The 128,816-nt window shown below is 42.0% G+C and overlaps 4 protein-coding genes and 1 long non-coding RNA gene across 5 annotated transcripts in view; 4 read left to right on the top strand and 1 right to left on the bottom strand.

The window, feature by feature from the left end:
* Positions 1–7,384: 7,384 nt before the first annotated feature.
* Positions 7,385–12,519, bottom strand: LOC111962493 (complement C1q tumor necrosis factor-related protein 4-like). Its single transcript, XM_023985615.2, has 2 exons — positions 12,363–12,519; positions 7,385–9,294 (listed from the first exon to the last, which is right to left on the bottom strand). Exons 1-2 carry the CDS (start codon positions 12,391–12,393, stop codon positions 8,189–8,191), a joined length of 1,137 nt encoding a protein of 378 aa, XP_023841383.1. The 5' UTR covers positions 12,394–12,519; the 3' UTR covers positions 7,385–8,188.
* A 922-nt stretch (positions 12,520–13,441) lies between these two features.
* On the top strand, positions 13,442–18,619 carry LOC111961182 (uncharacterized). Its single transcript, XR_002876970.2, has 4 exons — positions 13,442–13,586; positions 16,073–16,152; positions 16,908–17,261; positions 17,403–18,619. It is a non-coding gene; the product is annotated as an uncharacterized lncRNA (long non-coding RNA).
* Positions 18,620–20,740: 2,121 nt separating this feature from the next.
* Positions 20,741–31,254, top strand: LOC111962492 (ubiquitin-conjugating enzyme E2 N). Its single transcript, XM_023985613.2, has 5 exons — positions 20,741–20,968; positions 21,050–21,102; positions 26,916–27,162; positions 29,131–29,271; positions 29,884–31,254. Exons 2-5 carry the CDS (start codon positions 21,073–21,075, stop codon positions 29,928–29,930), a joined length of 465 nt encoding a protein of 154 aa, XP_023841381.1. The 5' UTR covers positions 20,741–20,968; positions 21,050–21,072; the 3' UTR covers positions 29,931–31,254.
* A 2,216-nt stretch (positions 31,255–33,470) lies between these two features.
* On the top strand, positions 33,471–61,931 carry LOC111962491 (diphosphoinositol polyphosphate phosphohydrolase 3-beta). The gene is made up of 5 exons (XM_023985612.1): positions 33,471–34,296; positions 45,986–46,096; positions 51,862–51,906; positions 52,436–52,523; positions 61,267–61,931. Exons 1-5 carry the CDS (start codon positions 34,198–34,200, stop codon positions 61,479–61,481), a joined length of 558 nt encoding a protein of 185 aa, XP_023841380.1. The 5' UTR covers positions 33,471–34,197; the 3' UTR covers positions 61,482–61,931.
* A 19,321-nt stretch (positions 61,932–81,252) lies between these two features.
* Positions 81,253–128,816, top strand: part of LOC111962490 (early endosome antigen 1) — a 53,252-nt gene continuing 5,688 nt past the window's right edge. Inside the window, exons 1-27 of the mRNA XM_023985611.2 lie at positions 81,253–81,391; positions 92,410–92,487; positions 92,627–92,739; positions 102,810–102,864; positions 102,967–103,032; positions 103,262–103,301; positions 104,950–105,054; positions 106,305–106,426; positions 108,373–108,528; positions 113,640–113,756; positions 115,413–115,742; positions 116,008–116,157; positions 116,469–116,588; positions 119,203–119,406; positions 119,671–119,871; positions 120,069–120,182; positions 123,816–123,971; positions 124,187–124,326; positions 124,584–124,914; positions 125,244–125,345; positions 125,568–125,762; positions 125,844–126,026; positions 126,439–126,624; positions 126,950–127,081; positions 127,304–127,489; positions 127,809–128,047; positions 128,627–128,747. Coding sequence (XP_023841379.1) covers positions 81,368–81,391; positions 92,410–92,487; positions 92,627–92,739; positions 102,810–102,864; positions 102,967–103,032; positions 103,262–103,301; positions 104,950–105,054; positions 106,305–106,426; positions 108,373–108,528; positions 113,640–113,756; positions 115,413–115,742; positions 116,008–116,157; positions 116,469–116,588; positions 119,203–119,406; positions 119,671–119,871; positions 120,069–120,182; positions 123,816–123,971; positions 124,187–124,326; positions 124,584–124,914; positions 125,244–125,345; positions 125,568–125,762; positions 125,844–126,026; positions 126,439–126,624; positions 126,950–127,081; positions 127,304–127,489; positions 127,809–128,047; positions 128,627–128,747 — 3,966 coding nt within the window. The 5' untranslated portion in view covers positions 81,253–81,367. The remainder of the gene's footprint in view (positions 81,392–92,409; positions 92,488–92,626; positions 92,740–102,809; positions 102,865–102,966; positions 103,033–103,261; positions 103,302–104,949; positions 105,055–106,304; positions 106,427–108,372; positions 108,529–113,639; positions 113,757–115,412; positions 115,743–116,007; positions 116,158–116,468; positions 116,589–119,202; positions 119,407–119,670; positions 119,872–120,068; positions 120,183–123,815; positions 123,972–124,186; positions 124,327–124,583; positions 124,915–125,243; positions 125,346–125,567; positions 125,763–125,843; positions 126,027–126,438; positions 126,625–126,949; positions 127,082–127,303; positions 127,490–127,808; positions 128,048–128,626; positions 128,748–128,816) is intronic.

Raw genomic sequence — 128,816 nt, 5'->3', positions numbered from 1 at the left:
CAGATTAAACATGACGGGCCAAAACGGACATGGCACAGGTCAAAAAAATCAAGAACAACATTCTGCAGAATGGTATGGTCCCTGACTAATATTTAACAAAGCACAAGCATATATTGTACCCAGAAGGTGCCTGCTCACACATTGTCTGTACTGTTTTAGCAGTGAAAAAGAATACCCACAGACAAGGCACGGGGTGGTGGGTCACCAAAGGCTGACCTTACCCCAGCAGAGGACATGGCCTTGGAGCTAAATAAAGGCAGCCCGTCTTAGAGGGGATCCCTGGGGGGAAAGAGACGAGCATAGGTCCTCCAAGATGCACCCGCTTCATTCAAGGTATGTCCTTCCATCTCTACATGGATACAACCAATTCATATTGAATCAATTTGGACTGTCTGACTTTGGTTTACCTATTGCCTTGCAGTGGCTGGCAGCACTGTTCCTGTTAGAGCCACCAGCACAAGCACCAGACGATGCTGATCCAGTGAGTACTCCATCAAAGGCATACTGTAGGCCTGGCATGTCTTGTCTACTAGCTTCAATATGAATCCGATTAAATGTGATAGGGTGAAGCCCCAGTGCAGCAGCAACAGCACATGATGGAGACGATGATGAGGAGGAGACCATCTCTCTGGATTCCAGAAGCATGAGGTATCATGTTAAGACTGTGAAAGTACTATTACTCTACAATGGTGAGAGTCCTCATCAAAATCAAAAAATCTAATTCTCAGCAGCCCAGATGCTATACAGTGGGAAACCAGCCTGGCAACATAGTGCGTATTAATAAAAGGACACCACATCCTGCCAAATTCCAGCTGCGCTAATTGTATTTGTTCACAGAGCTCACAAGCTATCAGAAAGTTGTATGGCAACCACCTCCGCGCCAAATAGAACTGGCAGACATAGACATTCAGTACAAAGAGAAAAAATGAAAATCTTGCACTGGAGTCCGAAATAAAAAAGAGGACAATAGGAAACTGGACCTTGAAATAAAAAACTTGAGAGGGAGGTGAGATATGCCTTCAATGTACACTGTATGCTTACTGTAACACAAATGTATAATCATTATTTTCTTCTCCCCCAGCTCCAAGAGATGACACAGCTCAAAATAAAAATTAGTATATTCTCGTAAAGTCAAGTGAGCCATGACATATGAGCTCTTATTGTGAGGCACACAGGACGGTGGCATCTTTCTAAGGTTTTTTTTATTTCCCAGCAATCAGTACAACCAAGTCATCGTTATAAGCATCGCCCTCTTTTGCCCACCCCCCGGCAATCTTCCCTGATGACGACAGTGGTCGGCTGCTGAGGGACCAATATGTGTTGAATTATTTTAGTTAGTATGTGTGCTTTCAATTTTGGTTAAATATGTCCTGCGGTGGCAGAGGAATTTGGGTTTTTTTGGGTTCGTTTTTTGACGAATTTGGCCTCTTATGATGTTTGTGCGGTATACTGTGTGTAATACAAGGCTGCAGGGAGGCTACTGCATCCATTCATTTGTCTGTTCAGTTGATGTGTATGGATTTGTCCTGCATTTATTTTAGTGTGCAGACATGCAGGGTGTGTTATATACAAACCTTTGAATGTGTATGTATCATTTTGTATAATATGCTTGGATTCTGTGCTTTCCATCTTGTAGAGTCACTGTGACTTCAGTTTCGAAAGGAGCTGATGGTTTACCTGCTTTGTTTTGTCCTTATTCAATAAAGGAACATAATGTTACACATTGTGTTTTTATATTCATATGGAATGTGTATTTGTTTATATGACAGAGTACTAGGGCCACACTGAAGAAAAAGGATAAAGTCATAAATTTATGAGGCTGGTTCTTTCTGCAGAAAAGCTACATATTGTTTTTACAGTTTTGATACTTATGACAATGTGATACTTAATATTCTGGCACATCAGCATGTCTTTGTTTATGAAACCATACTGAAGTACAATTTCACGAAATGCCCCACATCTGTCATTTTAACAACTGTCCTCCTTTAAAACAACTGGTTACAATATTATGACTTGTGTTTTTTTCCCCTCTGTGGCCCTAATATTCTATCATTTTATATATAGCCTTATAGTCTATGGGAAACTGTAAATTATCTAATGATAGCAACATCATCTAAAAATCATTTTTTATCCAATCATTGAAATTAATGATCACAAACGTTTAAATAATAACAGTGGGTCTAGTTATATGTGATAACAATGTATAGTGAGCAGTGAAATAACTATTGGTTTCCATTTGTGGTGACTGCTGACTGACATTAGGGATGAGATTAAATAGATCCTGGAATTTAGCCTGGTCTGGAGCAGGCTAGCTCCACAGAATAAATCTCCATGGTAATTTATACCATAACATATCCTCCTGCCCCCTATCCATCTTTAGTGCAACCGGATTACGGATCAATTGAGCCAGGATCACCAAGATATCCTGGCTTAATCCCTTATCCTAGTTTTGTGCAACAGGCCCCAGGTCAGGAACGTGACAATATCATATCCCCTGTTTATGTTCAGATACAATACATTAAAGAGAAGCCCTTGTTCATGAACAATGCCATTGCTCAGATTGTTCATTGTTCAGATAGCACACATATGACATATTCTTACGTTAAGGATACTGTTTATAGTCAGATAGATTAAGGAATGATTATAATGGTTTACAATCAGACTGACATGCAAATGGCACCTGCTTCCTGGTATCGTCCCTTCTGGAAACCTGTGTCATGAATCTAACAATCTGACCCAATTATGTGAGTAAATATTCACATGTATTATCAAAAATGCTCCCAATGACTCTTTCTTTTTATATCTTTAATTTGCATACCCTTGTGACAATACCTCTAACAGTGGTGGGAAAAGTAACAAATTGTCATACTTGACTAAAAGTAAAGATACCTTAATATAAAATCACTCAAGTAAAAGTAAAAGTCACCATGTAAAATACTTTCCCAATATTGAGTAAAAGTATAAAAGTATCTGGTTTTAAATGTACTTAAGTACAGTGGTGTAAAAATTATTAAATTATCATGCTTGAGTAAAGAACAAAGTAAAAATAAATGCTATACATCAAATTCCTTATATTAAGCAAACCATGTCGGCACGATTTTCTTGTTTTTTTATATACGAACAAACTAAAACACACTCCAACACTCAGACATGATTTACAAACTGTGTATTTGTGTTTAGTGAGTTTGCCAGATCATAAGCAGTAGGGATGACAATAGGGTATATTGATATGTGCGTACATTGGACCATAATTCTGTCCTGCCTCAGCATTCAAAATGTAAATGAGTACTTTTGGTGTCATGAAAAATGTATCCAAAGTAAAAAAGTACACATTTTCCTTAGGAATATAATGGAGTAAAAGTTTTAAAAAATATTAATAGTAAAGTAAAGTACACCACTGAAACCACTGACCTCTACTAGAATTGGGAACTAAAGGGAAGAACACTGACCTGATCATTAAAAAACAGCGAGGAAAGAAAAGAAGCTCTGCTTCAGGTTCGCTACAGCATTTGTTTGACACATTCATGCATTTGTAATGTAGTTCAATTGGTTGAGAAACCCATAATATTCCTGGAATTTGAAGATCAAAGTAACAAACAAAAGAAAAAAGGAAACGTGACAAATGTCCCTCCTCAATAAATGGCAAAGGTTGGGGACACATAGCAGTTCTAAGAACATGGTCCATCCTCTGCTTCAGAAAATGTAAGTGCTTATTATGCTGATTTACTGTGAGAACACTCTCATTTGTCACAATTGGGAACGTTGCGTGCATAACATTTTGAGACACCCGTTTCAACAATGTGTATTTAGCTTTGGAAATCAGGGCTGTGAACTTAAGCAATGAAACACTTGTATTATTTTTTTCCCGTCACTGAGTTTACTTTACCTACATGGGGGACTCACAACTCCTATATTTGTGTATGATGCACAAAATGCATCATACACAAAAGAAGTTGCCTGGGGATCAAAATGTAATTTTTATAGATGATTTAAAAGCAAAAAAGCTATACAAGTTATATTTTTATTGATTTTAAGAAATGTTTTAGGAAACAGTTTTCTGTGATATTACTTTTTCAGATGTTATTCATTAAAAAAACAGATTCTGTGAGTACATTAACTAAAAATTCATTTCAACATACAGTATTTTATGTAAATGTATGAAATAGAGTCTATTTATTTTCTGGTTAGTTCTAGGTCTAGATAAAACCCTGTACAACTGATGTTATTTTGATTATTTTGCAGTCATGCTTTCTGCTTCTGATAACACTGTCGAGCAACACCACCAGCACGGTTCCCGCTGGCCAAAAGCCATGCACCCTCTTGTTGAACAGTGTTGTCTTCCTGTCCTCAGTCCTCCAGGTGGGTGCCCAGTATGTTGCCAGAGAGCAGAATTGATTCACAATTCCCTCCATCCTCTCTATCGGCCTCATTCTGATAGGCTTCCTGCTCTTTGCCCTGAGTTACCTGCTGGGAGAACAGCACAGAGAGATGGGCCTTTGGGTTGGCATGGCCATCACTGGGACCCACTTTGTCTCTGTACAGTATCCTGAGGACATTGGGAGATCCAGGAATGTGGTATGTATTCTCTCCAGCCTGGTCCGACTCCTGGTCACTTCGGCTGTGGTGGGGGGCGTACGTCCCTCTGTTAGGGGGTGGGTTTGATGCTGTCCACTGGGCACATCTGGTTCCTCCAGACCCAGTGCATTGAGTGGACCCAAGACCTGTTTGTATGGAAGATCCACAAGGGGGCCTTTCTGGAACAGACAATGCTGCTCAACATACGTTTTGAGATTCAGAAGGACAGAAAGCAAAAAAGGTAGGATTTGTCCAGTTTCTGTGAAGTGTGAGAAAGTGTATGTTTGTGTGTATATGCAAAAGGCAGGTTGAGGGCAGGCAGAGGTTCGTAATCCAAGGCAGAGTCAATCAGGGACWGAATGGCAGGTGGGCTCAGGGTCAGGACAGGCAGAAAGGTCAAAACCGGGAAGACTAGAAAACAAAACTTCAACGCAGGGGAAACGGGATACATGCTGGTGTCACGACTTCTGCCGAAGTTGAAGCCTCTCCTTGTTCGGGCGGTGCTCGGCGGTCGACGTCACCGGTCTTCTAGCCATCATTGATCCATTTTTCATTTTCCATTGGTTTTGTCTTGTCTTCCTACACACCTGGTTTCAATCCCACTCATTACCTGTTGTGTATTTAACACCTCTGTTTCCCCTCATGTCTTTGTCAAAGATTGTTTGATGTTCAGTTTCGTTTGTATTGGTGCACGACGGGTCCTCGTAACGACTTTGTATTATTGTTATTATAGTTTTGGAGTTATGTTGTATTTATTGTTATTAAACAACTCCATTACCTTAAGTTTGATTCTCCTGCGCCTGACTTCCCTGCCACCTATACACACGACTCTGACAGCTGGTAAGACCTGACAAAACAAGACGAACTGGAAAAAGACAAACTGAAAACACAGGTATAAATACACAGAGGGAAATGGGGAAAAATAAGAGACACCTGGTGGGGGGTGGAGACAAGCACAAGACAGGTGAAACAGATCTGGTGGGGGGTGGAGACAAGCACAAGACAGGTGAAACAGATCAGGGTGTGACACCCACATTTACTTCAATGACACCTTTAATGAAATACACCCTCTCCCCTGTTTTATATAGATGACGTTTAACTATTTCATCTGCACTGCCATGTGGCTGGTGGCAACATTCTGTTATTAGGTCTTTGGAACCTCGGTCTACATCAGAATCCCAAATCTCCATCTCAATTTTTCCCAGACTGGGACCCATATCTACCTGGATCCTCTGGGACTGATGGTTTGGTTGAGCTTTACATCCTTGCTACTGGTGTAGTTCTTTGCCAGGGTGTATCACAGGTGATTATGTTTTAAATCTGTCTTTAGTTTTCATCCAATTCTAAACACTCAAATACAAAATACTCTCCGTTGTACACTGTGATTTAATTTAAATTTAACACTGATTTAAATCTGAAATCCTTGGTTGCTACATCCATTTTTGGACATATAAATGACTGATTCTTCGGGAAATAACTTATAAATGCCTCATGAGTTTAGTTCAACTGTCGTACCCCATCAGAACTCAAAATACAAGCTTTTTTTATGTTTATAAACAAAGTAAATGTAAACAAAACATGGTTAAAACTATAATGTTGATATCATGGATGGTCAGTTCTTGCATCCATAGCTCTGTCTATGAATTTGAGAGTGATACAATTTCTCCATGCCCATCCCTCAGCTTTTTACCAAAACACAGTTGAGGTGACCGCTTTGTTATTGTTTCAAAGGATTCTAGCTTGAATTTAGCATGAACTTTTAATCCCATTACCGGTACAGTATGTCCCATTTTCTTTCAATTCTTAAACAGCTATTACATTGTTGTTCAATTTGTTTTATTAGTTTATCTACTCTCGGATCCATTTTGTGGCATTTGTGGACACAGAATCCAAGACTAGGAGAAGACTTGTGAAACACTCATAGCAGGATTCAGTTGATGAGAAGCAGGTAAATGTAGTAAGTAAGTAAATATTTTTTTCAGATCATCTTGTTGACTTTGAAGTCATAAGTCAGAAAGTCATCAAAATCATTGTATAAATCATATCATAGCAATATCATCCTTGATATGTAGTTGTGTGTCTTTATCCTCTAACTCTCAACGCTTCACAGATTACGCTCATAGAAGAGACAAACAGGGTCAGGTTTCTGTGCATTCAGAATCCGGTTGCATGGCTCAGTAGCAGTGACTGTGTGGTTTAAATGAGTGTCTGATATTGGATAATCCACTGCTAGTTGGTGATGGATAATGGTGGCTGAGCTGGAAGCATTGGGTCTCTCATAGGATAGGGTGCAAGCTGCAGCCAAAGATAGACTCCAGTGGCAGAAGATTTTTGTAGCCTTATGTCCACACTTGAGATGAGGACGACAGAGTAAATACTGCTTGTTGAATTCAGAACAAATATTGCCTGCATGTTGTTTGTCAAGCAAAGTTAGAAAGTGCTTTGCTAAAGTCTGAGGTTTCAAGGAGTGCCTGTTCAAATTGAGCAAACTGCACATGAAGTCAACTACTCAGGATCAGCAATGTTACGCTCTTTTGAACACATATCTGAATATGTAGTAAGCTATGTAGTAGTAAGCTATGTTAACTACCTACTACCTGTGGTATGTACTGTATTTACCTCTGAATTACTGTATTGACAATTGTTTGTCATGCAGCTGTGCTATTTACAAAATGGATAGTGATAACTCATCTGAATTCTTACATCAAATCTGAACAATGTATTTGTTTGACCTCAGGAAAATAATCTCAGATAAACTTGAGAAAGGCTTGAGAATTGCTAACACTGGTAGAGAATGTTGAGTTCCTGATAATCTTGTAAATTGACCTTTAATCACTATGCATTCAGAATAGATCAAACAATTATAACTACATCACATTCAGGTTATCTAACTCCATACAGTCAGTCAGGCAAACTATACAGTATTTACACAGTAGTCTCTACTCAGTGCAATCACTACAGAAGTTAAAGTATTAAATGGTTTTATGAGTTCTGAGACTTGCATAAACATCTGCTCAGTAAGGATATATAATTCTGTCACTAAAAAAGTCTGTGTATATATAAAGATTACATAGGACAGCTCTACTTATTATAACTCATATCCTTTGGTGAATGAGAAAAAAAAGTCAATGAGATTCATGAGGTATCCAAGGAATCCTGATGGTCCAGCATCATATACTAACATATTGCCTATAACTTTGGTTTGAACACAGCCAAACACAAAACATAACATTTTCCATCGTTTTACAGAAAATGTGCTTATAATAAGAAACATTACATGATTATGTGTGATAAAGTCATAAGCTTGTCGATGTATCAACAACAAAAAATGACTCACAACACCATCTTGTGGAATGATATAATACTTCAAAGGAAATTGCTATTTAATCAATAGAAGAGCAAACAAATGTGTATCTGTGTATAAGATATGTACATCTTTGCCCCATTTTTCAGCGGTTGCTGCTGTTGTTGTTCAATCCACACCCAGAAAGTGACTGCAGCGGTTCTACACAAAGCCTTTAAAGCATTCGCACTTTCACAACTTTGGTTTTGTAACCATAGCACCATGTACATTTGAAGGAGGGTCCAGTGTGTTTTGAAGAACTCAGAGCCCTCAGACGTGAGTTCTGTCCTGGTCCTGGCTGGCTGTGGTGGTGGGCTCAGCGTCTGGGTAGACCAGGAAGCCTGAGAAGGTGGTGTAGCGTCCCTGGTTGCTGTAGACGGCATAGCGCTCATCCTGCTGGCTGTAGAGCCACACAGTGTCCCCTCTACGCAGCGGCAGCAGCAGACTCTGGCTCTGCATCTCCCTCCTTCTGGACATGTCCTCGTCGAACACCATGGCCTGCACCTCGCCGTGGCCCGTCATCAGCTTGACTGACACTGCCCTGTGCGGATGCTTCCCCACCGTGAAGGCAAAGTAGTAGGCCCCAGGGTAGCGGCAGGTGAAGCGGCCCGACGTCTTGTTGAAGTGCGCTCCAATGTTGACGTACTCCACGTCGAAGGTCAGAGGCTCCTTCTCCTGGTGCCCGCCACCATTCTCCCCCAGGACCGGGGATGTCCTGGCCACGGAAAAGGCAGAGCGAGGCTCTTCAGGGGCCTTAGCACTACCGCTCAAGCCATGCCTGTGGTCTCCAGGAGGAAGGCAGTTGGGGTTGGGGTAAGGCTGCCCTGGCAGGGATAGGTGGTTGTTGAGATAGCCAGGTGTTGGSATGTCGGGGTACACCAGGTAACCGGTGAAGGTAATGTAAGGGCCAGCGGTGCTGTAGAGAGCATGCTGAGGACTGTCCTGCAGCATCAGCCACACTGTGTCCATGGCCCTCAGGCTGATCATGACACTTTGACTCTGGACCTTCCGCCCTTTCTTTTTGTAGTCATCGTAGGCCATAGCCTGCACCTCCTGCCCATTCTTCACCAGTATGACAGATAGCATCTTCTTGGGATATTTCCCCACTGTGAAAGAGAAGTAATAAGCCCCAGGGATTCTGCAGCGGAAGTGGCCGGTGTCTGGGTTGAAGTCACTTCCTGCGTTGACCAGGAGCCTGTTGAAGGTCACAGCCTTCTGGGTGCCTCCTAGGATGCTATTGGTCCGTGTGGCCGAGAAGGAGGAGCGGAGGCCCATCGTCACAGGAGCTACATGGAGGGGTGTGACAGACCCCAGGAAGCTGAGTATGCCCAGTAAACAAGCCAGGTGCCAAGGACTGCTCCATGATGTCCGTTCAACTTGGAGAGATAAACAACAATGAGTAAAAATACTTTATTTTCCTTCAAAAACTATTTACAACAGTTATATTTATCAGCCAGTCTGGCTATTTTATTCTATTTTTGCTTCAACCAGCTGTTTCATTGTAACAATGTAGCTTTTTTGTTGTTGCTTGGAAACATCAAGCCACAGTTTTCTTCTTTGGCAGTCCACCTTATTAACTCCATACTTTGAGTTTTTGAAAAGATAGATTTTTTTGCTGATTGTAAGATGTTGTACCTTATACAGTCAAATTGGGCAAAATAGTTTATTCCTGCAGAGCATTTCACACTTTCACAATGTAAACCTTTTTTTATTTTTATTATTCTGTTAAAAAAGGCAAGATTACAAGCTAAGATTGCGCATTGTGTGATGGGCTGGCTGAAATACTATATGAGTGGGTTAGGAAGTCTGGTTGAGCCCTGTCAGGATAGATCCTGCTCATTAAATCAGATGCCCTGTGGAAGCAACAGCTCCTCTAATTCAGCTGGTATTGTCTGTTCTCTATGTGCACTGAGAAAACGGACTAGATTAGACCCTGGTTCATATGTTCCTGTGTGTCTGGACAATGGAACATTTTGGATGGGGAACGATGTGGGGCAGGGCATCAAGGGTATTGTGGGTTAGGGACAATTTTTTTGTTGTTGTATAAAGCCTTTTGACATGGTGGACAATTGCCGGACGAAAGATCAGTGAGACCATGGGAGGGATATGTTGTGGGTCAATTGTGGGAATGAGGTTGTTTTCAGGACAACAAGCTTCAATACTTTATCATTATGTTATACATTTATATATTTTTGAATCTTGATTAGACTGTTATAAAAGGCACTGTGGAAATGTTGAAGTAAGTTGTCATTTCAGGGCCTAAGCAAATGTTTCAGCAGCTTCCTATTGTTACTTGATGTTCTGTCTGTGTTATTTCTAACCTGTTATTTCTAGCTCTGGTAGACGCATATTGCATGGTTGAAAGGGTGGGGATCTCCCATCCCAGAATAGTTATGGCTTCACTCATGAATTATGCCTCTTTTCTGGAGCATTTGACATCCTCTAAGAAATGTCATTATTACTCATCAAATGGGATTGAGCTAACTGAGTATGAGAAAATAAACAGTATATCACTCAATGAACAATTCATTAATATATTTTAAAATAGATTTTGCTTATGTAAAACATTTAATCACTTATTTTTATTTTATTACTAAAGCTCCAACAAATCCAGAGAGCCGACCCATATTCTGTACAGCTGCTCTTGCACTAAACGTATGGAAAACTTGCACCTAGTAAAGAAAATATACAGTACATTACTACCAGTAATTACAGTCTTATAACCTGAGGTTTTAAACCTGGTTACTTTCATATGTCTACCATTATTGCCTGTAATGTTCATTCATGATCACTGTAATGATACACTACATTACCAAAAGTATGTGGACAGCTGCTCGTCAAATCTCATTCCAAATTCATGGGCATTAATATTGAGTTGGCCCCCTCTTTGCTGCTACAACAGCCTCCACTCTTCTGGGAAGGCTTTCCACTAGATGTTGGAACATCGCTGTGGTGACTTGTTTCCATTCAGCCACAAGAGCATTAGTGAGGTAGGGCACTGATGTTGGGCGATTAGGCCTGACTCACAGTCGGCGTTCCAATTCATCCCAAAGGTGTTCAATGGGGTTGAGGTCAGGGCTCTGTGCAGGCCAGTCTAGTTCTTCCTCACCGATCTCGACAAACCTTTTCTGTATGGACATTGCTTTGTGCACTGAGGCATTGGCATACTGAAACAGGAAAGGGCCTTCCCCAAACTGTTACCACAAAGTTGGAAGCACAGAATCACCTAGAATGTCATTGTGTGCGTTAAGAATTCCCTTCACTGGAACTAAGGGGCCTAGACCGAACCATGAAAAACAGCCCAGACCATTATTCCTCTTTCACCAAACTTTACAGTTGGCACTATGCATTGGTGCAGGTAGCGTTCTCCTGGCATCCGCTAAACCCAGATTTGTCCGTTGGACTGCCAGATGGTAAAGCGTGATTCATCACTCCAGAGAACGCGTTTTCACTGCTTCAGAGTCCAATGGCAGTGAGCTTTACACCACTCCAGCCAACGCTTGGCATTGCGCATTGTGATCTTAGGCTTTTGTGCGGCTGCCCGGCCATGGAAAACCATTTCATGAAGCCCCCGACGAACAGTTCTTGTGCTGACGTTGCTTCCAGAGGCAGTTTGGAACTCGGTAGTGAGTGTTCCAACAGCCCTACATGCTTCAGCACTCGGCAGTCCCATTCTGTGAGCTTGTGTGGCCTACCACTTCGTGGTTGAACCATTGTTGCTTCTACACGTTTCCACAATAACAGCACTTACAGTTGACCGGGGCAGCTCTGGGAGGGCAGAAATTTGACGAACTGACTTGTTGGAAAGTTGTCATCCTATGACGGTGCCACGTTGAAAGTCACTGAGCTCTTCAGTAAGGCCATTCTATTYCCAATGTTTGTCTATGGAGATTGCATGGCTGCATGCTCGATTTTATACACCTGTCAGCAACCAGTGTGGCTGAAATAGCCAAATTTACTAATTTGAAGGGATGTCCACATACTTTTGTATATACATTAGCACTGAAATATGTGTGTTTCAATAAGTTGAACTCTGTGAAACCTATACGGAAAGAATGGAACAGTTGACAAGAGGCAATTTTTATCAACTGCCAAAATTCAAACTGAAAATGTAGATATTTATTTTTACTTCAAGAGAATATTCAAAAGTCAAACTATGTTCTATTTAGGGATGTGGAAACATTTCGCCCCAGAACATGTTTTAAGATATGGCAATTACAAAGAAATCAGTGTCAAAATCAAACAAACAGTAAACTCTTACAAATTATTTGAATGAGGTCAGATTTAGTTATGATTCTTACAGAAATACAGCAGCAACAATCCCATAGCTCTTACATCTCACAAAATCATAACTTCTGTATTGGAACCTTTATATATACAGTCTATGTAATTGACATGACAGCTAATGACAGAGAAATACAAACAATACAAGTTTGGGTCCTACCTGTTCTCGTGTTCTGGTACAGAGTGTGCATGTCTGTAGTTAGCTGGTCACCTTCTCTCTCTCGTCAGCCTTTCCCCAAAGTACCTACCACTGTGCTGCTTAGCTAATGTCCACCCCCCTAGCCTCACCGTCAACCCATTGCGCAATGGTATATGTCCATTGGGATGAGTCAAGAGGTGGAGCTCCATGGGTCCCATTTTACACTGCTGACCCCTGCATCCTGGTCTGGTACTTTATCATTGAAGGGAGGAAATACACAGGTTTGTTTAGCCTCATAAGGGAACAGAACATCTAGTCCACATTGTGTTGAGTTTATCATCCTTAAAAACAACCATGATACTGGTTTTAAATTGTAGAGCACCACATGCTCAATAAAGTGAAAAAAATAAATAAAAGCATAGTCCTTTCAATTGGCACCCTCAGCAAGAAATGACTTACACTTTGAAATTGATCCAAAAGGGACAGGGTGCCTGAGTGATGGAGGCAAAGCCTACTATGTCTATTTCACAGCAACAGTAGGACTAACATGAAACAAAATTAATCACAGATGTTTTAACAAGCATCACTGACTTAATCTCATTCATGTCCATAACGGAAATGTTTCATTTATGTTGGCACACATGTTCTCTGAGCTTACTGATGGACAAATCTGAAGACATGTTTTCAATCGGCCAAAGCACTTGTCTACAATGGGAGTTTTTGATATTGRACTATATTTAGTCTTTGGACACATTGGGTTACTGTTTTTTATAATTTCATGTGAATATATGTTAAAATTATCAGATCTTAAAAATGTTTGCTATATAGATTGTCCAGACATATATATATATATATTAAAACAATATCTAAAGAAATCCACACACACCTATAGCATATGCAGTATAAGCAAGTTCAATGGAGACAGTCATTTTACAGCGTAATCTCTATTTTTCAGATCTTAATAATTGTCTGGACCAATATACAGTGCCAGTCAAAAGTTTGGACACACCTCATTCAAGGGTTTTTCTTTATTTTTTACTATTTTCTACATTGTAGATGTAACGTGTACGCTGGGAGTCAAAAAGCAAGTGCATGGGAGCCTGACGAGCCGGCTGAGGCATCCCCGGTTGCAGCAGCAATCGGACCCAACGTAACCAATATAATAAAAATTATCCCTGTTGCTTCCCTTTGGTGAGGCGTTATTCTGTAACGTGTACGCTGGGAGTCGGAAAGCAAGCGCAGTTGGTGAGTTTCATAATTTATTTTATTGAACCTTTATTTAACTGGGCAAGTCAGTTACGTATAAACGGAACATTTAACAATATAACAAACACGAGTAAGGTATAGACATGAAACACATAACCAGAAACAATAACGCATGGGGGGAAAAAAACAAAGGGTGTGACAGATATAGGGGAGGTAATCAGGAAGGTGATGGAGTCCAGGTGAGTGTCATGACGCGCAGGTGTGCATAACGATGGTGGCAGGTGTGTGTAATGATGAGACAACTGGCGACGTTGAGTGCGGGAGAGGGGAAGCGGGAGTAAACGTGACAGTAGTGAAGACATCAAACTATGAAATAACACATGGAATCATGTAGTAACCAAAAAAGTGTCAAACMAATTAAAATATATTTTATATTGTTCAAAGTAGCTACCCTTTGCCTTGATGACACCTTTGCACACTCTTGGCATTCTCTCAACCAGCTTCATGAGGAATGCTTTTCCAACAGCCTTGAAGGAGTTCACACATATGCTGAGCACTTGTTGGCTGCTTTCCTTCCCTTTGCGGTTCAACTCATCCCAAACCATCTCAATTGGATTGAGGTCAGGTGATTGTGGAGGCCAGGTCATCTGATCCAACACTCCATCACTCTCCTTCTTGGTCAAATAGCCTTTACACAGCCTGGAGGTGTTGGGTCATTGTCCTGTTGAAAAACAAATGATAGTCCCACTAAGCGCAAAACAGATGGTGTATCGCTGTAGAGTGCTGTGGTAGCCATGCTGGTTCAGTGTGCCTTGAATTCTAAATAAATCACTGACAATGTCACCAGCAAAGCACCCTAAAACCATCACACCTCCTCATCCATGCTTCACCATGGAAACCAGACATGRAGAGATAATCRGTTCACCTACTCTGCGTCTCACAAAGACATGGGGGTTGYAACCAAAAATCTCAAATTTGGACTCATCAGACCAAATTACAGATTTCCACTGGCCTAATGTCCATTGCTCATGTTTCTTGGCCCAAGCAAGTCTCTTKTTATTATTGGTGTCCTTTAGTAGTGGTTTCTTTGCAGCAATTCGTCCACGAAGGCCTGATTCACGCAGTCTCTAAACAGTTGATGTTGARATGTGTCTGTTACTTGAACTCTGAAGCATTTATTTGGGCTGCAATTTCTGAGTCTGGTAACTCTAATGAACTTATCCTCTGCAGCAGAGGTAAGTCTGGGTCTTCCTTTCCTGTGGTGGTCCTCATGAGAGCCAGTTTCATCATAGCACTTGATGGTTTTTGCGACTGCACTAGAAGAAACTTTCAAAGTTATTAATTTTCTGTATTTAAGTAATGATGGACTGTCGTTTCTCTTTGCTTATTTGAGTTGTTCTTAACATAATATGGACTCGGTCCTTTACCAAATAGGTCTATRTTCTGTATACCACCCCTACCTTGTCACAACACAAATGATTGGCTCAAACACAATAAGGAAAGAAATTCCACAAATTAACGTTTAACAAGGAACACCTGTTAATTGAAATGCATTCTAGGTGACTACCTTACGAAGCTGGTTGAGAGAATGCCAAGCGTGTGTAACGCTGTCATCAAGGCAAAGGGTGCCTACTTTGAAGAATTTCAAATATAAAACACATTTTGATTTGTTTAACACCTTTTTGGTTACAATATGAATCCATATGTGTTATTTCATAGTGTTGATGTCTTCACTATTCTTTTTTAAATAAATTTTACCCCCTTTTCTCCCCAATTTTCGTGGTATCCAATCGCTAGTAATTACTATCTTGTCTCATCGCTACAACTCCCGTACGGGCTCGGGAGAGACGAAGGTCGAAAGTCATGCGTCCTCCGAAGCACAACCCAACCAAGCCGCACTGCGCGCCTCCAACCCGGAAGCCAGCCGCACCAATGTGTCGGAGGAAACACCGTGCACCCGCCCCCCTTGGTTAGCGCGCACTGCGCCCGGCCCGCCACAGGAGTCGCTGGAGCGCGATGAGACAAGGATATCCCTACCGGCCAAACCCTCCCTAACCCYGACGACGCTAGGCCAATTGTGCGTCGCCCCATGAACCCCCCGGTCGCGGCCGGCTGCGACAGAGCCTGGGCGCGAACCCAGAGACTCTGGTGGCACAGCTAGCACTGCGATGCAGTGCCCTAGACCACTGCGCCACCCGGGAGGCCCGATGTCTTCACTATTATTCTACAATGTAGAAAATAGTAAAAATAAAGAAAAACCCTGGAATGAGTAGGTGTGTCAACTTTTGACTGGTACTGTATATAAAAACAATGTCTTAAGTATTCCTCACACACTCCCACGCACTTCTAGAGTACATTATACAGCAGAAACATATCCAATGCAAGTCAATGCAGAGTGAGGCATGCTACTGTCACACCCTGATCTGTTTCACCTGTCTTTGTGCTTGTCTCCACCCCCCTCCAGGTGTTGCCCATCTTCCCCATTATCCCCAGTGTATTTATTCCTGTGTTCTCTGTGTTGCCAGTTCCCCCTTTGAAGAGGGGGATGACTGTGGCAGCGGTCCAGTCTTTGGGGATCTCAGCTGATACGAAAGAGGTTGAATAGGCAAGTAGTAGGGGTTGCAACAATTTCAGTGGTTAATTTTAGAAAGAGAGGGTCCAGATTGTCTAGCCCAGCTGATTTGTAGGGATCCAGATTTTGTTTTAGCTCTTTTAGAACATCAACTGTCTGGATTTGGGTGAAGGAGAAGCAGGGGGGCTTGGGAAAGCTACTGTTGAGATGTTGGTAGCCAGGTGGAAAGCATGGCCAGCCGTATAAAAATGCTTATTGAAACTATTGTAGATTTATCGGTGGTGACAGTGTTTCCTATCCACAGTGCAGTGGGCAGCTGGGAGGAGGTGCTCTTATTCTCCATGGACTTTAGTGTCCCAAAACTTTCTGGAATTAGTGCTACAGGAAGCAAATTTCTGTTTGAAAAAGRTAGCCTTAGRTTTCCTAACTGACTGAGTATATTGGTTCCTGACTTCCCTGAAAAGTTTCATATCGCGGTGGCTATTCAATGCTAATGCAGAACGCCACAGGATGTTTTTGTGCTGGTCAAGGGCAGTCAGGTCTGGAGTGAACCAAGGGCTATATCTGTTCTTAGTTATAAATTATTTTAAATGGGGCATGCTTATTTAATATGGTGAGGAAAGCACTTTTGAAGAGCAACCAGGCATCCTCTACTGATGGGATGAGGTCAGCAAGCAGGCCTTCAGMATATGCACTATGCTTTACCATTACATTTACAGTAAATTACATTTTGTAATGCATGTAAATTCACAAAACATGTTACAGCGTTCTTACTGTTCTATCCTCAGAATTGACAGAAGACCCTATGGTGGTGGTGGCCGTGGGCAGTGGTGGAAATGGTGAGGGCCGGGAATGACATACGGCTGTCTTAAATAAAGCAGGCCATTGAGTAGAACGATGACACCTTTGCCAATGTGGCATCCATCAGCCTACCAACAAAGCAGGCCATTGAGGAGAACAATAACCCCTTCGACAATGTGGCATCCATCAGCCTACCAACAAAGCAGGCCATTGAGGAGAACGATGACACCTTCGACAATGTGGTATCCATCAGCCTACCAATAATCGCCCACCTTTTGAAAAGGCACCAGGTATCTATGAAACACATTTACCTGGTGCCTTTTAAGAGAAACAATGACCAGGTAAAACAACTGCGGGCCGAGTATGTTCAGGTACAGCACTATACTGTATACTGTATTACTGTTACTATTTGATGCACATGCTACTTCACAATATCATGTTGGAACTATACTGTAAAAATAACTGATTAAATATATTTTTAGAGGGTGATGGTGCTTGATGCTGCTGTGAACCATCACAAGTATATCTTTCTTCATGAAGCGTGCTTCAACCTGGCCAAAAACTTGTGTCGTGGGCGGAACCTCATCAGTCAACGGGCGACCGTCCTAGTCCCTGGACAATGTGGGTTAAACATCTCTGTGCGCAGCTATCTCTGAAGATGGTGTGGTAGGATGTAGGCCATTACTTGGATCRTACAATGCTGCACACCTCATTGTGTTTCTCAATTAAATTGAGCAGGCCAGTCAAGCTGAAGGGGTCACCTACTGTATGTCATTGTGTGGGACAATGTCAGGTTCCACCATGCAGAGGGGGTTGAGGCATGGTATTGGGCCGATCCCTGATTCGTTACCCCATACTCTACTTTCCTCAACCCTATTGAGGAATTTGTTTCAGCATGGAGGTGGAAGTGTGTACGATCACACTTCCACCCATCCCCATGAGCCACCCTCCTGGCCATAGGTGAGGCATGTGAAGACATCAATGCAGACTAATGTCAAGCTTGGATTCACCATGCCAAAAGGTTTTCCCCATGATTGCATGAACAATGAGGACATTCATTGTGATGTGGATGAGAATTTATGGCCAAATGAAGACAGGCTTGATCCAAATTAATGGTTTTATTTTCATTCGTTTCATTTAATTTCTTACATTTGATTACAGTCAGTACAGCTACGTTGCAATTATTTTGTAAAAATATTTAGCATGAATGATTGTAGAGGATGTTTTTATTGAGCACACCTTTGATTACACATTGGGTTGATATTATGTAAATTATAGATTTTCTGTCAATTTTGTTCGATAATGTAAGTGTATTGCCTAATGTGAAAACTATGTAATTTACAGTACTGTAGCATATTATTTTCAGCACTTCTAAGGGTGATTTGAAACGCTTWTCTTGCTTTGTTTTCTATTGCATTAACTGGTAGTTAAAACAACTAAATTGAAAGATATCATTATGTTTTGGTGATTGTTTAATCTTCTCATTAAATTTCATAAACTTCTATTTTGAATCAATGGTTGTGTGGTGAGAGGTGTGCAGTCTTTTGGATTGTAAAATGACAGGTTGTTAATGAAAAACTGTCTGTGTGACCAGTTTGGAGTTTAGTACTAAGATTTGTCAAAATGTACCACATACCTGTGAATGGAGTACCAAAGCGATTAAAAAGTAATAATAATAAAATCTGATCATTTGAACATGTATTCACAGGATTTGATTCATGAAATGTGGAAAAAAAACAGTAACCCCATGTGTCCAAAGACTAAATATAGTACAATACAGAAACTGTTGTATTTCACTGTTGTATATACAGTGCATTTGGAAAGTTTTCAGAACCCTTGACTTTCTCCACATTGTTACATTACAGCATTATTCTAAAATGTATTAAACCTCCTGTTGTGTTTGTTTCATGTGAATTAATTCTGTGTTCCAGGTCTAAAATGACCACCCCATTATAGCTGATTATAAATCCATAATATATTGTCACCTAATATTGTGTTCGATCTTTTCATCAACTTAAATTCTTGTGAACATTACAAGTTATGAACTTCTATTTGCTATTTATGGCCTGTAGGCCTCATTGACCTGAGCTCATARAACTAGTTTTTGAGTTTAAAAAAGCATATATGGATTATTTTGACTATAACAAATACTCAGATGAAACGTATTYTGCTATTTATCACAGACTACTTTGTGTCAAAGTTTAATAAGGACTCTCTCCTCCTCGCCAGTGTCATGATCAAAGATATAATCAAGAGCCTCACATACAGTATATAGTTTGGTCATTGTGCTGCCACAGAATGAATTGTGAGCAAGGCCTTATAAAAGCTTTATATACCGGGAACACCACAGGTGTACAAAAGTTAAATAAAACACCCAACAAAATGTATTTTGTGTGTTCAGATGCCCTGTGTGGGCAAAGTCATGGAACCTTATGACAATGAGATTTAATGAACTACATTTTTCAGAGAGAACTTGTAAATTGGTCCAATTTGACCGGAACACAACAGGAGCGTTAAATAAGCAATTTTCCTCATAAATCTACACACAATACCTCAGACTGGAGTAAAGGTTCAKCTTCAACAGGACAATGACCCAAAGTACACAGCCAAGACAACACAGGAGTGGCTTRGGGACAAGTCTCTGAATGTCCTTGAGTGGGCCAGCCAGAGCCCGGACTTGAACCTGATCTAACATCTCTGGAGAGACCTGAAAATAGCTGTGCAGTGACACTTCTCATCGAACCTGACAGCGCATGAGAGGATCTGCAGAGAAGAATGGGAGAAACTCCCCAAAATCAGGTGTGCCAAGCTTGTAGTGTCATACCCAAGAAGATTTGAGGCTGTAATCACTGCCAGAGGTGCTTCAATAAAGTACTGAGTAAAGGATCTGAATATTTATGTAAATGCATTATAAAAATTATAAAAATAATACATTTTCTAAAATTCTATTAACCTGTTTTTGCTTTGTCATTATGGTGTATTGTGTGTAAATTGATGAGGAAAAAAAAGATGTAATCAATTTTAGAATAAGGCAGTAACGTAACAAAACGTGGAAAAAGTCAAGGGGTCTGAATACTTTCCGAATGTACGGTATTTGGCATATTGGGGCTTAGAACAGGTCAAATAACAATACTATGCTTTTAAACAATTTAATTCTGAAATATTCCATTGTCAACTTTGATTGTCATTATCTATTACACTTCCAGTGTCAATCTTAACATTTCAATGTGGCCTGTCGATACTTGTAACTAAATTGAAAAAATATATAAACGCAACATGTAAAGTGTTGGTCCCATGTTTCATGAGCTGAAATAAAAGATCCCAGAAATGTTCCATACGCACAAAAAGCTTAWTTCTCTCAAATGTTGTGCACAAATGTGTTTAAACTCTGTAATAAAGTCCTTTTGTGGGGAAAAACTKATTCTGATTGTACTAAATATAGTACAAGGATGTGAATGAGATGGGGATCTGTCCAATCAATCACTGTCACTTATCATACCCATTAACCATAATAAAATTACATTTTCCATCATCTTTAATGATCGTCTCATGGCGCAGAACTGCAGAACACCGGAAGACGTGTGTGCGCGCGCCTTTCGCTGTCAATGCAAACCAAAGAAAAGAAGCAAGAGAGCTACAGCAAAGATTGTTTATAACTAACCCAAGATAYACCACAGCCTGTCCAATCGGAACAAAGAGTCATAGTTGGCAGAACTAGCTGGGCGGTGGGCAGAGCCAAGGACAAACTAGTGAGATTKTATTGGCGCGTTCTCGTAAACGTTTGCGTGTTTCCGTTAGGGAACACACATGTATTGCACACATGTTTCCGCGTGTGCAATACCTACATTTTCATTTGCAGTCCTTCTAAACAACGCGATTTAAAAAAAACTTTTCCAAAGAGTAAAATCTACTAAATGTAGTTCACTCTGTTCATAACAGAATTTAGTTTTAAGAACAGAAAACTGTYTTGAGATCAAATGTTTCATCGGCCAAAATCCATCTCGTTCATCTTCTCCCACTGGACTTTCTCTCACTACCATATGTGAAAGTGAGTGGAAACGCCAAGCGGATGCTTCACATTTATACATCCGGTAATATATCTGTCTCATTGTTCTATCTGTGGTTACAGCTAAACCCCGCAATAAAGACAAGATGGCAGGACTGCCCCGCAGGATTATTAAGGTAATTATTCAGTGATTTTGACTGAATATTGTTGTTGTGTGTGACAGATCCATAAAACGAGCTAATGCTGAAAATGCTCTGTACTGTTAGCAAATTAGTTAGATTGCATTAGCTGCAAAGTTAGCTACTTCCGTTTCYTCCCTGTTCCATAACCGAATAAGTATCGACGGGTGGGTTAAATACGTCCACGCTTGTTAAAAATGGCGGATACATTTGGTGTTTGTTTATTCGTTAATACACTATACACGGTGAATGTAACATATAGACAAAAAAGCGTTAGCAATCACTGTTACTAGCTAGCTAAAAGGTAAGCCAGCCACCCATTCCAAATAGGCTAGCTAACCGTAAATGTGTTGCAAGGAATAAACAATCAATTAAACAGCCTATTCCCTTAACTGTGCCACAATATAAACGGCTGAAATCTTTATTTTGGGCTAAATTGCTCATGAATAAAAAATATACTTTAACCTTTATTAAAGGATCAATTTAGCAGGCTATTTACTAATCAAAACATGACCATTGTGGCAGATATTTTCCGCAAGGCCTGTGTTAGCTAACTAGCATAAGAAGTTATGGGCAGTGGGCAGGAGACACGGATAACTGCGTACATACTTGGGGGCCAGGGCATAAGCAGGATTTCAGTTTAACTGAGCTTCATTGAAATGGATAGTTCGATTCCACTTACCAGTCAACAATTTCTCTGATTAGAAAGCTAGGTAGTCATGACACAACCATTTTTTTAAATTTTTATTTCACCTTTATTTAACCAGGTAGGCAAGTTGAGAACAAGTTCTCATTTACAATTGCGACCTGGCCAAGATAAAGCAAAGCAGTTCGACACATACAACAACACAGAGTTCACATGTGAGGGTATGAAACAATACATAACAGGAAGGCAATGTAAGTACATATGAGGTAGAAGTGTTATGACGTCTATATACAATGTGAGCAAATGAGGTGAGATAAGGGAGGTAAGAGGCAAAAAAAAGGCCATGGTGGCAGGTAAATACAATATAGCAAGTAAAACACTGGAATGGTAGATTTGCAGTGGAAGAATGTGCAAAGTAGAAATAGAAATAATGGGGTGCAAAGGAGCTAAATAAATAAATACAGTAGGGGAAGAGGTAGTTGTTTGGGCTAAATTATAGATGGGCTATGTACAGGTGCAGTAATCTGTGAGCTGCTCTGACAGCTGGTGCTTAAAGCTAGTGAGGAGGATAATGTTTCCAGTTTCAGAGATTTTTGTAGTTCGTTCCAGTCATTGGCAGCAGAGAACTGGAAGGAGAGGCGCCCGAAGGAGGAATTGGTTTTGGGGGTGACAGAGAGGATATACCTGCTGCGAGCGCGGTGCTACAGGTGGGTGCTGCTATGGTGACCAGCGAGCTGAGATAAGGGGGGACTTTACCTAGGCAGGGTCTTGTAGATGACCTGGAGCCAGTGGTTTGGCGACGAGGATGAGAAGCGACGGGCACAGCCAACGAGAGCGTACAGGTCGCGAGTGGTGGGTAGAAGGGCAATAGGCAAGAAATCAACAAATGTTTTTGTTTGTTAGGCTAGCAAATAATCTATTTAATCATTTTTAATTCAGGCTGTAACAACATTTTAACAGCGTGGACGTATTTAACGCCACCCATAGATACTTATTCTGGTTATGGACAGGGACGAAACGGAAGTAGCTAACTTTGCAGGCTAGTGGCAAATGCAATCGTAACTAATTTGCTAACAGTAAAGAGCATTTTCAGCATTAGCTCGTTTTTATGAAGTCTGTAACACAGAACAACAAGGATTATAATTATATTTCAGACATCGACTGTGCTGACACAAAATCAATAGAACTTTATAATTTTGACATCACACTAAGAGAAGTGGTGAGAGGCCTAGATTACACATAATACTAGTACAGGTGCCTTCATGAAAGTATTCATACGTCCCTTGACTTATTGCACCATTTGTGTTGGTTAAGGGGCTGAATTTAAAAATGGATTAAATAGATAGTTTTTGTTCCGTCACCCATACTACATTGCTGGGGCGATATGTGGCGTATAAAACCATTGATCTCGGTAAAAATATTTTAAATCTAATATAATATATATATATATATTATTAGTATATATATTATATATATATCACACACACACACACAGTGTTTTTTTATTTTACCTTTAATTTAACTAGGCAAGTCAGTTAAGAACAAAGTTCTTATTTACAATAACGGGCCTAGGAACAGTGGGGTTACTGCCTTATTAAGGGGGCAGGACACAGATTTTTACCATGTCAGCTCGGGGATTCGATAGCACCTTAGTGCGAGTTACTGAACGGCCAACGATGCTATCCAGCTATAGGAGCTACTTCTGCGCGTACTAGTCATAAAGGTTTGGACACCTACTCATTCCAGAGTTTTGTCTTTATTTATACTATTTCGCTACATTGGTAGAATAATAGTAGCGAGACTCAAAATAATTAATAACATATGTAATCCATGTAGTAAACCACGAAAATAAGTCGTTATAATCAAATAAAATAATCTATTATGATTAGTGAGTAGTTTCTGTCAAATGTACATGGGAAACAGACTTTCTTAGTCAAATTTGCATGCTTCCAAGAAAAGTTGCTACTAGTTGGCCTCTATCCTACGGTTCTTTTCAACATTTCAATCTTGATCCCSTCCCACAAAAACAATGTCCCCCACACAGGGAATGTTGAGCTGTTGTTCCCATTCCCAAGTTCATGTCCTGTGCCATTGCGAGTTGTCATTGAATCAGTGCTGTTATGCTAACAGAGAGAAGGACAATCACGCAGTGGTGGCGGCTGGTGTGTGAGTAAGGGAGGGAACACACATGATGGTTACATTGGTTTGATGTGGTGGGAAAAGGAGAAGTTCTGGGAACTGTTCCCAGTGAGCTTGGCCCCCTGAGCCCCTATGAGCGTGTGACTGGTCCTGGAGCCACTCGCTTGTCTGTGTTTGGACTGTGTTTTTGTCTATGGGTTATCTGAAACATTTCAGGAATCTCGCTCCGAGTTGCATTTGGGGAAATAAAAAACAGCAGCAGGAACAGTGGCTACTGCTGGGCAACTATTTTTTTRCCCCTCTATTAGTTGTCTGTCTGTCAAAGCTGCCTGTAGATAGATCTAGGCTAACACAGTTGATTTATTAAGCTACATTGCTCTGTTGACCTGGGATGTCATTCAGCCTGACCTGTAGCATCATCATTGTAGAGGGAGGCTATTTATTGTCTGAAGAGTGCTCAAGATTTTGTTAGGATTATCCACTTGAATTAAGTATAAAGTCATGAAAGGAAAATTTCTAAAGATTGGTATTGGTGTTTTAGGCTTCCATTTAGGCTGTTGGAAAAATAGATATAGGCGAGTGAAGAGGAATAGGCCTAGACCTGTAAAAGTCCATTGTTATTGCTGCACCTGCAGTATTCCTTCAGTGGCTCCTTGTTGTACACCTCTCTGGCTCAGGTGTGTAACCCAGTCAGCCTCATGCATACCATAAGGATGTATCAGATTCCTTTTGCTCCATCACATTGAGATGGGTGTGAGTTTCAACAGGTCACAGCCCTGAGTCCGGGACATTTGGCTGCCACGATGAGCTAGTCAGCCTATAGTCTGATGACGTACTCTTGCTGCTGCAGTGGTTGATGGGAAAGTTAACCCTAGTTGTCACCTGGGTCGTATTCCTTTGGACACGCTACAGGAAAAAAAAAATGGAGCCAGTTTTGTAACGGAAAACCCAAATAAGCATTTTTGGGGGGGAACAAATACAGGTAGTCATTCCCTGTTTCAGTCAGTTTTCTTCTGTATTGGTGCTTAATAATAATAATAATAATAATAAATATGACTCTGTGTCATCTCCAAAAGCCCTTAGCACATTGCAGAGAATGGGAGAAATCTGACTCGGCTGCCTGATATTCTGCTTTAGGTGCTATTGCAGCCAGCTACAGAGGTGTGTGTGTGTGTGCTTAAGTGATATACTGTATACCGGGGTATTTTGTGGGTGTGTGCTATGCCACTGAATAAGTTAAGTAGAACTAAAAGAAATCTAGGATGTCAAATAAATTATATCCAGCCCCGTGCTCCTGCTACATGCAGTTGGTTTGCTAAGTGGCTAGATTTCAAGATCTTGGTTACAGCAGAGACATTCAATCCCCTCCTGGATCAAGATCCCTGTTGCCTAAATTGTTTTGTGTGTAAAATAAATGAATAAAAAATGGTTTATTTTGTATATTTTTATAGCGCCCCTTGTGTGCACTACCGGTAATACCGGTATGGTACAGAAACGGTATGACAATTTGGATACCGCCCAACCCGTGTGTGTGAGAGAGAGAGAAAGGAGAAGACCACAATGCACCTCTTGGCAACAGGTCTCCTTTGTAAGCGATTAGGCTAAGTGTAGTGAGTCACTGGTTGCTGCCAAGTTGGAGGCGTGGCCCAGGACAGGTTGCTTGTGTTTTTCCCATCCATTTGATGGAGAATTGTTAGGCTAGATGTTTTCGGCTGTAGGCGATGTCTTTGAAAGATTGATCAGTACTAACGCTGATAAAAAGGATAAATCTAAAATGTGCCATTTTTCTTCTATTGTTAGGGTTGAGCTAGCAAGGGAACATAAACTTGTCTGCTGAACCATGGTTACCACCACTAGATTGATAGATTCCAAATGGGAAAGCACAGAATGAACATTGTGGCAGGTAGCCTACATGCTAAGACAACTCCAGTACGCTTCCTAGAAAATGAAACCTTTGAAATATTGAAAGTAAGCTGCTATGTGAAAGTGAGGTATTTGTCACAGTTAACAGCATGCTTTTCAAGAGCTACTAGAGGGGTCAGGGCAGGCTCTAGTCCATGTGTCAGGAATGACATGGAACAATCTGTCCTCTTGGAGGACGTGTAAAGGACAGTGAATGTCCTGTTCGTCAACTGATCGCTCAGTGCGCTGTTGACGTCTGGCTGCCGACATTCTCGTATGGCCGGCACTCTGTTCAGTGGTGCTAATTACTCTCGGCAGGCAAACATTATTGGTGTGTCCGAGACTTTAGGCTGCTTTTCACTTAGGCTGCTTTTCACTTAGGCTGCTTTTCACATAGGCTAGGCCTATCTTAAGTTCTCTGTTCTAGTCTAGACAAATACTCCAAAATCACACAATGACAAAGGTGCATAAAGATGGAAGAATTCAGATATGATGTCATTGTTTTTAGCACTGCCCACAGTGTTCTTAAACTACGGTGCGTGACATGGTTCAATGTGCCAGTAAATTAACTTTTTCTTTTTTTAAATTGCTGCAGTCTTGGAGCTAGAATTTGGATCATGTATACTATGCTAATGCTTATAATAAAACTAATGGAAGAGCAGTGTACAAAAGGTGAACTTAGCAAACAAGGCATTTGATCCAAGAATATSGGGGGCCGCCGTCTTTATGCATCTTTGCCATTGTCCCTGGCTACGTCCCGATTCCCTACCATTCTCCCTGTCATGGATTTCCAACCATTGGACTGGTATAAGAATAATAATCATATGCATTTCTCAGGTGCTTTTATCCTAAGCGATTTACAGTTGTGCATATATTTTGCATACGTGTAGTCCCGGGTATCAAACTCACTATTCTGGCGTTGCAAGTGCCAWGCTCTACCAACTGAGCTACAGAGGACATTGGCTGGAGGGAGTTTCCTCATTAGAAGGGAGTATGCAATTACAAACTTTGGGAGAAGGGTGGAGAATCAGAACGCAGCCACTGTACCTTTCCTCACTSTGATTGTGTGTCTGTATTTGCATAGAGGTATACCCTGTTTCTATGTCTGTCGTTTGTTTGTCAGGAGACTCAGCGCTTGATGGCTGAGCCTGTCCCAGGCATTAAGGCGGAGCCTGACGAAGGGAACGCCCGCTACTTCCATGTCGTCATCGCCGGGCCCCAGGACTCACCCTTCGAAGGCGGCACGTTTAAACTTGAACTTTTTCTCCCCGAGGAATACCCCATGGCAGCTCCAAAAGTACGCTTTATGACCAAAATATACCACCCCAACGTAGACAAGCTGGGAAGAATATGTCTAGACATCTTGAAAGGTAAGAAAAGCTTGACTCTTTGTTTTGCACCAACATGGTAGCCCGGCATCCAAAGTGATTTTGCTACGTTTCACCGTTGTTTCAGTTCATGTTAAGTTAGTTAATGGGGAGCATTTCAACATGGCAAGTTTTGAAAAAAATMGTTTATTTGTCAGTACAATGTGGCTGCTTGAAAATGAAGATTTTGGCCTAGATTGTTAGCAATAATGGAGCAAATMATGTCAGTATTGAAAATATTGAGTAGGTAGATGTTGCAGGTGCAGCTGATACAGGGTCAGATATTCCTTTCATACCCCTAAACATTTCTGTCAATTTTGCTGCAGACTAAGTGACCCTCATTAACCATTCAACAAACAGTAAATAAAAATATATTTAACAGTAAAATGAGGTGGCCAACAGAGAYAACTATCAGAGATCTGTATATAATGACGAGATGCTTTAGGCCCAAAATAATCCCATAGAATAGCATTGGACTTATTTTAGACAGATTTTGCAAGAGTGAAACCTCTCACTTCGACTCTTCCTCTCTGATACTAACGTTATTTGTGCATACAAGGACCTGACATTTTTCATGAAGAGCTTAATGGAAACATGCAACGTTAGCAAGCCAATCGTCTTACAGTCAAAAGGCTATAGCCTATTATTGAACATGCAACTGTAATGAAGCAGCTAATAAAATGTAATTCTCAAACATTTGGCTAAATGTAATTTGCGGAAAACACAGTTCTAAACAGAGCACCTAATGTGAGCAGTTCCATATGTGACAGAGATGAACAGCTCTGTTAGAAACTTAGAAAGAGGGGGYCTCTAATAGCAACTACTATGATGGGTTGCAAATATGACTAGGATTGTGCCTTTGGCTTCTGGACAATGAAAGAAAGTTGATATGAAAACCAGTAGAACTGGAGAGAAGGGCTGGGTAATGGCAGTCTTTATAAAATAATTCACTTCTATGGATGGATTTTGATAAGGCTACTTTGAAGCAAGGTAAGACATTATTTGAAGTGAAGTAAAACGTTCAGGTTCCAAACAATTTTAATGCCTCAAGCTCACATTGCAAAGTGGTGGGTGACCCGCTGATAGTAAATGGTAGGCAGGCAAAAGCATATGCATCCGAATGGGATGGGAGAAATAAAAATGGCTCCTTTTTTAAAATAGTGGCAACCAACGTTATCTGATTCTCGGTCTGACATTTAGGGACGTCTACCTTTCTGGAAATATCACGATATATTTGCTATTGGGGGGGGGGGGGTCGATAGTTAAATATCAGGATATTATTTCCCTTKATAGCTTGTTCTCCATCTTCTTTTGAAATAGGGAGCCAATTTGTTTTCAGCACTTTTTTATTTCTATGACTGATAAAAATGCATTCTCATGGCTCCCTCTGCAGCAGACATCTGAAACATGGAACATCAGTTCCAAAGTACCATGATAATATTGTATCCTGAGGTCCCTGGCAATTCCCAGCCCTAATATTTGACCTGTTTTATCATCAAAATTATTTATGTACAATCCAGGTGACTGATAACAGATACTGGGGATATGAGACCGCATTAACTTGTCTGTCACATTGCTGCAACTGCTCTGTTTCTCTGTCATGCACGTCAGTAAGTTCAGGCTTGTTAGTGGGACAGGCCTGGGCATTGTTTCCTGCCATATCCCCACTGCGTTAGAATCATGTTTGGCCTGCGAGCACTATGAGGGATTTGCCTTTTTAGTCTCGCTGAAAAGATCAAGAGCCTCTCCGATTACACTTTTGACCTCTCACTCAAGCCGCATCTCCCCATTGCTGCGACATGCCACTAACTGCCTATCCACATCACTCAAACTAGAAACATTGCTCAAACCTCTCACCTGCCTCCCTCGCTCCCCCTTTTTCCTCCTTCCTTCATCCCTCACTTTCTCCCCCGTTCCCTCACTTTCTCCCCCTCGTTTGTCCTTTTTTGTTCTCATCAAATCTCTTCACAGATAAATGGTCTCCAGCCTTGCAGATCCGTACTGTCCTGCTATCAATCCAGGCATTACTAAGTGCTCCCAACCCTGATGATCCTCTAGCGAATGATGTTGCGGAGCAGTGGAAGTCCAATGAAGCTCAAGCCATAGAGACGGGTAAGTCTAGATGAAGCCCGGCTCTGAGGGGAGAGTGTAAGAACACTCATGACCTGCAAAACGACTAACTAAATTCTAAAGCTGACCCTTACCATTACCTAATTTTAACCAGTTCTGAAATTAAATATAGTTTTACAGGTCAGGAGTATCTGTATAGCCTTTTCCGGCTCTGAGCAGTGCACTCCTACCCCCTCACCACCCCCACTTGCCTGTGTCATGTTCGTTATGGCATGCAATGGAAAGGTTAAAATGTTTCGCAACAGTAAGGGAAAATTAAACTTTTCTTTTTAGACAAGTCCAGGTAATTTTATTGTGTGGTGCCTAAAGAACACAACCTTGTTAAAATTGTACTTCAGTCTCTAAATGTAGGCTACCATTCAGCCAATCCTTTGATAAACATTTAACTGTTARATTATAGCTTTTTCACTCTGTAGCCAATCATGCAAAGCAAGTACAAATGTGACAAAGTTAACTTGAAGCCTCAAGGATTCTACCGGAAGACTAATAATGAACTAACTCTCAGTCACCAAAGCATGTCGTTTTTTAGAACAGACTATAATGGACCTAGTCTTGCTTTCTGACCTCATCTCTCTTCCTTATTTTGTGTTGCAGCCCGGACATGGACCAGGCTTTACGCTCAAAACAACATAGAAGTGTAGAAAACGTAAAACAAGCGGAAAGAAACTGAGCGGGAAGTCAGTGTGAGAACACACTCCTTATTTCTGCCAAGACCTCTTCTTCTTCCTACTTCATTTGCATTTAAAGGACACCGTCTTGGAGAAAAAAAAAGGTATTATTATAATAAAATAAACATTTAAGGAATATATTAAAAAAGAGGAAAAAGACAAGTAAATTGGTGATTTTAAATGCACATAAGAGAAAAAATACTTAACTGGTCATCTTTGTCCTAACTCACTACTGTTCAGATGCATGGGCAGCCAGGGTTGAGATCTAACTCACCACCTGGCTTTCTTTTTCCATTGATTTGGGAGGAAACCGCCAACCTCTGCTTTTAACTAGCTTCGTAAAGAAAAAGAAAAAAACGAAGTGTTTCTGTCCCATGTTTTTTTTCGGAGGGGGTGGGTTTGAGGGAGASAGTGGGGGTTCTTGTCCAAGATGGCCAAACTTTTAAAAACTTTTCTTTTAACTTTGTTTTCTCTTGTTTTCGCTGGTTGTTTATTGAAGTCCGCTGATTAGCCCCATGTAGTAGACACACCCTTTGATACAGGCTATTGTTGGACTCATTACCCTGTTGAAGGCCAAGCCGCAAAAAAAAAATCAACATAGCGCCTGCTAAACCACTTTAACATGAAATACAAAGTAATGATATAACGACTAAACAATGATTCTGAGCCTGCCACCATCATCACGTTTAACTGTTGCAACCGCTGTCCGTGTAGAGACCCTAACGTAGGCTTGTGGCGGAGGGAGGGCAGTAGGGAGTCGGACAGGAATTCCATAACTTTCTTCTGTTTTAGGAATATATTGTTTGTCTCGTCTCTCCTTTTATTTGATATGGATGTTTTCCTGACATCGCTTTACTACTACAAATGACCCTCGGGCTACATGGCTCTTTTAGCTTCTTGTTCTTCCTGTTTGTCACAATCTAATGCTACAAGACACAACGGTTTACTGCCTTCCCCATGGCATTAATTTCAGAAAAGTGTAATGAGTTGTAAGTTCTGCAGTGTGTGTGTGTTAGGGGGAATTTTGCTCAAGGAGGTTGGGGGGAGGTAAGAGTAGGTGGTTAGGGGTAATGGGGGAATCGCAGGAACAAACTCCAAGAGATCAATGAAGGCTTTTGTCTCAACTGTCAATATTGGTATTTTGTTTGAAAAGTCTGTATTCAATTCACTGTTTGTAAATTCATTATTTCTATTGAACTGGGGGGGAGGGTCACGTTTTCCTGTTCTCCAAATGGTATGAAAACAGTCCACCTGCATTTTTTTTCTGTAAATAAAATCTGTTGATTTAATAAGAAAATGTGTGCCTTTGTTTTTTGAGGAAGTAAGGATGGCAGGCTAGGACTTACAGTATATCCTCAATTCTGTTGTTGAATTGAATATATTGAACTCAACTAGAGGTCGACCGATTAATCTGAATGGCTGATTAATTAGGGACGATTTCAAGATCTCATAACAATCGGAAATTGTGTTTTTGGATGCCGATTATTTTATAAAAAAAAAAAATGTTTTACACCTTTATTTAACTAGACAAGTCAGTTAAGACACATTCTTATTTTCAATAACGGCCTAGGAACGGTGGGTTAACTGCCTTGTTCAGGGCAGAACGACAGATTTTTACCTTGTCAGCTCAGGGATTCAATCTTGCAACCTTACGGTAACTAGTCCAACGCTCTAACCACCTGCCTGTTACGCGATGCAGTAAGAAGCCACGGTAAGTTGCTAGCTAGCATTAAACTATCTTATAAAAAAAACAATAAATCAATCATAATCACTAGGAATAACTACACATGGTTGATGATATTACTAGTTTATCTAGCGTGTCCTGCGCTGCATATAATCGATGCAGGGGGCATTCGCGAAAAAGGACTCGTTGCTCCAAAGTGTACCTAACCATAAAACATCAATGCCTTTCTTAAAATCAATACACAGAAGTATATATTTTTAAACCTGCATATTTAGCTAAAAGAAATCCAGGTTAGCAGGCAATATTAACAGGTGAAATTGTGTCACTTCTCTTGCGTTCATTGCACGCAGAGTCAGGGTATATGCACAGTTTGGGCCGCTGGCTCATTGCGACTAATTTGCCAGAATCTTACGTAATTATGACATAATATTGAAGGTTGTGCAATGTAACAGGAATATTTAGACGTATGGATGCCACCCGTTAGATAAAATACGGAACGGTTCCGTATTTCACTGAAAGAATAAACGTTTTGTTTTCGAGATGATAGTTTCCGGATTCGACCATATTAATGACTACGGCTCGTATTTCTGTGTGTTATTATGTATATATTAAGTCTATGATTTGATAGAGCAGTCTGACTGAGCGATGGTAGGCACCAGCAGGCTCGTAAGCATTCATTCAAACAGCACTTTCGTGCGTTTTGCCAGCAGCTCTGTTTATGACTTCAAGCCTATCAACTCCCGAGATTAGGCTGGTGTAACCGATGTGAAATGGCTAGCTAGTTAGCGGGTGCGTGCTAATAGCTTTTCAAACGTCACTCGCTCTGAGACTTGGATAGTTGTTCCCCTTGCTCTGCATGGGTAATGCTGCTTCGAGGGTGGCTGTTGTCGATGTGTTCCTGGTTCGAGCCCAGGTAGCGGCGAGGAGAGGGATGGAAGCTATACTGTTACACTGGCAATACTAAAGTGCCTATAAGAACATCCAATAGTCAAAGGTATATGAAATACAAATCGTATAGAGAGAAGTAGTCTATAATTCCTATAATAACTACAACCTAAACTTCTTACCTGGCAATATTGAAGACTCATGTTAAAAGGAACCACCAGCTTTCATATTTTCTCATGTTCTGAGCAAGGAACTTAAACGTTAGCTTTTTTACATGCACATATTGCACTTTTACTTTCTTCTCCAACACTTTGTTTTTGCATTATTTAAACCAAATTGAACATTTTTCATTTATTTGAGGCTAAATTGATTTTATTCATGTTTATATTAAGTTAAGTGTTCATCATTCTTGTTGTAATTGTCATTATTACAAATACATTTAAAAATGCCGATAATCGGTATCGGCTTTTTTTTGGTCCTCCAATAATCAGTATCGGTATCGGCGTTGAAAAATCATAATCGGTCGACCTCTAAACTCAACATGACTGCCCTCGGGTGAATTCAGAAAGAAGAGTAACCCTTGCTCATTGCCAGACAGTCTTAATCTTCACTGGTCCTAGATTTTTTGACAATTACTGAATGTATTAGTCTATTCTTCAATTAATATTGTCAAAGTCAGCCACCTCATGGTGATAACAAATAACATTTTCTCACGCCTTCAAAATATATTTATATTTTTCTGTACACATTCCCTCATCCAAAACAACAGGGACACTTAGAATTATTGTATAACAGGGAAGGTGGCTCCTTATTCGATTTACCACTAGAGGACAGCAATGTAACGTTAAGGTTGATACTAGTTTTTGTTAGTGTTGCAGATTTGACTGAGCTGGCTACAATGTAAAATGTATTGGTGGTGAACACTGCATTCAGTCTCGGCGCTTCGAGGGCAAGAGTGCAGTGTTTTTTTATGGACCTCGAAATGGGGAAATTGACTTGCCCAAGAAGAACCAGTTATGCCAGATTTTAAAGTAGACTTACAATTAACCGTAGTTCCGTTAACTTGAAAAGTAGACTGACAACTGAGTGCGTTTCATTTTAGCTTGAGATATGCCTAGTTATTGAAATTTACAATTCCATGGTAACAGTGATGCTYAGATGTGTCATTTTAAAATGTATTCAAGACAAAAACCAAAGATTGCAAAGATAAACAAACCAAAAACCTCTATGCACAATAACGGCATTGCAACCTTTGGTTTTTGTTTGACATTTTAAAGGGACAAATATGAGTCATCACATTGTTAGATGGAATTAACCACATCTAATCGTAGCATGGCGCTGATAGGTGGACACGGCGCAGTACGGAGGTCAGCAGGTTGCGGTGCTCGCGGACCACAGTGGTTTGGCGTAGGGAATATGTGTGTTGACAACGGAAACCAGCCAGACAGCATGTTAGGTAGACAACACTCCGGGATATGCGATGCTTGTATGCGAATAGATGAATAGCGTTTAAATTGGATTGCCTGAAGATTTCTTTGGAGATATTGTGTGCGTGGTTTCTTGTTGCTCTCTTGGCCTAGTAAAGGCACTTGACTTGATCTGGTTAGATCCCCATTCACACCACCTTTCGTATTTCCTTGGAGCACGAAGATTGCAGAATATTGGGAATATATGATGAAGTTTAAACCCAACCAGACGAGGACTTATGATGGTGAAGGTTTCAAGAGACGAGCGGCATGTTTATGCTTCAAGAATGAAAAAGAGGAAGAGGTATGGATGGGACTCACTAAAATCACGTCACTTCGAGACAGCTACGACTTTTCGTATCACTTTAGAACCTACGCGGCAGGTTAGGATAATTAACGTAGCAGGATAGGAACATTAAATTACGGTTTGTGAAAAAGCTCTCCAAACCTGCTACGAAAAGTCAGTTGTATCTAAGTGGCGTAGCTTTAGGGAGTCCCAGGCTAAGACTCGAGATGATTGGTTAGATATGGGATAGATATTCACATTACTGACTCATCACAAGAACACGGCCTATTTAACCAAGTTCAAATGACAAGTTCCTTAAACAGTCTCTTTATAATCAACCAGATCTTGTATTGAAATCCCCAGAAAATCTTCAGTAGAAAACTTAACATCTAAATGGATTTTGTCTACCTATGTGACAAATTCCTAAGTCAAATCAAATATTATTTGTCACATGCGTCGAATACAACAGGTGTAGACTACGGTGAAATGCTTACTTACGAGCCGTTTCCCAACAAAAATGCAGGAAATAGTAACACAATAAAATAATAACGAGGCTATATGCAAGGAGTACCGGTACCGAGTCAATGTGCAGTACGAGGTAGTTTAGTGTTGAGATAATAGGGGTAAAAGTGACTAGGCAATTAGGATAGATAATAAACAGAGTAGCCGCAGTATATATGGAGTGTGTGTGTGTGTGTGTGTGTGTGTGTGTGTGTGTGTGGGTAGAGTACCGTGAGTGTGCATAGAGTCAGTGCAACAAAAAAAAGTGGGTCAATGCAAATAGTCTGGGTAGCCATTTGATTAACTGTTAAACAGACTTATGGCTTGGGGGTAGAAGCTGTACAGGAGCCTTTTGTTCCCAGACTTGGCGCTCTGGTACCGTTTGCCGTATGATAGCAGAGACAACAGGCTATGACTTGGGTGACTGGAATCTTTGACACTTTGTATGGCCTTTTGACATCGCCTGGTATAGAGGTCCTGGATGGCAGGGAGCTCGGCCCCAGTGATGTACTAGGTTGTACGCACTACGCTCTGTAGCACCTTYCGGTCAGATGCTTAGCAGTTTCCTTACCAAGTGGTGATGCAGCCAGTCAAGATGCTCTCAATGGTGCAGCTGTATACCTTTTTGAGGATCTGTGGGCCCACGCCAAATTTTGTCAGCCTCCTGAGGGGGAAGAGGTATTTTCGTGCCCTCTTTTCATGATTGTTGGAGTGTTTGGACCACGATAGGTCCTTAGTGATGTGGACACTGAGGGACTTGAAGCTCTCAACCTGCTCCATCGATATGAATGGGGACGTGCTCAGCCCTGCGTTTCCAGTAGTCCACGATCAGCTCCTCTGTCTTGCTGACGTTGAGGGAGAGGTTGTCCTGGCACCACACTACCAGGTCTCTGACCACCTACCTATAGGCTGTCTCATCGTCGTAGGTATTACAGACTAGGTCAGGGAGAGGTTGAAAATGTCAGGTCAGCACATGCTCTGAGTAAGCATCCTGGAAATCCGTTTACAAACCTGTTTGTACCTGAGTGATCACTGTCATCAGGAACAGCTGATGCTCTGATGCATTGTTCAGTGTTGCTTGCCTCGAAGGAAGGCATTTACAGTGCCTTCAGAAAGCTTTCATGATTTATTCCACATTTTGTGTTACAGCCTGAATTCAAAATTGATTTAAAAAAAAATCTACACCCATCTACACACAATACCACATTACCGCAAGGTGAAAACATGTTTTTAGAAATTCTTGCAAATTTATTGAAAATGAAATACAGAAATATCTCATTTTACATAAGTATTCACACCCCTGGGAGTATTCAATGTCTACTTTTTTTTATTTTACCCATCTACCAATAGGTGCCCTTCTTTATGAGCCATTGGAAAACCTCCTTGATCTTTGTGTTTGAATCTGTGTTTGAAATGCACTGCTTAACTGAGGGACCATACAGAGAATTGTACGTGTAGGGTATATAGATGAGGTAGTCATTCAAAACTCATGTTAAACACTATTATTACACACAGCGAGTCCATGCAACTTATTATGTGACTTGTTAAGCACATTTTTACTCCTGAACTTATTTAGGCTTGCCATAACAAAAGGGTTGAATACTTATTGACTCAAGACATTTCAGCTTTTCATTTTTCATTAATTTGTAAAACATTTCGAYAAACATAATTCCACTTTGACATTATTGAGTATTGTGTGTAGACAAGTGACAAAAAATCTCAATMTAATCAATTTTAAATTCAGGCTGTAACACAACAAAAAGGGGTGTGAATACTTTCTGAAGGCATGGTAGCTCATCTGGTAGGCTCACGTCATTGGGCAGCTCACAGCTGGGTTTCCCTTTGTAATCTGTGATAGTTTGCAAGTCCTGCCACATCCAACAAGCGTCAGAGCCAGTGTAGTAGTATTCAATCTCAGTCGTGTATTGACGCTTTGCCTGTTTGATGGTTTGTCGGAGGGCGTAGGAGGATTTATAATAAGGGTCCGGATTAGTGTCCCGCTCCTTGAAAGCAGCAGCTCTAGCCTTTAGCTCAGTGCGGATGTTGCCTGTATGGCTTCTGGTTGGGACAAGTACGTATGGTCAATGTCGGGATGACGTCGTCGATGCACTTATTAATGAAGCCAGTGACTGATGTAAACTCCTCAATGCCATTGGATAAATCCCAGAACATATTCCAGTCTATGCTAGCAAAACAGTCCTGTAGCTTAGCATCCCTTTCATCGGACCACTTCCGTATTGAGCGTGTCACTGGTACTTCCTGTTTGAGTTTTTGCTTGTAAGCAGGAATCAGGGGTATAGAGTTATGGTCAGATTTGACTAATGGAAGGCGAGGGAGAGCTTTGTATGCATCTATGTGTGGAGTAAAGGTGAACCAGAGTTGTTTCACCTCCAAATAAACTCTCTTCCTTAATATTAGAGATTGTGCACCAGCTGTTGTTAACAAAGAGAAACACACCATCCCCCTTGAGTGTACCCACCACTGCCGTTTTGTCCTGCTGACGGATAGAAAAACCAGCTAGATTTATATTTTCAAAGTCCTTGTTTAGCCGTAACTCTGAGAAACATAGGATATTGCAGTTCTTCAGATCACTTTGATAGGTTAGTCTCGAACGGAGCTCGTCCAGTTTAATCCAGTGTTTCCTAAACTCCTTTCTGGGGACCCCAAGCGGTGCACGTTTTGGTTTTTGTCCTAGCACTACAKAGCTTATTCAAATAATTAATTCATGATCATGTTTTGATTATTTGAATTAGCTGTTAGGTGCTAGGGCAAAAACCAAAACGTGTACCACTTGGGGTCCCCAGGACTGAGTTTGGGAAACGCTGGATTACACGTTTGAAGGTAGAGGCGGTTTATCCACTCTCCGACGTTGTCTTGTCAGGTATATCCTAAAGTGTTGGGGATTTGGGCCTGGTCTGGGATGAGCAAGTATGTCCTTTGCTGCCAGCTCATTGAAGTAGAAATCACATCCAAATTCAGGTTAATGATTGCTATTCTGATGTCCAGAAGGAAACATGATGTACAAAAAAAGTTAAGGTCAGCGCAAGAAAACACACAAAATAGCACAATTGGTCAGGACCCTGTAAAAACTGATTTCMTGGCTGAATTAAGGTTTTATTAAACCTTCAAAAGAAAAACATTTCTCCCTGAGCTTCATACGCTGTATGGGCCGCTAATACAGGAGTAGTTTTTTGAATATTTATTTTTCTACTATTACATTTTTACATTTTTATTTATTTATTCKGATTTGTCTGGGGTGCTGCACCCCTACTTCCTGTGGSTTTGCGTGGGGAAAACATTCTGAATCTCCTCATTGCCCCCCAGCAAAATGTGCCTACATTTATGCTATTGTATATATGTGTACTTCACACTATGTTGAGGTAAAAAACTGAGTATAATGCTTGTATGGATGCCAACCCAAATACATGTTAATATCATCATCGCCAATCAACTGCATTACAGTTAAAAACAACTTTGACTACCACCACCGATCCCTGTATGCTAGCTATGCTACCAGCTTATCCGAACAGGAGTTAGCATTTAGCAGTCGCTTCTTCTAAATCTGAAAAGGGACAACTTCTAAATGTTATGCAGTGAAAACAGCCAAATATATCAAAATCGGACTTTAGTAACCACATTGTGGGCCTGTTACAATCATGACAGATTCGACAAATATCCACTTTGTTAAATCAGGTTTGTTGAATGTGCGCCAATCCGGCGTCTTCCTTCTGTCCCCCATGGTCTGCGTTCCATTGGCCTCTTTACCACATGTATCAGAGTCACGTTATTTCCATTGATACAGAGAGGGAAAGAGAGAGAGTAATGCATGCTTTGATGCCATCTAGACTTATACATTTCTTTGTCAACATAAGTTTCATTGACATGTGTAAGCTATGCTTACTCAAGGCATGGTTTTAATAAACAAAAACAACTGTGCCCATTTGGAAACAGTGTCAGACTTAGGCTATGTTATTTGGGCATATATTTTACCACCTTTTTAGACCATTGAGGAACAAATAAGCCTACCTACTGTAATTGCATTCTGAAGCTGTTATGCGATTTGTCCTGTTTCATTGCATTGGTAACAAGCTATAATCACTTGCCTCCAAAATATGATATGATAGCCTACCTCTGTCTATAAATACTGGCCCATTATTAAATAATGTATTTGCAGTCAGTCAGGGTGGTGTTGGCTATTTAATACGGGTCCCTCTAGGCTTCAGCTGTTTTGGTTATATTGTGCAGGGTCGGTACCATGTGAGTGACACCACACATGTTAATGTGATCTCTATGCTGAGGCACCACAATAAACAAAGGCAGCCTGTACTGTACTGTATGTACGCAGACCACACACACACACACACACTGTTTAGGATTTAACATGGGACTGAAGTGGTAAGAAAGGGAGCATCTTGGATCATGACTACTCTGCCTGGGGACAAGACCCTGTCTGTCAGGCCTGCATTTGATTGGGAGAGCCAGGGGGGCCAAGGGATGAGTGTTACACTGTGCTAAATACCCAGTAACCTGTCAGCTGCAATTTATAGAAACGCTGCGGCAGAGGCACTAGCTGTCCCCTGTCAGATTCCCTTACCCACCTCCTCTCTCTCGCTCTCTCTCTCTGATACACACACACACACACACACACACACAACCAACCCACCCACTCACTCACTCTCTCTGTTCCTCTCCTTACTTGTAAGGAGCAGATACCCATAGACTTCCAGTCATTGTGCTAACACTTYTATTGGCTCTTGAAACTACCTCTAACTTCCTTCATACTGGACACAGAGACATACAAATGGTATCCACTAGTTCATCTGGGGAAGTAGATAAAGTGCCTCATTGTCAAAATCCCAAAGTATCACTTCAACTATAGGAGACCTTAGCTGCAACGTGTCTGTAAGTTGGCAGGGTGACAGGGTGTATACATGTATTACTCACATTAATACAATGAAGATGTGTGGAAATTCCTCCTTAGTGGCATAGATCTCTATTCTCTGAGAACATGCATCTGAGGAGCCATTTTCATTCAGAGATGGGGGKATTAGATGTGTAGCCTCCCCCACAGAATGGATTTTACACTTCTTTAAAAGACAGAGACAGTTTTGTTGTAATCAAAGATGCATACCATTTGACTATCAGGAGGAAAAGCAAATGAAATTGAGCTCTTTTACCATAAGTAGGCAGCTTGGTTAAGCCAGGCTGAATGCTGCACTCACCATTGTTTCAGTTCAAGTGAAACAACTGTGAAACGAAACCACTGAAACCTTATGACAACAAGGCCTTCACACCGGTGTGGATTGGATCAGGACTGGTCATTCAGCTGCTCTGTTAAGCTGTTGTGGTTTTCATGCAGAAAGGCAACTGCTGATCCAGTACTTTTGCAGTGTGTGTGTGTGTGTGTGTGTGTGTGTGTGTGTGTGTGTGTGTGTTGCCGCCAATGTTCCAGCAAACACCTTAGGCTTTGGGTTTATACAGAGTTAGTGTGGGTGAAACCTCTGTTTCTGTGGCCAATTCTGAAAGGTAGTGTCACACATCCTGTTGCACGATAAGTATTTATTTCAATAATCCCAGCCTATAAACAGCAACTCCTTATGATCCTTTAGGTTGTAATTTTATAGTTTGCTAATTCACAATTTCATCTGTCCAAGGTTCACTGGGTCTATTTTGGTCACCTGARAGCTCCTTGTAATTCGAATTGAGGGTTATTCTATGGTTATCTAGGGATAGAAATGACGAGGTCATGTTAAACTGTGTAAAGTTATCAATAGCCAATCTACAGCATTTCATACCATAATGGTGTAATTTTCCAAYTGACTCATTCTCAATTTTGTGCAACTCTGGGGTGACTTTCAGCAACATTATCTTAGAGGTCAGGCATTATCATTAGCAAGTCCTCTTCAGAATCTCCCAAGCCCAYCCCCACTTTTTGCTAAATATCCGTGCAGGTAGTACAATACTTTTAGCAACTYCTCCTGTCCTGGGTCCTTGATTTTATTGTTTAGTTGGTAATTCATTAGTTCTGGACAATGGTCTACAACGGTCAGTAAAGCTGATGTTAAATCAGTTCTTTATGACAGAAGCTGACTAGGGGCTGGGGGGATGCAGGAGCCAGAGGATGCATGTGCTCTTTGAGCTCACATATGGTGGAGTCATTCCATGTCATTTCAGCAAGCCATGATACCCACCATCTCAGATTGTTATAAAATAGTTTATGTAGTTAGAAACAGGTAATATTGGCATTTCTGAAACATTAAGCTAATTTATTGCACCCAAATTGGACATTTTAATTTATAGGATTCAGATAATATTCAATAAATATAGTACCCAACATCAGATTTGGACCAAATTCTTCTAAAATGTAAAAGCCATCCACGGACCCCCCCACACCCCATGCCATCCCACCCCAACAACCAGTATACAGACTGACTTTTACATTTTAGCAGACGCTCTGCTAAGGGCACATCGACAGATTTTTCACCTGGTCAGCTTGGGGATTCAAATCAGCGATCTTTCGTTTACTGGCCCAATACTCTTAACCGCTAGTATCAGTTCTTTATGTTTGACAAGTAGTATGAAGCTGCGACTTGGAGTTTTACTTCTCCATACTATGTAATGTATTCCCTGTGAATCTGGTTTACCACTAGATGCTGCTGGTCCTGCTATACCGTCACACTCATCATTTTGTCTGGTCTCTTGTGTTTATTAAATAGATCATAACATTTTCTTTGCAACTTTGGGTAGACAACCAATAGATTTGGCTTGTGATGAAAATAAATTGTGTGGTCATCCTCACAGTTCAAGCCAGTCCTCCAGGAAAGKAAATCAGTTTGTCCTTCTTTTACTCTTAATTTGTGTCCAGGACAAGGCACCTTTGTGTGTAGTTTATTCCCTTTAAAAAAGATCTGGATTAGTAGTTACTGTTACACTCTTCCTGGTGAACAACCAAACTATTAGGCTACAGCAGTTCTCTAATGGTTTCAATGTTATTGTCTCTAATGGTCTTCAATGGGAAAAGTCCCAAYCACACACTACAGTTTTGCAATTGTAATAGTATTGAGTTGTGTTGGGTAAGACTGCTGTGCAATTCATTATTTATTAGGCTTGTCACAACATTTTTGTCCCTAGCCCATTTCTCTAACAAAGTGTTGGGCTTGTAGGAAAAGTATTGATATGAGAATTGCAGAGAGCAGCCACTTGTTGGACTATTCAAGGAGAGTTGGGCTGAAGCATTAGGTTGCAGAGAGAAGGACAAACTGAATTGCTTTCATGGAGGACTGGCTTGAATTGTGAGGATGACCACACAATGTATTTTCTTAATGAGCCAAATCTATTGGTTTTCTACCCGAAGTTGCYAAGGAATTGTTGTGATCTATTTAATAAACACAAGAGACAAGCAAAATGGATAAAATAGTGTGGCTGTCTGTAGTTGGCTTTAATTCCCCATGTTTTTTGATTCCTCACYTCTTACTCATTGGTAGGAAGAAATCAGATGTTGAGTACTATATTTATTTAATATGATTTGAATCCTATCAATTAAAATMGTCAATTTGGGTGCTATCAATGAACTAKATTTCTCAGAGATCAAATTATATTTCAACAAAATAATGTTTAAGGAATGCTAATCGTATCTGTTACATACTACAGAAACAATTTCAGAACAATCTGAYATGGTGGGTGTCAAAATCCTCTTTCTTGTGCTTTTTGAGCTGGAACGACCTGGTGGGATCTGGGAGGCATCCACACGTGGCCCTCTTATGTGAGTCAGTGTGATGCCAGATGGGGTTGAAGGTCATGGGACTGAGGCACCAGAGCGGTACCCTGTCTCTCTCCCTTTGCTTGTCTCTGGTCAGTTTTTAAACATAGACTTGTTGGTATGTTTCCCTTAAAGGAATAATCCACTCAAAAACTATATTTTGGTATTTCTTTCAAATGTTTTGCATGTCAAAGCAAATTGTAACTTTCCACATCATCATGATGATGCAAAATGCATCATATAATGCAAGACACAGCATCATGATGATGTGGCAAGTTACAATTTGCTTTTTGAAAGTCCTATATCTTGAAAAACGTAATTGCTGACATACAAAATATTTTGGGACTGTATCAACAGTGAACTGATGAGTGGATTGTTCATTTAAGATTATAAATCTTTGTCACAATGCAGACATTGATTGTAAAGGCAGCCCCTTTTTTTTGTTGATAACTGTCAACTCCTATTTTGTTGTAGACTAAATCTCGAATTCTGGCTTTCTCATGTTTGTTCAGAGAGCTGAACGAGACTTGGAAGTATAGCAACACAAGACAAGTTGATACTTTACTAACTAACCTTGGGGATCGCTGAAAAGGACAAACATGCACAGAACACTTCCCTGATTATGTCTATGGTRTTACTGTCACCTCTCTGTCAAAATAGATACCTGTTGAACAGGGTCCTCTGAGGATGCTTCTGCCACTGGTACCTCAGAGCCCAGGTACCTAAGTCATTTTGGTAATTAACTGAAAATCTATGTCAATATACCCTAACTTTGGTAATTTATACTTGAATAACTGAAGAAAAAAAATAATATATAGAATTCATTGTCTATGACTTTCTAGCCGGATAGACCATATGGTTCAAGAGAAAATAGCTTAATGAATGAAAAAAGCATCTAATCAACAATGGCATTATTTTCAATTAACTCTGCAACTCTTCCAACTATTGACTTTTTTCACAACCTCCACCAGTTTGACGCCATGCTGAAACCCTCATATTCAACACCAATGGTATTCTCAAAATGTATTGTTTATATTTAGGACAATGTTTTACAGCTTTGTCATTCAGTTTTTATTTTAAAATCATTTAAAATTTTATTATTTCATATATTTTACGTGACAATCTGAAGTACCCAAAAGTGCCACTAAATGTGATAGATAACATAAAATCCTTGAAAGATGCCAACATTCTGGTAGTTTACTGGTAAACTAAAAGTGTCCAGTAATATACCCTCCCTTTGCAAAATACAGTACCCTGCTGCTATCTGACTCTCAGCCATCTGGTTAAACGCCATGGGCCATTTCCATGTAAAAGGACACATGAGCACCAACGTGAAATTCATAGGAGCATATCAWATTCGGTGTCAAATTAAAGCTTRGAGTCTTTYTTTTTGGGAAATGAAGGGCATAGATGCATTTTTAACAATTTTCCATCTTAAAAATTAGGCATATGTAATGGATTTGATTTTTGGTCAAACAGATGGAAAAGAGATCTTGGAAAATATCTACCAGAAAAAAGTCTCAAAAAGTATTAGAAATACATCAAAACACAATAATGTTGAAGTAAATTTCCAATCTGTCCCTTACCCCATCATGGCCACCTAATCATCCCCAGCTTCCAATTGGCTCATTCATCCCCCCTCCTCGCCCCTGTAACTATTCCCCAGTTTGTTGCTGTATTTGAGAATGTGTTCTAGTAAAGAATCAAGTACAAAAATAGAAAATATCTACAATGAAACGGAATTACTGCATTTGAATAGGCTACAAAGGGAAATTATAGTGGTCACAAACCACAGCTGGGTCACCTGCTAATGTCCTCCCATCCACTGGCATACTGTTATGTTCAGCTCATAACTGTTTTCTCTCTCTCTCTCTCTCTCTCTCTCTCTCTGTCTCTCTGTCTCTCTGTCTCTCTGTCTCTCTGTCTCTCTCTCTCTCTCTCGTTAATGTTACCTATATCTTACTAACACCTACCCATGAGCCCCATCTTTTCCCATTAACTGTAAACAGCATAAGCACCCACTGAGCACCGACCGACACCAGACATCCATGGACATTTGAAAAGTAGTTGAAATTTGGTCAGTCCACCCTGGCCTTGATTTTAATGTCCACAGAGGACATTTTTTGGGTCGGTCTGGACCGGCCTTGATTTCAACGTCCACAGACATTGAGTTTTGGTCTGTACTGGCCTTGATTTGGCCCAAACATAGACGACCATGATTGGTGACCGGAACAAATCTGAACCAATCACAGACGTATATGTTTCACAAATTTGGACAGTACAGTGAAGCACAGTAGAGTACATTACAGTACAGAAAAGTAAAGAAGAGTAGAGTATTGTACAGTAAATAGTTACTATATTGTACTCTACTGTCCTGAACTCTACTGTGATGTACTCTACTGTACTGTAATGTCCAAACTTGTGAAACATCGACATCTATGATTGGTTCAGATTTTGTCTCGTTTGGGGGCCGAGCTCATTAGAATAATAGCCATTGTGTAGAATAATACCCATATGTAAAGGATAATATTTCTTATTTCTACCTTTGTGTACCTATTCACGATACATCTGAAGAGAAGGACATTCATATCCATAATTCGTCATTTCTGTGTAGTACATATCAGGGACCCATGATGTAATTCTGTTACCGTAATTCTGTTATGGGGTGTAAATCKACTTAATTTACTGTTGTTCAATAACTAAAATATATATTTTTCAAACTCAAGTTGTCATATCATAGCTGACACCCTATTATTTCTGCTGACATTTTTTTATCCTAATTCGGAGCAGATATTTAAGAGTTTTTGAAAATGTGGTCGCATAAAAACYGAGGGAGATTTTACATAAATCTCTTACCAAACTTTGCATCTGCACATACTCCAGTAAATGTATTCAAAGTAGACCTAGTGAATAGAGTTGATTTGTTAAACTTTGATATCAATGGTTTTTGTTTGGCATACATTTTAAAGTGAAAAATCRGAGTAATAATTCCGTTACCGTGGAATTGSCCCATGTTTATAAACCTGACCTGGACGACCATGTGATTGGCACAGAGCTGAGCTGGGGGTTCTTCCAATGGCAGCTTTTCCTGTCACAGACCCACCTCACCCTGGCAGGTGCGGCTGCTGGTGTCAGACATACAATATACTTTATGTCAATTGGCAGATACCCAGATGAAGGCTGTACTGCTGATCAATGTGTTGGTTAATATATGATAATAAAGAAGCATTTTCTATCCAAATTTCACTGTCCTCCTCAATTGAATATCCCTCTGAATATGTTTAAACTCCTCCACATCAAATGTATGCCTCAATTCATGCATCTTTTGTTGGACTGAGAGGTTGTGTAGTTAAGTATCTGCCTGGACAAGAAACTAGAGGCTTGCGGGCCGGATTCTTCCCACAAACCACTATTTGAGTATCATTGGTTTATTTTTACCCATTCCAGGTGTTGCTGGTGAGCAGCAGTCGGCACCCGGACCAGTGGATTGTACCAGGAGGAGGGATGGAGCCTGAGGAGGAGCCGTGTGGAGCTGCAGTCAGAGAGGTGTACGAAGAGGTGAGAACCCCCCCATAGAAATGTTATTATCCTAATCATCTATATGTAATGCACCAAGTTAGATAGATAGTTTCCTTGATAAATTAGTAGCACTGATAGACTTGAAGTGGAGATATAGTTTCAAAATGTTCTAGATTGAGCATGATGTACACTGCACAGACATCCAGTTTTCGCTAATGGTTTAGTGCAGGGTTCCACAACTGGCGGCTGTTTTTATTTACCCCTCCAGGTTTTCTCAGCATTTTTAAAAATTAAATATTGTTAAATACCAGTCAAAAGTTTGCACACGCCTACTCATTCAATGMTTTTTCTTTATTTTTACAAGAATAGTAGTGAAGACATCAAAACTATGAAATAACACATATGGAATCATGTAGTAACCAAAAAAACATTAAACAAATCAAAATATATTTGAGATTCTTCAAAGTAGCCACCGTTTGCATTAATTACAGCTTTGCACACTCTTGGCATTCTCTCAACCAGCTTCATGAGGTAGTCACCTGTAATACATTTCAATTAACAGGTGTGCCTTGTTAAAAGTTAATTTGTGGAATTTCTTTCTTCCTTGATGCATTTGAGCCAATCAGTTGTGTTGTGACAAGGTAGGGGTGGTATACAGAAGATAGCCCTATTTGGTGAAAGACCAAGTCCATATTAGGGCAAGAACAGCTCAAATAAGCAAAGCGAAATGACAGTCCATCATTACTTTAAGACGTGAAGGTCAGTCAATCCAGAACATTTCAAGAACTTTGACGGTTTCCTCAAGTGCAGTCGCAAAAACCATCAAGTGCTATGATGAAACTGGCTCTCATGAGGACCGCCACAGGAAAGGAAGACCCAGAGTTACCTCTGCTGCAGAGGATAATTTCATTAGAGTTACCAGCCTCAGATTGCAGCCCAAATAAATGGTTCATAGAGTTCAAGTAACAGACACATGTCAACATCAACTGTTCAGAGGAGACTGTGTGAATCAGGCCTCGAATTGCTGCAAAGAAACCGCTACTACACCAATAATAAGAAGAGACTTTCTTGGGCCAAGAAACACGAGCAATGGACATTAGACCGGTGGAAATCTGTCCTTTGGTCTGATGAGTCCAAATAAAAAATAAAAAAGTCCAACCACTGTGTCTTTGTGAGATGCGGAGTAGGTGAACGGATGATCTCTGCATGTGTAGTTCCCACCGTGAAGCGTAGATGAGGAGGTGTGATGGTGTGGGGGTGCTTTGCTGTTGACACTGTCAGTGATTTATTTAGAATTCAAGGGCACACTTAACCAGCATTCTGCAGCAATATGCCATCCCATCTGGTTTGGGCTTAGTGGTACTATCATTTGTTTTTCGACATGACAATGACCAAACACACCTCCAGGCTGTGTAAGGGCTATTTGACTAAAAAGGAGAGTGATGGAGTGCTGCATCAGATGACCTGGCCTCCACAATCACCCGACCTCAACCCAATTGAGTGGTTTGAGATGAGTTGGACTGCAGAGTGACGGAAAAGCAGCCAACAAGTGCTCAGCATATGTGGGAACTCTTTCAAGACCGTTGGAAAAGCATTCCTCGTGAAGCTGGTTGAGAGAATGCCAAGAGTGTGCAAAGCTGTCATCAAGGCAAAGGGTGGCTACTTTGAAGAATCTCAAATATAAAAMATATTTTGATTTGTTTGGCACATTTTTTGGTTACTACATGATTCCACATGTGTTATTTCATGGTTTTGATGTCTTCACTATTATTTTACAATGTAGAAAATAGTAAAAATAAAGAAAAACCCTTGAATGAGTAAGTGTGTCCAAACCTTTGACTGGTACTGTGTGTATATATAAAAAAAACATAAAAGACTAAAAAAGTTTTGCAACTGTTCCCAAGTATTTTCATGCATAATCGGGACACATGATTGTATACAAATGTAAGCAAGGTTTGAAATGATTGTTTTTCGTCAAAAATTATATCTGTTTGGGCTTGCAATCAATTTGCAGTCTACAAATATTTGTTTATTATGTTCCGACTCCCCGACCATCCACTCAAGATTTTTTTCCCCGTGGCTGAATCTAGTTGATGATCCCTGGTTTAATGAAAGAAGTGACTACTTGTTCACTGTTAGTTTGGACTGGAGTGGATGTTCTGCCGTGTTCTGCCACAGGGAGTCGTGTTGACAGCTGTTAGGAATTGAGCGGTGACATTTAGAGGCAGTGTCCAGTTACCCACATCTTCCTCCTCCTGAGATAGACATGTCCCTGAATAGGGTTAAATGAGTCGCTCCCCAACACAGGCTGTTGGGAGCTAATAACTCAAATGGTCCTCCCACTGTAATACCCTTCTGTCAAGTTCAACACATCCACTCCAAAGAACCACGTAATGGACGTTTAATTGAGGTTTAATATGTGCATGAGTGTCAGATTATTTCGATTTTATCACATAAATCAGTTTTATGATGTATATCCACGTGGTGGTTAAATATATACGATAAGTTCAAATATAAGACTTTTCACCCTGTTGAGCCCCCCAAAATAACATATTGGGTTTATCCCATCATAGAMCTGAAGCTAGTAGGGGCTTGTGTTTGTCATATGACCATGTGGTCCTGGTAACCTGGCCCTAGCCATGCAGACCTGGGAGAGATGCAGGAACTTAAACCAGAATGATGTCTCTCTCCCAGGATCATGTGAACAGAGCAAAGGGCTCCAGTCCTGGAATGTTGCAAGGTGTTAACAGGCTCTCCCAAAACAGTCAGCGGCCGGGTCACAAGAATCTTTTAATATTTGTTCTCATGCATATATCACAAATCTTTATATCCTAGTGCAGTGGTTCTCAAACTGTGGGGCATGCGGGAGGGGGAACTCACTCAGGCTTTCAACCTACTCTTGGAAGTTGTAATAGGTGAATGCACAAATTGGGTAGTGCATCATCAGTTTTCATCAGTCATTGCAGACCTCAGATAATTATTTATAACTTGTCAGAAATGTCTAGATCATCTAACCCATGTCAGCTAATGTTTTTTAGCTCGTTTCCTTTGCCCATTGATTTTGTTTACCAATAACGGAAGGGAGGCCCCGAGTGAAAGAGTTTGGGAACCACTGTCCTAGTGGACAGTATGATATCCACAAGGACAGTATGATGAGTTGGGAAGCAGTGGAGCCATTTCACATCAGCCATTTCATGTTGTCTGCTTTTTACCACAAATGGTTTGACAAGCAACATTAGGCTTATATATTAGCATGGTCACCAATCTATTTGTGTTGTCTTGCCAATTCCATCCCTGGCGTGTCATTGTTTGGCGTGACATGACAATGACAGAAATGTATTTGGTAAGACAGCACAAACTGATCTGGAACCAGGCTAACATTATAGTTATGATCATTAGCAGGAGTTCTTGGCCTTGTTTTTATATTGCTGACTAAACTGCTGAGCGCTTCAGTCGATGAGGCATGCTAGGATGGCATAGGTCCTCCTGGGGATCTTGTCTTGAGATGGGCCAAACCCCAATCAGTGGGTATACAGTGCATTCAGAAAGTATTCAGACCTTTGACTTTTTCCACATTTTGTTACTTTAAGCCTTATTCTAAAATTGATAAAATAAAACATTTTCCTCATCAATCTACACACAATACCCCATAATGACAAAGAGAAAARAGGTTTTCAGAAATGTTTGCAAATTTATATATATATATAAAAAAAACMTATTTACTAAAGTATTCAGACCCTTTGCTTTGAGACTCGAAATTGAGCTCAGGTGCATCCTGTTTCCATTGATCATCTTTGAGGTGTTTGTACAACTTGATTGCAGTCCATCTGTGGTAAATTCAATTGATTGTACATGATTTGGAAATGCACACACCTGTCTACATATGGTCCCACAGTTGACCGTGCATGTCAGAGCAAAAACCAAGCCATGAGGTCGAAGGAATAGTCCGTAGAGCTCCGAGACAGGATTGTGTTGAGGCAAGGATCTGGGGAAGGGTACCAAAAAATATCTGCAGCATTGAAGGACCCAAGAACACAGTGGCCTCCATCATTCTTAAATGGAAGAAGTTAGGAACCACCAAGACTCTTCCTAGAGCTGGCCGCACAGCCAAACTCGGGGGAGAAGGGCCTTGGTCAGGGAGGTGACCAAGAAACCGATGGTCACTCTGACAGAGCTCCAGAGTTCCTCTGTGGAGATGGGAGAACCTTCCAGAAGGACAACCTTCTCTGCAGCACTCCGCCAATCAGGCATTTATGGTAGAGTGGCCAGACGGAAGCCACTCCTCAGTAAAAGGCACATGACAGCCCACTTGGAGTTTGCCAAAAGGCACCTGAAAGGACTCTCAGACCATGAGAAATAAGATTCTCTGGTCTGATGAAACCAAGATTGAGCTCTTTGGCCTGAATGCCAAGCGTCACGTCTGGAGGAAACCTGGCACCATCCCAATGTGGTGGCAGTATCATGCTGTGGGGATGTTTTTCAGTGGCAGGGACTGGGAGACTAGTCAGGAGCGAGGGAAAGATAAATTAAGCAAAGTACAGAGCGCGCTCAGGACCTCAGACTGGGGCGAAGGTTCACCTTCCAACAGGACAATGACCCTAAGCACAGCCAAGACAACGCAGCCAGAGCCCGGACTTGAACCCTTTCGAACATCTATGGAGAGACCTGAAAATAGCTGTGCAGCGACGCTCCCCATCCAACCTGACAGAGCTTGAGAGGATCTGCGAAGAAGAATGGGAGAAATTCCCCAAATACAGGTCTGCCAAGCGTTTAGCGTCACACCCAAGAAGACTCGAGGCTGTAATCGCTGCCAAAGGTGCTTCAACAAAGTACTGCGTAAAGGGTCTGAATACTTATGTAAATGTAATATTTCAGTTTTTATTTTTAATACATTTGCAAACATTTCTAAAAACCTGTTTTTGCTTTGTCATTATGGGCTATTGTGTGTAGATTGATGAGGAGAAAAAATGATTGAATTAATTTTACAATAAGGCTGTAACATAACAAAATGTGGGAAAAGTGAAGGGGTCTGAACACTATCCCGAATGCACTGTACATGCAGTCCTCATCATGGGCAATGCTGAGACTAAGTTTTATGGGAGCAGAGACATGGTGTTCCCCTTTGGCTAGTCTGCTGGAATTCTGTCTCGGCATGAAAATATCCCACAGTCAGTCGATGTTCACATCTGGCTTTTGCAGGGGGTGAGGGTAGGGTACTGTCAAACCTGTTGCATTGTTTGAGGTAAAACATATCTGCCTTACAAAACAAGCACGTTCTTTAAGAGCACATACCTTGCTTGTGAAAACCACAATACATGGATTCATTTTTAGTTGTTATAATCTGTGATGTGTTAGTTATCCTATCATCAATTAAATAAATGTAGGCTATTTGTTTATGTAAAACATGTCACGCCCCTTGCTTAGTGAGTACCACTTCCCCTTGATTCAGCTCATACCAAGGTTCGAACTCAGGACCTCTGCCTCGCAAACACACGTGACTTCCCTCCTGAAGCGTCTTACTATTCAGCAGCACATGTGGGGACACTTCAGGCTGAGGAATCAGTTTCACAGATTTCCATCTGCTACATTTACATTTAGTAGAATTTGATTCTGTTTTCTGAAAATAATTGTCTTGCTGATGTTGATTTAACAGAAGAGTAGAACTCTACATGATATTGGCTTGTAACAACTTTTAAAAGTGATTCTGTCTTGTAATGTAGGATGTGGGAATGTATTGGTTTTATACTGGTGTTTATACAGTAGCTGACTGTCCTTTGTTCTAATCTGTCTGTGTCACTGTCCAGGCTGGTGTAAAGGGAAAACTTGGCAGGCTACTGGGGGTTTTTGAGGTAAGCCTCGCAAACTGTCAATCATCATGTCATAGCACACTGTAGCATAGCACTGTATATTACATATCATGCAACACATTATATCAAAACATTTCTCTCATTACAACATTATTATTAAGCCCTACTTCCTCATACCTTAGACCAGTGATATTCAAAGTCATGACCCCACGTGGGAACTGCAGTGGGGTTGCCACATAAAAAATGATATTCAGGGAACAAAAAATTAAGAGTACAGATTTAGTAAATGTATTTTATTGAGTATATGTATTTATTAGTTACTTTTGATACGAAAGACAAATGGAATGAATGCAAGGTTATTTGTTGATGTAAATAAACATTTACTGATTTCAAGGTTGTATCATTAGATTTGGGCTGGGGTGGGGTCGGTTTCAGCTGACCAAAAAATGGGGTCCCAGCTGAAAATACCACACACCACACCACAACATGTTTAAGCCCTGCATGCAATACAGAAACACTGTAAGGGTTTATTATGATATGAATCAGTCTGTCTGTTTGTCTGTTCCTGTAGCACAACCAGGACAGGAAACACAGAACATACGTCTATGTCCTGACTGTGACAGAGACCTTGGAGGACTGGGAGGATTCTGTCAACATCGGTAGGCCTCTACTGTACATGAAGACATCTGGTTAGGGAACTTCTACTGTACATGAAGACATCTGGTTAGGGAACACAATTTTCCCACATCTCTTTAGACCTTTATGCACGTCTTTTGTCTAAGCATTTCCTCTCTGACACAATTGGTGGGAAACTGGGAACTTCTGAGAAATTTAGACAAACAACCTTTTCTTACTACACCTACGCAACTACGTCTCTCTCACACCCCGGGCCCCTTTCACTCTCCCAGTCTGTGATGTTGACATCAAAACATTGGAACTCACAAACACATTTGTGCCTCATTAAACAAAAAGGTTTTGATCTCCTAAGCAGTCAGGGCCGTGAAATGAGGTTTGAGGACTGTTGGTTTGACTCCTGGGTACTTAACGCAAATCATCAGATGATATTTGCTAATTCCATTCATAGAGAGTGTATCAAAGTCAGGTTCATGTAAGAATCCCTTTGAAGAGAATTTGTATCATGAAAAGACAAAAGCACGAATACTGTTGGAGTTTGTAAGTTGAAGTGGCTCTTTGGGGGGTTCATGCATAGTACTCATGTTGTATCAAAACCTTTATTCTTTAGATAAGTAAAATTATTATTCATTTATGTAATTTGTCCAATGTTATTAATAGGGGAAAGAAATGTAACACTTTCATATTACGACTGTACAGTGCCTTCAGACGGAGAATCTGACTGTTGTTCTAAGTCAATATACAGGTCAGGATATCTGTTGGTCAAAGATCAGTGTCTCAATGCCTCAAGGACAGTTGACCCTCGCAAGGCCGATAGTCCATCATGGACCGGAATTCTTGGGAGCAAGAATTTCACAGTGTCATCACTATTCTTTGCATTTCAAGCTGCTGAACCATGAATTTGATAAATTTATTTTACGAGCTTTTTGCATAGGTCACATGTACATCACTGTTCTCTCCTGGGTGGATCTGTGGAACATCAAAGTGGAGCAGATGAGCCATGTTCCTAAAATGGCTACTGTACATACCAAATGATGTATGTGTCTTGGTTATCTTTTAATGTATTAAAAACAATTATCAGTGCCAAATAATCAATGATTTTGTATCTACTGACTGTACTATTGACTGATGTTCCAATCAATCAAAAGTCTAAATTGTAAATCTCAGCATTGAAAGGAGTTCAAATGAACCTCTTAAATGTAAAGTCCCCATATTTAGGAACCCTATTAGATGTTTTTATTCAATTCAGTCTGGTATGAGAACAGTAGCCCTATCTGCAAAAGCAGGGTGTCTGCGGAAATCTGAGTATCTTGGCTATTTATCTGTGCCTTAAAATCTTTGGTGGGATTTACTACCATATATGGGCATATGAATGTATAAGGGCAGGCCGAGCAGATTACCTCATTTCAAGATCCCGAGGTGTTCATGCTGATTGTATGGAGATTGTGACAGCCGGTTAAATGGCGTCCCTTGAGAAGGCAAGAACAAGATGTATGTCAGGAGAAGTGCAGTATTTTCATAAGGAGACATATACTTGGAATACGGAAGAGGAATGGAGGGAAAAAGAGAGGCAGAGGAGGTCTAAGAGAGGAAGAGGTTGCGATTGAGTCGGTTAAAAATGGTGGAAAAAAGCTGAGATGGTTTGTTAGAGAAGAATGCTCGAAAGTGTAAGCAGAGTGAGCTGAAGACAGGAGGAGAAATGGAAGTGAATGCGGTTGAAGTATCGGAGGTGGTAGGTGTAGTGAAGTTCTCTGAGCCTTATGCTTGCACCGAGAGTCAGGATAAAGATGAGTCTGTGACAGTAGGAGTGAAGTTTTTGGAACAAGTGGACCCTTGCCTTTTGGCTGATCCATTTGTGGTTTCAGGATGGGTGAAAACAGAGTTGGGTGCTGTGGAATCAGTGAGGTTAACCAGAAYTGGTCTTGTGATAATTGTTTGTGTTTCTGCTGCTCAGAGGGAGAAGGCGTTCTGCGTTAAATGAATGGGGGCAAGACGTGAATTGTTTTGCTCTCAAGAAAAGGGTGCCATTGAAAGAATTGATTTCTGGGGTAGCAGTAAAAGTTGACCAACTGAAGGGGAAGATTCCCAGTGTTTGTGATGCTTGTCGTTTGGTGCGACACAGACAGGGTAGCGTGAGTGGTGAAACAGAAGAGTCATTGTCTGTTTTTTTTATTTTTACTTTAAGTCTTTGTGTACAAGCTTTTGTGCCGAATACATTATGTTGTTACGGGTGTCAAGCTTATGGGCATGTGGTAGCAGTGTGTAGGAGGGAGGTTCCTAGGTGTGAGAAGTGTGCAGAAGGGCATGAGACAAAGGAATGTGTAGCATTGGGGAAAGTAGTGGTATGTGTTAATTGTAGGGGTGCCCATGGGGCTGGGGATCAGACATGTCCTGTGCGAGAGAGGCAGGTTGAGGTTTCCAGGGTTAGAGTAGTGCAGAAGTTGTCATATGCTGAGACAGTGAAGAAAGTAGAGGAAGATGGTTCAAGGGGGAGGGATCCTGAGAGGAGTGGTTTGTGTAGTAGATCTGTAACCGTACAGAGGGATCGACCAACAAGGAATATATGTTTCAGTAAGATTTGATTTTTAGCATTTATAGCAATGGTTATCAACTGTACTGRAGGGATGGAACGTAAGTCACAGAAAAATGAGGTTGTGGTGGCAGCTGCAGAGAGGTATTTGGGTGTGCGAGACTTGACATCAGAACAGTTACAGGGTGTGTTAAGTGGTGGTGTCACATCCTTTCAGGTTGTTGGCCTGAGGTATGACTAAGTAGATTTAAATAGTGGAGTAGGGGTGGTATTTATTTAAATTTGTTATTATATTTTGTTAGAGTAGATGGTAGGGTATTTGTCTAGAAGATTGGATCCACTTTTAGATCTGTAAGTAAATTGATTTCATGACTTTAAATAGAAAATGTACTATATGTAAGTTGTCTGCTTTTTATGCTTTGGATTTCGTTTACATAGGCCTATGTAACAAGTAATTTATATGTTATATAATTCCAAAGTAGTTATTGTCTATGTTTCATATTAGTTCACTGTATGCTGTTCTAAGTTTCATCCTTGTAACTTTGGAGAGGCCACTAAACTCTCATGGTCATTGTTTATTTGTGGTTCTCATCTCTGCCTTTCTTTCCAAAGTGTTACTGTTTGCATTGTGTGTGTACTTCACACCTTCTATGTGAGTCACTGTACAGATAAAGTTTAGGCTTGGTGTTTTTACTTTACAGTAATGTCATTTAGTAAATTTAGTCAACTGTAATTCTGTGTCATACAACAATATATCCCTTTATTTTATTCACCGCAGAGGATATTGATGACGTTTGAGAGCCACCCCTCCCCAGCAAGCGCCCCCGCCGTTCAAGTTCTTCACTGCGATGTCAATCACCCCGTCTGATGGTTCTACATCCACTTTTCATAGACCTCTTCAAAAAGAAAATAGGGGCCTGTGGCACCATTCGTCCTAACAGAATCGGTTTCTCCAAGACCAAGGTAAACAACATGACAAAGACAGCGGAGAGGGGGACCATACGTTGGATCAGGACAAACAAGCAGCTTTTTGTGAAATGGAAAGACACTAAGGAAACAACCATGCTCACCACACAGCATAAGGCATTCAATAACAACAATGTCACAAGGAGAGTGAAAAAGGAAGAATGTCTCCATTCCTGTTTCTGTGAAGGACTATAATGCCAGCATGGGGGGTGTCAACCTATCTGATGCTCTGATAAACTACTACCAGGTTTTCCACAAGACCAGGAAGTGGTATAAGACTTTTATTTACCACTTTGTGGACATTGCTACAGTAAATGCTTTCATTCTCCACAAGCAGATGGCCAAAGCAAAAGGTCAAACCCGTCTCCCAGTTGGCCTTCCGAGAGCAGCTGGTGTTGGAAATGGTTGAATTGGGGGCCCAAAGCAACCTCACAATCATCACAAGACCCCCCCACTCAAGGTGAGCACCACTATCCAACACACGTGCCAAAAAACAAAAAGGAAGAACTGCAAGCATTGCACAAAACACAGGGGGAAAAAAGGGGGAAATGCCAGATTTTCTTCCGAAATGCCAGTTGGCTTTTTGTTTCCAGGCAGAGGGACTGCTTCAAAGACTATCACTACATGCACAAGGTACGYMGAAAGCGAAATCTAATCATCTACACCTGGGATGTAAAACGAACACGAATGCCATTTGTAAATATTTCAGCTTATTTCTATTTTTGCWCCTTTTTTTAGTGAAGGATACATGTGTAACCAACTTTGTGTTTGATAAGAAATGTTATATATTTTTAATGTATATCTGTTGCTTCTATGTTGTTTTTGTAAACAGTTCATTTGTATATGGGATTAATACAATGGATATGCCTAGGCTAAACATTCTGTCACTTTGGAGAAGTTGAAAAAACACTTGGATATCCCCTGTATGTCCCCCGACACCACCACAATGTTTGAGAGAGGTTGGTGTTGTAGAAATGTTGTTTTTATAGTGAACAATAACTTTTAGGCACATCCAGTGTGCAAAAACTGTGCAATTACCACTTTGGAGAGGTTGAAAGGACACTTGAATGTACCCTGGATACCACATAACACCACCACAATGTTTGAGTGAGGTTAATATGGTAGAAATTGTATTTTTATACTGAACAGATTGCAAATGTGTAATAGCACTGGAATTATCTAATTTACAGACGTATGCCACTTTGGAGAGGTTTAGAGACACTTGAAAACATCCCGTGACCACACCTGACCACTTACTAAAACATCTGCCTATTTCTAGTTGTTAGGTCTATCAATCCCTTTTTTTCTGATCTTGTTCACATGTTGTAGAAGCCATCTGAGAGTGTTTCCAGCTCTGGGCATCAATAATTCACTTATAGCTTGTCAATGAAAGATTACTTTCAAAATAAAATGTTGTGTGTGCTTGATCTTGTGTWTTCTGAACTATGTAACAACTATCTTCTGATCATTTCCTCATAATCTCCCAGACGTCGTCTTTCCAAATATACCAAGTTTTGGCATGTCAGAATCATGTAATTACACATGAATAGCAGTTACTTTTGGCTATGTCTATTTAGGTGGAAATCTAAATTTTGCCATTACATTTAAGAAGTTAAAATGACTCGTATAGAGGCTGACCCCAGTTTAGTTGGCAGGAGACAGCTTGTAAAAACTGAGAGAGGAACAAGCAGACAGACTGACAGATGGTCTCTGTTGTCACTTGAGATACTGACCGAGGGACACGTCCATGTCTACAGTAATACGTCCCTAGCCACCTGAACTCTGACCTACTGGATATATTGACTGAAAAAATGCTGTCAGTTGTTTTCACACCATCATCACCTCTATGTCAAACACCTTGTCACGCCCTGACCATAGAGAGCTTTTTATTCTCTATGTTGGTTAGGTCGGGGTGTGACTAGGGAGGGTTATCTAGGTGATTTATATAGATCTATGTTGTCCTGGTATGGTTCCCAATCAGAGGCAGCTGTTTATCGTTGTCTCTGATTGGGGATCATATTTAGGCAGCCTTTTCCCACCTGTTGTTTGTGGGATCTTYTTTTGTGTTTAGTTGCGTTGAGCACTGCACTACTGCACGTTTGTTATTCTTTGTTGTTTTCACTATTAAATATAATGTGGAACTCTACGCACGCTGCGCCTTGGTCCATTCAGTATAACGATCGTGACACACCTGTTAATCTTCAGTAATGTCAGCATATTGCTGGATGTCTAAATAAAATGGTTGTATTTGAAGAATGGTTTGAAAAAACAGTATTTAATGTCCACTTGTGTTTTGATACATACTTTTCTTTATGCAAACTAAGTATCAAATTATGAGATGAAACTGACCAAATTCTGTTTTGAATAAGTTACTTGTACATTTGTTTGTCTAATATTTACATGAAGACATTTTCCATGTTCTGTAACTAAAATATGTGGTATCTGTGCAAATTAGTGTCAAGTAAATATTGTACGGTAGAAAACACCGAACTGTCTTAGCTAACTAGACACTTTCTACATGTTAAGACGTGGACTAGATCCCCAGAAATTATCACCATAATTGGTTTAGGATGTGGTAGCAGGTGTTTAAAATATAACCTTTGACAAGGGACCCTGTAACTCAAAACGTGAACTATTTGTAACCGGTCTGAAAAAAGTGCTTATCGTTCGTTCCCTTCAGCCATATAAATAGAATTCAGGCCTGTTCACAAGGTGCATGCATGTTTGCTGTGCACAGTTGTTTTCCAGTCTTCGTCACTACTCGCACTGTCGCCCCCTCCCTCCCTCTGTCCTCTCTTGCCTTTTACAAGGCCCATGACTGTGCCTGGTCAGGCTCTACATTTGTGGGCTTGTCTTACAAGTGGAGTACCTCAGTGGTTAGTGAACCCCCCCCCCATACACACCGCTACGCCCCCCTCAGTAACCCATTTTAATGTCAGAGGGCACTTTTGAATGCCTTTTACAAAATACTTGAATGATAAAATATGGATAGCATTTGGAAGCCAGGAGAAAGTGGTTTTGAAGAGATGTATAAATAATGTTAACTGACAGTTAACCAGACAATGTTTTTTATGGGAAATCTTTATACTGAGGCTTAGGTGGGAAGCTTCATAAACACCACAGGATAAATTACAGAAATGTCCAGTTGTACTATGGGTAAAGTTCTCAACATTCAGGGGTGTTACATTTTTCAGTATTTCAGAGCTGGTTGGTGTGAAGGGGTGGGGAAAATGTGTAGCTGCTTACAGAGGTTTAGCCAGTGTTCATGTTGATATGCTAATTGGGAAGTCCAACAAAAGCAGATAAGTAAAAACACTTTCTGAATGTCACATGCATCCGTTACAGTAACAAAGACCTACTTTAAGGAAAGTTTTGATTAGTTCCTAATACAATGTAATGTACATTCAGGCAGTCAGGGAAAAACAAACAGTAATCATTGTTGGCTTATTACAAAAACTGAAAATCGTTGTATACATCTGATGGGAATCAGTTTTTAGATCCTATTACTCTGTTAACCTGCTAAACTCTGAGTGGTTGTTTTGGACCCGGTACAGGGTCCGGCGATGACATTTGAAAGCTGCAGTCCTTTTTGGAAATCTAACTCAAATCTTACTGCTGGCAATGTCATATGAATATCCTTGTATACATCCTCCACATGCGCCACTGATCTAGCGCATTGTTTACAATAGGAAAAGTGAATGGGAAAAGAAGTTTGAAGTTTCCTCACCTGTCTGTCTTATTTATAAAAATTTAAAAAAAGCAAACTCCATAACTTGAAAGCCCTGATTGATAATGTAATTTTAAGATGTCAGGCTTGAAAAACCGTTCAGCCATTTTGGCACAGTGACTCACGACCCAAACCAGACGCAACTGGTGGCCAAGAGATGTCATGTGATCTCCTATTGCTATCTAGTGGATGAACTGGGAATCAGACAGGGGAGGGATACTGTATATTTACATCAATGGATAGAGACTTCAGCTTTCTCCTCATTTGCCTTCAGAAAGTATTCACAACCCTTGACTATCCACATTTTGTTGTGCTAAAGACTGAATTTAAAAGTTATTAAATTGAGATGTTGCGTCACTGATCTAAACACAATGTGGAATTGTGTTTCTAGAAATGTTTACAAATTAATAAATTATAAGCTGAAATGTCTTGAGTCAATAAGTATTCAACCCTTTTGTTATGGCAAGTCTAAGCTCAGGAGTAAAAATGTGCTTAACAAATCACTTAACATTTGCTCACTCTGCAAATCCAACACAACACATCACTGAGTACCACTCTTCATATTTTCAAGCATGGTGGTGGCAGCATGATGTTATGGGTATGCTTGTCATCTTCAAGGACTAGGGAGTTTTTTTAGGAAGAAAATAAATGGAACAGAGCTAAGTACAGGCAAAATCCTAGAGGAAAACTTGGTTCAATCTGCTTCCCAACAGACACTGGAAGACAAATTCACCTTTCAGCAGAACAATAACCTAAAACTCTAGGCCAAATATACACTGGAGTTGCTTACCAAGACTACCTTGAGTGTTCCTGAGTGGCCAAGTTACAGTTTTGGCTTAAATGGGCTGGATAAACTATGGCAAGACTTGAAAAGGACTGTCTAGCAATGATCAACAACCAACTTGATAGAACTTTAATTTCTTTAAAAGAATATTTGGCAAATATTGTAAAATCCAGATGTGCAAAGCTCTTAGACTTACCAAGGAAGACTCTCAGCTGTAATCACTGCCCAATGTGATTCGATCATGTATTGACTCAGGGGGTTGAATACTTATCTAATCAAGATATATTAGTATTTTATTTTCCATAAATAAAATGTCACATTTTGTGTAGATTGTTGACAAAAAATGACATATACATTTTAATCCCACTTTGTAACACACAACAAAATGTGTTCAAAGTTTAGGGGTGTGAATACTTTCTGAAGGCACTGTATATCATTCACGGAAAATTAAAGCATGGCACGTTGCACAAGCCCGGCGCTTTTAAAATGGCTGTGTCTTTATGGGTAAAATACAATTTTTGTTTGTTTTCCCCCCCCCCCCCCCACACACACACAGAGCACTAAGCATGTATTTGTAGGATGTTTTTTATACTGACATGTACTTTGAGGGTAGTATACAATAATGTGTCGTTACACATCTAGATGTGTATAAGAGACAGGTAGTATACAATAATGTGTCGTTTAGAAAGTGCCACTAGAGGGCGGCAGTTTAAGAGGTTAATAGAGCCCGCTGACCTTTTCTCTCTGCCTTACCTCTTTCAGGTAGGAAACGGAAGTGGTTCAATATCGACGAGGCTATCCGGGTGCTGCAAAGCCACAAGCCTGTCCACGCAGAGTACCTGCGCCGACTCACAGCCACTTGTAATCCCACATGCAGCTCCACCTGTTGCGGCCCCACCAATGGCAACACCTGGGTGTTCCCCATGACGGACGACAATGCCCCTGACTACGTCAACTCCACCACAGGGGACAGATAGAGGACCTTCCTCGGTCGACAGATAGGACAGATAGGAATGCCGCCATCAGAGGAACCAGCATCGTAAGAGGACCTAGCCTAGGTGCCAGTCTGTTTCTGCTGTCCTGCCAACTCCTTGTGGACTTGTCATGTTTGGCTTGACAATGACAGTAATGGAGTATGGCAAGGGCACAAACTGATCTGGGACCAAGCCAAGGAGGACCCAGGGGGACTCTAGGGTGCAAGTACCCAGAATATACATTTTGCATGGATTCCTTTCTGTGTTGATTCTTAATTTGTACAGTATGAACTTTCTAAGTTAAAAGGAATTCATTATTTTATTAGGGGGCATGAAGAGTGTGAAAATGTGTCAAATGGATATTCAATATTTTTCTTTGTATATTGTTTTTATCAACTGTCATCAGCCAAATAAGGATATATATTATTAATAAAAACTGGATCTTAAAGCTCATCTCTGTTAATGAGATCCATTAGTCTATCAGCTTTCTAATATTAGAATGACGTCAACCTCTGTGAAAAGGTCCTTTGTTTCAAGTTATTCTTACAAGTTTATCTTACATTTTGATTATATAAGGTCAAAGACGACAGTCTATGGTCAGAGTGCAGCATTTTGGTGAACTGCTTTCTGCTTGAAGTAGCTCTGATAGGCCAATAGAGGGTAGTGTTACCTCTGGAAAGGCTTATTTCCTTTATGTCAAAACCCCAAATGCTACTTAGTTTAGGGCAAAGGTAGGAAACATTTGTCAGGGTGCCGGAACTAGGGCAAAGGTAGGAAACATTTGTCAGGGTGCCGGAACTAGGGCAAAGGTAGGAANCCGGAACTAGGGCAAAGGTAGGAAACATTTGTCAGGGTGCCGGAACTAGGGCAAAGGTAGGAAACATTTGTCAGGGTGCCGGAACTAGGGCAAAGATAGGAAACATTTGTCAGGGTGCCGGAACTAGGGCAAAGGTAGGAAACATTTGTGAGGGTGCCGGAACTAGGGCAAAGGTAGGAAACATTTGTCAGGGTGCCGGAACTAGGGCAAAAGTAGGAAACTTTTGTCAGGGTGCTGGAACTAGGGCAAAGGTAGGAAACTTTTGTCAGGGTGCCAGAACATAATTATTTAGTATTTATTAGGACCCCACTTAGCTGCTGTTGAGGCAGTGTCTACTCTTCCTGGGGTCCAAACAGGAAACGACTCAAATAAAATGCATAATATACATACAATACCTTCAGAAACTATTCACACCCCCTCACTTTTTACACTTTTTTTGTTACACCCTGAATTTAAAATGAATAAAATAAAGGTTTTTGTCACTGGCCTACACACAATACCACATAATGTCAAAGTGGATTTATTTTTACAAATTAATAACAAATTTAAAGCTGAATTGTCTTTAGTCAATAACTATTCAACCCCTTTGTTATGGCAAGCCAAATAAGTTGGGGAGTAAAAATGAGCTAAAGTCACATAGACTGTGCAATAATAGTGTTTAACATGATTTTTGAACAACTACCTCATCTCTGTACCCCACGCATACAATTATCTGTAAGGTACCAAGGCTACCTGGGGTGGCAGGTAGCCTAGTGGTTAGAGCGTTGGACTAATAATCGAAAGGTTGCTAGATCAAATCCCTGAGCTGACAAGGTAAAAATCTGTCGTTCTACCCTTCAACAAGGCAGTTAACCCACTGTTCCTAGGCCATCATTGAAAATAGGAATTTGTTCTTAACTGACTTGCCTAGTTAAATAAAGGTAAAATAAAAAGCAGTGAATTTCAAACACAGATTCAACCACAAAGACCAGGGAGGTCCCTCAAGTTTTAGGACTGTTTTTCAGGATAAAAAAATAAACGTAATGGAGCTAAGCACAGGCAGAATCCTACAGGAAAACCTGGTTCAGTCTTCTTTCCACCAGACACTGGGAGATGAATTCACCTTTCAGTGGGACAATGACCTAAAACACAAGGCCAAATCTACACTAGAGTTGCTTATACCAAGAAGACAGTGGCCTAGTTAAGGGTTTTGACTTGAGTCTACTTGAAAATCGATGACAAGACATGAAAATGATTGTTTAGCAATGATCATCAACCAATTTGACAGAGCTTGAAGAATTTTGAAAATAATTATGGGCAAATGTTGCGCAATCCATAGACTTACCCAGAAAGACTAACAGCCATAATCACTGCCAAAGGTATTTCAACAAAGTATTGACTCAGGGATGTGAGTACTTGTCAATGAGGTATTTCTGTATTTAATTTTCAATATACTTGCAAATATTTCTGAAAACATGTTTTCACTTTGTCATTATGTGGTATTGTGTGTAGATGGGTGAGAAAAGTATCAATTTAATTCATTTTGAATTCCGGCTGTAACACGTTTTTTTGGGGAAATAAGTCAAGGGGTTTGATTACTTTTTGAAGACAATGTAAATACACATAGCACTATATTTCCATTACAATTTAGTCATTTAGCAGACGCTCCCATCCAGAGCGACCCATAGCTAGTGCATTCATCTCCAGATAGCCAGGCGAGACAACCCCATAATTGCGTGGATGCTACCATCGATCCACGGTTTCTGGTTAGGAAAGGTTTTAGTCACAGTGGGTACGACATCTCCGATGCACTTGCTAATAAACTCACTCACCGAGTCAGCATATACATCAATGTTATTGTCTGAGGCTATCCGGAACATATCCCAGTCCACGTGATCGAAGCAATCTTGAAGCATGGAATCCGATTGGTCAGACCAGCATTGGATGGACCTGAGCATGGGCGTTTCCTGTTTTAGTTTCTGTCTATAGGCTGGGAGCAACAAAATGGAGTCATGGTCAGATTTGCCGAAGGCAGGGCGGGGGAGGGCTTTGTATGCATCACGGAAGTTAGAGGAGCAATGATCCAGAATGCTAGCAGCTCGTGTCGCGCATTCGATATGCTGATAGAATTTAGGAAGTCTTGTTCTCAGGTTAGCTTTGTTAAAATCCCCAGCTACAATAAATGCAGCCTCAGGATGTATGGTTTCCAGTTTACATAGAGTCCAGTGAAGTTCTTTCGTGGTTGATGAGGCATCTGCTTGGGGGGGGGGGGGGTATACACGGCTGTGACTATAATCGAAGAGAATTCTCTTGGAAGATAATGCGGTCGGCATGTGATTGTAAGGAATTCTACGTCAGGTAAACAAAAGGACTTGAGTTTCTGTATGTTGTTGTGATTACACCATGAGCCGTTAATCATAAGGCATACACCCCCGCCCTTCTTCTTACCAGAGAGATGTTTGTTTCTGTCGGCGCGATGCATAAAGAAACCGGGTGGCTGTACCGCCTCTGACAACATATCCTGAGTTAGCCATGTTTCCGTGAAACAGAGAATGTTACAATCTCTGATGTCTCTCTGGAAGGCAACTCGTGCCCTAATTTCGTCCACCTTGTTATCTAGAGATTGGACATTGGCGAGTAATATGCTCGGAAGCGGTGGATGGTGTGCTCGACTTCTGAGTCTGACCAGTAGGCCGCTCCGTCTGCCTCTCCTGCGGTGGCCGCGTTGTTTTGGGTTGGCCTCTGGGTTAAGATCCCATGTCCAGGGTGGAGGTCCGAACAAAGGATCAGCTTCGGGAAAGACGTGTTCCTGGTCGTAATGTTGGTAAGTTGACATCACTTTTTTATCCAATAGTTCTTCCTGGCTCTATGTAATTACACTTGAGATTTTCTGGGCTAACAATGTAAAAAATAATACATAAAAAACAAATAACTGCATAGTTTCCTAAGGACCTGAAGGGAGGTGACCATCTCTGTCGGCGTCATCTTGCACTGAAAGCGCGAACCACCGCTTTTAATCATGGCAAGGCGACTGGAAACATGACCGAATACAAACAGTGCAGCTATTCCCTCCGTAAGGCAATCAAACAAGCAAAGCGTCAGTATAGAGACAAAGTAGAGTCGCAATTCAATGGCTCAAACGCGAGACGTGTGTGGCAGGGTCTTCAGTCAATCACGGATTACAAAAAGAAAACTCGTCTTGCTCCCAGACAAATTAAACAACTTCTTTGCTTGCTTTGAGAACAATACAGTGCCACTGACACGGCTCACTACCAAAGCCTGTGGGCTCTCCTTCTCCGTGGCCAACGTGAGTAAAACTTTTAAATGTGTTAACCCTTGCAAGGCTGTCCAGCCCAGACGGCATCCCTAGCTGCGTCCTCAGAGCATCACCCATGACTGCATGGCCATGCACGCCTCCAACTCAATCATCAAGTTTGCAGACGACACTACAGTGGTAGGCTTGATTACCAACAACGACGAGACGGCCTACAGGGAGGAGGTGAGGGCCCTCAGAGTGTGGTGTCAGAAAAATAACCTCCCACTCAATGTCAACAAAACAAAGGAGATGATCGTGGACTTCAGGAAACAGCAGAGGGAGCACACCCCATCCACATCGACAGGACAGTCGTGGAGAAGGTGGAAAGTTTTAAGTTCCTCGGCGTACACATCACGGACAAACTGAAATGGTCCACCGACACAGACAGCGTGGTGAAGAAGGCACAATCGCAATAGCGCCTCTGCAACCTCCTCAGTGTGAAAAAACTGTTACAAATGCACAATCGAGAGCATCCTGTCAGGCTGTATCACCGCCTGGTACGGCAACTGCACCGCCCTCAACTGCAAGGCTCTCCAGAGGGTAGTGCGGTCTGCACAACGCATCACCGAGGGCAAACTACTTTCCCTCCAGAACACTTACAGCACCCGATCTCAGCGGAAGACCAAAAACAAAAAAATCATCAAGGACAACAACCACCCGAGCCACTGCCTGTTCACCCCACTATCATCCAGAAGGCGAGGTCAGTACAGGTGCATCAAAGCTGGGACAGAGAGACTGAAAAACAGTTTCTATTTCAAGGCCATCAGACTGTTAAACAGCCATCACTAACATAGAGAGGCTACTGCCAACATACAGACTCAAATCTCTGGCCACTTTAATAAATGGATTTAATAATGGTATCACTTGTCACTTTAATTAACGCCACTTTAATGATGTTTACATATCCTACATTACTCATTTCATATGTATGTACTGTACTCTATACCATCTACTGCATCTTGCCTATGCCGCATGGCCATCGCTCATCCATTTATTTGTATGTACATATTCTTATTCATCCCTTCACATTTGTGTGTATGAGGTAGTTGTTGTAAAATTGTTAGAGTACTTGTTAGATATTACTGCATTGTCGGAACTAGAAGCACAAGCATTTCGCTACACTCGCATTAACATCTGCTAACCATGTGTATGTGACCAATAAAATTTGATTTGATTTTATTCACAGTCGTATACCAACCACATATCACATACATAATACAATACAAAATGCATAAAAATGTCTGTGTGTCTCTTCCGTTGTGCCTTAAGACTGGTTATCTGGTTTTTGAATCTGGTTTAATTTCTAGCTTGAGTTACCTGGGGTGGCAGAGAGTTCCATTTAATCATGGCTCTATTTAATACTGTGTTACCCATCCTTTGTTCTGGACCTGCGGACTGTGAAGAGACCTCTGGTTACATGTCTTGTGTGATACCAATAAGTGTCCGAACTATGTGCCAACTGCTTGAACAGACAGTTCAGTACACCTCGCACAAAGACCAATAGTGATGCAGTCAATCTCTTCTCAACTTTGAGCCAGGAGAGACTGACATGCATTTGACATTCATCCTCCGTGCACATCTGTGCTGCTCTGTTCTGGACCAACTGCAATTTGCCTATGTCCTTCTTTGCTGCACCCGACCACACAACTGGACAGTAGTCCAGGTGCGACAAAACTAGGGCCTGTAAAACCTGTCTGACTGAGATGTCAAGAAAGGAGAGCAATGCCTTATCATGGACAGACCTCTTCCCATTTTAGTAACCATTGAGTCTATATGTTTTGACCATGTTAGCTTGCTATCTAGGGTGACACGAAGCAGTTTAGTCTCCTCAACTTGCTCAATCGCCACATTATTCAGTAATTGTTCATGATGAGGTTTAGGGAATGAGTGAGTGATTTGTCCCAAAAATTATGCTTTTCATTTTTTTTTTATATTTAGCACCAGCCTATTGCTAGTTACCTATTCTAAAACTGACTGGACCTCTATGTTAAGGGTGTCAGTTATTTATTTTACTGTTGCAGCCGACGTGTATACGTCAGCATACATGGACATACAGGCTTTATTCAAGGTCAGTGTAAGGTCATTAGTAAAAACAGAAAACAATAATGGCCCAAGCCGGTTGCCCTGCGGGACACCACACAACCAAATTTGTATTAGAGAGGCTTCCATTAAAGAAAACCCTCTGTGTTCTATTGGATAGGTAACTCTCAATCCATGATAAGGCAGAGTTTTTCAGAAATATGTTATGATCAATACAATGAAAGCTGCACTGAAGTCTAACAAAAAAGCTCCCACAATCTTCTTATTATCAATTTCTTTCAGCCAATCATTAGTCATTTGTGTCAGTGCCGAGCATGTCGAGTGCCCTTTCCTATAAGAGTGCTGAAAGTCTGTTGTTAATTTTTTTGTTGTAAAATGACATTGTATTTGGTCGAAAATGATTTTTTCCTAAAGTTTGCTAAGCACCAGTAACAGGCTGATTGGTCAGCTGTTTGAACCATTAAAGGGTTCTTTGCTATTTTGAGGTAGCAGAATTACCTTTGCCTCCCTCCAGGCCTGAGGACACACTCCCTCTTCTAGGCTTAGATTGAAGATGTGGAAAATAGGAGTCACAATGTATTCAGAGAATGCGCACAACAGGCAGTGTGGTGGCCTGGACTAAGCCAGCAACTGAACAAACTTGTGCTTAACTGCAGGACATGCATCAAAGAGTGCACAAACCACACAGAACCACTCATACCTTCACAACTTCCTGAAAGACCCTGGCAAAGACTGGGAGAGTACTTGTTCACTCTAAAAAGCACCACCTACCTACCTGCTAGTGGTGGACTACTTATGTGGAAATCACAAACCTGTCACTAACAAAGTCTGTATTTTATGACGTTTCCACTGGACATATGGGATCATCAGATCATGATATTTTGCTCTTTCACGCTGAGGCTTGGTGATTATCGAGGGGGAGATTGTTGAAAATATTTAAAAAATAGCCTACTGTGAGGAACTATAGTTTTAATAGGCTATATTATCATTCACAATGGATGTAAAAAAAACTGACTGTTGACTTCCCTACATTTCCTTGCAGCAGGCCAGGTCCTTCTATGCGTGCTCAGGCACACGCAATCACTTAACATTAACAGGACAGAGAAACCAGACACATCCTCATTGCTCACATGGAGCACTCTAAACAAAAGACAATAAAAAAACTTGTTAATGATGGTTATGAAATAAACCAAAATGTGTTTCTCACAAGTGTAGCAGGTTGTTGTGAATGAGAATGACTGTAGGCCTAATTAACCTATAAGATTCTAAGCCCCGTCTAAGGGGGCTTCTACTAAGCTATATGGAATTGATTTAAGACCATACCAAGGATCATTTTGCTATTTGATTTTGAATTTTAAGACCCCTTGAAGTATTAAAATATAAAAATGTTTAAAACAATTAACAAAACTAAAAATGTTTTTMGGGGACCCTTACTGCTATTAGCCAATACAAACGCATTGAATAACAGATTCACAACATGGAGCAACAGGAAGCCCCCCCCCAAAAAATCAAAAGAAAGTTGGTTCTGAAGTGTCTGTCCTATACCTATATCTTTTTTTATTTTTACACATGTATGTAACCCCTTATTGGCACTAAACAGTCTCCATATATACTTCCATTCATTTTTTAAACTGGTAAGGGGGACCTTCAGACGAGTCTTGTGAGGCCTGTGGGCATCCTAGAGGAATGCAATCGACATGCACGTGTTCGTGAGATTCTCACCTTTCCACAGAGGGAAAGAACAGGCCCAAACTGTTCGGACGCTACAGACAGAAGTTGGCAGATCAGCTGTACCGAGTTCAGACAAGTCCCAATATGCTTGTTGCGGTCGTAGAGCAAAATGTATAACACCATCGTGTTCGTGAGAGTCACATCTTTCCATAGAGCGGTATAATAATAGTTTGTAGGCCAAACCAATCGGACGATACAGACGATTTTGTGAGAAGACTGACATTTTGGGATGTCTCATGGTCTGACAAACACCGCTCTAGCTCTGTCACCTTTCACTGCAGATGCGGAAGTGACATAGGCAGATGTGGGGGATTGAGACACATCCATTGCTAAAAAACAGATCTCTATCTTAAACTGACAGATTTTTAAGGGGATTTTTTATTATGCTAATTCGAATTCTGTGGGGTCACGGACTTTGCCCTTAGAGGGTTTAATACATGGAGTAACAGTAATTACTGTAACTAAATGATGGAGATTAAAGGTACATTTACTACTGGTGACATATGTAATGGGGAATTGATCAAAATAAATAATCAAAGGGGAAACAATTCACACAATGACACAATGAATGTGCAAGAACTGACTGAAGACTGCTGAGCCATTCTGGAAAGAGACTAGCCTATATCTTTGACACACACCCTCCCCTTCTTATCTCAACATTTTAAATTATACTCAAGACACATTATCTTCACACATATTTTGATGCTTTTCACTGACATCCGCAAGTCAATAATCAGCTAGGCCTATTGCCACTTGCGCTGCCCCAAATGGCGTACTTCCCAAAATAGGCATAGGCCTACAAGTTTGTGTTTTGAAACAATCCACAGCTTTTTTTTTTGGAAGCTAATGATCCTCGATTCCTATGTGGCTAAGTCATGCTTTATGGTGTATTTTATATAGACAAAAATAATTATATAGTTTTGGAAAATGTATTTCAATTTACTTCCCTAGACTATTGGACCCACCACGATGCAATTTCTGTTCTATTGGTTCATACTATCTTTCATTGTCCAGAAGCCAAAGGCACAATCCTAGTCATATTAGCATCCCATCTTAGTTGTTGTATCTTTAGATTCCCCCTCTTTCTAAGTTTCTAATGGAGATTTTCATCTCTGTCATATATGGAACCGCTCTCATCAGGTGCACTGTTTAGAATAGTGTTTTCCCTCGAATTGCATTTTGGCAAATGTTTGAGAGTGATGTTTTATTAGCTGCTTCAGTAATAGGAGTTGCATGTTCTGTTAAGATTAATTACCATAATCTAAATGCGATTTCTATCATTCTGACCACTGTGGATGGACGCCCTAATGCATATGGGTCCGGTAAATTTCTGAAATGGCCGGGTAGGCCACGTTGTTTGGCGCCACATTTTCCTAAATCAAACCCTGGTTGGCTGATAACCTGAACCAGGTTGCAAGTTGAAGCTTTTTCTTGAGTGGCTTGATGAAAGCTTGATGAAAGCCAGTCAACATTTAGGTCAACCAGAAAATATACCTCTCTGTTGATATCACATACATTATCAAGCATTTCACACATATTATCCATATACTGACTATAGCAACTTCTCACAATAATACGCTTTAGGTGAGGCAGGGGAACCTGTAGCCGTAGTACTTCAACAGCATGTGACATGAGCTTCTCTCTAAGCCTTACAGGAATATGACTCTGATTATAAACAGCAATACCTCCTCCATTGGCATTCCTGTCTTTTCTGTAGATGTTATAACCATATATTGCTAGTACTGTATCAAAGGAATTATCTAAGTGAGTTTCAGAGATAGCCAGTATTTGAATGCTTTCTGTTGCTAGCAAGTTATCGATTTTATGGTACATACAGTTGAAGTCGGAAGTTTACATACACCTTAGCCAAATACATTTAAACTCAGTTTTTCACAATTCCTGACATTTAATCCTAGTAAAAATTCCCTGTCTTAGGTCAGTTAGGATCACCACTTTATTTTAAGAATGTGAAATGTCAGAATAATAGTAGAGAGAATTATTTATTTCAGCTTTTATTTCTTTCATCACATTCCCAGTGGGTCAGAAGTTTACATACACTCAATTAGTATTTGGTAGCATTGCCTTTAAATTGTTTAACTTGGGTCAAATGTTTCAGGTAGCCTTCCACAAGCTTCCCACAATAAGTTGGGTGAATTTTGGCCCATTCCTCCTGACAGAGCTGGTGTAACTGAGTCAGGTTTCTAGGCCACCTTGCTTGCACATGCTTTTTCAGTTCTGCCCACAAATTGTCTATGGGATTGAGATCAGGGCTTTGTGATGGCCACTCCAATACCTTGACTTTGTTGTCCTTAAGCCATTTTGCCACAACTTTGGAAGTATGCTTGGGGTCATTGTCCATTTGGAAGACCCATTTGCGACCAAACTTTAACTTCCTGAATGATGTCTTGAGAAATTGCTTCAATATATCCACATAATTTTCCTGCCTCATGATGCCATCTATTTTGTGAAGTGTACCAGTCCCCTCCTGCAGCAAAACACCCCCACAACATGATGCTGCCATCCCCGTGCTTCACGGTTGGGATGGTGTTCTTCGGCTTGCAAGCGTCCCCCTTTTTCTTCCAAACAAAACAATGGTCATTATGGCCAAACAGTTCTATTTTTGTTTCATCAGACCAGAGGACATTTCTCCAAAAAGTATGTTATTTGTCCCCATGTGCAGTTGCAAACTCTAGTATGGCTTTTTTATGGTGGTTTTGGAGCAGTGGCTTCTTCCTTGCTGAGTGGCCTTTCAGGCTATGTCGATATAGTACTCATTTTACTGTAGATATAGATACTTTTGTACCTGTTTCCTCCAGCATCTTCACAAGGTCCTTTGCTGTTGTTCTGGGATTGATTTGCAATTTTTGCACCAAAGTACATTCATATCTAGGAGACAGAATACATCTCCTTCCTGAGCGGTATGACGGCTGCGTGGTCCCATGGTGTTTATACTTGCGTACTATTGTTTGTACAGATGAATGTGGTACCTTCAGGCATTTGGAAATTGCTCCCAAGGTTGAACCAGACTTGTGGAGGTCTACAATTTTTTTATGAGGTCTTGGCTGATATCTTTTGATTTTCTCATAATGTCAAGCAAAGAGGCACTGAGTTTGAAGGTAGGCCTTGAAATACATCCACAGGTACACCTTCAATTGACTCAAATTATGTCAATTAGCCTATCAGAAGCTTCTAAAGCCATGACATCATTTTCTGGAATTTTCCAAGCTGTTTAAAGGCACAGTCAACTTAGTGTATGTAAACTTCTGACCCACTGAAATTGTGATACAGTGAATTATAAGTGAAATAATCTGTCTGTAAACAATTGTTGGAACAGTTACTTGTGTCATGCACAAAGTAGATGTCCTAACCGACTTGCCAAAACTATAGCTTGTTAACAAGAAATTTGTGAAGTGGTTGAAAAATGAGTTTTAATAACTCCAACCTAAGTGTTTGTAAACTTCCGCCTTCAACTGTATGTTAATGTGGTCTATTATTGTGCTTTTCTGGGTTGCTTGATTGCTTTTATTGATTTACTTGGAGGCTTATCAGAGGTAGACACGACAGTGATGTTTATATTTGAGCTGATAGTGCAGGGTGAACTGCTCACAGTGGGCTTCCTACTACGTCAAAACTTCTCAGTGCTAACAGTATAACGTTGGGTTATGGATGTAACCTTGGTTCTCTGAGTGGAGTATCGGTCACCAAACGGCCTATGGGAACTCCTTCCCCTTCACTCGATGTGATTGAGATGCTTAATATCAAAGATGTTTACAGTCACGCCACACCCTTACTGTACCCACGTGACCTGTCATTATAAAGGCGGTGTGGCGTGACATACTGACACCACGGAGGTGGAGGAACGATATGAAATCTTGGCGATCCGTTACTCTACTCAGAGAACCATGGTTACATCCGTATCCCAATGTTCTCTTTCGTTTTCGGAATGGGTCGCCTACAACCTATGGGAGAGGCTGTACTAAAGAGTTAGTTCGGACAACAGAGTGGGATTACTCACCATTTAACTTAGCCCAGATCAGTCCATGGGACGTCCTTGTATCCATCACAGGATGCAACAGAATATAATTACTCAACAGGGTAACATAGAAATTTAACTGTGGTATACAACCTTATACACAAGCAAGCTGAAAGCTAGAACTTACGACATTCGGCTTCAATTGGCTGCAACAGCACCAAGAGTGGAAGACCTTTGTATAGAACATTAATTTCACTGATGGTTGATAAGTAAGTATGTGGAAGTTTCACTGTACGCTCACTTATCTGGTTTGAGAGAGCGTGCCATGTCCAGACCCACAGACCCCGCTGATGGTGTGGACATAACATTGAGTCTYTAGAACCTCATGAAAGTAATGGGTCTGCCCAACTTGAAGCAGCAGAGATAGAGTCCAGTGAGGCCCCTCTGAACAGGGCCCATGAAGTGGCCATACCCCTGGTGGAGTGTGCTACCATGCCGTCTGGAGTTGGTTGGTAATCCAATGTGCCAGTCTCTGCTTTGAGACAGCACTCGCTTTAGTGTTCTCCCCATAATCCACAAAAAACTGTTGTTTGACGAACAGTTCTTGTTGCAGCAAGATAGGCACTCAATGCCCTAACCGGGCTAAGTGTATGCAACTCACAACTCTCCTGTGAGGAGTGGGGAGTCGGGTGAATTGTTGCTTTTAAGGGCTGGTTAGCATGTGATGGTGAAAGCACCTTAGGTAACAATGCTGGATTTGTCCGAAGAACTACCTTAGATCAATCTTCTGTTAAAGTGAGGCATGAAGGAAAGGTAGAGAGTGCATGTAATTCTCCACACACTTGGCTGAAACAATAGCCAATAGAAAGTCAGTCTTGACTAAGAGCTCACATAGAAACTGTTTATCATGAAAAACCCAGCAGCGTTGCAGTTCTTGACACAAATCGGTGCGCCTGGCAATTCTACCATAACCTGTTCAAAGGCACTTAAATATTTTGTCTTGCCCATACACCCTCTGAATTTTACTTTTAAACTGAGATGCTAGTTCTAGGTCCCAAGAAACAAAGAGATCTGCTGTTGGATCTGACAATTCATATTGATGGTTGTACAGTCGTCTCAAATAAAACTGTGAAGGACCTCAGCGATACTTTGGACCCTGATCTCTCTTTTGATGAACATACCAAGAATATTTCAAGGACAGCTTTTTTCCATCTTTCTAACATTGCAAAATTCTGAAACTTTTCGTGAAAAAGAAACAACTAATCCATACTGAAAACTAATCCATGCTTTTGTCACTTCTAGATTAGACTACTGCAATGCTCTACTCTCTGGCTACCTGATAAAGCACTAAATAAACTTCCGTTTAAACACGGCTGCTAGAATCTTGACTAGAACCAAAAAATGTGATCATATTACTCCAGTGCTAGCCTCTCTAAACTGGCTTCCAGTTAAAGCTAGGGCTGATTTTAAGGTTTTACTGTTAACCTACAAAGCATTACATGGACTTGCTCCTACCTATCTCTCCGATTTGGTCCTGCCGTACATACCTACACGTACGCTACGATCACAAGACGCAGGCCTCCTTATTGTTCCTAGAATTTCTTAAGGCCCTCCAAACTGAAATTGTGGGTGTGGCCCCTGAACGTGACCGCCTTGTAGCTGCAGGGTTGCCCTCCTTAGTAATTGACACAATTGTGACAGCCAGGGCATTCTGTATTCCTACAAGTGTATTCCTGGTGTCGACCATGCAGAATCGCCATCTTTCTGACCAATTTCTGTCATTTTGACTTTCCTCCAGGAGCTTATGGCTGCAGGGAAGTCCCCATCTACATTGAAAGTGTACACTGAGTGAACAAAACATTATGAATACCTGCTCTTTCCATGACCAGGTGAAAGCTATGATCCCTTATTGATGTAACTTGTAAAATCCACTTCAATCCTTGTAGATGAACAGGAGGAGACAGGTTAAAGACAGGTTAAATCAATCACATTTATTTATTGAAAACAGAAGGTCTGGGACAGGTAGCATGTCCGGTGAACAGGTCAGGGTTCCATAGCCGCAGGCTAACAGTTGAAACTGGAGCAGCAGCACGACCAGGTGGACTGGGGACAGCAAGGAGTCATCAGGCCAGGTTGTCCTGAGGCATGGTTCTAGGGCTCAGGTCCTCCGAGAGAGAGAAAGAAAGAAAGAAAGAGAGAAAAATAGAGAGAGAATTAGAGAGAGCATACTTAAATTCACACAGGACACCGGAAAAGACAGGAGAAATACTCCAGATATAACAGACTGACCCTAGCCCCCCAACACATAAACTATTGCAGCATAAATACTGGAGGCTGAGACAGGAGGGGTTGGGAGACACTGTGGCCCTGTCCGACGATATCCCCGGACAGGGCCAAACAGGCAGGATATAACCCCACCCACTTTGCCAAAGCACAGCACCCATACCATGTAAATGATTACATCACAATACCAGGCAGCCATTTAGAGTGTAACCATGAATTTACCTGTCAAATTTCCAAGTGTTAGAAATCCCAAGCCCGTTCTATTCATTCTTATTTCTATGGTCTGAACTGTGACGGAAAGAAACAGGCTGAACAAGCGAAGCAAATGATTTGTCCATACAGAGGAAATGGCAAAAAACGTTCTCATCTGCACTATGAAATGTAGCTAAGTGAGTGCATATGCTTGGCATGGCAGGAGTTCTGCCATTTGGCTTCCTCCAATTGGATTGGAGCTCACATGAAGTCTTTGAACAACGGGATGAATGTTTGTCTTTGAAGTACTGAATTAAATTAAACTTGGATGTGGAAGCCATGGCAGTAGGTACATGTTTCACATTGAGGTTCCTGCTTGCCCTCTCAATGATATCAGATAAGGATATTTTCTGGTTGACCATTACTGGAACTGTATGATGCTAGAGCTGTGGTACATAGCATCATCATCATCAGAGTGCTCATAGTCTGTGTCATAAGAGTGTCAGACTCTTGCGAACAGTACATTAGTATCATCCAATTGAACAACCATGCCCAGTTCAGAGGTAGGGGTTGAGTTTGGTACCAGTGGGGGAAGCCTGACCAGGATGTGCTCTGGATGGTTGACATACGACTGTCCAGTGACTTAATCTCCCTGCACATCTCAATGCGTTGAGATTTGTGCCCAGGCGAGGATGGCGTTTATTGGGCGGTGAATCACGAGTAGAGTGATCATTTGGAATGATCATTGATCTGTGTGGCAGACTAATCTGATGACAATCTGGAGCCTCCGTCCCCAAAGCGTGCAAATCGAGATTTCAATGCTCTTAGTTTGAATTTCTGATAGTGAGTGCATGTTCATCTCCCAAGCAAACAACACATAGTGTATGCTCATCTGAGGCTCGGAGTTGTTTTTCACCCTGTTGACATGGGTGGAACAACACCCTGGTGTACACCACAGAATCCGTGTGCAAATAACGGATTTTCACAGTGTGTCTCAGTGTATGCTTCGATTGCCTCAGTATCGGCTAAAAATGCTTTGAGAGAAAGTTATTCTTAGTATTGGCTCTGACCCGTTGTGCTTCGGGGTCGAGGCTCCCGCCTAAATATGTATCAAGTTCCAGGCTAAATATGAAGTTATCTGACTGGCACAGTCAAGTGTGGATTGTCAGTCTCTGCGTTGGTGAACTCAGCCAAGCGAGGATCGGTAGCCTACAGCACCGCTGAGCTCCATGATCACAGAAAAACATAAGCATCTAATCACATAGCGTGAAGGTGAGAGTTCTTATAGGCCGTTTGCGACCCATTACAAAAAGAGAATTCGGGTTCGTAGGCACATGATTACTGCTGACAATAGCTGTCGGATTGAGAGGCATTTAGAGGAACATAAATTAGGTTACTTACATTATGACTGACAACACCCCTGGGAAAATGTACATTTGCAGCAGCACTACGACAGCTCAACGACACAATGCTAGGGGTTATCTGAGCAGGTCTTGGGTCACTGATAAGTGATTGTCTCAACGCGGCCTTGAAATGCGAGGACCGGGTCCTCCAAGATGATTTGGATGAACTCCGTCATTCCTGTAGCGCATCTTCTGTTTCCGATAGGTGTGAAAGTTATCTATAAAAGTTATGCCAACAGCGATACAGTAGTCTTTTAGCTAGATGTGTAATGACAGTAGCCTGCTGAAAATTTCGCTGCCACGGTCCAGTGATGGCACAGGGCCTGAAATAATTGGCCACTTTTTGGAGTCTTTCAGAGCTAGAATCAGTTCTTTAAAATCCAGTTTCAGCAGTTCCGAGCTAGCCCTCCTAATGTTGTTTGACCCCACATGGACTACGACAGCGTCAGCTCCCGGCAGATGTCGTAGAACGGTATGAAGCAGCCTAGTAATGTCCTGTACTCGTGTTCCAGGATAGCACAGTTTTTTGGCCCCGGGAACTGAGATGTTTCTCACCATAGAGCTGCCGATGATAATGGCTGGTGAAATGGCAGAGGAGGTCCGGCAGTTTTTGCGCCTCGAGCCGGCCGCCAAACCCATTGTGGCTGACGGAGGAGCCGGTGCCTCAGACACCCTCCAATAATTTGTACACTGCAAACTGACCACAACTAAGCCTAATATTGTTGTATAGTAATAAGTAGCATCATATTGCCTTTACTAGCTGTTTGCTAGTTTACATAGTGAGTTTGAAAGAGGAGCCTTGGCCTAGAAACATGATAACTCAATGAACCAAAGACGATGTTCACTTCTCTACAACCACACAGTATTACACAAGAACAAAGGGTTTGTACAAATGTATTTTTAGAATATAACCTAAGGATTTTTTTTATGTGAGAAATGTTACAAGTTACATTTATATTTATCTGGGAGGGCTATGACATAACTTAAGCTTATTTAAGTTGTTGCTGTGTGGGCCAACATGATTGATCAGTGAAAGCATAAAGGCCGATGACTTACACGTATTTTAAACGGAACACAGAATCAAGAACCATAATATGTGGATCAGTTATATCTAAAGCTAGGAATGTGGAGTCCTATCAAGTGCCTTTACAACCATAGTAACCTGTGTATTGTGTGTCATTCATAGGCTTTGCATGTGTACACTGGGAGGGAAAACAGATACTTTTAGCACAGATACTTTCGCTTGCCTGGTAGAACCAGCCTGATCACGTGATGGCTCACATTCTGTTTCACTTGACAAGTGAAATTAAACTATACGTGAGCGGCAGTGGTCAGTCTGCTTAACTAGGCTATACTTTTGCTGGAAGAGAAAAAGATTGTAATGAAAAGTTTTGAGAGGGCTTGTGCCTGGAGCGGATCATCAAGGAGACCATGATGCTTTTGAATAGTATTTAAATGTAGTGTATGTGAAGATCGTTACACGGAGTGGAACATGGGAACCCAAGAGCAGACTCAGACGAGGGGACTGGGATGAAGTAACCAAGGTATTTATTGAAACACAGAGGGAAGTGGGAGTGTAGGCCAGGGGAAGCTTGGGTGGGTTGCAGGAAAACAGGTGCGGAGGCTGAGGCTGGAGCGAGAGGGGTTGGGACAGGGTAAGCAGGTCCGGAAGGGAATCCAAGAGAGTAGTAGAGTGGGGAATCCAGGACAGAGTAGAGGGATGACGAGACGTGGAACTGGAGACAGGGACCAGGGTCAGAGCGGGCGGAACTGTAGTGAAGAGGAAAACAGCGTCAGGCAAGGAAACCAGGCACAACAGGCTAACAGGATCTAATAGTAACAAACAGCTAGCCGCGTAGATTGACTGAGCAGAGATTACGATCTGGCAGTGTGGAAGTGGCAGGACTGAGGATTTCTAGAGGTCTTGATTATGGAACAGGTTGCAGCTGGTGGGGATATGCTCTGACTGCAGCACACCTGTTTCTGCCCACACAATCACACACACACACACACACACACAGAGAGAGGGAGAGGGTACTGGGGGAGTGGCGGCAGGTCAAGGAGACACAAGATGAGCAATAGAGGGCTTTTCAGGAGCAGATGTGACAAAGATGCAATATATGGTTAGCAAATCTTGCCAAAACGACTTGGTTTGATTTTAATATGTACAGTTTTATTGAAGAATATTACTAGTTTTTCAAGGGCACTCTTCCATCCTAGATCATTAGAATTTGGAGAAATTAAATGGGATTAAATGGGGCATAAACAAGAGCATAGTGACATGATCGACTCACCAAATGCAAAGGAGGCAGTCACCTATCAGCTCTGGCTTTGTCAGACAACTGAAAGCAACAACTCCCATGATATTACACAAAGCCTAGGAAAGATATTAAAATAGCATTTTATAATTATTTTATCTTTCCAATCAAAGTTACAGAATGTACTTACTGTATTGGTATGCACAAATGTGTTCTCTGCTCTTCACTCTCATGCTTAAATAAAGATACTGTATTTCAATATCAAAACTGGACTATGTTTGTGATGATTGAGTTTCTCCAAGTAGATGATTACAGCTTATATGTTATTAAATGTATTAGTTAAATGTAACATACCAAAGTTTTCAAACTTCAAACATCCTTCAAAGGCATTTCTCTCATTGTAAGTCACTCTCACCCTAAATTCTATAGACCCCCAAGAGTCTCTACTACAAGAATGGGGGCAGAAAAAAAAGCCTAAAAGCTATCAAGGAATGTAGTGGAGTAGCATGTCTACACATATTGTAGTTTCTGTTGGGCAGGAGCTGGTCTGACTTGAATTTGCCTTCCTTACTAGCCCATAACGTGTCTTGTGATCACTTTCTTAGTTTATTTGAGCTTTTCAGACAGCAAATATCAAGGATCCTTCTGGTACTAATATTACTAGTAGGTAACATGTGATTTTAGCTTAGCTTTTTTATTTATATTGTCCTTCATTTGGACTAATTTTCAAGGTATTTTCTAAAACCCCACAAAGTACACTAATTTCCCTTTATTTGTCTGTCAATCAAGCTCATGTACCACATCGTTCAAATTATAGACTAGACTCACTAGACTTTTTTTTTTTTTTTTAACTAGGCAAGTCAATTAAGAACAAATTCTTACTTACAATGGCGGCCTACCCCGGCCAGGCCCTAACCCGGACAACGCTGGGCCAATTGTGCACCGCCCTATGGGACTCCCAATCACGGCCACTTGTGATACGGCTTGGAATCGAAACAGGGTCTGTAGTGACGCTTCTAGCACTGAGATGCAGTGACTTAGACCTCTGCGCCACTCGGGAGCACCACAACTCTCACAACTCTTACCTCAGCAGATTCTTAAGAGGGTTAAATTCAAGAAAGCATATGGTCAAAAAAACAGGGGAGCTGTTAAGTAATGATAACGGATGGGCCACATTGTGATGTTTGCAAACTCCTGCCATTTGCTACATTGGGGTCAGAATTGGGATGGTGTCCAGTGAGGTTCTGGTCTGAGGTGGCACGCAAGATTGTGATACTGGAAGTGTGGGGACACACGAAATGAATGGACTGGCTACTGTAACGACACTAACCGCCGTTGAGGCTCAATTTTAAAGTAGTCAATTTTATTCTTCTTTTGTGTTTGAAAAAAAGTGTAAAGCTAATATAGGTGATTTACAGTGCTGAAATTGTGAACCAAATCTTGTGTTTCATTTATTCTGGCCACTATGGCGATGATATACTGTATCTTAAAGCCATTTACAAACCATAGCACCCAATTTGAAGAAGAAGACAACACTCTGATGATTGGCTGATCGCTCCCAACCCAAATAAATCCCCACCCAGTTGAATACTTTAAAATGGTGAAAGCCCTCAACTGCAATGTACTTGCTAAAATGGGTTATATACAAGTTTAGTCCTCCAACTATCTCTATGATGGGGTCCTGTTGCCCTCTGAAACACAGTAAAGTCACCGGCTATCCAACGTTTGAAAACAATTAAATGTCTTGAATGTAGCCTTTACTTCAGACGGAGCTCTGCCCCGCCCCAGAAGCAGTGGGCTTGGTCAGGTGTTCCGAGAACCAACAACGGGCTTAAACTTTTCCCTTGGAACATTAATCGTATTTCATTTTACAGTCAAACATAAATCGATATCGAGCATGCTTAGACGGATACTTCAAATGGTAAGATTCCAGAATCAAAGCGGCAGGCGTACAGTTTATATGATACCAAGTCGCTTTCCTTGTGTTGCACAGGCCTGCGCTCTGTGTCTGTTGTCAGCCAGTCAGGCCGACACAACAAAACGGGCCTAGCTAGCATCAAATGTCCACGTATATAAACTACAGTCAGTTTGAACAGTGGAGATAAATATATGGTTGGTACAATGTGCTTACTAGCTTAGATAGTTTGGCTCATGGCTAATGTTACGCAAAGTGCCCGGGTAGTAGCTAACGTTACAGCTACCTAGCTAAGCTTTTTGGAGGATGCCCATGGGCATGGCTAGCCAACTTGTTCGCTCAAATTGTAACTTTAGAACAATTACCTATCCAACGACACCACTTAAGTAGACCGGAACTGTGACCTTTTGGTAAACGGTTTGAGGGAGACATCTTCATTTGTCCACTATCTTTGGTTAGCCTTCTCGTTTTAAGTTACCGGTATGCGAGTAGCTAGTTAGCTTGCTAACAAACATGCAAGCAATGAATGGCTTATAACGTTACATGGCAATATCAGTCACTCAAAGGCCAGCTGTTATTGTGTGCTGCTGAATCAAGGCCAAATTATGTGTCATAATACATTGACAGTTTACGTACTCCTTTCTTTCGCTAATTCTTTGTCCTGTACATGCTTGCCACCAAAACATGAGATGGTTAGGTACACTGGTGAAATCAAAGCTATTGAGTGTTGTAAAAGTTAGCCCCATCCCAACACTTCCTGTTGCATGATCGCGGTTGCAGTGGTCAGCAGAACAGTCAGGTGTTCGTGAACAGCTCGTTGTTCATGCTAAACCACAGATACACATTCATTCAGTACATATATTTATATTTAGCCTACTTGTTAGTCACCACAACAGTTTTGGCCGGCCATTTGCTAAATTCTGTCACCTCCAGCATTTCACTTTCATTTCACATTAGGTCGATTTTCCCTTTTTCCTATGGAAATGAATAATTCCTCTTGAAACCAGGATAAAAATAATTCAAGCTGCAATATGTACATTTTGGGGTGACCTGACAACATTCTCATAGAAATGTGAGTTCTAGATCTGTCATTATCATTGAAAGCAAGTCTAAGAAGTTGTAGATCTGTTCTATGTGCTTCCCGTTTTAAGTTCAGTTTTTCATATTTTACTTTCGTTTTTGTACACCGGCTTCAAACAAATGAAAATACAATATTTTTGGTTATGGAAAATATATTTCAGATGTTTAGATGGTACAATGATCCTCTACACCAGTGGTTCCCAAACTTTTTATAGTCCTGTATCCCTTCAAACATTCAAACTCCAGCTGCACCAGAGTCAGCASACTCTCAAATGTAAAAAAATAAATAAATCTAATCAAATCAAAGTTTATTTGTCACGTGCACCGAATACAACAGGTGTAGACCTTACAGTGAAATGCTTACTTACAGGCTCTAACCAATGGTGTGGGAAAAAAAGGTATGTGTGTGTGTAGGTAAGTAAAGAAATAAAACAACAGTAAAAAGACATTTGAAAAAGAGTAGCAAGGCTATATACAGACACCTGTTAGTCAGGCTTATTGAGGTAGTATGTACATGTAGGTATCGTTAAAGTGACTATGCATATKTGATGAACAGAGAGTAGCAGAAGCGTAAAAAGAGGGGTTGGCGGGTGGTGGGACACAATGCAGATAGCCCGGTTAGCCAATGTGCGGGAGCACTGGTTGGTCGGGGTATGTACATGAATGTACAGTTAAAGTGACTATGCATATAAGATAAACAGAGAGTAGCAGCAGTGTAAAAGAGGGTTTGGGGGGGTCACATATTGCAAATAGTCTGGGTAACCATTTGGTTACCTGTTCAGGAGTCTTATGGCTTGGGGGTAAAAACTGTTGAGAAGCCTTTTTGTCCTAGAGAAGCCTTTTTGTCCTAGACTTGGCACTCCGGTACCGCTTGCCATGCGGTAGTAGAGAGAACAGTCTATGACTGGGGTGGCTGGGGTCTTTGACAATTTTTAGGGCCTTCCTCTGACACTGCCTGGTGTAGAGGTCCTGGATGGCAGGCAGCTTTGCCCCAGTGATGTACTGGGCCGTACGCACTACCCTCTGAAGTGCTTTGCGGTCGGAGGCCGAGCAATTGCCGTACCAGGCAGTGATGCAACCGGTCAGGATGCTCTCGATGTTGCAGCTGTAGAACCTTTTGAGGATCTCAGGACCCATGCTAAATCTTTTTAGTTTCCTGAGGCTTTGTCGTGCCCTCTTCATGACTGTCTTGGTGTGTTTGGACCGATCTAGTTTGTTGTTGATGTGGACACCAAGGAATTTGAAGCTCTCAACCTGCTCCACTACAGCCCTGTCGATGAGAATGGGGACGTGCTCGGTGCTCCTTTTCCTGTAGTCCACAATCCTCTCCTTAGTCTTGGTTACGTTGAGGGATAGGTTGTTATTCTGGCACCACCCGGCCAGGTCTCTGACCTCCTCCCTATAGGCTGTCTCGTCATTGTCGGTAATCAGGCCTACCACTGTTGTGTCATCAGCAAACTTAATGATGGTGTTGGAGTCGTGCCTGGCCATGCAGTTGTGGGTGAACAGGGAGTACAGGAGGGGACTGAGCATGCATCCCTGGGGAGCTCCAGTGTTGAGGATCAGCGTGGCAGATGTGTTGCTACCTACCCTCACCATCTGGGGGCAGTCTGTCAGGAAGTCCAGGATCCAGTTGCAGAGGGAGGTGTTTAGTCCCAGGTTCCTTAGCTTGGTGATGAGCTTTGAGGGTACTATGGTGTTGAACGATGAGCTGTAGTCAATGAACAGCATTCTCACATAGGTGTTCCTTTTGTCCAGGTGGGAAAGGGCAGTGTGGAGTGCAATAGAGATTGCATAATCTGTGGATCTGTTTGGGCGGTATGCAAATTGGAGTGGGTCTAGGGTTTCTGGGATAATGGTGTTGATGTGAGCCATTACCAGCCTTTCAAAGAACTTCATGGCTACGGACGTGAGTGCTACGGGTCTGTAGTCATTTAGGCAGGTTGCCTTTGTGTTCTTGGGCACAGGGACTATGGTGGTCTGCTTGAAGCATGTTGGTATTGCAGACTCAATCAGGGACATGTTGAAAATGTCAGTGAAGACACCTGCCAGTTGGTCAGCACATGCCCGGAGCACACGTCCTGGTAATTTGTCTGGCCTCGCAGCCTTGTGTATGTTGACCTGTTTAAAGGTCTTACTCACGTCGGCTACGGAGAGCGTGATCACACAGTCGTACGGAACAGCTGATGCTCTCATGCATGCCTCCGTGTTGCTTGCCTCGAAGCGAGCATAGAAGTGATTTAGCTCGTCTGGTAGGCTCGTGTCACTGGGTAGCTCGTGGCTGTGCTTCCCTTTGTAGTCTGTAATAGTTTGCAAGCCCTGCCACATCCGACGAGCGTCGGAGCCGGTGTAGTATGATTCAATCTTTGCCTTTTATTGATGCTTTGCCTGTTTGATGGTTCGTCGCAGGGCAAAGCAGGATTTCTTGTAAGCTTCCGGGTTAGAGTCCCGCACCTTGAAAGCGGCAGCTCTACCCTTTAGCTCAGTGCGAATGTTGCCTGTAATCCATGGCTTCTGGTTGGGGTATGTACGTACAGTCACTGTGGGGACGATGTCCCCAATGCACTTATTGATAAAGCCAGTGACTGATGTGTATTCCTCAATGTCATCGGAAGAATCCCGGAACATGTTCCAGTCTATGATAGCAAAGCAGTCCTGTAGTTTAGCATCTGCTTCAGCTGACCATTTTTTTAATAGACTGAGTCACTGGTGCTTCCTGCTTTAATTTTTGCTTGTAAGCAGGAATCAGGAGGATAGCGTTGTGGTCGGATTTACCAAATGGAGGGCAAGGGAGAGCTTTGTACGCGTTTCTGTGTGGAGTACAGGTGATCTAGAATTTTTCCCCCTCTGCTTGCACATTTACCATGTTGATAGAGATTTGGTAGAACTGATTTAAGTTTCCCTGCATTAAATTCTCCGGCCACTAGGAGCGCCYCCTCTGGGTGAGTGGATTCCTGTTTGCTTATTTCCTTCTCCAGCTGACTGAGTGCGGTCTTAGTGCCAGCATCTGTCTGTGGTGGTAACTAAACAGCCACGAAAAGTATAGCTGAGAACTCTCTAGGCAAGTAGTGTGACCTGCAATTTATCACTATACTCTACTTCAGGCGAGCAAAATCTAGAGACTTCCTTAGATTTTGTGCACCAGCTGTTGTTTACCAATATGCACAGACCCCCCCCCCGTCTTACCGGAGTGTGCTGTTCTATCCTGCCGGTGCAGCGTGTATCCCGCTAGCTGAATATCCATGTCATTCAGCCACGATTCCATAAAGCATAGGATATGCATCAAAAACTGTATGCTTTACAGTTTTTGATGTTCCGTTGGTAGGATATTCGTGATCGTACCTCGTCTAGTTTATTGTCCAATGGTTGCACGTTGGCGAGTAATATTGACGGTAACGGCAGCTTTCCTAGTTGCTTTCTGCGGGTCCGGACGAGGCATCCGGCTCTTCGTCCTCTGCGTCGCTTCCTTTTGCGAATAATTGGGATGTCTGCCCTGTGGGGTGTTTGGAGAATATTGTGTGAGTCCTACTTGTTGTTGTTGTTGAAGACATCTTTGTCTAATCTGAGGTGAGTGATCTCTTTCCTGATATCCAGAAGCTCTTTTCTTCCGTAAGATACGGTTGCAGAAACATTATGTACAAAATAATTAAAAAATATTGCGAAAAACACCACATAATAGCACAATTGGTTAGGAGACCGTAAAACCTGCGGCCATCTCCTCCGGCGCCATTTTTTGCTATCATTGTAAGCCAACGGCGGCCATCATTGTAAGCCTGCCACACACTATACAATACATTTATTGAACATAAGAATGAGTGCGTTTTTGTCACAACCTGGCTCGTGGGAAGTGACAAAGAGCTCTTATAGGACCAGGGCACAAATAATAATACAATAATCAATAATTTGTTCTTTATTTAGCCATCTTACATATAAAACCTTATTTGTTCATCAAAAATGGTGAATTACTCACCACAGGTTAATGAGAATGGTGTGCTTGAAAGGATGCACATAACTCTGCAATGTTGGGTTGTATTGGAGAGTGTCTTAAATCCTTTTACACACAGTCTGTGCCTGTATTTAGTTTTCATGCTAGTGAAGGCCGAGAATCCACTCTCACATTGGTACATGGTTGCAAATGGCATCAGTGTCTTAACAGTGCGATTTGCCAAGGTAGGATACTCAGAGCAGCCCAATCCAGAAATCTGTCAGTGGCTTCTGATTAAATTCAATTTTCTCAGAACCGCTTGTTGTAATTTCGATGAGGCTCTCTTGTTCAGATATCGGTAAGTGGACTGGAGGCAGGGCATGACAGGGATAACGAATCTAGTTGTTTTTGTCATGCATTTTCGGGAAAGTACCTGCGTAATTGCCACCCAGCTCACTCAGGTGCTGCGCTATATCACATTTGACATTGTCTGTAAGCTTCAGTTCATTTGCACACAAATCATACAATGATGGAAAGACCTGTGTGGTGTTCGTGTTAATGCAGATAGAAAAGAGCTCCAACTTCTTAATCATAGCCTCAATTTTGTCCCGCACATTGAATATAGTTGCGGAGAGTCCCTGTAATCCTAGATTCAGATCATTCAGGCGAGAAAAAACATCACCCAGATAGGCCAGTCGTGTGAGAAACTCGTCATCATGCAAGTAGTCAGTAAAGAAAACTTTAAGCTCGTCTCTCAATTTAAAAAAACTTGTCAATACTTTTAATCTTGATAACCAGCGCACTTCTGTATGTTGTAAAAGCGTTACATGGTCGCTGCCCATATCATTGCATAATGCAGAAAATACACTTGAGTTCAGGGGCCTTTCTTTAACAAAGTTAAGCATTTTCACTGTTGTGTCCAAAATGTATTTTAAGCTGTCAGGCATTCCCTTGGCAGCAAGAGCCTCTCGGTGGATGCTGCAGTGTACCCAAGTGGCGTCTGGAGCAACTGCTTGCACACACGTTACCACTCCACTATGTCTCCCTGTCATGGCTTTTGCGCCATCAGTACAGATACCAACACATCTTGACCACCAAAGTCCATTTGATGTCACAAAGCTGTCCAGTGCTTTAAAAATAWACTGTCATGTTGTCCTGGTTTCCAGTGGTTTGCAGACGAGGATGTCTTCCTTAATTGACCTCCCATAAACCTATTGGACATATACCAGGAGCTGTGCCAGGCCTGCCACATCTGTTGACTCATCCAGCTGTAACGCATAGAATTCACTGGCTTGTATGTGAAGAACTAATTGTTTCAGAACATCTCCTGCCATGTCACTGATGCGTCGTGAAACAGTGTTGTTTGATGGCATTGTCTGTATAGTTTTTTGTGCCTTTTCCCCCAGCATTGTCCCAGCCATATCCGTGGCAGTGGGAACAGTGAAGTCCTCCACAATAGTATGGGGCTTGCCCGTCCTAGCCACTCGGTAGCTCACCATATAAGATGCTTCTAGCCCCTTCTTATTAATGGTATCTGTTGCTTTTATACATGTTTTACTACTCGAAAGTCGTCTTTATTCTTGCAAAAAAAAAACATGTTTTGTTTCTAAATTTTTGCGCAAGAGCGAAGGTTTCCCGCGAGAGAGTAACTGTTAATGTGATTGGATGTTAATTATTTGACTAAGCTGCCTGTTTTATTTTTTATTTCACCTTTATTTAACCAGGTAGGCTAGTTGAGAACAAGTTCTCATTTACAACTGCGACCTGGCCAAGAATAAAGCAAAGCAGTTTGACACATACAACAACACAGAGTTACACATGGAATAAACAAACATACAGTCAATAATACAGTAGAGAAAAAAAACTATATACATTGTGTGCAAATGAGGTAAGATAAGGGAGGTAAGGCAATAAATAGGCTTGGTGGCGAAGTAATTATAATATACCAATTAAACACTGGAGTGATTGATGTGCAGAAGGTAAATGTGCAAGTAGAGATACTGGGGTGCAAAGAAGCAAGATAAATAAATACAGTATGGGGATGAGGTAGTTGGATGGGATATATTACAGATGGGCTATGTACAGGTGCAGTGATCTGTGAGCTGCTCTGACAGCTGGTGCTTAAAGCTAGTGAGGGAGATATGAGTCTCCAGCTTCATTGTTTTTTGCAGTTCATTCCAGTCATTGGCAGCAGAGAACTGGAAGGAAAGGCGGCCGAAGGAGGAATTGGCTTTGGGGGTGACTAGTGAGATATACCTGCTGGAGAATGTGCTATGGGTGGGTGCTGCTATGGTGACCAGTGAGCTGAGATAAGGCGGGGCTTTACCAAGCAGAGACTTGTAGATGACCTGGAGCCAGTGGGTTTGGTGACGAGTATGAAGCGAGGGCCAGCCAACGAGAGCGTACAGGTCGCAATGGTGGGTAGTATATGAGGCTTTGGTGACAAAACGGATGGCACTGTGATAGACTGCATCCAATTTGTTGAGTAGAGTGTTGGAGGCTATTTTGTAAATGACATCGTCGAGGATCGGTAGGGTGGTCAGTTTTACGAGGGTATCTTTGGCAGCATGAGTGAAGGAGACTTTGTTGCGAAATAGGAAGCCGATTTTAGATTTAATTTTGGATTGGAGATGCTTAATGTGAGTCTGGAAGGAGAGTTTCAGTCTAACCAGAGACCTAGGTATTTGTAGTTGTCCACGTATTCTAAGTCAGAACCGTCCAGACCGCCCGTCCAACCGTCCAGACTCTGGACGGGCGGGCAGGTGCGGGCAGCGATCGGTTGAAGAGCATGCATTTAGTTTTACTTGCATTTAAGAGCAGTTGGAGGCAACGGAAGGAGAGTTGTATGGCATTGAAGCTCGTCTGGAGGTTAGTTTGTCCGAAGAAGGGCCAGAAGTGTACAGAATGGTGTCGTCTGCGTAGAGGTGYATCAGAGAATCACCAGCAGCAAGAGCGACATCATTGATGTATACAGAGAAGCGAGTCGGCCCGAGAATTGAATCCTGTGGCACCCCCATAGTGACTGCCAGAGGTCCAGACAACAGGCCCTCCGATTTGACACACTGAACTCTATCTGAGAAGTAGTTGGTGAACCAGGCGAGGCAGTCATTTGAGAAAGAAAGGCTATTGAGTCTGCCAATAAGAATGTGGTGATTGACAGAGTCGAAAGCCTTGGCCACGTCGATGAATACGGCTGCACAGTAATGTCTCTTATCGATGGCGGTTATGATATTGTTTAGGACCTTGAGCGTGGCTGAGGTGCACCCATGACCAGCTCTGAAACCAGATTGTATAGCGGAGAAGGTATGGTGGGATTTGAAATGGTCGTTAATCTGTTTGTTAACTTGGCTTTTGAAGACCTTAGAAAGGCAGGGTAGGATAGATACAGGTCTGTAGCAGTTTGGGTCTAGTGTCACCACCTTTGAAGAGGGGGATGATCGCTGCAGCTTTCCAATCTTTGGTAATCTCAGACGATACGAGAGGGAGGTTGAACAGGTTAGTAATAGGGGTTGCAACAATTTCGGCAGATCATTTTAGAAAGAGAGGGTCCAGATTGTCTAGCCCGGCTGATTTGTAGGGGTCCAGATTTTGCAGCTCTTTCAGAACATCAGCCATCTGGATTTGGGGGAAGGAGAAACGGGGGAGGCTTGGGCGAGTTGCTGTGGGGGGTGCTGGGCAGTTGACCGGGGTAGGAGTAGCCAGGTGGAAAGCATGGTCAGCCCTAGAAAAATGCTTATTGAAATTCTCAATTATCGTGGATTTATCGGTGGTGACAGTGTTTCCTAGCCTCAGTGCAGTGGGCAGCTGGGTGGAGGTGCTCTTATTCTCCATGGACTTTACAGTGTCCCAGAACCTTTTTGATTTTGTGCTACAGGATGCACATTTCTGTTTGAAAAAGCTAGCCTTAGCTTTCCTAACTTCCCTGAAAAGTTGCATATCACGGGGGCTATTCGATGCTAATGCAGTACGCCACAGGGTGTTTTTGTGCTGGTCGAGGGCAGTCAGGTCTGGAGTGAACCAAGAGCTATATCTGTTCCTGGTTCTACATTTTTTGAATGGAGCATGCTTATTTAAGATGGTGAGGAAGGCACTTTTAAAGAATAACCAGGCATCCTCTACTGACGGGATGAGGTCAGTATCATTCCAGGATACCCCGGCCAGGTTGATTAGAAAGGCCTGCTCGCTGAAGTGTTTTAGGGAGCGTTTGACCGCAGACCTATTACGGATGCAGGCAATGAGGCAGTGATCGCTGAGATCTTGGTTGAAAACAGGAGAGGTGTATTTGAGGGCAGGTTGGTTAGAAGTATTTGACATTGTGTTGTTATTTCGCTGAACACTAGATTTGTTAATGTTATTTTTGGCAGTGAAACGAGGCTACTCAGGCGAGAAAAAACCTCACCCAAATGTATAGCCCTGTTGGAAAATATAAATGCACTGTTTGAAAATGTGAAGGAATATATATATATTGTGATTTATATCATATATTGTGATTTATATATATATATTTGGTGTACCCCCGCCGGCATTGCGCGTCTGCTCTACACTATACTTGCTTCTTTTATCTCACAAACTGAAATTAGGCGAACTACTAAAATATTAGCAACCAGGAAATGGTGGAGCGATTTTGGCATAGTGCATTTTTAATACCATGATTTTCAGGAAATGTATGTAGTCCATAGAATGTTCCTTTGGAGGAAGGATTGTTGACATATATTTTACATTTATATCTAAAAGTATAATTGAGAAATAATTAATAAAAAATTGCATATTATATACATGCCATTTTTGCCTTACCCAGGCCTCCTTTAAGACTCCATAATGTTTAATCTGTGCCACAAAAAAATTGGTGTCATAAGAAGCTCTACCACTTGCTCTGAAATATGAGTAGTATTTTGTTTTCAATAACAATTGTCTTATATTTTTCAATATTCATAAATGAACATATAAACATGAATATTGAAAATATACTATTTCGGATTTGGCAAATGTTTCTATATATTGTTGAACTAAATATACTCTACGGGCGTATCAAAGTTCCAGTGGGATCTCTGCTTCTTTTAAAGTTATGGCCCATTTTAAACAGAGAAATTGGTATAGTAGGCAATGTAGCCTAATCAGTCACAGCTCTCCCATTTACTTGTCATTGCATATCCTTCAAATCACCAGCAGATGGTGACCATTTTGAAAACAATTTTACATTCACTCTATTCATTCTTACAAATTGGATCGTAACTCTAAGAGTAGCAGATATCCCACTGGAACTTTGATATTCCTGTAGAGTATATTATGTCCAATAATTCGGTCACAGACTCTGCAGTGGCATTATAGAGCTGCAGGGGATAGCACAAACCCACCCAACATAGCTAACCTAAATGGATATTTATTCAATATTATCAACAAAAAAAAAGAAAAAAAAAGATTCCCTAAATTCCATACATAGTTGAAGATTACACTGCTTTGTTCTTTTGGCTAATCATCCTCATGTGAACTGAATAACTTCTCTACACTCAATGTTGACAATTAGTCAGTCAGACAGTAAGAAAGTAGGCCTAGCCTACTGCTTCGAGTTGTGCTTTTGGACTCCTTAGATATAGACTATTACAAGTAGTTTAACCTCATAAAACAGAGTGATTCATTCATCTTTGTGTGTGCGGAGTAGCACTCCTGTTAAGGGGCGTTCTGTTTCAGCCCTATGTGTCCTGAGGTGACACTAGTGGAAGTGCCAAGTACAGGTAAAGCTTAGCTCTGTCGCTCTCTCTCTCTGACTCAGACACACTCCCTTGTGATGCAGCCCCACATAAATTAATTTAACAGTTGAAAAACGGAAGTCTCTCAGACAGTTATGGGCGCGGTGTCAAAAATGTATCTCACGGAGCTGTTCTTCAATACCCATTACATGCCAACGCTACTTGTTTGGGTAGATTTCAGCGAATGGATGGCTTAACAGGATGTCCACTGCTGTGACTCATTTTAATTTGACTATGTCACCTCCCTCCTTTGTCTTCTCTCCCTCCCACAGACTCCTGGGAAAGGAGGCTCCCAGAACTCTGAGTCAGACCAGCCCAGTGCAGACCTCAACAATGACCAGACCTCTGAGGTAACACGTGTCTCTTACTTGTGTAACTCACCTGATGGACCATATTGCCTACTGTACCACTGAACGTTTTAGTTGTGGGGCCATGATCCCTATCCTGTATTCCGTAGTCTGATCATGTCTAGCCTATGTCTGTGTGCAGGGATTCATCTGTCCCCAGTGCATGAAGTCCCACAACTCTGCAGAGGAACTGTTTAAGCACTATGAACTGTACCACGATTCAGGAGACCAGCCCTCCCACATGGGCCCTGGCCGGTAAGACCACTGTCTTCTTCCTGGCTTTACTGTAGCACACTATAAGGATACTTAGTTGTCCTGTCCTCTTGGTATTTTTGGTATTTATTAGGATCCGCATTAGCCGCTGCAAAAGCATCAAATCAAAACAAACTATTTGTCACATGCGCCGAGTACTTACTTACAAGCCCTTAACCAACATTGCAGTTCAATAAAGATAATTAATAAAAAAATAACACAATAAAATAACAATGTCGAGGCTTTATACAGGGGGTACCGGTACCGACTCAATATGCGGGGGTACAGGTTAGTCGTGGTAATTTGTTAATGTAGGTAGGGGTAAAGTGACTATGCATAGATAATAAACAGCGAGTTGCAGCAGTGTAAAATACAATTGGGGGGTGTGGGTTCAATGTAAAATAACCCGGGTGGCCATTTGATTTTTTGTTCAGCGGTCTTAGGGGTAGAAGCTGTTCAGAAGCCTTTTGGTCCTAGACTTGGCACTCCGGTACCACTTGCTGTGCGGTAGCAGAGAGAACAGTCTATGACTTGGGTGATTGGAGTCTTTGACAATTAAAAAAAAATCTTTCCTCTGACACCACCTAGTATATAGGTCCTGGATGGCAGGAAGCTTGGCACCATTGATGTACTGGGCCATATGCACTACCCTCTGTAGCGCCTTATGGTCAGATGCTGAGCAGTAGCCATACCAGGCGGTGATGCAATTTGGCAAGACATTTCACAAATAGCACATTTCAAACTGCCTGCAAATTTACCTTTCAGTTGCACTAAATGTATAACAAAAAGGCAGAATATGCGCTGTTTAGACTTAGAACCAGGTTTTATAAGGGAAGAGAGAAGATAGGCAGGCTACTAGCAAGACAACTAAAAATGCATAACACTTCTAATGTAATTCCAGCAATTAAGAAGGGCAGTAAGATGGTGACAAAGTGTGTTTCAACATTTTTATGAAGATTTATATACATCCTCCTTTTCAGCGAGCCCCATAGATATGGATACTTTTTTTGTCTGGTATATAATTACCTAGATTATCAGATAGCCAGGTAGAGGACCTGGACCGTACTATAACAGAAGAGGAGGTTATAGACACATCTTACTGTATCTATGAAAGCAGGGAAACCACCTGGTCTGAATGGAATTCCTGTAGAATACTACAAAAAGTATATTGACATTCTTGTACCTGTATTGACAGTGGTTTACCAGGAGGCATTTAAAAATGGCTCCCTTCCAGACACCTTTAATGAGGCTTTGATATCACTGATTCCTAAGAAGAATAGAGATACTACAGAACCTGGGAATTTTAGAGCTATCAGCCTCCTTAATGTGGATTGTAAGATCATTACTAAGACCCTTGCAATATGCTTAGAGAAGGCACTACCTAATATTATACATAGTGACAAAGTAGGATTTATTAAGAACAGGACCTGAACTGATAATATGAGGAAGCTCTTACATCTCATGTGGTTAAACAGCTCAAATATACCGTAGTTCCTACCACTGCTCTCTTGAGATGCTGAGAAGGTATTTGATAGGGTATAGTGGGCTCTTCTCTTTTCTCTCCCTGGTTTTGGACCTGACTTTTGTAAATGTATAGGAATCCTCTATTCCAATCTTAAAGCAACAGTATTTACGAATGGAATTATGTCTCCTTTTTTTGTCTTTCTAGAGGCACAAGGCAGGGTTGCTCGCTCTCCCCTCCTGTTTACCATAGTTTTAGAGCCTTTTGCGACAATGATGAGAACAGATCCATAAATTAGGGGTGTACATGGAGGCAAATGACACAAGCTGCTTATGTATGCAGATTATATTCTACTGCTGGTCTCTGATCCCGATTGCTTAATTGTATTGAATCATATTCTAGTATGTCGGGCTACAAAATGTATTGGAGTAAGTCGGAAGCAATGCCATATGTTACTCTGGAACCTAACCCTATTTAATTTCAAATGGGTTCCTAATGGGAGGAAATATTTGGGTATTAAGTTGAGCTCAAATTTGGAGGAAGTGATGGGACTAAATTCTGAGCCACTACTAGTCAAGATTAAGACCAATTTAGAAAAATTTGAAAATATTAAACTTTCTTTATGAGGAAAGATCAATGTTATTAAAATGGTTGTGGTCCCAATATTTTAATTATATGTCTTCAATGTTACCTTTGAATATTCTCGACTTGTATTTTAAACAATATGACAAATTAACTAAATACTTTTTGTGGGATAGGGAAAAAAATTGATTAATATGAAGATTGTGTGCTCACCAAGGGATGTAGGAGGCTTCGCTTTACCAGATGTTAAATTGTACAATTTATCATTTGAAATGGCTAAATTGGCGAATCGTTGGGGCAAAAGGGATGCTGGCTTGGATTGGATAACAATAGAATGGGATGAAAGTTATCCTTTCACCCCTGTTGATACTCTGTCACAGTCTTATAGGGGAGAGGTCTGTTGAAACTCGCAACCCAATTTTGTTACACTCAAAAGAGATGTGGAGAACAGTACACAACATATGCGGAATCTAAAACAAGGATACTAGTCATTGTTACACAATCCTAGGCTACAGCTAGGAAAGAAGTCTCTGTACTGGAAACAGTGGCTAATGAAAGGAATTCAAACTATAGGTGATCTGTACAATGAAGATCTATTAATGTCATACTCAGATTTGGTACAAAAATATGTGGGAGACAGGATATTTCTGGAAATATTTACAATTGAGAGAATTGTATAACCGACTAAAAACTAAATCCTGGAAATAACCCAATAGCTGAGTATTTGGAATTACCCGAACATAAAGCAGCACATTTTTTACTCAATATTTATCATCTGCAGAGTATAGACTGTAAAAACCTCAGAACAATATGGCAAATTGACCTTAAGTGTGAAATTGAGGATGATACCTGGTTGAAGAGCTTGTCCAGCTCAGGGAGGAAAAAAAGGAAGCCAGGGGGTAACTTAGGTTTTATTGGAACCCAACAAAGTTTCATAAGACCAAATATTCTGTGTTGGAAATGCCAAAAAGACACAGGGACATTTTTTACACGCAATATGGGAATGTACATTAGTGCTACCTTTCTGGAAGGATGTTTTGAAATATCTGGAGGATTGGTTGGGTTTAACAATTCCAGTTTCACAGAGAATATGTATCTTGGGCGATAGAACAGAGTTACCTCATGTAACAAATGAGGAATTTGCACTGATCACTGTTGGTATCGTTACAGCAGCTCCTACTCTGAAACAGTGGATATAATTAATGTTGGAGGTAGCATCTTATGAACAAATGCTTGCTAAGCTATCTGGGGCGGCAGGTAGCCTAGTGGTTAGAGCGTTGGGCCATTAACCGAAAGGTTGCCGGATCAAATCCCCGAGCTGACAAGGTAAAAATCTGGCGTTCCTCCCCTGAACAAGGTAGGTAGCCTAGCAAGCATTTGTTCATAAGATGCTACCTCCAACATTGATTATATCCACTGTTTCAGAGTAGGAGCTGCTGTAACGATACCAACAGTGATCAGTGCAAATTCCTCATTTGTTACATGATTTGATTTATTTTTTAGAAATGACAATTCTATAAGCTTTTTATTTGTCATGTTTCTAAGACAGGGAGGTGATTACTTACGTTTGTGAACACATTTAGTTCTACCTTGTGAGATACTATTTGACTGTGTATGTGTGCTATGTTGGAGGATATGTCTGGATGTTTTTATTTTGTACAATGTTTTATTTTTTATTTGTTTTTGTTTGTGGAAAAAAGGAAAAAATAAATACAACTTTAATGACATAACATWAAAAAAAAAGACATAAAATTCTCCGGCAACAGCTTTGGTGGACATTCCTGCAGTCAGCATGCCAATTGCACGKTCCCTCAACTTGAGACATCTGTTTGATTGGGTTTTGTGACACAACTGCACATTTTAGATTGGCCTTTTTATTGTCCCAACACAAGGTGCAGCTGTTGAATTGCGACTCTACTTTGTCTCTATACTGACGCTTAGCTTGTTTGATTGCCTTGTGGAGGGAATAGCTACACTGTTTGTATTCGGTCATGTTTCCGGTCGCTTTTAATCATGGCAAGGCGACCGGAAACATGACCGAATACAAACAGTGTAGCTATTCCCTCCACAWGGCAATCAAACAAGCTAAGCGTCAGTATAGAGACAAAGTAGAGTCGCAATTCAACGGCTCAGACACGAGACATATGTGGCAAGGTCTACAGTCAATCACGGATTACAAAAAGAAAACCAGCCCCGTCACGGACACAGATGTCTTGCTCCCAGACAAACTAAACAACTTCTTTGCTCGCTTTGAGGACAATACAGTGCCACTGACACGGCCCGCTACCAAAACCTGCGGGCTCTCCTTCACCGCAGCCAACGTGAGTAAAACATTTTAAACGTGTTAACCCTCGCAAGGCTGCCGGCCCAGACGGCATCCCTAGCCGCGTCCTCAGAGCATGCGCAGACCAGCTGGCTGGTGTGTTTATGGACATATTCAATCAATCCCTATCACAGTCTGCTGTTCCCACATGCTTCAAGAGGGCCACCATTGTTCCTGTTCCCAAGAAAGCTAAGGTAACTGAGCTAAACGACAATCGCCCCGTAGCACTCACTTCCGTCATCATGATGTGCTTTGAGAGACTAGTCAAGGATCATATCACCTCCACCTTACCTGACACCCTAAACCCACTCCAATTTGCTTACCGCCCCAATAGGTCCACAGACAACGCAATCACACTGCACATTGCCCTAACCCATCTGAACAAGAGGAATACCTATGTAAGAATGCTGTTCATCGATTACAGCTCAGCATTTAACACCATAGTACCCTCCAAACTCGTCATTAAGCTCGAGACCCTGGGTCTCGACCCCGCCTGGTGGTGAGGGTAGGTAAGAACATCTCCACCCCGCTGATCCTCAACACTGGGGCCCCACAAGGGTGCGTTCTCAGCCCTCTCCTGTACTCCCTGTTCACCTGTGACTACGTGGCCATGCACGRCTCCAACTCAATCATCAAGTTTGCAGACGACCCTACAGTGGTAGGCTTGATTACCAACAACGACGAGACGGCCTACAGGGAGGAGGTGAGGGCCCTCGGAGTATGGTGTCAGGAAAATAACCTCACACTCAACATCAACAAAACAAAGGAGATGATCGTGGACTTCAGGAAACYGCAGAGGGAGCACCCTCCTATCCACATCGACGGGACAGTAGTGGAGAAGGTGTAAAGTTTTAAGTTCCTCTGCGTACACATCACAGACAAACTGAAATGGTCCACCCACACAGACAGCGTGGTGAAGAAGGCGCAACAGAACCTTTTCAACCTCAGGAGGCTGAAGAAATTTGGCTTGTCACCAAAAACACTCACAAGCTTTTACAGATGCACAATCGAGAGCATCCTGTCGGGCCGTAAGGCTCTCCAGAGGGTAGTGAGGTCTGCACAACGCATCACTGGGGGCAAACTACCTGCCCTCCAGGACACCTACACCACCCGATGTCACAGGAAGGCCAAAAAGATCATCAAGGACAACAACCACCCGAGCCACTGCCTGTTCACCCCACTATAATCCAGAAGGCGAGGTCAGTACAGGTGCATCAAAGCTGGGACCGAGAGACTGAAAAACAGCTTCTATCTCAAGGCCATCAGACTGTTAAACAGCCATTACTAACACTGAGTGGCTGCTGCCAACATACTGACTCAAATCTCTAGCCACTTTAATAATAAAAAATTGAATGTAATAAATGTATCACTTGCCACTTTAATCAATGCCACTTTATATAATGTTTACATATCCTACATTGCTCATCTCATATGTACAGTGGGGCAAAAAAGTATTTAGTCAGCCACCAATTGTGCAAGTTCTCCCACTTAAAAAGATGAGAGAGGCCTGTAATTTTCATCATAGGTACACTTCAACTATGACAGACAAAATGAGGGGAAAAAATCCAGAAATACATGTGGTATGATTTTTAATGAATTTATTTGCAATTATGGTGGAAAATAAGTATTTGGTCAATAACAAAAGTTTATCTCAATACTTTGTTATATACCTTTGTTGGCAATAAGAGGTCAAACGTTTTTGTAAGTCTTCACAAGGTTTCACACACTGTTGCTGGTATTTTGGCCCATTCCTCCATGCAGATCTCTCTAGGAGCAGTGCTGTTTTGGGGGCTGTTGCTGGGCAACGGACTTTCAACTCCCTCCAAAGATTTTCTATGGGTTGAGATCTGGAGACTGGCTAGGCCACTCCAGGACCTTGAATGCTCTTTACGAAGCCACTCCTTCGTTGCCCGGGCGGTGTGTTGGGATAATTGTCATGCTGAAAGACCCAGTCACGTTTATTTCAATGCCCTTGCTGATGGAAGGAGGTTTTCACTCAAATCTCACGATACATGCCCCATTCATTCTTTCTTTACACGGATAGTCGTCTGGCCTTTGCAGAAAACCCCAAAGCATGATGTTTCCACCCCATGCTTCACAGTAGGTGTATGGTGTCTTTGGATTTCAACTCAGACATTCTTTGGTCCTCCAAAACACGACGAGTTGAGTTTTTACCAAAAAGTTATATTTTTGGTTTCATCTGACCATATGACATTCTCCAATCTTCTTGGATCATCCAAATGCTCTCTAGCAAACTTCAGATGGGCCTGGCACTGTACTGGCTTTAAGCAGGTGGGATCACGTCTGGCACTGCAGGATTTGATGTCCCTGGCGGCGTAGTGTGTTACTGATGGTAGACTTTGTTACTTTGGTTCCCAGCTCTCTGCAGGTCATTCACTAGTCCCGTGAGGTGGTTTCTGGAGATTTGCTCTGTCACCCGGTTTTGTGAATCTATTTTGACTTCGGCCGGGTGAGATCTGCGGTGGAGCTCCAGATAGAATGGGAGTATTGTATAGTGGATCCTGTCATTCGTTGAATTTTTCATTTCTACTAAATTGCCCTACGCAGCCTTCGTATATTTGCTAGATCTTTTCAGTAAATACTTACAGGCATTGTTGATCCGATATTGGTGTCCAATAGACAATTTTAGTTCGTTTCTCTAGGGTGCTCTGGCCTTGTGACAGGGTCTCATCTTCTATTGGTTCTCGTTGGCTCATTCGTCTGGTGGTGGGTCAGCTTATGAGCTTTGTGTATATGTGTGGGATTTGTTTTGGAGAGGTTGTGGATGGAGGTTTAGGTGAGCTTGTGATTACTATTGGATTATTAGCAGGTTGATAGGAAGAGTTTGTAATTCTCTATGATACGCTGATATAAGTAGTTTGAGTAGGAGGTGGGCCACAAGTAGGTAGACACTTCATTAAAGGAAGAAAGCAGAGTGAGTAGGACGAGACGAAGGGTCTGTAGAGAGGACAGATGTTTTAGCATGTTGTTGTTGTAGAGTGCCAGATTCTTTAGTTATGTTTCTCGAACGATAGATAAATTATGACAAATATTTATGTTTTCCACTTATAAATAATATCCCCTTCATTTTGTTTCGCAGATATAATAGTTTTGCAAATTAAAATGTCCTCAATGATGATATAATTGTCTGTCGATGCATGTTGAATTGTGTATTTTTTATGAAAGAGATGTGGAGACTTGGCTCATATCTGTGTTGTGGTTGAAGATGGGAAGATTACTTGCTATCATTTTGTGGTCGTATTTTTGCCACTGTATATACTGTATTCTATAATCTCTGCATCTTGCCTATGCGTTCGGCCATCGCTCATCTATATATTTACAGTTGAAGTAGAAGTTTTACATGCACTTAGCAAATACTTTGAGTCAGTTTTTCAACAATTACTGACATTTTAATCCAATTAAAAAATTCACTGTTTTAGGTGAGTTAGAATAACTTTATTTTAGAAAGTGAAATGTCAGAATATGTAGAGAGAATGATTTATTTAGCTTTTATTTTTTCATCACATTCCAGTGGGTCGAAGTTTCACATACACTCATTAGTAATTTGGTAGATTGCTTTAAATTGTTTAACTTGGTAATGTATAGGGTGCCTTCCACAAGCTTCCCACAATAAGTTGGGTGAATTTTGGCCCATTCCTCCTGACAGAGCTGGTGTAACTGAGTCAGGTTTGTAGGCCACCTTGCTTGCACATGCTTTTTCAGTTCTGCCCACAAATGTTCTATAGGATTGAGGTCAGGGCTTTGTGATGGCCACTCCAATACCTTGACTTTGTTGTCCTTAAGCCATTTTGCCACAACTTTGGAAGAATGCTTGGGGTCATTGTCCATTTGGAAGACCCATTTGCGACCAAGCTTTAACTTCCTAACTGCTGTCTTGAGATGTTGCTTCAATATATCCACATAATTTTATTTTTTCATGATGCCATCTATTTTGTGAAGTGCACCAGTCCCTCCTGCAGCAAAGCTCCCCCACAACATGATGCGGCCATCCCCGTGCTTCATGGTTGAGATGGTGTTCTTCAGCTTGCAAGCGTTCCCCTTTTTCCTCCAAACATAACGATGGTCATTATGGCCAAACAGTTCTATTTTTGTTTCGTCAGACCAGAGGACATTTCTCCAAAAAGTACAATCTTTCTCCCCGTGTGCAGTTCCAAACCGTAGTCTGGCTTTTTTATGGTGGTTTTGGAGCAATGGCTTCTTCCTTGCTGAGTGGCCTTTCAGGTTATGTCGATATAGGACTCTTTTTACTGTGGATATAGATACTTTTGTACCTGTTTCCTCCAGCATCTTCACCAAGGTCCTTTGCTGTTGTTCTGGGATTGATTTTCACTTTTCGCACCAAGGTACATTCATCTCTAGGAGACAGAATGCGTCTCCTTCCTGAGCGGTGTGCTGGCTGCGTGGACCCATGTTGTTTATACTTGCGTACTATTGTTTGTACAGATGAWRGTGGTACCTTCAGCCATTTGGAAATTGATCTCAAGGATGAACCAGAGTTGTGTAGGGCCAAAWWWTTTTCTGAGGTCTTGGCTGCTTTCTTTTGATTTTCCCATGATGTCAAGCAAAGAGGCACTGAGTTTGAAGGTAGGTCTTGAAACACATCCACAGGTACACCTCCAATTGACTCAAATGATGTGTCACGAGAATTTAATAACTGACAATCAGTAGCTATGACCAATCCCTGAGATCTATAAGACCATGGGTTTAATAATAATTAGTCAAAGACTCAGCTTATGCAAGAAGATAGTACAGTTTATTCAGAGAACGTTCTAAAGTCCATTATACAAAGACATCCATTTTATAGCGGCGCACATACTTCCACACAGACAGTAGATATCCTACGCACATACATACACACGAACAGTAGGTGAGTTGTATCCACTGTTTATCACTACCAAGCCGGCAGTTCCGTTCCCCCGAGATTAGAGAAACCTTGAGAAGTACTCCCTATGCTATCATAAGTTCCTTAGAGGCCTAGCCAGGTCGGTCCAAACACAGTTTTAATTGTTCTTCGGGTATTTTCCTAGGCACCCACATCCAAGTTCAAATCCTAAGCTACGCCTTGCTCAGACAGTCTGTGTTTTTCCACTATACAGATACATTGTTTAACCTAATTCCGACTAAAACTACACACATCATCAGATTATAATTTTATGATTCTAATCAATTTCATACAGTTATAAGGTTTCAGAGTGGAATTATTTTATCATTATCTTTCAACATATACATTATTTTATCATGATGTCAATTAGCCTATCAGAAGCTTCTAAAGCCATGACATAATTTTCTGAKATTTTTCAAGCTGTTTCAAGGCACAGTCAASTTAGTGTATGTAAACRTCTGACCCACTGGAATTGTGATACAGTGAATTATAAGTGAAATAATCTGTCTGTAYACAATTGTTGMAAKAYTMACTTGTGTCATGCACAAAGTAGATGTCCTAACCGACTTGCCAAAACTATAGTTTGTTAACAAGACATTTGTGGAGTGGTTGAAAAACGAGATTTAATGACTCCAACTTAAGTGTATGTAAACTTCCGACTTCAACTGTAGCTCCTATCATAATCGTCATTATTGCGTTATTTTCTTCTTTTTGATCTTGTACTGTAATTACAAAATGTCCAGTATACATTCAGAACAATAATAAACATTTCAGGTAAATGTCCTTCTCCTTTCCTCCTCCAGGGAAGACTTTATTCTTCTCCGGCAAGAGTTGCAAGAACTGCAGACATCGCTCAAGGTACCATCATACATTTTTGGGGAGAGATTAGGCCTATAGAGAATTTTAGGTTCATTGCTCTTCACTGCTTAACGTATGTGCGCACGCGTGTGTATCTGTCAGGAGGAGCGATGGTTCTCTGGCGAGCTGAAGAAGGAGCTGGACAAAGTGCAAGGACACCTGAAGCAAGTAATTCCTCTAAGATGTCTACTATCAAATGATATCTCATTACAGCCACTCCCGTAGAAATTAAACATTTGAATATWAATTTTTCATGGCTTCTCTCATCTTACCAGAATACCTGAGGGAGTTGACATGAAATAAGGGTTCTCCACAATCAATTTGGACAATTAAGCAGTTCTTATGTGTGATACACTGCTTAGCTGGTATGGACATATCAGTGTTCCTCTCGTTTCAGGGTCAACATAATGACGACCAGGCAGGCTCAGAGGATTCTGGTGAGTGATTTAAGATCATGTTCATTAAGCCACAAACAGAAGAAGAAAACCATCCCGAAACAGAGAACTACTAAACTCAGCAAAAAAAGAAACGTCCCTTTTTCAGGAACCTGTCTTTCAAAGATAATTAGTAAAAATCCAAATAACTTCACAGATCTTTATTGTAAAGGGTTTAAACACTGTTTCCCATGCTTGTTCAATGAACCATAAACAATTAATGAACACACCTGTGGAACGGTCGTTAAGACACTAACATCTTACAGACGGTAGGCAATTGAGGTCACAGTTATGAAAACTCAGGACACTAAAGAGGCTTTTCTACTGACTCTGAAAAACCCAAAAGAAAGATGCCCAGGGTCCCTGCTCATCTGCGTGAACGTGCCTTAGGCATGCTGCAAGGAGCATGAGGACTGCAGATGTGGCCAGGGCAATACATTGCAATGTCTGTACTGTGAGACGCCTAAGACAGCGCAACAGGGAGACAGGACGGACAGCTGATCGTCCTCACAGTGGCAGACCACGTGTAACAACACCTGCATAGGATCGGTACATCTGAACATCACACCTGCGGGACAGGTACAAGATGGCAACAACAACTGCCCGAGTTACACCAGGAACACACAATCCCTCCATCAGTCTCAGACTGTCCGCAATAGACTGAGCTGGACTGAGAGTTGTAGCCTGTTGTAAGGCAGGTCCTCACCAGACATCACCGGCAACAACGTCGCCTATGGGCGCAAACCCTCCTCTCTGGACCAGACAGGACTGGCAAAACGTGCTCTTCACTGATGAGTCGGGGTTTTGTCTCACCAGGGTGATGGTCGGATTCACCTCTATCGTCGAAGGAGCAGGATCGATTTGGAGGTGGAGGGTCCGTCATGGTCTGGGGCGATGTGTCACAGCATCATCGGACTGAGCTTGTTGTCATTGCAGGAAATCTCAATGCTGTGCGTTACAGGGAAGACATCCTTCTCCCTCAGTGGTACCCTTCCTGCAGGCTCATCTTGACATGACCCTCCAGCATGACAATGCCATCAGCCATTCTGCTCGTTCTGTGCGTGATTTCCTGCAAGACAGGAATGTCTGTTTTGCCATGGCCAGCGAAGAGCCCGGATCTCAATCCCATTGAGCACGTCTCTGACCTGTTGGGTGCTAGGGCCATTCCCCCAGAAATGTCCGGGAACTTGCAGGTGCCTTGGTGGAAGAGTGGGGTAACATCTCACAGCAAGAACTGGCAAATCTGGTGCAGTCCATGAGGAGGAGATGCACTGCAATACTTAATGCAGCTGTTGGCCACACCAGATACTGATTGTTACTTTTGATTTTGACCCCCCCCCCTTTGTTCAGGGACACATTATTCCATTTCTGTTAGTCACATGTCTGTGGAACTTGTTCAGTTTGTCTTAGTTGTTGAATCTTGTTATGTTCATACAAATATTTACACATTTTAAGTTTGCTGAAAATAAATGCAGTTGACAGTGAGAGGATGTAAATTTTTTTGCTGAGTTTATATGTAATCGTCCAATAAGAAATGTTTGTTTTTATTTTCCCTTGCACAATGTTTTGTTATTGTATTCTCAAATGATCACGACCCAGTTCTTGAATTKTTTTCTTATTGTTGCTCATTCCTTTCCGTTTCTTTGTGCAGCCCTGGCGGTTAAGCTGAACCAGGRGGAGACGGAGAAGTTTAACATCAAGCAGATGAAAGACCTGTTTGAGCAGAAGGCTGCCCAGCTGGCCACAGAGATAGTGGGTTAGTGTGTGGCGGCCTGGCAGCTATCTTTAAATCCAGAGTCTGTGTGACTGGGAGCACTAAGTTTGCTGCTGGCTGCTCTGTTAGAAACCATATTGGATATTATTCTCCACTCTTTGTATCTGGGTCATATGTTGTGTTCAGTGCAGTCTGAGATATACATTGAGCTCCAAAAGTTTTTTGGACAGTGACTCATTTTTTGTTGTTTTGGCGCTGTTCTCCAGCACTTTAGATTTGAAATGATACAATGATGAAGAGGTTAAAGTGCAGACTGTCACCTTTATMTTGAGGGTATTTTCATCCATATCGGTTGAACCGTTTAGAAAGTACAGCACTTTTTGTACAAACTGTATTTCCCCCATTTTAGGGGACCAAAAGTATTGGGACCAGTTCACTTGTGTATTAACGTAGTCAAAAGTTTAGTATTTGGTCCCATTTTCCTATTATGCAATGATTACATCAAACTTGTGACTACAAAGTTGTTGGATACATTTGCTATTTGTTTTGGTTGTGTTTCAGATTATTTTGTGCCCTATTGAAATTCATGGTAAATAATGTCATTTTGTCACTTTTATTGTAAATAAGAATAGAATATATTTTATATCCATCTACATTAATGTGGATGCTACCATGAGTACGGATAAAAAATGCTAACCTCCCTGTAATTGTAATGGTGAGAGGTTAGCAAGTCTTGGGGGTATGATATTTGTGCGTCTAACTTTCTCACTCATCATTATCAAATGACACAATACATTATTTACCATTTAATTTCTATTGGGCACAAAATAATCTGAAACACAACCAAAACAAACAGAAAATGCGTTCAACAAGTTTGTAGAGTCACAAGCTTGATGTAATCATTAATACACATATAAGTGAATTTGTCCCAATACTTTTGGTGCCCTAAAAATGGGGGGACTATGCACAAAAAGTACTGTAATTTCGAAATGATATGGATGAAAATGCCCTAAAATTTAAAGCTGACAGTGCAGTATAGAGCCAAAATACCAAAACATGTCACTGTCCCAGTACTTTTGGAGCTCACTGTAGTTCATTTAGCTCATCTAAAGCTGCTTTGATTGAACAACCATTTTAATTTCACTATACATTGTGTAATGTTCCATAGGCAGGTATAGTACAGTGACTAGCTCAGAGGTTAGGGTTAGGATGGAAGATAAATGGATAGATTTGATACTTTGTTCTGTGAAGGGATATTCAATTTAACATGGGTATGTTGGTGACCCTGACAGACATCAAGTCTCGTTATGATGAGGAAAAGAGCCTGAGGGAGGCTGCAGACCAGAGGCTGGCCAACCTGATCCAGGAGCTGCAGAGAGAGAGGCAGGACAAGGACCGGCTTCACACAGAACTGGTAACTAACAGAGACTGCATACACACAGACATGCATACCTAAAAGCATACACACACAGTCATGTATATACACGTACACACACTCAGGCACACATACATGTAGGACACTTTCTATACATACTGTACAGCTATGGACATGTCACAGTGCACTAATATATTAACACACTGTTGTACAATATTTGAGAATAAGTAAACGTTCATTGATGAGCACTGATAATAATTTGCATGTAGCCTATATTTTGCATGTAGCCTATATTTTACTCCCACCTCTTACTCATTACCTCATTACTCATTACCTGTTAGTAAATAGGGATGTGACAAAATTAACATTTCTCTTAATGTTTCAAATGAAATGTATCGGTTTTCCATTAAAACGATAAAGAAAAATTCATACAATTCCACGTGAAMTCACAATGCAGCTGCACTGCTGCCAGCAACGGTTTGGGTCTCACAGGGCATCCCTTTCAGATGGTTTAGCATTTCACCTGTACTACCATTACTGTAACTCAATTCCACCCGGCAAAGCATTCATTTCCTTCTCATTTCTCAAAGTATTGCCGTACAGGACTTCGCTGCTGTCGCTTGTCTTTCTCTGCKGTTTTTCCAACTGTTAAGGACAATGACGTAGGGATCAAGAGTCGACTCCCAACGAATAGATTCCTCGACTTCTTGCAGGTCAACTCCCATTTCCGAGTGTCAAGATTAGATTCCGCTAGGAATCGGCTCCTAAGATTCAGTATCTTTGGAATGGAGGAGACTGATTAGTTGCCGTACATCCGAGAACACAAACGCTTGCATCTTTCATAGCAAGCTAGCAAGGGACAGAGAAAGAGGAGAGGGGCACAGTATAGGCAGGTCGGCCACCAGGCAGACAGTCAACCTTGCACTAGGCCTGTCTATCGGCAATCAAAAGTGGTATCTCGCAATGGAATGCTATTTCTCGCAATTTCTTGGCTTGCAATGTCTCGCAACTTCAATGAATAGGCTAGGAAATTGAAATGAGCGAGATGCAACACTTTGCTCTCACACAGTCACACTCTGTATCTGCGTGTTTGCATGGGCTCGTTTCACGCTGTTCACAGCATGGTAGCCAGGGCAACAGAGCCTCATGCTTCAACACTCTTAGTTGTTGCTCTTAGAAATTGARCCACTATGCTGTTTACATTTAAATTACATAACTTTGCCCAGGCCTTTAAAGCCTATTGATTAGTTAGGCTATAACATGAAAAAGGTTTTGTGATAACTGCACCGTAATAAATAAAAAATATATAATAATTCTGATCCCAATTTCGTGTAAAAGTTTTTTCTTTTCAATGTTCACACTCCTGTTAGTAAACATATAGGATGTTGGGCTGAGTTTCCGAGAACCATTTGTCAACAAAGAGAACAGTCACGGATAAAGCTAACAAACTGAAATGCACTGAAATTAAGCCAATTTGTTGTTGTCTGTTCGGATATCCTGGAGCCTTCATAGATGTTCACCCCTAATAGGGTCATTTCTTCACTTACATGGATAATTATATTTTTTTGGAAGAGGACTGGAGTTGTCTTAAAGTAAGGTATATAACCATGTATTTTATGATGGAAGTGGAACTAGTCTTGAGGAAGGAACTATTCAGGACCGGGATTGCTGGGGTTACCATCTCTACCTAGATAAGTCATATCGTTTTAATTTGTCATTAATTTCTATGTCAGAGGAGTGGGCAGAATGTAACCTTTATTTAACAAGGACAGTCAGTTAAGAACAAATTCTTATTTAAGAAAAGGGCGCTTATGACGTTATGAACTCTATACTGCCAGCAACACTTAAATTCCGCACTTTCCTTTTTCTATTTTCACCCCAAACCTACATCCTAACCCTAAAGTGGTCCAGTAATTCCTAACCCCTCTGATGCCCCAAATGTCTGCCCCTCTGCCCTAACCTCTGATCTCTCTGCTGCCCCCTAGCTGCAGCGGCCAGGAGTTGAGGACATGCAGGTACTGCAGAAGGAGCTGATGCAGGTGCAGACATTGATGGACAACATGACACGCGAGAGGGAGGAGGAGTCGGTACGCCTCAAGAGCCAATACGAGCAGCTGCAGGCTGACCACACCACCTCAGAGGTAAGGCTGCAGGGGGAATGGCCCATCTTGGTTTAGTTTTATGTTACTGGTCCAGTATGTACTGCTAGTATCTTCACTATCCCTCAGTGCAAGGCAGGCCCAAAGGTTTAGGGAAGCTAGTCAACTAGTGATTAGCTCCTCTTCTTGCACAAGGGAGACTGGTAAACATGCTTCTAATAATGTTTAAACACACACATACACACTGTCATACAGTCAGGAACCTCTGTGAATTAATAAGGACATGTTTAAATGCCCTTTCACAATTGTTTATCACATTCTTTACATCATAGAAGGGGTGTCCAAGTGGATATGAAGTTGTGATTGTTTAACCATTTATAAATAAAACAGATGGCCTTTACTCTCAATCTACAACCTTTGCCTGGTCGTGAACACTGATTAGAAATTCCACTGGCTTTCCCTCTCCTAGCACCTACTGTATTGCCACTCCTATTCTCTTCAATCTGAGCCTACAGGAAAGTATGCGTCCTCAGGCCTGGAGGGAAGCAAACGTCATTCAGCTACTCAAGAATAGCAAAGCATCATTTACTGGTTCAATCAGCTGACCAATCAGCTTACTACCGACCCATAGTACATTTTTGGGAGAATTTGTGTTTGAACAGATGCAATGCTATTTCACAGTAAACAAATTAACAACAGACTTTCAGCATATTTATACGATTTTGGGAGCTGTTTTGTTAGACTTCAGTGCAGCTATTTGCATTATCAATCATAATCAGCTGCTGAAAAAAGCATGTGATGGCTTTATCGTCTGCCAAATCGTGGATTGAGAGCTACCTATCTAACAGAACACAGAMGGTTTTCTTTAATTGAAACCTCTCTAATTTAAACCAAGTAGAGTGTGGTATACTTCAAGGCAGATGTCTTGGTCCTTTACTGTTTTCTATTTTTACTAATGACCTACCACTAGCCTTAAAGCCTGTGTGTCTATGTATGCTGATGACTCAGCATTATACACATCAGCTACCACATTAAGTGAAATCACTGCAACCCTTAACACAGAGCTGTAGTCAGTTTTAGAATGGGTGGCTAATKATAAGCTAGTCCTTAATATATCAAAAGCCCTAAACCTTATCTAAATCTTGTAATGTATCATGTATCAATTGAGCAACTTGAGGAGACTAAACTMCTTGGTGGAACCCTAGATTGTAAACTGACATTGTCAAAACATATTGACCCAATGGTTGCTAAGTTGGGGAGAGATCTGGCTGTGATAAAGTGCGTCTCTGCTTTCTTGACATCACAATTAACCAAACAAGTCCTACAGGCCCTAGTTTTATCACACCTGGACTACTGTCCACTTATATGGTCAAATGTTGCAAAGGAGGACATAGGTKAATTACAGTTGGCCCAGAACAGAGCAGAATGGCTGGGCCTTAAATGTACACGGATGGCTTATATCAAGAAAATGCATATCAATCTCTCTTCGCTTAAAGTAGAGGAGAGATTGAATGCATCTCTGTCTTTTGTGAGAAGTATTGATGTGATAGTAGGGGAGTCAAAAGGGCATTCAGGATGTGATGAAGAGAGCGTAGTAGGGAGAGCAGAATGGCTGGGCCTTAAATGTACACGGATGGCTTATATCAAGAAAATGCATATCAATCTCTCTTCGCTTAAAGTAGAGGAGAGATTGAATGCATCTCTGTCTTTTGTGAGAAGTATTGATGTGAGGACTTCTGGTCCCCACAAGGATAGTAAAAACAAAACACACACAAGACACACACTCTACGCACACCCACGCATTGTTATATTGTATTTTTGCAGGAGTGTACATTTGGCAGAAGCTAATAGGGATCTTATTAAATACTAAATACTTAAGATGGTCCTTTTTAACAAGCTCTCGATTAACTAAAATAACCTTCATATTCAATGTTTTTAATAAAGGGATGCTTGAACTTCCTTTCCCAATCCTGCGGTGTCTGTCTGCGTAATTCAGCGATATTTCCTGCATTACTGAACCCATAAGGCTTTGGAAGGAGAAGATTAGGAGGGAGTTTTTCTATGACTATGGCTACATCATTATTGGCACCCTATTTCCTACATCGTGTACTAGTTTTGGGCCCTGTTCAAAAACTGCACTAAACAGGGAATAGGGTGCAATTTTGGATGAAGCGTGTCTGCTTAGACCCCCCCCCCTCCATCTCTTTCTGCCATTTCCCATCCGTCTCCTCTCTGGACTGCAATACAGACCTTTGGTTGATATATTTAACTGAACAACGAGGGACTGAATGAATAAGACATTAGAATATTAAAAGACCTTGGCTCAAGTGCTGAGCGATTAACCTACATTTCTGGGGGGGGGTTTCAGTTTTTAAACAACTAATTGACCGCCGTCAGTTTAATTACTTGAATTCCATTTAATTCTGTATTTTTCTGTGAACTCAATGTGCAGGTTCTCTAGAGATAAATCAGATCAAGCCTGAACTGTGCAGTGTAGTAGGGAGTTGTAGTTTCCAACAGGCCAATATTCTACATAATTTAGTGCAGAAAACTTGGTAATGAACTACAATGACCATAATCCATTGCGCACCTACTTGTCTGATCTATGTGGGGCAGACATGGAGAGAAGAGACAGAAGAATGTGCGATCGAGAGGGATAGCGAGCAGTTGCTTCGAGGTATCTCTACCTGAATTTACATGATCTAAGTGATTGATAGTTGGTATTCAGCAGTCATAAAAGTATGCATTATTTACTTTGAAGAACTACCAAAATAGGGATTTTTGTCAGACAGCATAGGAAGCAGCTCTATAGAGATGAGATCATGACTTGGAATGAAATAATAAAATCATCAAATAAACCAAATGTAATATATGCAACAGCTGAAATATTTTATTAAAGTAATGTGAATAAATTCTGTTTAAGTGATGAGCAGTAATGGGCAGTCACTGCCATCATTGGACTTTTATTAATTGTTTTATTCTGTGTTGCAGCATTCAACCCACAAACATTAATTGCACTATGCATTGTTTTTTTAATCATTGAAAACTGGTTATTCGTTAACTATTTAACTGAAATCGACCTAAAAAAGCACTAATCGCTTGTTCTGGTGTTTTAATTATGAAATAGCCTTCAGCTGTAATTAATAAATGAGCGCTGCTGTTGTGGTGAGTTGACTGCTTGGGACAATAGTTTAGAATCCCACTGGTTCTCCTGGGTGATGCATCAGCCTCTTGTTCTGTGTTTTCTGTTTACAACAACTGCAGTCGAAACATAAATTATTTGGCAGAAATATGCTAAATTTGCTTTAAGCACACACACACACACTACTTTAAATTGGCTCTCCTGATAGATTACAACTTTCATCACTTCAGTTTATAAAAATCTGAAGTACTTTACATATGAATGCATTTTCTTAAAGGTCACTACTGTCATGGAATCACCTGGCCCTTATAACTGAATAATGAATCGTGAACAAAGCTCCTAGGTTCATGGAGATCTTGCTCGGCTCATCCTGTAGTCCTACATGGGCTAGTAGACTACACTACCCATCCACCCCCTTTCCAACCTGGGCTACACTGCACCACCCCATGTCCATAACCTGTTTTACCTGCGATAGACTACACTACCATCCACCCGGCTGTAGTAGATCCCTTCAATGATAGCCAGTTGGTTGAATGTTGAGATGATTGAAACAAATCACCTAATCTCTGAGTGCCTTGCTCAGCTCAAACCTGGTGGGCAAACCGTTTGTCACTGCTCTGTGGGTTTCTGTGTTATTCTAGGCTCATGTGTTGTTTGTCTACTAGTGCCTGCCTCTTTGCTTTGTCACTTTCCCTTCCCAACCTTTGCTTCCACTCCTCCTCACCCAATTCTCCCTTTTCCCTTTCTTGAAGCTCTGTAAACTGGAGGTAAAGCATTGCTGTTTTACTCGGGCACCTCAATCTCCTCTCAATTTTATGGATGAATGTTTCAGTGACTATTTAGTTATCAGAAATGGGGTTTATTTATTTTAGGTGTCTCTGCTGCCTGTATGTTTGTTTGTGTGTATTTGACTGCCTATTAGTTGTTATGCCTTTGCTCGACTCTTCGTACTGTATGGATGCTCTGTAGGCTTGCTGGCTTGCCAAGTGAATGCTTTTAAAATAATGTTTAATGCAACTATGATATTTATACAATATGGATTACAATTATAATCCTGAATATTGAGGCTATGGCCACTTAACCATGCAAATTGTCTGGGTTATTATTTATTTAGACATTATACCTCTTATGGCAGTAATTTTACAACCACTAATTATTGTAAATTTAGACTGAGAATAGTGTCTAGCTATGGTAAAGGGTGAAATAAGGATATAGTCACTTATCTGCTAAATTGTTACAATTATAAGAACAGACAATCAGTATTGATGTGGCTAAAAGAAAAGGAATATAAAATATACTGTTTACAGGAAACTCACTCCACAACTTTAGATGAAGTTGCGAGGGAAAAGGAATGGGGCGGCGAAATAAGTTTCTGTCATGGACAWAMGAACTCAAAAGGTGTGATGATACTAATTAACAAAAATGTCGATGCGAATGTGCGAACAGTCAGGAATGATCCGCAAGGCAGGTGGACCCTTTTGAATATGAAAGTGCTGTAAAAACAGACTTGGCTCATTAAAACTTCTTCGGGATCGGTGTCCCTTCCAKGGACGGTTGAGCTAATGTAGGCTAATGTGATTAGCATGAGGTTGTAAGTAACAAGGTTGAGGGGGAGGGAGAGTCTCAGATGGTTGAGGGGCAGCACTTGGGGGGACGATCTTGGATGGTTGGTGGCCTGGCGMTTGGGAACTTGGGCCGGTGGCCGATTGTACTTGGTGGGAGATCTGTCCATGTGTTCTAGGGCGGGGCACTGTACCCTGGTCACTCTGGATGGGACTGTCTGCTAGATTACTGAATGTAATTTAAATGTTGAGCAGCTTCACTGCAGGTAGATTGATTGTATGTTTTAAAAAGCATTCTTTATAAAATTCCCAAGGCTGTGCTTAAAGCCCAGTCGCCAGTGGGTATGTGAAGTCCTCCTGACCACTCGACCAGAATCTAGCACATGGTATGTGAATGTTTTTTAATGTAAACAAAGTAAAGTGTCTCACATTGATTTTGTGTGTTCCAGATGACCATCTCTCAGCTGAAGGCAGAGCTAGAGAAGGGACCTCAGGAGGCAGCAGTGTACACCCAGCAGATCCACCAACTACAGAGCTCTCTGAACAACCTGCAACAACAGAGCCAGGTCCTGCACACACACACACACACACACACACCAACAACGAGTACTTCCCCTCCCATAGTTTAATCGATGCTCCATCAGTCCATGTCACCAGCATCACAAATTCACCTCCCGTTAAGACACTTTGATCGTTTTAACAGCTTTACAATCGTAACACCAGATGAAATACAAACACTCACACTGTAGGATGTGCAACCTGAAATAGCAATAGACATGTAAAAATATGCCAGCCTTGCCAGGCCATTATTTTAGTCTCTTAATTAACCCAGCTTCCTCACGTACCACCTTCTCATCACAGTGCTCTGCTGTCACCAGCCTGAGATGAGCTTTCATTGGCACACAGGCCTATAATTAAACCAGCAGTGGTTCTGCTCTGGCCTGGCAACCCGTCACTTTGGGCTGAAATACGATCGCAGGTAACCGCAGCGATGCGCCAGTGTGGCTTTTTAGTTTTAAACTCTGGCAACCCAAACTATGGCCCTTAAAGCCCCCCCCCCCCCTTGTTAACCGTGTTGGTCGTGCTGCCAGCACAGCTGCTCTCCATCTCCCAAGTAGGTGTCTGGGAGAGAGGGGTGATTAGAAAGGTAGCCCACCACAGACCTTCCACCCGGGCTCTCAGTTGAAAATATCTCAATGTGACTTCCCTGGTTCCGAAAGTATAATTAAATGAAATTTAAATCAGCTTGTCTGCATGGAGACTGGATACACACATGCGCTGCTAGGACGACCCACAACTAGGAAATGAGATGGGATGTATTGTTTAAACAGAGAATAGAGAGAGGACAGTTGGGTAAAAATAAAGAGAAGGGGGGGGGGGGGAGTATGGAGAAAGAAAATATGCAAAAAGACAGTAGATGGGGAGAGACAGGCAAAGGTTTAAACAAGGACATTGGAAGGAGAGGGATGGACAGAGGTGTTGAAAGAAGAGGCTCAGCTGCTGTGGGACAGGAGGAGGACCGGAGAGAGGAGGGGAAAAAGGATCTGTGTGTGGGTGTTTTATGTCCCTGTCACACCCCCCACTCAGCAGCACTGTCATTAACACCATTGTATTCTTTCATCGCCCTTGTGCCAAGTTTACTACACACACACACCGGTATTCAAGAACCTGTCGTAAAAACATGTGCTCAGAAATCTAATTCCCCCTTGCTCTGCCTTGCATGCAGGTCTGTAAGGATGCAGTGTTCTTTTCAGAGGTTGAACGACCAACGTCACTATGATACGTGAGATGGCATCTGTATATTTTGTTTTGCCTAATGGGTACTGGGCTGTTAATTAGACTCCTATTAAATTAATCCTCATATCCTCACTTTGGTAAACATCTCCCGATGGCAACTATTCTAAGGGTGTGTATAATACTTTCCATTACACATGACCTCGATATCTGAAGAGGGAAGGTTCATACGCCCTCTAGCAGATTGCCCCTTATGCTAATCTATTCGGCATATCTATTTCTTTCTTTCAAAACTTCTGAAARTCAAGTTCTCCACAACCTGTAGGCCATTTAGCAGACTCTTTTGTCCAAAGCAACTTGCATTTGTTATGATCCCTGCCCGGAATTGAACCCGTAACCTTGGCGTTGCTAGTACCACACTCTTACCAAGTGAGTTACACAGGACCATAATCACTCATCACTATTCCCCCTCTGGTTCCTTCCCCCAGATGCTTTCAGAGACGCTTGGTCGCAGGGAGAAGGAGTTCCAGGAGCTGGAGGACTGCCTGGGGGCTGAGCAGGCCTCCAAGAAGACAGCCCAGGCCAGCCTGCACCAGACGGAGATGGAGGTGCAAGAGCTCCAGGCCCGGGTGGCAGGGGCTGAAGCKAGCCTGCAGAGAGCCCAAGCAGAGCTGGGGGAGGAGGCTGGGAGGCTCCGGAGGGAGGTGGCTGAGCTGGAGGCCAAGCATGGGGAGGTGAAGGCGGAGAGGAAGCAGCTGCAGCAGCAGAGGGAGGAGAGGGAGAGCCAGGGCCTTGCGCAGCAGAGTGAGATCAACCAGGTTAGTAGTGTCACGGGCACGCACACGTCAGACACAGACAGACACGCACAAACACACGTGGCCGTTCACACACACACCCACGTATTCAGGTCAGACACACACAGGTCAACCACACACACACACACATCCGCACACACAGGTCACACACATACTGGTGAGACACACATGATCATTTAACACACTCAGACACACAAGTCTTTGATCAATTGTCAGCCTACCTCATCTACCTACCCCTCCTCTTCCTCCCCTTCCTCCTGTGTTGTAGCTGCATGCTAAGSTCCTGGAGGCAGAGCGTCAGCTGGGGGAGGTGCAGGGCCGTCTGAAGGAGCAGAGGCAGCTCTCTGGGGAGAAACTGAAGGACCGTGAGCAGCAAACCGCCGACCTGCAGATCAAACTGTCCCGCTCAGAGGAACAGGTAGGTACACCACATGAGTTTCATATAGGATGGGTATCCACATAGACATAGATTTACTAGAACCGACATTCAAATCAATGTCCTGTGATAGGTGGAGCATCGGTCATATTGGCCCTTCATTTTTATGGGAACAGTAGAGTTGAACAGAGACCGATATTGTTATAGGATGTATATGGATATATGAGGACCTGGGATTGTTGCACAAGCTCCTTTATAGATTGGCCTGTCTAGTAGAAGTGGGTCTCTATAGGTGGGGGGTTTCAGAATAAGGCCATAAACTGAGGACTGAACTCATGTGTGTCCTGCTGTAGTTGAAGGAGAACAGCAGTAAGATGTTGGACCTGCAGCACCAGCTGGAGAAAGCTAAGCAGCAACACCAAGAGCTCCAGGGCCTGCAGCAGGACACCAACACCAAGCTCAGAGAGGCACAGGTACTACCAGACATGTCAACATAGCACTTAAAGAAAAGTGTTTTGTGTCAGTACAACTCACCTCTTCCACTGTGTGTATAGTAGAACCTATGTGAAGGGATGTTCAGCACCAGAACACCCAACACACATTAGTGCAGGGTTGTATTGAATATGGCGCACCTTAGCGAAACAGAAAACAACATTTTGTATTGGACAAGTCCATGTCGTCCAATCCTGTTTCAGTCTATTTGTTTTCTGTCTGATGCCTTATGAACACGACCCAGGACCAGGGCTCTAAATTTAAAATGCCATTACCAATAAATAAAAATGTTAGGAGCACAACATAAAAGGAGTACCAGAGACATTTTAATTTGTATTTTTATTAACTTCTTATGGCTGCAGGGGCAGTATTGAGTAGCTTGGATGAAAGGTGCACAGAGGTGCCCATATTAAACGGCCTGCTCCTTAGTCCCAGTTGCTAATATATGCATATTATTATTCATATTGGATAGAAAACACTGACGTTTCTAAAACTGTTTGAATTATGTCTGTGAGTATAACAGAACTCAWATGGCAGGCAAAAACCTGAGAAGTTTCACTTCCTGTTTGAATTGTTTCTGTGTCAGATTTTCAACCAAGCTCTCAAATTGCAGCGAGATATAGATGAGTTTTCACTTCCTATGGCTTCCACTAGATGTCAACAGAACTTTGTCTGATGACTCTAATGTGAAGGGGGGCCGAAGGAGACAGGAATGAGTAATCACTTCCACGAGCTGATCACGCATTCACCATGCGCCTTCACATGAGTAGGACGTCRGTTCCATCGCTCTTCTGAAGTCAATGTAATTCTCCGGTTGGAACGTTATTCAAGATGTATGTTAACAACATTCTAAAGATTGATTCAGTACATCGTTTGACATGTTTCTACTGACTGTTACGGAACTTTTGGACATTTCGTCACGTTATAGTGGAGGCGCTTTCTGACTTTGGAATTGTTTACCGAAGGCGCAAACCAAAGTAGCTAATTGGACATAAATAACGGACATTATCGAACAAATCAAGCATTTATTGTGGACCTGGGATTCCTAGGACTGCATTCTGATGAAGTTCATCAAAGGTAAGGAAACATTTATCATGTATTTTCTGGTTTCTGTTGAGTCCAACTGGCGGCTAATTTGGCTATTGTTCTGAGCTCCGTCTCAGATTATTGCATGATTTGCTTTTTCCGTAAAGTTTTTTTGAAATCTGACACAGCGGTTGCATTAAGGAGAGGTATATCTATATTTCCATGTGTATAACTTGTATTATCATCTACATTTATGATGAGTATTTCTGTTGAAACGATGTGGCTATGCAKWATCACTMGATGTTTTTGGAACTAGTGAATGTAACGCGCCAATGTAAACTCAGATWTTTTGTTATAAATATGAACTTTATCAAACAAAACATGCATMTATTGTGTAACATGAAGTCCTATGAGTGTCAMCTGATGAAGATAATCAAAGGTTAGTGATWKATTTTATCTCTATTTCTGCTTTTTSTGAKWGCTATCTTTCGCWGGAAAAATGGCTGTGCTTATTGTGGTTTGYTGGTGACCTAACYTAWTCATTTGTAGTGCTTTCGCTGAAAACCATATTTGAAATCGGACACTTTGGTTGGATTAACAACAAGAATACCTTTAAAATGATATAAGACACATGTATGTTTGYGGAATTTTAATTATGAGATTTCAGTTTTTTTAATTTGGCGCCCTGCACTTTATCTGGCTGCTGTCATATCGATCCCGGTAGCGGGATGCAGCCATAAGAAGTTTTTAACCTTTATTTTACTAGGCAAGTCAAAACCCGGACGACGCTGGGCCAATTGTGTGGCGCCCTATGGGACTCCCAATCACAGCCCGATGTGATATAGCCTGGATTCGAACCAGGAACTGTATTAACGCCTCTTGCACTGAGATGCAGTATCTTATACCGCTGCGCCACTCAGGAGGCCAGATCTGAGTTCTACTTCAGAAGCACGTTGTGCTCTAGAAAGGAATGTGGAACCCTGTCAATTTGTTTATTGTAAAAAGATAAAATGTTGATAGAAATACATGTCATTGAATTAGTAAATTGTGGAATATTAAGTTTCTACATTATGGAAAAGCGCAATTTTTCTATTGAGGCATTGCATTCAAAATTGTACACTGTCTCTTTAAGATCGTCAAGTTTGGGATGATGACATGCAAGACATTGCTATGATTATTGATCTTCTGAAGAAGCTATCCCATTTTTCTTTCTGTGCCCCCAAAATGTTTTGATATACTGGTTGTTAGTTAGCCAGCTAATGAGGTAACAAAAATTACTTAACAAAATGTAAAACAAATCCGCCCACGAGTAGTTTTAGAACAGCCCGCAACATGGTTTATGAATGTAAAYTSCCCCCCCCCCCCCCCAATCCGTGACGGGAAGAAAAAAACATTGCGTCTGTAAATGGGTCAATATCTTTTGAACTGTTTGGGTAAGAAACAAGCCGTTTTTGCTGTATTAACGGTGCAAGCATGACACTAATGAATCTGATCTCGGGGAAACAATGCTTCAATACAACATGTTTGTTTGACTCGTGTCCCTCTTCCTCTTCGTCCATGTCCTATTAGAATGACCTGGAGCAGGTGCTGCGTCAGATCGGGGACAAGGACCAGAAGATCCAGAACCTGGAGGCCCTGCTGCAGAAGACAAAGGACAGCGTGAGCCAGCTGGAGGCTGAGAGGGAGGACCTGGTGGCCAAGATCCAGGCTGGGGAGGGAGAGACGGCCGTGCTCAACCAGCTGCAGGAAAAGAACCACACGCTACAGACGCAGGTAGGAGCAAAAGCACACACATATGCACCTGCACAGAAAGGCATATACATAATTAATACAGCGTTCCGACGCGCGCGCACATACACACACACACAATGCAGTACGATGTTCTGTATATTTGTGTTATTTAATTTGTGTGCTTAGGTGTTGTGTTAAAAAGAACACTACTGATGTGATACAATATAGCACAGTAAAAACATACAATAGCCTAATCATGATCTGAGGGATTTAACTCATTGTCTCTTTCTATTTTGGGGGCTATAGGTCACACACTTGACAGACAAGCTGAAGAACCAATCGGAGAGCCACAAGCAGGCTCAGGACAACCTCCACAAGCAGGTGCAGGAGCAGAAGAGCCTCCTCCGTGCGGCGCAGGACCGAGCCCAGGCTGTGGAGACCTCTCTAGGGGAACTGAACGCCCAGCTGACAGAGAGTAGGGAGAAGGTGGCCCAACTGGACACGCAGGTAGGGTGAATGGACTGATGGATAAATATTATTCCTATCCCTTTACTATTGACTGGAGAATGGGATAAACAAATGGGTGCACAGATAGAACCCTGTCGCGGGGGGGGGGGGTTTATGTCCCAGAGTTCAGAGCGTTAACCGCTCAACCAGATTCCGGCACTAAAACTAAAAAAGTTGGCGTCTTGTTGTTTCCCCAGTTGAAGTCTAAGACGGAGATGCTGCTGTCAGCCGAGGCAGCCAAGGCAGCCCAGAGAGTAGACCTGGAGAACCACCTGGAGACAGCCCAGCATGCACTGCAGGACAAGCAGCAGGTCAGCCATTGGTTGTATGACAACAACAGAATATACTCATGCTGGATGAATATAGTATCTACCAGAATACTAATTCAATGGAGACCCATCTCTTGACATAATAATGTGTCACTGATTGTCTTCTTTTCTCAAATGAACCTGCATCTGTGGGACAAAATGCTCTAGCTGAGTGCTAGGCCCCATTTTCAATTCTTTAAAAGTGCATCAATCAAATTTATTTATAAAGCCCACCAGCTGATGTCACAAAGTGCTGTACAGAAACCCAGCCTAAAACCCCAAACAGCAAGCAATGCAGGTGTAGAAGCACGGTGGCTAGGAAAAACTCCCTAGAAAGGCCGGAACCTAGGAAGAAACCTAGAGAGGAACCAGGCTGAGGGGTGGCCAGTCCTCTTCTGGCTGTGCCGGGTGGAGATTATAACAGAACATGGCCAAGATGTTCAAATGTTCATAGATGACCAGCAGGGTCAAATAATAATCACAGTGGTTGTAGAGGGTGCAACAGTTCAGCACCTCAGGAGTAAATGTCAGTTGGCTTTTCATAGCCGATCATTCAGAGTATCTCTACCACTCCTGCTATCTCTAGAGAGTTGAAAACAGCAGGTCTGGGACAAGGTAGCACGTCCGGTGAAGAGGTCAGGGTTCCATAGCCGCAGGCAGAACAGTTGAAACTGGAGCAGCAGCACGACCAGGTGGACTGGGGACCGCAAGGAGTCATCAGGCCAGGTAGTCCTGAGGCATGGTCCTAGGGCTAAGAGAGAGATTTCTACAAAATGAGGTGGAAYCTGAGCTGCACTTTCTAACCTCCTGCCCAATGACCATATTAGAGAGACATATTTCCCTCAGATTACACAGATCCACAAAGAACTCGAAAAAACCCAGATTTTGATAAACTCCCATATCTACTGGGTGAAATACCACAGTGTGCCATCACAGTAGCAAGATTTGTGACCTGTTGCCACAAGAAAAGGTCAACCAGTGAAGAACAAACACCATTGTAAATGCAACCCATATTTATGCTTATTTATTTTCCCTTTTGTACTTTAACCATTTGTACATCGTTACAACACATATGTAATGTCTTTATTCTTTTGAACTTCTGTGAGTGTAGTGTTTACTGTTAATATACAAAAGTGAAATAAACAATAAAAATGGTCTAATTCACTTGCTTTGGCAATGTTACTATATGTTTCCCATGCCAATAAAGCCCCCTGAATTGAATTGAGAGAGAGAAATAAATTCACACAGGACACCGGATAAGACAGGAGAAATACTCCAGATATAACAGACTGACCCTAGCCCCCCCGGCACAAACTATTGCAGCATGAATACTGGAGCCTGAGACAGGAGGGGTCGGGAGACACTGTGGGACACTGGCTCCGTCCGACGACACCCCAGGACAGGGCCAAACAGGCAGGATATAACCCCACCCACTTTGCCAAAGCACAGCCTCCACGCCACTAGAGGGATATCTTCAACCACCAACTTACTATCCTGAGACAAGTCCGAGTATAGCCCACGAAGATCTCCCCCACGGCACGAACCCAKGGTGGTGCGCCAACCCGGACAGGAAGATCACGTAGAGAGCACCAGTAAGSCAGTGACTCAGCCCCCGTAATAGGGTTTGAGGCAGAGAATCCCAGTGCAGAGAGTGGAACCGGCCAGGCAGAGACAGTAAGGGCGGTTCGTTGCTCCAGTGCTGTTCCGTTCACCTTCACACTCCTGGGCCAGACTACACTCAATCATAGGACCTACTGAAGAGATGAGTCTTCAATAAAGACTTAAAGGTTGAGACCGAGTCTGCGTCTCTCACATGGATAGGCAGACCATTCCATAAAAATGGAGCTCTATAGGAGAAAGCCCCGCCTCCAGCTGTTTGCTTAGAAATTCTAGGGACAGTTAGGAGGCTTGCGTCTTGTGACCGTAGCGTACGTGTAGGTATGTACGGCAGGACCAAATCGGAAAGATGAATTCTCTGGAAGCTTGCTTCAGAGCTCGGGTATTTTCTGTATACCAGGGAGCTAGTTTCTTATGACAAATGTTTTTTGTTTTTAGGGGTGTGACTGCATCTAGGGTATTACACAAGGTTAAATTGAGTTCCTCAGGTGGTTAACTGATTTTTGTACTCTGACGTCCTTTGGTACGTGGAGGGAGTCTGAAAGGGCTTCTAGGAGTCTTTGGGTTGTCTGAGAATTTATAGCACGGATTTTGATGATCCTTGGTTGGGGTCTGAGCAGATTATTTGTTGCGATTGCAAATATAATAAAATGGTGGTCCGATAGTCCAGGATTATGAGGAAAAACATTGAGATCCACAACATTTATTCCACGGGACAAAACTAGGTCCAGAGTATGACTGTGGCAGCGAGTAGGTCCTTAGACATGTTGGACAAAACCCACTGAGTCGATYATGGCTCCATAAGCCTTTTGGAGTGGGTCTGTGGACTTTTCCATGTGAATATTAAATTCACCAAAAATTTGAATAACATCTGCCATAACTACAAGGTCCGATAGGAATTCAGGGAACTCAGTGAGGAAGCTGTATATGGCCCAGGAGGCCTGTAAACAGTAGCTATAAAAAGTGATTGAGTAGGCTGCATAGATTTCATGACTAGAATCTCAAAAGATGAAAACGCAGTCTTTTTTGTGTGTGTGTAAATTGAAATTTGCTATCGTAAATGTAAGCAACACCTCCGCCTTTGCGGGATGCGCGGGGGATATGGTCACTAGAGTAACCAGGAAGAGATGCCTCGTTTAACACAGCAAATTAATCAGGCTTAAGCCATGTTTCAGTCAGGCCAATCACATGAAGATTATGATCAGTGATTAGTTCATTGACAATAACTGCCTTGGAAGTGAGGGATCTAACATTAATTAAGTAGCCCTATTTTGAGATGTGAGTTATCACAATCTCTTTCAATAATGACAGGAATGGAGGAGGTCTTTATTCCAGTGAGATTGCTAAGGCGAACACCGCCATGTTTAGTTTTGCCCAACCTAGATCGAGGCACAGACATGGTCTCAAGGGTGATAGCTGAGCTGACTACACTGACTGTGCTAGTGGCAGACTCCACTAAGCTGGCAGGCTGTCTATCTCATTGTGGAGCTAGGGGAGTTAGAGCCCTGTCTATGTTCGTAGACAAGATGAGAGCATCCCTCCAGCTAGGATGGATTCCGTCACTCCTCAGCAGGCCAGGCTTGGTCCTGTTTGTGGGTGAGTCCCAGAATTTGTAGATAATTGGCCCTCTATATTTTGGGAGGGGCAGAAAACAGTTTTCAACCAGCGATTGAGTTGTGAGACTCTGCTGTAGAGCTCATCACTCCCCCTAACTGGGAGGGCGCCAGAGACAATTACTCGATGCCGGCACATCTTTCTAGCTGATTTACACGCTGAAGCTATGTTGCACTTGGTGACCTCTGACCTTTTCATTCTAACATCGTTGGTGCCGACATGGATAACAATATCCCTCCCTCGAAGTAATCACTGATTAGACATGACGGTACAGGGGAAAGTCATGAGATGAGCCCTTGTGTTCACATGTCCAATCATATCTAGTCAAGGAAGGAAGGAAGTAAGCTTGGAAGGATGCACTTTTAGAGAATTCCTAGTAATGCCTCATCTCTCCTGTCCTTATAGGAGCTGAATAAGAGCCAGGCGTGTGTAGAGGAGCAGGGCCGGAGGCTGCAAGAGAGACATGAGCAGTGTGGCCAGCTGGATGCCAGTTTGAAGGAGGTCAAAGACAAACTACTGACCTCAGAACAGTGCATAGAGCAGCTGGAGGGACGGGCCAAGGTCAGTTACATGCACGCGCTTACATGTGCACACGTGGAGTTCCTGGGGGAGGCACTGTGTGTATTACCTTTACATATTTCATACATTTTTGCGTGCAGATTTTAGTTTCTTATGATATGAACAGGGTTTTAGCTCATACACACATCTTGGTATCAGGGTTGCAGTAGAGACTGGGAGTCACTGTGATGTCTCTGAAATGTCCGTGTGTGTGACAGAAAGCAGAAGCGGAGGGGGTGGAGCTGAYGGCGGCCAGGGAGCAGGCTCAGCAGGAAGTGCAGAAGCTCCAGAAGCAGGGGTCAGAGGTCAAGGGAGAGCTGAAGGAGCTGGGTCGCCTATTAGAGACTGAGAAGGCCGGGTAAGAACTAAGTAGACCTTTCTGATGCTGTCGCAGTCAGGTTACCATTCTGACGGACACAATGACAAGGTCAAAGTTCAACATACCATCTCTCGTCAACAAGGAAAATGACCATTGCAGCGACAGTCTATAGGCAGTTCACCTGAATATGAATTAAGTATGGTTCTGGCTACTGACAATAAACCAAGCTTATTTTCTTTTTGTTGGTCATTGATCCACATCCAGTATTCTTTGTGACTGGTCTCTGCTTCTCTCAGGGCTGCTGTGTTACAGGAGGAGRTGAAGAGAAAGACGGACTCCCTGAGCGACACGCGGCAGCAGCTGGAGCGCTGTGAGCAGGAGAAGACCTCCCTCCAGGCCAGCCTGGACAAGCTAGCCCAGGAGCGGCAGGTGCGGCAGGCAGAGCTGGACAGAAAAGCCCAGGGCTTGGCTGGAGACCTCCAGAAGGCCATGCAGGAGAAGGAGGCCCAGTGGAAAGAGCTGGCAGCGGCCAACGACGGTCTGGCTAAAGCCTCCAAGGCCCTGAAGGAGAGCCAGAGCCAATTGGACAAGGAGAGGAAGAGCAGCAAGATAGTCTTGGAGGAGAAGGTGGGTTTAGTGTGGTGTAGCGTGGTTGACCTCCATGTGGGAGGTACAGACTGCAACATGAAGGAGTCCGGTAGCTTCTTGGGCCCGTATTCATTAAGGGTCCCAGAGTGGGAATGCTCATCTAGGATCAGTTTTGCCTTTTAGATCAAAATGAATAAGATTGCATGGGACAGGGGGGACCGGATCGTAGATCAGCACTCCTACTCTGAGACCCTTTATGAATAGCGGCGCTGTTTTTCTCAAATTGGTGTTGGTGTCAGTATTATCACCAAAAGTATATTAGTCTAGACTAGGTCAAATCCAACAGTACATATGTGAAAATGTTTCAGGAGAAGTCCCAGGAGATGGCCAGACAGGAGCTGCTGAAGGCCACAGAGGCCACCACCAAGGAGATGGCAGAGGTCAAAGGGGAACTGGAGAAGATCAGAGAGGTAAGCAGCCCATAGACATGAATACAGGGTCCTATTCATTAGGAACTAAATAAATTTAAAAAAAAACTGAATGAAACGAGGAGGGACTACCTGAATTTGTCCAATATGAAACACACTAAATATTTTTGCTATGGTGTGCCCTAATGAACACGACCCAGATACCTTACAAGGCCTGATTGTCCGTGCTCTCACAAAAGGTTTCATTTTGTGTCTGACTGGCAGGCAGAGAAAGGGTTGAAGATGCAGCTGACTGTATTAACAGAGCAGCACACCGAGACCCAGGATGCCCTGAAAGAGAAGGAGAAGGGGGTGCAGCAGCTGCAGAGACAGCTGAAGACAGCCCAGGGGTCCTTCAACCAGGAAAATAAGAAACTGGAGACCCAAGTGAGCGAGCTGCAAGGAGCACATGCCAGGAAGGTAAGAAGACACACACACACACACACACACACACTTAATTCCATGTATCTCCATGTTTTGGACTAAATGTGTGTATTCCAGGCTGAGGAGGAGGGTCGTCTGAAGGAGCAGGTGTCAGGCCTGGGCCAGGAGCTGAGTTCTGAGAGGACCAGAACAACTGAGCTGCAGAAGGCCCTAGAGCAGAGTCAGGAGGGACTGGCCAAGATGCAGTCTGACTACTACGGCAAGGAGTCAGAGGTATCATCTCTCAGACAGGACCTCGCGGTGAGTGGGAGAACATGCAGGCATATAAATGGAATTACTATATTTCTATGGATGCAGGACAGGGTCAATGGCAGTTGGACAATAATATTAATTGTATGAGGAGAGACATTTTGTGCGAGTGAAGAATATATGTGAGAAGACCAAGGTAGTTCAATGGAGATACCAGAATCAGACCGCATGGAAATATTGATCATCAACATCAGACTAGTGTCTGCCTAACCAATTACCAGGACACCATAGGTGTAGGATCATGCAAATCATAGTTTTTTAAACTTATTACAAAATGCTAATCCAATTTGAAAGTATGGAATGCACACACACCTCTCAAGTATGTGACTTGAGCCTGTTGGCTGTGTGTTTGTATGAACCGTGTGCTGTACGTGACCCATGCCTGTGTGTATACTCTGTCCAGGCGTCTGAGGAGAGGCTGACCCTGTGCCAGGAGGAGTTGGCTGCTAACCGGACCCAGCTGACTGGTCTTGAGGGGCAGGTCCAGGAAGTGGAGGCTGCCCGGGCCTCCCTGAAGCAGGAGCTTGCCAAACGGGACCAGAGGCTGGGCCAGCAGGAGACAGCCCTTAAAGAGCTGCAGGAACATCAGGTCAGACCTAGGATCGTGTTCAAACAGCATCTGAGTTTCCGGTCCAGATAATCGTGTTCATTATGATCTAAAAGGCTAAACTAATCCTTGATAAGAGCCAGGAGCGAAGACTCCGACTGTATGTCTGACTGGGGGGTGTCCCGATTGGATTTGTGTAATGAATCTCTTGTTATAGTTGTTGTAAATCTTGTTCCAACCCATAGTCAGAGTGTCATGATATTTGGGGACTTTGATCCATCTCAGACCTGGTCTCCTTCCCTAATGGGACTTAGGATGTGAGTTGTATGGTTGCTCTCCTCATGCTGTAACCCCCTCCCCCACACAGGGTGTGACCCAGGAGGAGCTGCAGAAGGAGAGGCGCAGAGTGGTGGAGCTGAGCCAGACTAAGGCTGCCCTGGAGAAGGACACAACCAGACTGGGTTCTGAGCTGAAGGCACTCGGGGAGAGGAGTGAGAAGGTGAGACTCTCCTTATCCAGAGATTTACGAGGGGTCCATTGAGTGGAAGATGGAGGGGTTGATTCGGAATTGAACCAACTGAATCCCATATCAACCCCTATCCCCTAGGTACTACTGTAGATCTGAGATGATTGGATAGGTGTCAGCTAAATTTTGACAATTCCATCATATTGCTTACACCTATCCACCACCCCCCCTCATCCCTTTTCTTCTCCCCCCCAGGAGTTGAGGGAGCTTGGGGAGGCCAAGCAGTTGTTGATCCAGCAGAAGCTGGAGGTGCAGGGCCATGTGGAGGAGGTGCAGGCAGCCCTGGAGCAGGAGAAGACCCTGCACCAGGCCACCAGGGACAGTGTTACCCAGAGAGAGGAGAAGTCTCGGGTGGAGACCCAGGAGGTCCAGGCCCAGCTGGTACGCTTAGTTGTTTACCTACCTACTAACGTTCCAGAGGGCATCAACACTTATTAAAGGAGCTACATGTGATGTTTGACATTTAAGTGCTATTTGCTGGTGGAACACCTCCAGTGTTTTTAAATGCTGTGTTTTGTAGACACCATGCAGGCTCTTTTTGTAATTTGCTGTGTTTCAGTAATGTGTGGTGGTGTCTTTTAGGTATCATCACTCAGATGTTTTGTATGTCTCCTGTAGGTGTGGCTTTTCTCCTCTAAACTTCTAAATACCTTGTAATCTCTTTCCCCCTTCCTCCTCCCCATCTCCCACCCCTCCCCAGGCGTCAGAACGTAAAGTCCGGGAGGAGCAGGCGAAGCGGGGAGAGGAGGCAGAGGCGCGGCTGGGCCTGCAGGTGACGGCGCTCAACGAGAATGTGGCCACGCTGAAGAGGGAGTGGCAGGGCAGCCAGCGGCGCTCTGGCGAACTGGAGAAGCAGACTGATGAACTGCGGGGTGAGATCGCTGTGCTCGAGGCCACCGTGCAGAACAACCAGGACGAGAGGCGCGCGCTTCTGGAGAGGTGAGGGTGTGAAGTTGTCTTCAGAATTGCTACCGCTAATGTTGTGGTTTTACCAGAAACTATAATGTAGCTAGGAAACACCTAGATCTCCCCTCATGGATATCTTTCAAATCAAAATGTATTTGTCACATGCTTCGTAAACAGTAAAATGCTTACTTATGAACCGGACCCTTCCCAAACAGCGTGCAAAAGAGCACATTGGSTGATAGTCTATCCAGCAAGGTGTCAGAGAGAACTGATTTCCAGTAGTTTTTTTAGCTTAAAATGACACAACAACTAGGTTCCAGTTTAATAATGTTTACTTCACCTTATTTCCACGGTACATGGTTGCCATTGCGCTCAGGCCAGGTCCATCCACAGTGAGACAACCGCGCAGGCGTACTAATAACAGAGGGTTAGCATCATAGTAACAGAAATGTTGGGATACTTAAAACATGTACGTAACAGTTTGGTCTGTAATGCAGCAGATGATGGGTTGGAGGTGGTTAGTGATTTTAAAGTTGTTTTCTCTCTTTCTCTCTCCTCTTATGGTAGCTTTTAGCCTTTCACCATTGTGACTGTGTAATGGCTGTGTTTCAGGTGTGTGAAGGGTGAGGGGGAGATGGAGAAACTGCAGTCCAAAGTGGTGGAGATGCGTAGAAAACTGGATGATACAACCGCTGCCATGCAGGAGCTGGGCAGAGAAAACCAGTCACTACAGGTAAGAATGCAAGATACATAACGCCATGTTAGACACGTGTATTATGACTTCAGTTGCATCGTTCTATGT

Source organism: Salvelinus sp. IW2-2015, linkage group LG4q.1:29, assembly GCF_002910315.2.
Source record: "Salvelinus sp. IW2-2015 linkage group LG4q.1:29, ASM291031v2, whole genome shotgun sequence".
Classification (NCBI taxonomy): Eukaryota; Metazoa; Chordata; class Actinopteri; order Salmoniformes; family Salmonidae; genus Salvelinus; species Salvelinus sp. IW2-2015.
This window is presented reverse-complemented; position numbering and strand designations above follow the sequence as displayed.

Coding starts and splice junctions, on each gene's coding strand:
- LOC111962492 (XM_023985613.2), top strand. CDS start 21,073: ATGGCAGGACTGCCCCGCAGGATTATTAAG. Junction 27,163..29,130: donor ATGTCTAGACATCTTGAAAG/GTAAGAAAAGCT, acceptor ATCTCTTCACAG/ATAAATGGTCTCCAGCCTTG. Junction 29,272..29,883: donor AGCTCAAGCCATAGAGACGG/GTAAGTCTAGAT, acceptor TTTGTGTTGCAG/CCCGGACATGGACCAGGCTT.
- LOC111962491 (XM_023985612.1), top strand. CDS start 34,198: ATGATGAAGTTTAAACCCAACCAGACGAGGACTTATGATGGTGAAGGT. Junction 51,907..52,435: donor GGCTACTGGGGGTTTTTGAG/GTAAGCCTCGCA, acceptor CTGTTCCTGTAG/CACAACCAGGACAGGAAACA. Junction 52,524..61,266: donor GGAGGATTCTGTCAACATCG/GTAGGCCTCTAC, acceptor TACCTCTTTCAG/GTAGGAAACGGAAGTGGTTC.